Raw genomic sequence first — 138,517 nt, 5'->3', positions numbered from 1 at the left:
AGGATGACCAAGCTTTCATAGACATAAAAGGTATTTTGTAAAGAAGCATGCAGATGGTGGTGGTAGCACGTAGCATGTTTATAATAATTGCTGCTAGCACAGTGATATTTGAGACCCCCTCACACTTGGACTGAAGGTGCCCCATGAAATGTGGAGTTGAGAGGGGAGCTAAGGAGTGTCTGAATGTGTCACCTAGATAAGGAGGAGGGCCAGAAGTTGGTGCCTGGAACTGGGAAAGGAATCCAGGGAATCCCAGAGCTAGGAAAAGCAGCACAAGAGGAATGGGTCAGGCAAAAGGATGATTCTGGAAGAATATTTATGACTGTTTCCTGCTGCTGGCACAGGATGCATTTAATATCTGGAGGTGAACTGGACATTTTCTAAATTTTTGTCTAATAGGAAGTGTGTTGGCTTTCATAGAGGAAGCTTGGGTTACTTCTTCATCATTAGTAGGCACTTGGATTATTTTTCAAATCTGCCTGGTCATTTTTATATTCTTTTGTTCTTGACTCATTTTTCATTCTTTCTTTCTTGAATTAGTGGAAAGAGCGCTGGGCCATGCCAGAAGATGTGGGTGTGAGTCTTCTTTTGAGTCTTTCTTTAATATGTTTATTTAAACATATTAAACATAATTGTTCTATAGTCTATGTGTATCCCAATATCTGAAGTCTTTGTGGGCCTGGTTCTATAATTTGCTATTTCTGCTGCCACTGACTCATGGTGGTCTGTTTCCTTGCACACATCATTTTGATTGTGAGCCCCTAGTTTTTGGAATCTTATGATAATTCTATAAGGCTTGGCTTGAGAGTGCATTTCTGCAGGGAAGATTCTTGATTGCTTCTGTCAGGCATCAGGACATACTGATAACAGAACAGAGTCCACTTTATTTTTTTCTTTTTCAAGGTCCACTTAAATTCAATTGATCATCTTGAGGGTTTTAAGACCGTGTGTAAATTAGTGTCATTTCAGACCCCCTAGTTATGCAATGGTCAGCCAGTAGCACTGAAACCTCAGGGCACTATTTTCTCCCCCAACTACCCTAAATCAAGGTGGACAACTTGCTGCTTAGTTATACTGTGCAGGTTTTATGTTTCATTTGTTTTATTTTTCATCAATTATCCTTTTTCTCAGAGAGTATAGCTGTTTCTGAGTCCTGGCTTTATTCAGAGGGCTCTCTAATTTGACTCCCTGCACTGCATGGATATAAGGATTAGTGCAGAGTCACCCCTTCATTCCTAGTAAAGTTCTGTGTGTAACAGGTCTAGGCCACCAGACTGTACAGAATTCTCCGGAGTGTGTGATACTTTCTTCCCATATATTCACTTGGGTCTGACTTTACTTCTGGCCTTCAGTTCCTCTTCCTTTATATGTTAGATCCTCACAACAATCCCCAAAGGTATTTGTTTTAAAGATAAGTACACTAAGGATCAGAGATGTTAAGTAAATTTCCCAAAGTCACAAAGCTAATGAGTTGTTAAGCTGAGATTTGAATTCAAGCCTTCTGATGCCTCAAGCTGTATATTTTCAGCTACATCCATCTCTTTAACTTGGAGGACTTAGTCTTGGGAAGGGTTGTCTCAGGGTTGATGCATTACCAGTGGTGGTGGAGAGGGCTATACATGGCCCTGTGGCTCCAGAGGACAGACCCTTGAGGAGTGGGTGAGAATTACACAGAGATAAATGGAGACAGGAGATCTGGAGCAGCTTCCAGCAAGTGTCTGACAATGAGAGGGAGTGAGTTCCCCGTCGCTGGGGGTGTGAGATGACCATCTCTTCAAAAAACCCCTGCCTGGGGTGGCTGCAGAGAGCAACCTCTGAGTTTCCTTTGGCTGATAGCCTTAGCCACTGTCATTCTCTTGGTCAGCCCTGGACATCCCTGGAGAGGATGACTCAGCCGTCCATTTTAAACAGGGTGGTTCCGAAGAATACATTCCTGGTTATTCAAGTTTCTAGGGAGTCCTTGGGAAAGGCTTGGTTGATGAGGAAATCATTGGGGGGTGATTAACAACTCTTGGATCAGCTCCTTCCTCCTTTGCCAGCCTCACCCAGCAGCCTTTCACAGGGGCCTGTTTTCTTCTAAACACACAGAATGAAAGAATGTGACACATCAGGTTTTAATCTTGGGTCTCAGCCCAGAAAAAAATTTGAAACCTGAAACAAGTGAAACCCATTAATTTACAATTAAATTTCAAAGGGCTGTTCCCCAAAAATGCCCTCTTCCAACCAAATAATTTGAGCTCAGAGCCATAAATTATGTGATGTGTTTTGTCCCCAGCCTGCGAAGTGTGCTGGATTAGTAGCCCAGCCTGGGGCTTCCAGCTACCTCCTCCTTCAGACTGAAAGTCTTCTAAACTATGAATGGTACCAGTAATGATTCCCATTTGTACAGAAGTTGCAATTGACAGAGCACTTCCACGTTACTCACTTTTGAGCCTCCAAAGACTCCATGTGGGATAAGGCATTACATAGATGAGGAACAGAAGTCTTGGGGAGATGGAAAGGTTGAGGGACTTGAGCAAGACACACGGTTTCTAAGGAGCAGATCCAGGACCTGAATCTGGATTTCTTGATTCTCTTTTCAGAGAAGATAATTTAACTACTTTCATCAGTGCAGCCTCCTCAGCATAATTAAATCTTATACAGGAGAAGAGTTTAATTTTTATAACTGGAAACAAAAATGCTTCAGTGGATCCTCTCAGGCTACAACCATTCCCAATCTCCCTCCATTACTCCTCCCCTGTATCCCAGGAGAAAAACCTTTTAGGGCTCCACTGTGGTTATAACAATGTGCATTCCTCTTCTCACAAGTGACGACAGTGTCGCGTCATGGCTGAGTGCACAGGGCCAAGTCCTGCCTCCTCTTCAGCTGTGGCCTTGGACCTGTTAGCTAACCAACCTGAAGCTCAACTTCACACTGCTGACCTTGAGGGGATGTGGTGATGACTAAATGACATAAAGTACTGGAGAGGTTAGCACAGTCTGCAGCATGTAAGTGCCGCATAAATGCAGATTGAAGATACAAAACAAGGACGGTAGGTCAAACCCTAGGACTGCAAAGACTCCATTCATTCCAGCAGCTTTGACTGAACATATGCTTTGTGCCAGATGCTTCTGTGTCATTACTCATTGACTCCTCACAACAACCCTATGAGGCAGATGTTATTATTCCCATTATACACATGGGGAAACTGAGGCTTACTTGCCAGCTACTTTGCTTTCATCTGTGTCAGAGCTGGGATTTGAATTCAACTCTGTGTAACTCTTGTTCCAGTACTCTACTGTGCAGTATGCAGAGATTTGGATAGAGTACATTATAGATTAGGAGTGGTGACAGGAACCCCTAAGTTGGGGTGTCTAGGGACTGGACCTGAGCTGTGGCTCTCCCACACGTGCTCTGCAGCTTTAAGCCAGACACATCAGTTCTCTGGGTCTTGGTGGCTTCATCTGTAATCCAAAGAGGTTGGAAAGATCATCTCAAAGATCCTTTCCAGCTCTGGCCTGCTAAGAAGCTCCTCAGATTTCAGAAAAGACTCAGGGATATGATGCTGGAACAGAGGAAGCATATCAGTGGTCCCTGAAATTTCAAATCAGTTTTGCCTTTTGAACTCATGAGTTTCTGCATGAATTCAGAGTCTGCCAGAGGAAAACTCTCTAATTATCCTACGGGGATTAGCCCAGCTAGTAATTACCCATATTGTTTTTAATTGCATTTTATAAGGTACCTTTCATCCAAGATCTCAAAGGGCTTCTCAAATATTCATTAGCTGAGCCCCACCTCCTCCCTGTGTGTATATGAAAGACAGAGACTGATTTTAATATCAGAAAGAAGATGTGGCAGGGAGAGAAAAAGGGACTGAGATCCTGGGATTAATTTTACCTCTGAGTTTAAAGGAGAGAAGAGCAGAAATATGCCAGAGAAATGCTCACCTTTGGAAGGAGTTCATGGGATATTTAGTCAAGAGCAGATGGGTCAGGAAATGTTCCTCCTTTTTAAAAAATCAACTTCTGCCAGGCATGGTGGCTCACACTCCTCCCAGGAGAGCCCTAATAGGCTTCCTTAAATGAATGGCTGAAGCCAAGGCCAAGATGTTCAGCATGTGGCCAATGGTTGCCACAATACTTCCCTGCCAGTGGGTAGAGAAAAAGTAAATCTGGGCATATATGCTAAGTCCAGGAACCCGACTGACAAATGACATCGAAAGATAATTTTGAGTAGCTCATTATGGGGTCACTCCTCTCCTTCACTCCCAACTCCCCTCCACCAAGGACCTAGGCTACTCTTACTAAGTTCCCATCATTCTTGTTCCAATGAGTGGATAGAGGATGTCACTATGGAGTCCGAGAAGCTTTGCTTGGGTTGGATGAGGAGCCAGCAGTCTTCTCAGCTGGTCTGTGAGTTCCTGAAAGACAGGACTCTGCCTACATACTCACCATTCTTTCCCCAGCACACTAGCTGGGTGCAGAAGGGTGGATGTTCAGAACATATTTGCTGGCTAAAGGAAGGGATCACAAAGTTGCCACCCTATTTCTGGCCTTGCAAGGTGGTCTGAAACAGCCAGAGGAGGATCCTTTCCTTCCTCAGTTTGGAGATGTCTAGATCCAAAGGACAGCCAGGGCCACACAGCTCCAGTGGCTTCAGAAGCCAAAGATGGAAGTCATTGCTAAACTAGGTCCCAATGACCCAGTGATGGAGGGCCTCAGGTGAGGTGGTGTGGAAGGCAAGGCAGGTGCTGTGAGGTAGCAAAGAGGAAGACTGTCCTGGATACTGGGTCCTTTAGCAGGAAGGTTGGGACCAGTGGGGTAGGACTTTCAACTATTTCACTGTTGGGGGCACTAAGGGCCCTAGTTCCCTTATTGGTGCTCTTGGGACAAAATAGCCTAGAGGGATGTGGGTGACAGAGAGAAAGATGCGTCATGGTCTTGCCCCTGAAGAGCCAGTAGTTTTATTTTGGAGATTAGACTCACACAGAGAGCAGTTAGAGCACAATGCAAGAAGGATATTTGTCTCTGACTAAACTGGGAGTTCCCTGTGTGGAAAGAGAGGGTCTTATTCATTGCAGTATTTCTTGTTGGGCCTGACAAAGGCCTCAGCACTTTTTCTGCTCCAAATACACCTAATGGTTAGTTGTCGGGTTGCGTGGCCTGAAAAGTTAAGTGGCATAAGTCAGAAAAGGGAGGAACCTGGAGGCCAAATGCTGGCGAAGGCTTGGAGAAGGAGGAAGAGCCACAGATGGGTGCTGAATAACAGACAAGTGAAAAGCATAAGCCCTGCTTTGTCAAAGAGCTTTCACATCACAAGAAATCTATGCAGTGAGGACAGCCATGGGAGGGAGCTGAGAGGTTCCAAGTGGCAAAGGAACTGCCTTGTAGTCACCCAGCAAGAGGACTTCCAAGGTTTTTGCCTGCCCGGCATCCATTCCTTTCTCTTCTGGGAATGCCACCCTGTCTTCACTCTGAGTCCATGCGTTTCATCATACAAGACATCACCTGTGGACTTTGTGGGTGGGTCCAGGGCAGACCTGATCAGTTGGAGAACTGTACCCTCTTTGCCACAAGATTTGTTCAGGGATGAGAAAATGACTCAAGCTGGGCCAATGAGAACCCTCTCAAGAACTTTTTCTAGAACTCTTGGGGAAAAGACACTCCTTTGGAGGTTGCAAAACTGGAATAACGTAAGGCTGGAGCTGCTGATGTTAAATCTGGCCACTGGATGGGGAAAGACTAGGTAAGGATGATGTTAATGAAAGAAACCAGAGCTGCAAGACAAAGAGAGACCTCTGTAAACTCATGATAATTTTTCAGATATATTAATCAATACATTTCTTTTTTATTTCCCTGTTCGCCACTTTAAGTTTCTGTCACTTGTAACTAAAAAATCTTTGCTCATATGCTTAGCTGATAAATGATGTTGCAGACCAGATCCTGGGTCTCCTAGTTCTTTGTCAAGCTCCCTCCTGATGATTTTACCCATTCATCATCCATCCATCCATCCATCCATCTTTCATCCACTCATCCCTCCATCCTAGTCATCCATCCATTTACTAAATTATCTTTCCACTTATCCATCCTTCCATTTATTCATTCATCATCCATCCCTCCGTCTTATATACATTTAATGTAAATAGAAGTTGCTGAATGCACATTTTTGAATGAATTAATGAATAACTAATTTGTCATGATTTATTTAATGGCAAAGATACATCTACCTGCCTTTTAATCCTATGTGGAAATTGGTTGACAAAGGCCAAACCAAGTTCTAAACTCAGAACTTGGAACTCAGTCAGGAAATCAGTCCCCCAAGGCAATACTGAATTTCATCAATGTCATCAACACACAGCCAGACATAAGCCTTTCTTTGCCAAACATGATTTGGTCATGCTGATGCTGCAGCCCAAACGGGAGGGTCTGGAATGTCACTGACAAACATGTGGGTTTTCCTGTTGGAGGTGATGCCCATACTGTGAGCTGTCTAGTGACATGAGTCAGAATTGACAAGAAGGGCTTACTACCTATTTTGCTCTTTGTACCTCAGTGGCCACATTAGGCACAGAGCTGCCCAAGAACCACAGAGATGAGTGCCAACTCTTTCAGGATGACTCTGTAACACTTCAGTCAGAGCATGTAGAAATAAACCAGTCACCTATTTCAAACTCCTGTGTTTCCAAGGAAAACGCAACTCCCAGAGAAAAAGGGATATGGCCAAGGGCACATAAAGAATTACAAGGAGAGACTAGATCTGAACTCTTGACTTCCAACCTGGTGCTTTTCCTACTATTCCACTCTGTATCCTTGGACCACATTCCCAAACAGGTGGAGTACATCTCAAAGGGCTCATTTCCTCTTTGGAAATGTGGTCCAGGGTAAGCTGTAGGCACTAGACTATATTTCCGTTTTTTTTTTTTTTTTCTGAGATGGAGTCTTGCTCTGTCGCCCAGGCTGGAGTGCAGTGGCACGATCTCAGCTCACTGCAAGCTCCGCCTCCTGGGTTCACGCCATTCTCCTGCCTCAGCCTCCCGAGTAGCTGGGACTACAGGTGCCCACCACCATGCCTGGCTAATTTTTTTTTTTGTATTTTTAGTAGAGACAGGGTTTCACCATGTTAGCCAGGATGGTCTCAATCTCCTGACCTCATGATCCGCCTGTCTCCGCCTCCCAAAGTGCTGGGATTACAGGCGTGAGCCACTACTAGACTATATTTCAAAGATGTTCTTCACATTGCTGTCATCTGCTTGTGAACCACATGCCACAGTAAGGATGTGTGAACATCACGGTCACAGGATTGGTAAGATGGGACCTCAAGAGTCACCCTTCCCAACTTCTTTCTATGTTTGGATGTCCTCTACAGCACCCAGTGGTCTGCTTGTCAGATTTATAGGTGGCAGAGACAAGGGGGAAAAGAACTGTGCTCTTGGTCCCCTTTCTCTCCTGACTCCTCTAGGACATAAATCCATCAGTTGCCTCCTCTCTCCCTCTATTAAAATTTCTGCCTTTTCCTCCTTCAATCTTTCCTCTTGGTTAACAAATATTTTGGGTCTCCTTCTCTTCTTTTTCACTTTATTTTATTTATTTAAATTTTCAATTCAGAGGTACACGTCCAGGTTTGTTACATATGTACATTGCGTGATGCTGAGGTTTGGGCCTCTAATGATCTCATTGCCCAACTAGCAAACATAATACCTGGTAGGTAGTTTTTCAATCCTTATTCCTCTTTCTCCCTTCTCCCTTTTGGTATCCCCAGTGCCTACTGTTTCCATATTTGTGCCTATGTGTACCCAATGTTTAGCTCCCACTTATAAGTGAGAACATGCATTGTTTGGTTTTCTGTTTCTGTGATAATTCACATAGGATAATGACCCCCAGCTGCATCCATGTTGCTGCAAAGGACATGATGTTACTCTCTTTTATGGGCTGTATAGTATTTCAGGTGTGTATGTACCAAATTTTCTTTATCCAATTCAACATTGATGGGCACCCGGGTTGATTCCATGTCTTTGCTGTTGTGAATAGTACTGTGATAAACATACAGGTCTCCTCTTAAAGAAAATAAATTGATAAACAATAATCCTTTTGATTTTGCCATGTGCCCAGTTACCTTCTTATCACTCTCACTTTTTCCAAAAATTTTCAAAAGAGTCATTTATACCTGTTGTCCCTTCCTTATGATCTACCTGTTCCTTAACTTTTGATATCTTCTTTTCTCTCAGGGGTCACTAATGACCTGCCCGTTGTGACATCTTTTTACATTTTTGAGTGTGTGTGTGAGACAGAGTTTCATTGACGCCCATCTTGTGAGATCTGTGTGTGATCTCAGTTCACTGCAACTTCAGCCTCCCGTGTTCAAGCAATTCTCCTAACTCAGATTCCCAAGTAGTTAGGATTACAGGCATGTGCCACCATGCCCAGCTATTTTTTATATTCTCAGTAGAAACAGGCTTTCACCATGTTGTCCAGGCTGGTCTCAAACTCCTGACCTCAAGTGATTTGCCCTCCTCGGCCTCCCAAAATGCTGGGATTACAGGTGTGAGCCACTGCGCCCAGCCCTTTTTGTCTCTTTTTAGCCCTAAATTTTCTTGTTTCCTTTGTATCATTTCAGATGTTGATCACCCAGTACTCAATGTCCCTTGATAGGTGGTTACCCTGATTCTCTTTCTTTGCCTTGGGCTTTGCTTCTGATTAGATCTCTGTGTTCGCTTCCTTGGATCATTTGTTTTAAGTCTCTTCCAGAGACCCTGTCCATCCATTGATAGATTTGTCCATTCCATTCGTAATTGAGCATGAGGTACTGTGCCAGGAACTGGAGATTTAGAGTGAATCACACATCATTCTTGACCTCAGTGAGCTTACCTTCCATTGACAGAGACAGCTAAGTTCGTCCCAACACCATGTGATGCTATATGCTGGACCAGTTACTTCATAGATTCAAAGAAATGCAGAAATGGGAGCTGAAAGGGACATAAAGATCTCTAATCCAGGTCTCACCTTTACAGAAGAGGAAATTGAGGCACAGAGAGAGGGCATCAGTTACCTGTGGGCCTACAAAGAATTGGTGAGGAGGTAAGAAAAGACCTGAAGTCTCTTCAAATAAATTCTTCAGAGAATGGCCAATGATTGCTTTTCTAGTGAAATAAGAAGGTATTGGCATGCAAAAAAGTATCTAGAGTTTGCTCTGAGTTACAAATACATTTCACTGAGTTCTTTCTGTAACCAAAGACCCATCATTGGACCCATGTCTTCCTCCAAATGCTCTGGCAAGAGGTCATGTGGTAGAGATCCCAGAATTGGGCCTTTTTTTTTTTTTTATTAAAAGGAAGAGAAACAATACTTACTCAACACGTAATCTGGGCAAGGAAATTAAGGCCCTAAAGTTAGGTGACTCACATCAATTTTAAAGCAAAACCAGGACTGGAACTCAGATTTCCTGTTCCTTGCATCTTGTTCCTTTCATGAGGTCAAGAGCCACAAGCTGGAATGCTGGGCTACCATCTGCCCAGGGAAGAGGCTGTGAGCCTACTGAGTTTGGCAGCCCCCTTGAAGGCCGTATGTGTGCATTTGGATAAGAACCTACCCCAATCTTTACCCCTAGACAGAGCCAGTATCATGGGCATGCAAACTGTGATATTGCATGGGACCTCGTGCTTAGAAGGACCCTGTGGTTGGCTTAATGTTGCTATCTTAAAATTCTTGAAGATTTGTAAAAAATGAGGTCCTGCAAATTATGTAGCCATTTCTGCTCCCAGATTCTAACTTTTATTATTGCCACTCAAAGCACTTCCCAGGTCTTATATCTGAATAGTTCAATCCTCTCTGCCCATATCACTCTAGGAAGGGCTACTGGAAAGATCACCTGAAAGTGAGCTAATGCCAAGCCAGCCAGGTGCCTGTCTAGATTCCCTGGACTACTTCCTGGAAGGGTTTTTACCTCCCTATGTTACCGGAAAGGGGTCTCAATCCAGACCCCAAGAGAGGGTTCTTGGATCTTGCACAAGAAAAAATTTGAGGTGAATCCATAAAGTGAAAGCAAGTTTATTAAGGAAGTAAAGGAATAGAAAATGGCTACTCCATAGGCAGAGTAGTGGCAGAGGCCACTCAGCTGCTTATACTTATTGTTACCTCTTGATTATATGCTAAACAAGGGGTGGATTATTTATCAGTTTTCCAGGAAAGGGGTGGGCAATTCCCAGAACTGAGGGTTCCCCCCATTTTTAGACCATAGAGTAACTTCCTGAAGTTGCCATGGCATTTGTAAACTGTCATGGTGCTGGTGGCAGTATCTTTTAGCATGCAAATTAGCATATAATGAGCAGTGAGGACAACCAGAGGTCTTTTATTGCCATCTTTGTTTTGGTGCATTTTGGCTGGCTTCTTTACTGCATCCTGTTATATCAGCAAGGTCTTTATGAACTGTATCCTGTGATGACCTGCTGTGTGATCCCATGACCGTGAATGCCTTAACCTCCTGGAAATGCAGCCCAGTAGGTCTCAGCCTTATTTTACCCAGTTCCTATTCAAAATGGAGTCACTCTAGTTCAAACGTTTCTGACACCTAAACGTTATGAAACTCTGGATCAGGGTGTAGAGTGTAGAATTAATCTATCTAGCTTCACAAGACCCAAAAACCAAGCCATCTATCACTTCACTCCTTTTCTTTGGTTCAAGAGCTCTTGGTGATTCCCAGCCTATAGGACAGTCCAGGCTCCAAAGCTGGTGTTCCAATACGGTTTCAATCTACCCTTGCAGCATTTTCTCTCAATGCTCACATATAGTCTTTTCTCTGACCAGTGTCTTCTTTTCTTTTTCCAGGTCCACTTTAGATATTGTGGCCTCTGCACAAGGAAAGAGCTTTCCTTTTCCATTCTGGTGCACCATCCCCATCTTTCTCACCAGCTGATATTCCTCCTGTCCTTCAGGGCACTGCTGTGTTCTCATTTCCTCTGGAAAGGGCCTTCTGTGACCACCCCTTCTATATCCTCTCTCCCAACAAGACTGCACACTTATTGAAGACAGAGCCAGTGTCCCATCTTCGTACCTGCCCCTTCAAGCCACACATCCAGCAATGGTCAGTGAATAGTTTCTAGTGTCTTCTCACTGGAGGGGAAAAGCAAGAACCCCATTTCCTGGTGAGGCCTGATTACATGCTTCCAGACCCAGCTCATCTGCTGTTGGAGGGTGAGTCAGGGAGGGCCTTGTCTGACCTGTTTCCCCAGCTAAGACTCTGGGATCAGGCCTGTCTCCATTGCCCAGGGGACAGTGGGGGATGTTGGTTGGCTGAAACATTCAGAGAAGGGAGGCAGGTTCCCTAACGAGGCCGAAAGTATGTGTGGATGCTAGGGATAGAATTTCCAGGCTCCAGGAAGGATGATTACTGTTCTCTGGCTGACCAGATTTTATCCAGTTTGGACACCACATAATTACATTAAAAGTAGGAGGTAGAAGGGGTATCAGGAAGAGGAGAGAGAGGGAAGTCATGCTAAATGGGAAGTGGCTATAGGAACTTGGAGTTAGTGAGCTGGAGAAAAGAAAGCTTGAGAGAAGGGAGAATCCTTTAATGTCTTAGACAAGGTGATCCATGTCTTTAAGACTGTTGAAGCCTGCCTAGACTAGCAGAGGTGGACAGTTTTGTATGGTCTGTCAGGGCCAAAGTTGGTCCAAGGCAGCAAAGTTACAGGAAACAGAGTTCTGCTCAAGCAGGACTGTCAAACCTGGAAGAGTAACAAGAAGGAAGGAATGAGCTGGCCCTTGCTCATTAGGAATGTCCAAGTGAAGGTTCCAACCACAATGGTTCCTGCAACACAGCCCTCAATTCTGTTTCTCTGCATGATTCTCTCACTCTGTTTCTCAAAGCCATCTTTAAAACTGCGTCTTCCTCCTTAAGCCTCAGATTCTACCACAGTGTAAATGCATCAATCATGTTCCACTGCCACAGCCCCCATTCTGGTTCTGTCATCTCTGGCAACCGTCTCCAACAGTCTAACCAGTGCTCCAGCCTGCCACCTAGAATCCCACCAATCTGCCTCTAGGCTTCCAGAATGAGATTTCTAAAATACAAATCTGGATCAGTTATACACCTGCTCAAAGCCTCCAGTGGATTCTGGATGTCATTAGTAAGTGGATGAATCCTTACAGTGACCTTCAAGGTCCTTCATGGCCTGACCTGGACAGCCTATCCCATTCCATTTTCCCTTGCACCTTACACACCAGCAATACTGGAGACTCTAGATGCCATGCCCACCATGCTCACACTCACCTCTGAGCCTCCATGTGCTGTTTCTCCCTGCCTGGAAGACTATTTCTTACCGCTCTCCCCACCCCACCCACTCCACTCCACCTAGCTCTTTGCTATTTGTCTGTTAGGTCTTAAGTTCAGTGTCCCTTCTTCTGGGAAGCATTCCTGGATTCCTGAAGTCTGGGTTATGTGTCCCTGCAGTATATTCCCTCAGCAACCTATCACTAACTTTTGGTGTGCAGTATTATATGTGCCCATATTATTACCTGTACTCCACCCTTCCTCTCCCACTAGAGGGCAGGGACCATGTCTTTTGGTTCTCTCTCATCTTCATTGCCTAGTTTCTGACACATAGTAACTACTCAAAATATATTTGTTGAATAAAAGATTGTTCTTCTTTGCAGAGAGGCTATATAAGTGACTCCTGCTTTGGGCCCTTTCCACCTCCGGGTTCCTGAGGCTGTAAGACACAGCTTTTCCTACCTTAAATGACATGTTACCATGTGTAACAGGAATTTCCCATGTTCACTTCCTGCTTCAGAGATTCGCTCCAGGCTATGATGCAAGGGGAAGTAGGAGCTTCGTCAAGGATCCAGTATGAACAGTGTTTGGTTGAACAATATGATTACAGAAGAAAGACTCACTGGTGAAATGTTTGGTTTCCATAGCATGAAGCTCATTATACACATGGGAGGGTAATTAATTTCCTGCAAGGGGCTGGACAGACATCCTGTGTCCCTGTATGTTGTCTTACTTCTGTGATTCCTATAGAACCTGGTGTTACCTCATTTGGCAGAAACAACAGAGAGATCATCAAGAGCCAACAAAATATCTGCCCCTCACACTTTGTACATGAACTCAAAATAGATCACAGATCTAAATGTAAAATGTAAAACCATAAAATCTTTAGAGGAGAACATAGGTGAAAATATTTGTGATCTAATGTTAGAAGAAGAGTTCTTAGACATGGCACTAAAAGAACAATTCAAAAAGTAAAAAAAAAAAAAATGAATTCACTGAACTAAAAACATTTGCTCTGTGAGTTAGTTAAGAGAATGAAGTGAAAAGTACCAACTGAGAGAAAATATTTGCAAATTACATATATGACAAAGGACTTGTTTTCAGAAGAAATAATTCTCTAAACTCAACAAACAATCTAATTAGAAGACGAACAGAAGACTTGGACACTTCACTAAAAAAGTGGCTATAGTTTTTCTGTATATAGTGGCTGCCACTGTACACAGATGGCAAAATAAACACATGAAAGGTGCTCAACATCACTAGTTTTTATGGAAAACTAGTGATGATGCTACACACCTATTAAAATCATGAAAATAAAAAATACTAATAAAACAAATGATGGCAAGAATGCAGAAACTGGATCTTGTAAATGTTTTTGGTAGGCATGTAAAATGGTATGATCACTCTGGAAATCTGTCTGGCATTTCTTTAAAAGTTAAACATATATGTACTGTTAGGTTGGTGCAAAAGTAATTGCAGTTTTGCATTAAAAGTAATGGCAAAACGGCAATTATTTTTGCACCAGGCTAATATATGACCCGTCAATCAAAATCCTGAGCATTTATGTTCACACAAAAACCTTTATGCAAATGTTCATAGCTGCCTTATTTGTAATAACCAAAAACTGGAAACGACCCAAGAATCCTCCAATGGGTGAAGGTTAAACAATCTGTGGTACATCCATACCATGGAATGGTAGCTAGCAGTAAAAAGGGAATGAATTGTTGATACAATGAAACAAGTTGATGAATCCTAAGAGTATTGTGCTGAGTGAAAAAAGCCAATCTCAAAAAATTAGATATTAAAAAAGATTTCATTTATAAGATAGTCTCAAAATGACAAAATTATAGAGACGGAAAAGAGATAAGGGGTTGTCAGGGGTGTGGGAAGGGGAAGAGGGCTGTGACTGTAAAGGGGCAGCATCAGAGAGATCCTTTGTGGTGATGAACAGTTCTGTGTCTTGACTGTGGTGGTGGCTCTACCAACCTATACACGTGCAGATATACAAAACACGTAAATGCATGCAGCAGCTGGTGAAACTGTATTGTGCCAATTGATCGGTGATGCATTACAGGTATGTAAGATGTCATCATTGCAGGTAGTAGGGTAATGGGTCCATGGGAGTTCTCTATACTGTTTTTATAATTTCTTGTGAATATAAAATTATTTTATGGCGTGAACCCGGGAGGCGGAGCTTGCAGTGAGCCGAGATCGCGCCACTGCACTCTAGCCTGGGTGACAGAGCGAGACTCCGTCTCAAAAAAAAAAAAAAAAAAAAAAAAAATTATTTTAAAATCTTTAAAAAGTAGTCTGGGATAGAGGCAGTGAAGTAAGCTCTTATATATTTAACTTGTGCTAGGTGTCTTAAGTGTGTTCATTTATTCAGTGCATTTACTGAGTGCCTTCTGTATACAGTGCTATGCCTAGGAATACAAAAGTAAACAAAAGGTTACCACCTTTTTGATATTTACAGTCTATCTCAAAAAGGTTAAGTAGCTTGTCGAAAATCACACACTGGTAAGTGATGAAGTTGAATTCAAACCTGCACAAAGCCAATGCTACCTCTAGAATTTAAGTACCATGTGGCCCTATAGCCCTCCTCCCCCTGTTCTCTTTGAGCCCCTGTTAATTCCATGTCCCCAGAATGTCCTAGAGCAATTAGTAATCCTTTTTCTAAGGCCAAGATTTTGACCCTGTCAGAGTTTTTGTTTCAGTTTTGTTTTTTTTCTCTCAGATTGTCCCAGCCTTTTTGTCACTGAAGCAGAAGGTATCAGGGAAAGGCATTGGAACAAGAAGTGATTTTTGGCCAGGCACCGTGACATTAGCCTGTAGCCCCAGCTACTTGGGAGGCTGAAGCAGGAAGATCTCTTTTGCCTAAGAGTTTGAGTCCAGCCTGGGCAACATGGCAAGATCCCTTCTCTAAAAAACAACAACAAAAGCCTATTTTTGTTTCCATTTGTTTCTTTACATAAGATTTTGGACAGCTTTATTAAAATTTTAAAATTACTTATTATAGTTAAAAGTTGGTTTTCAACAAATATTTCTATTGTTAAGTCAAGAATGAATACTTATTTTAAAGTTTCCATGAAAAGAAAGTTATATTTGTAAAACATAAAGACGTTCTTGGCATCTCACTGCAACCTCTGTGGAATGAGAGTAATTAGAGGTACTCAGAAGTGTTCCTCTTCGTTTTGTATCCTGGCTGTGGTCTGTCTGACTCATGGTCCCTATAGATTGTGCTGTCAACTGGGAGGTGTCTATCTCTCCTCCCTGGAGAGTTAACCTGCTTCAGTCCCATACACTCTTCCCGCGGTAATTAAGTGTGTTGCAATGTCTATGTGAAGACGTCACCTGACCCTCAGGATGGGGTGGAACCAGGGAGCCAAACTCATGATCACTATTAGGATGTGTAACAAAATAATCCAAACAGTGCCAGCCATCAAGGAAAGACAGACAGGGCCTCCCCACAGCACCCTTAAAACATCAGCACACCATTCCTTTAATCCTGAAGTTTCTCTTTCTGTTTTCCCTTCCCCATATGGCAATGGCTTTGTGTTTTCTGATTATAAAAGTAATAGACACACTTATTTTCTTAAAGCATATAAAGATATAGAAAAGAGTAAAAATCAACCAGAATCTCACTATATCCTTCCAGCTATATCACTATATCTTTCACTTTTCCAGACCTATGTCATATCTGTAAGTGCAGAGGCCAGTATTTAGCAGGTTAAGCAAAAAGTTAGTTTAAATAAGAAATGATGATAATAATAAAATATATGTGTACTTTAAATCTTGTATTTTAACCTAAAATATGTCAGTGGTTTAATCTACTCTTTAATATAGACTGTCAGTCTGCTGAAGGGAGTTCACCTTTGTATTTCTTATAAAGATATCATAATATTTTGTTTTCAAGTTCTTGTATTGGCTTCTTTGAATAAGAAAGAGAACTTAAAAGCATTTGTGAAGCACTCTGAGAGGGGAACCTTGAATTTTTATTATCTCACCTTCATCCTTTTTAGCCACCTTACCTACTACCCATAAGACAATAGCTATTGAGTTTAGTTCTTCGAAACATTCAACTTAGTTTTTTTTTATAGCTTTTTTGGTCTTATCTCCTTTTTCACTGTACATAATATTTAACTATGTAATTACAGTAGCAAGTAAATTGGCATGAGGAGAGCTTCATAGACAACTATACAACTGACTCCTGCTAAGCATGTGAGCTCCCTGCTGGGAGCAAAAGTGGGTAGGTGTGAAAGCTCGCAGTCTTCCCTCCAGAGCTTTCCATGGGCCTAAGCGTCAGGCTTTCCAGGTGGAAGGGAGAAGGCTGATCAACTGGTGAGTCAACTAAGTGGTTGGAGGTCGATTAGGAGAGTTCACACTCTATATAAATACATATACACTCAAAATTTATTTACAAAAGATGGGATTGCATGTTACATGTAGCCCGTTTTTGTTTATTATGTTATTGACATAACCATAACTATAACTGACATAATCACTTTAAATGATTGCATATTGTGTGAATATGGCATCTTTACCTAGTCTCCAACTAAGATCTGTTAGACTTTTTGTTTTGTTTTGTGCTTGTTTGCATTTTAATATACTTGTTGGATTATTTCCTCAGGATAAATTCCTAGTAGTGGAGTTGCTGCATTAAAATTTATTCATGTTATGGCCAGGCGCAGTGGCTCATGCCTGTAATCCCAGCACTTTGGGAGGCTGAGGCGGGTAGATCACTTGAGATCAGGAGTTCGAGACCAGCCTGGCCAACATGGTGAAATCCCGTCTCTACTAAACATACAAAAATTATCCAGGCATGGTGGTGTATGCCTGTAACTCCAGCTACTCAGGAGGCTGAGGCAGGAGAATCAGTTGAACCTGGGGGTTGGAGATACAAGTGAGCTGAGATCGTGCCACTGCATTCCAGCCTGGGTGACAGAGCAAGACCCTGTCTCAAACAACAAAAAAGAAGTTAAATATGGTATTAAGATTATTGCACATTGCTACAAATTCCCCAAGAAAATGTGTCCCAATTTGCATACCTCTAGTAATAAAACTCCCAAATTTTCTTATTGACCTCATGGACGTTCCCCTCCTTGCCCAGCTTCCTGGTGAGTAATAAGGACTCTCCAGTGGAAAAAGTTTGCAGGGTATGATGAGGCCCCCTACCCCACAGAGGTGCCAAATGGGCTGAACAGTGCAACTTAAATGGTAAACCCTTTAGAGACAGAAAATACTGGGAGTGGGGTAGGAGTAGAGCGAGACCACCTCTTTCTTTCCTGGAATCTCAGTGCAGCATGGTGTGGCAGAGAGGGCCAAGGATGAGATTTAAAGAGACCTGGTTGTGATGGATGGCTCTGTCATTTATATATAAATGACCTTCAGGCAAGTCATTTAACTTCTTGGAGCCTCAGCTTCTTCATCTATAAAATAAAGTTATCCTCTGTTAGAGCATTTATCCCAGTTGGCCTCACATTACAGCGATACGTGTTCTAGCCTGACCCTCAGCATGGAATTGCTGTCTTAATGTGGGGAAGAAGCTGACCTTGGACTTTGTTCTTACAACCTGGGTCTTGTCTAGTTCCTAACAACAAGTCCTTGCTTGCTATTACAGTTTGGTTTTCTGCCTTGTACTTGATAATCACATTGCCCAAATTGTCCTATCAAATGGGTCTAGAAACACAGCTGGAGACTGGGGTAGAAGGTGAGGGAAATGGAGATAATTATGCCCTAGTATGAAGGTACTATGTTGACAAGATGGTGGTTAAAACTGTGATGGAAAAGCATTGAAGCACACTGTATGAAAGCATGACTGAGACACAGAGGCGTTAATCAAAGGGTAGAGCCTCTCAAAATTGCATCTTCCTCCACACATGATAACTTCTTTGATCATGCAGTCTCAATTCACACTGCATTCTCTGAATGCTGGTTGGTTCCTTGCTGCATCAGTGATGGTCCCCAGTGAGCCCACAACTTCCAATCTTATCTATCTTCTTTGGTCCCTATCCCTTAGAAACTTGTGCATCAGTGGAAGTCATCTTCCTGATCTCTCAAAAATCTGGAATTTGAGGGAGTGGTTCCTGCACACTTTCTGCCTGGCCTTCCCCAACTCCCTTCAGTATCCTTTTTCCAAATATGATAGCACTAGAGCAGGCAAGCAAGTGTGAGACCTATAGAGTGTCCAGTCAAGGGATGGGATGTCAGTCTCCCCATTTTAGTAGTCATCAGATATTTCCATTGATTCTCTTGAGGTGAGGAGGATACTGTCCATTGCCTGCACAATATCTTTCCCATCTCCCTTTCTTCAATTTCCATAGATAGTGGCTAGAGACCCCACGTCATTCACGAAGTAGTTCCTTACCCCATCTCTAGAGGATGACTCTTGATTGATCGAAGCCAATCACAGTACCCTCATGCCCTTTGGCCATTCATTGGTCAAAGTACAGGCAAATGACCCAGTTCTGACCAACGAAGCACAAGAAGTATATATAGGGAACAGGGGAAGAAGGCCAAGTCTCCAAGACTTTCCCCCTCCCATGAAAACCAACACACATGTATGGCATAACAAAAACAAAGAACCTGCATCCCTGATGGCATAGTTGAGCATGCCCAGTGTGAGCCAACACAGCAATACCAGCTCAAAATACTTCAGGTCATACTTTTTGTAACTTGCAACCAAATGCATTCTCAACCAATACATGTGGTCTCCCTCCCTTCACTGCAGAAGGATGATCCAGTCAATAGCCTTGTTCACCTCCCCATGGGGAGATGAGCAAAGAGCCTAAACTCTCTTTTCAAACATTGCACTCTCCAAAAGCCAACCCCATCCTCGATCCCAGGATTCCTCTTATCTTGTGTGTATTTGGGGTGGTGATGGCAGGATATGAGATGATACTGGTTCTGCTTGCCTGGTCCCTCTCAATCAATCCTGCAGGAGTGGGGAATGGTTGGCATCTTAGAAAATGGGACACCTGAAGGTTTTCATTCTCAACAAGGTTTTACTAGCTAATTCCAGATAAACCAGAATGGCTTCATTTTATATTTCACCTCCTACTCAAAAGGTCATACTTTTAACGTGTTCACTATCACTGGCCCTATGGAACATCCACCACTTCAGGGTTCCCCCCATGAAGTTAGAATTTGGCTTTGCCCCAGCACGGTACCAGTCATAATCTTGCTCTTCCACCAGTGGCAGGGAAAGAACAAGTGATGAACACCTGTTCTGTACCCAGCATGGTCCTAGAAACATTATACATACCATTTTTACCTTGCACTTAAGAGCAAGAGCTATGACAACAGACAGACCTGAGTTCGAAGCCCTGATCTTTTTATGTGACCTGGGGAAAGTCATGTGACCTCTCTGAGCCCCTTTTCCTCATCTGTAAAAGGAGGATAATAATACCTGACCAATAGGATTGCTGAGGGGTTAAATAAGTTGTGTGTGCCTAGGACAATTCTGTTATGTATGTTGACTGTTATCATTATGATCATTTCAACACAACCTGCCTGATCTTGAACTCTAGCCTGCAAACACTCCTTCCTTCCTAGACCAACTGCTAGACTTTCACACATGCTGCTGGGCTCCCTGCCTGGTCCCAGCCCCCTCTGTCCTGCCTAGGTGTGCCTCTGGTTTGACAATACCATCTCTTTCAACAAAAGCAATTCCTTTAAAATAACAACTCTTGTTAACTTGGGCACTTACTAGATGTGAGGTACTATGCTGAACATTATACATTTATTATCCCTACTAATCATTCTAGAAAGCAGGTATTAGCATTCTCATTTTCCAGGTTAAAAAAAAATGGCTCAGTGAGATTTAGCAGCCTTCCCAAGGTCACACAGCTGGCATGTGAATGAGCTGGGATTTTAACTAGTCTGTGTGCAACAAAGCCTGTGTTTTTTAGTCATTGCCTACAACCCCGAGAGGCAGAAGGGGCAAGCGTTCTACTCCCTTCTCATTTCACAGAGAAGGAAGCTGAGTCTCAGAACATGTCAAGATCACACAGCTGGTCTGTAGGAGGACCACGCCTGCAACCAGATCCCAGTAAAAGCAGCCAAGCCAGAGTCATTTCAGGTACCAAAAGGTTGAGGGAGTACCTTCTGACTTCAAAGGCAGGAAGGAAAAGAGGAGACACTTTGAAATCTGGGAGGGGAATTTATAGTATTCATTTAGAGTCTTTTTGGCAAGAGTCCATAAAATATCTGTGGAGACAGGGATGGAGTTGTCCCTGTTCCTGCACACGCATTTGAAATGCATATGTAAAGTGTATTGAGGTTTAGAGTTGGGGAAATGCACTTCCTATCAGGGAAGACTTCCTAGAGGGGTGCATTTTCAATAATCCTCAAAGGATCAATACAAAATTGGACAGACAGAGTTGAGGGTGCCTGGATACCTGGCAAGTGTATAGTCCTGACATCAGGCCGACACATACTAGATGGCTATTATGAGCAAGGCAAGACAGTGGTGCACCATTTACATGCTTAGTGATGTGATTTTTAAGCTGTCCTTACTGAATGTTTAGATTGTGTTTGCTTATGTTATTTTATTGGGTGAATAAAGGGAAGAATTATCATCTAGCAGGGGTGTCCAAGGGAGAGAATACAGTCATGGGTTCTTAGTTTCTGTTTCTGGTTGAGTCAGTAAAGCCCCTTACTCAGTCCTCTTTTCTGCTTATCACTAGACACAGAAAATAAAAACTATGGCTTCAGGCTGCTAAAAGCCTAAAACAAAACAAAACAGCAACAACAACAACAATGACAACTAAATAAGAAGGGGTTGGACAAGCTTGATAGAGTTCAGACCTAGGCTCGCTCACCACCCTGAACCTGACCTTCATAATCTCCTTCAAATAGAAGCCCTCTAACTTTCTAAGCAGAGGTCTCCCAGACAGTATCCCCATGAATTCCTGTTGCGAACGTAACTTCTTTATGTAGTCATCTGCTTTAGGATTCATAAAGTGTTTTTCATCCATTATGTCATTTGATCCTTTCACTGTCCCTAAGAGATAGATGTGCACGGACTATTCTTATTTACAAATGAGGAGACTAAGAGTTCAAGATAAGGGTGTCAAATAGGGTTAAATTCACAATTACTTCCTGAAACACTGTATTAAGGATTCTGGGGTCAAGTCCAGGGGTTTAGCAAAAGCTAGTGCTGTGGCCAATTAGCAATGTCTTCCTTGGGCACAGAAAAGGAGGATAATGGCATGCACGGTGGCAAGTTAAGAGACTCAGGTTTTCTGATTCCCTGCCCAAGGTCTTTTTCTTGCTGCATGTTCCTCACAGAAGGCTTGTGGGAGGAGGCACAGGTATGCAGATCAAGGTGAGGAAATGGCACAGAGTAAATGCTCAGTGTGGTGGAGTGAAAAATGGCCCTCCAAAATACATCCATGTTCTAATCCTAGAATCTGAGCATTGCTTTATATGGCAAAAGAAAGGGGATGGGTCTTTGCGGATGTGGTTAAATTAAGATTCTTGAGGTTGGGAGATGATTCTGGATTATCCAAGTGGGCCCTAAACATAATCAAGTGTATACATAAAAGAAAGAGGCAGAGAGGGATTTCACACACAGAGAAGCTGATTTGATTTGAAGAGGGAGCAGAGAGATTTGGAGATGCATCCATAAGCTAAGGAATACTGACAGCCACTAACTAAAATTAGGAAAAGACAAGGAACAGAGTTACCCCAGAGCTTTTGGCAGGTGCAAAACCATGCTGACACCTTGATCTTGGCCCAGTGCTACTGATATCTGACTTCTAGGTGCCAGAACTGTGAGAGAATATATTTCTGTTGTTTTATGTCACCAACTTTGTGGTCATTTGTTATAGCAGCCACAAGAAACTAATACACTCAGTAAATGTTAATTTTCCCTCCTTTCACAATCTTTCTGAGTTCCATAAAACACACACTCATACACAAACATGTTGTATTAAGCCGTTCTTGCATTGCTACAAATAAATATCTAAGACTGGGTAATTTACAAAGAAAAGAGATTTAATTGGCTTATAGTTCTGCAGGCTGTACAGGAAGCTGGCATCTGCTTGGCTTCTAGTGAGACCTCAGGAAGCTTACTGTCATGACATAGGGCTAAGGGGGAGCAGACACATTGCACAGCAAAAACAGGAGCAAGCAAGAGAGTGGGGGTGGGGTGCACACACTTATAAATAACCAGATCTTGTGAAAACTCACTCAACACCGAGAAGACAGCATCAAGCCATGAAGAATCTGCCCCCATGACCCAAACACCTTCCATCAGGCCCCATATCCAGCATTGGGGATTACAATTCAACATGAGATTTGGGTGGGGACAAATATCTAAACTATATCACGCGTTATATAACAAATAATATGTGTTTCCATATATATTCCATTAACAATAAGAAAAACCTCTATGATGAGTTGAAATGTTTTAAGTAGAAACAAATGCTTACTAAGAATGTGCTTAGATGCTTGCTACATGAAGATGTTTACTCTACATGGGTACTAATTAAGAATCAATCTATCTGGTCCATTTCCTACAAGTACAATTATTTGTCTGATGCTTTGTTCAGTCCATTTTCAAGCCCACAGATAGAAGAGCAGCATCATGAACAAATGTGAGCCTTCTATTCTAAGAGAAAGGCTTTGCCTCCACATCCTGGAGGACGTTTTTTGTTTGTTCATTTGCTTGTTTTCATTTTGAAGGTGTCAGGGCTGCAGTTTTCTTCCTCTAGGAAGAAGCTGGTAAATAAGCAGAAGTTTAGTGTGCCATAAAATTAGTACACAGGCAGAACAGTCCAAGGCCAACAAACTGAAAGCAATAAATCATGTAATCTCAGCTCATTGCCTATGGAGCCTGAGTTAGAAAAGAAAATCCATTATGAAAAATGACATTCTTAATAATGAAATCTTATTCATGGATGGATGGATGTTGGGGAAGCTGTGAAATGTGGCTTCGGAGAGGTTTGGAATGATAATATCTGAGGATTCAGGAGATGGCTGTTGTAGATAATCACAATGCAAATATTAGATTGTGAGTCACTGGGCCACCTGAAAAAAAATATTCTACACATACGTTACTCAGTAGAAAACACCTGTTGCAAGAAGTCACAGAAGACATGGAGCTGTCAGAAAAAAAATCATTGTCAGAAGAGCTTCAGTGAAGATTTTTACCAGTCTAGACATGCTTGATAGCTAGTAGTTCTTGGTGCTGTATTTGAACTGGAAGAGATTTTAAAATGTATTTAACCCAACTCTTCCCCACCCCCCACCCCACTTCACAGATGAAGAACCTGAGGCTCGGAGAACCTCAGTTCAGCGGTGTGTAATGAATTAGTGTGTGGTAGAAACTTTACTCTTGGGCCCATGCCTCTTCCCATTCACCATGCTGCCTCCTAGGACACCCCTCAACACACACACACACACACACACACACACCTGCTCACCTTGTCAGAGCCAGTATGAGCCTTATCTCCAGCCTTCCTTGTGTACTTGCTGAATCAAGTTAATCTATAACAGGTGTTTATTGTGTGGAATTGAGAATCTAGCCTCTTGACACTTGGCTGGAGAAGAAAAAAGTGCCATTTAGAATGTGTTTATCTGGTTTATTAGACTCTACCCATTACTCTTGGGAAACAAGGTTCAAGTTGAACTGGGGCACGAGGACATCTGGAAATGAGAGGACTTCAATAGTCCTTTGGTTGAACCAAGTCCTCTCTGGTCTAACGTAACTTCAAATCACTCTTGTCTTTATATACAGAAACCCTAAAGGAACCTCACCTGAGCTGAAGCATCACATACCTTCATTACTACCTCAACCTCAACATGATCAAACTCCTCAATCCTAAGTAAATGCAACATTATATCCAACATGTGGGTGGGTATCCTGTTTTTGAGACTGGGTGACTTATTTCAGTAGCTGCAAAGTCCTGAAAACAATGATGGCTCCCTTTTCAATGTGGTTCTGGCAAGTCTTGGGGTAAGTACAGCTGATGAAGTCCCTCAGGTGGGTACAGAGCAAGTGCTTAGCAAGGATCTCATGTAATCAAATCAACAATTGCAGGGAGGGGCATTATCTCAGTAAGTGGTCACCAGTGTCCTCCCTGCACTAGATGGTGGGCCTGGTGATGATGCTTATAGTGGAGAGCCTCTACCTTGCTGCAGCTCCAGACTCCCCAATAAATGATCAAATGGTAGAGGAAGAATGAGCAGCATTAATGAATATTTATTTGTTGATTCATTCATTCAACCAATCCTCCTGGGAATTCTCCTTTCTCCTGGCTTTGTGTTTTTTTGTGGAGGGAGTTTGAAGTAACACTTCTTTCCACTCTCTACTTCCCCCTCCCTGTTTTTCTCCCTCACCCAAAAAAGAGGAGAAAAGACTTATAAGAGAGTTTGGAAGACAAGCTTTCATACTCAAATCAGCCTGCTGTTTTTACCTCTGAGATCTGCCTACCTTTTGCTCCATTCCACGCACTTGGACACTCAGATACTTGCAGTGGTCCAAGACCGCCGGAAATTGTGATTGGGTAAGTCTCTAATTAAGGGGTGAAGTATTAAAATCCTATTGGCTAGAAGACCTAAGCCCCTTCCCTGATATCTGTTTTCATCACTAATGAAGCTGGTGTTTTTATCCCTTTATGTCTGACTTTTGTGTGTGTGTATCCTAATGGGTTCTGAACTTCGATGGAGAAAATAAGGTATTATTTGTTGACCCCCACAACTCTGAAAACAATGAAGCATATGCTTCATGTAAGAACTATGCAAGAACAAACATCAGATTGAGTAGGACAGGATCCCATATTTCCATCTCTCATTGAGGGACAAAGAAAAATAGGGTGACCATCTTGCTTTGGTTTTAGCATTGAAAGTCTGGTGTCATGGCCAGGTGTAGCAGCTCACGCCTATAATCCTAGCACTTTGGGAAGTTGAGACGGGTGGATTGTCTGAGCCCAGGCATTTAAGACCAGCCTGGCCAACATGGAGAAACCCCATCTCTACTAAAAATACAAAAAATTAGCTAAGCATGGTGGCATGTGCCTGTAATCCCAGCTACTTGGGAGGCTGAGGCACAAGAATTGCTTGAATCCGGGAGGTGGAGATTGCGCCACTGCACTCCAGCCTGGGTGCCAGAGTGAGACTCTGTCTTGAAAAAACAAACAAACAACAGCAACAACAACAACAAAAACCCAAGAAAGTTTGGTCTCCCAGGATACCCCTCAGTTTCAGGAAAACTGCGATTGTTGGCCACCTACAAGGTAAAGAGTTCATTACAGAAAAATGCAATAATGTAATAAAGGAGCATGCAGAATCCTAAAGGGGGAACATAGAAGGAAGTCATGGCTTCTTGGAGAGATCAGGGAAGCTTCCAGAGGAAGTACTATTTACCAGGGCAGGGATGTGGGGGTGTAAGTGGGATAACTGGATTGAGTAGAACTAGTTACTACCCTGGCTAGCTCTTTGGTATACCCAGGAGGTAAAGTTCAAAGAGGGTGGGCACTTTTTTTTTAAGGTCACATGATGAGTTAGCCAACCTGGAAACTAAATCCACACTGCTAATTCCTTAAGCCAAGCCCTATAACTCTCAAGTTTTCTAATTAAAGAAATTCCTTCTAATTTGTCAGTGGATGATGAAGAAATCATACTTTATTCCTGTTATTCCTTCCAGGAGTATCTCTGACCCCCTGGAATTAAAATATCATAGCCTTGAAAAAACAGAAAAAAGAAATTCCCGATAGTCAAAGTATGTGTATAACCTGCTCCAGGGACTGACTGGTGCAGATGTATGAAGCTCACCTCCTTTGCCTCAAGAAATGGCAAACTCTGTGGTGCAGTTTACAGTCCAGAGCTTCCAATGGCATCAGGCTGAGATGATTTGGCCTGAAATCACATCCGTTTTTTTTTTGGTTTTTCCCCCTTCCCTGTACTAGTCATGATTCTACAGAGAAACAGAACCAACAGGAAAGACAACAGATGTATTTTCAGAAATTGGTTCATGCAATTGTCAGGACTGGCAAGTCTGAAAGCCATAGGGTAAGTCAGTGGGCTGGAGTCTGAATATTCAGGTAAGAGTTGATGTTGCATTCTTGTATATGAAGGCTGGAATTTCTATGGTGCCCTCTGAAGAATTCATTTTTTCTCGGGGAAACCTCAGCCTTTGCTGTTAAGGCGGTCAACTGATTGGATAAGGCCCATCCACACCGTATAAAGTAACCTGCTTCACTTTAAGTCGACTGGTTTTAAACATTGACTAAGTCTCAACTAGTGTTTGACCAAGTAGCTGGTCACCGTAATCTGGCCAAAGTGACATAAAATTAACCATCACATTCCCTCACTTCCCAGCAGGTGTTCCTGAGAGCACTTCCTTAATAAGGCGTTTGCATAATAATCCTCATCTGGTGCTCAGCTTCTAGGGAGTCTGCACTGAGACAAATGATGCTTGGTATCCTTGTTTGTACCTTGCTTGCCTATAGGCTTGCTTTTGTATTAGCTCTCATTCCCTCTAGAAGCAAGTCGTTGGAGAATGGATTTTTGTCTGTCTTGCTTACTACTATTCCTCCAGTCCCTAGAATGAGACCTAGCACATTGCACATGGGTTGTCTTTTGCCTGATTGCTCTCAAATTTCATTTCCACTGCTTTGTTCTGCTATGGGTTTTAAGGAGGCTTGGACACTGGAATTACATTCCCTGGATTCTCTTGCCAACCATCTTTCAGATAGAAAGCCAGTGAGGCCTTCTATAAGCCTAATAAGGCACTGGTGGGAAATTGGAAGACAAGAGGAAGAGGGAAGAGGCTTTTGTCCTGCTTCAGACTTCTGTTAGCAACCTTCCAACAGGCACAGAGAGCAACAGGTGTTTTGGGCACTTCTAGCATCCACCAATGGAGCTACTTCCTCAGAACCTAAGCAGCTATCCAATCAACTTGCACAGTGCCCACCATGGTCTTGGCACCAGCCACCTGTGGTCCAAACATCAGCCCAGGCCTTCCTGTCTCCTGGGTTCTAGATCTGGTAACAACACCTCTACTCTTTTGTTCCCACAACCTTAGGAATGGAAGCTTCTTTCGGCAGTTACTAAGCTCTGAGTCCATTTAAAATCGCCCTTTGCTCTCTCAACCCTTCCAACGCTGTGTAAGCACTTTCTTATGTTAAATTCCCTCTGTTTAAAATATCTAGAGAGATATGTGTTCTCATGACTGGACCCTGTGAACCCTGGCTGATATTTAGATCCTCAATAAATACTTGTTGTATAGGCAAAATTTAGCCCCAAGTTTATATTCTTAGAATTCATAGTTCAAAAGAAAGAAACTTGGCTTTTACAGCATCAATAGATCAAATTATATGAAGGTACTCTTACTGGCCCTGTTTTGGGCACATACTCCCCCTACCTCACCCCAACAATCCCCCTGGGCAAAATGATGGTGTACCTTGATTGGTCAGGCCTGGCTCAGGGATTCAGCCCTACGGCTCATAGCAGGCAGGGTAATGCAATTGACAGCCCCACCTAAACCACTTGGGGTAAGGGAGAGGCACTTCCCCAATGGAAGATAGCCAGACAAAAAAGAAATTTTCCTACCACAATGAACTTACAGTCCTGGGGGAAATGATTTAAAAATTGTCCTAATATAACGTGGTTAAGTGCCAGGTGTTCTGGGAGCAGGGGGGAGCATTTATTCTACAAAGTCCTTTCACATACATGAAACAATTTGTTCCTCATAATGCCAACCACTATGAAGTTGGCATCCTCATCCTCACTATATAGAATCTTTGGCCTCCTATGATCTGTCTCTTCTCTTTTTGACTTCAAGTCCCTCTTTGTCAAGCTCCCTTAGCCAGGCCACCCCAGCTTCAGCTTTCTTTTCACTCCCAGATATCTCAACCTCATTCCTTTTTTTTTATGTAGAATTCTTCTGAAGTGATGGCAAATAAGTTGTCCTTGGTCCCATAACAATATTGGCACCTATCACTGTACAAAACACCCACCCTAAGGCAAACACCATACCATATGCTTTACACACATTCTCTCATTTAGTATTCTTAACAGCCTTACAAAATAGTAGTAGAATTGCAGAAAGATTGTGTGACTTAGCCAAGGCTACTTGGCAAGAGCCGGGATATAAAGCTAGCTCTGTCTGGCTCCCACAACAGCAGCATTTTCTCCACTTGATTTCCACTCCAATTAAGGGATAGTTGAAAGAGCTGGGGATGTTTAATCAGGGGCACAACACACTTAGGGGTACCATTATCCATTCAAGTATCTAATGGGCGGTGAATTAGAAGAGAGAATTCACTGGAATTTTTGTGGCGCCATAACCAAGAAAAAAGGACTGACTATAAACATAAAAGTGAGGGATAGTTGGCCGGGCGCGGTGGCTCACGCCTGTAATCCCAGCACTTTGGGAGGCCGAGGCGGGTGGATCACGAGATCAGGAGATTGAGACCATCCTGGCTAACACCGTGAAACTCCGTCTGTACTAAAAATACAAAAAAATTAGCCGGGCGTGGTGGCGGGCGCCTGTAGTCCCAGCTACTTGGGAGACTGAGGCAGGAGAATGGCGTGAACCTGGGAGGTGGAGCTTGCAGTGAGCCAAGATCGCACCACTGCACTCCAGCCTGGGATACAGCGAGACTCTGTCTCAAAAAAAAAAAAAAAAAAAAGTGAGGGATACTTCTGTTCAATATAATCAGTATGATAGAAGGTAGTGAGTATCCCACCACTGTGGGTATTCAAAGAGATAGTGACAACAGCTTTTAACGGGTGTGGGAGAGAGAGAGAACTCTGACTCAGGGAGCATATTGGGTAGAGGATTTCCAAAGATCCTACAACTATGAAATTACTCCTTGCTTTCTGCTAACCCTATTTCCTCAAGTTAGAATCCTTGCAAGTCTGACTCAAGATTCTGGATCAATTCCAGAGGGTAAACTGATTTTTTTTAAGTTAAGCCCTGTCACCGTGGCTCACACCTGTAATCCCAGCACTTTGGGAGGCTGATGTGGGAGGATTGCTTGAGCCCAGGAGTTTGAGACCAGCCTGGGCAACATAGTGAGATCCCATCTCTACAAAAAGTTGAAAAATTAGCCAGACATGGTGCCTGTGATCCCAGTTACTCAGGAGGCTGAGGCTGGAGGATCACTTGAGCCCAGGAGGTCAGGCTGCAGTGAGCTGAGACCACACCACTGTACTCCAGCCTGGGCAACAGAGTGAGACCCTGTCTCAAAGAAAAAAAAAGTTAAGCCAAAAGACACGCTGGTTGGAAACAAAACAAAATATGTTGATAGTATGAACATACCATAGGACATGTTGTACATTTTTATGCATCTTTAAGCATTTTAATCTGTCTCAGGCTTTTCCAGAGTTTTTAGTTTCATGTTTATCATTTTAAAAATACTCCATTTTTATCCAATTAAGATGACTCCGCTTGTTTGAAAATATTTTCATTGGTTTTAATATTCTGCCTCAGACTCTAAGTGAATTACAACAGGAGCCGAGCTTGCGTTCGGCACGTGGGATCAAGCCCTAACAGCACCACCTCATTTGCCGTATGTGGCCTTGCCCTGCGTGCAGCTCTGAGGCTGGGCTCTTACATGAAATGGGAGATAGAGCCCTTCCTCCTTCCTCCGAGGTTGTCCTGGGAGAGCTTGGCTGGTGGGAGTGCTGCATGAAAGAAAGGACCCGGCTGGGGCATGAGGTGAAGGGCTGACAAGAGGGTGGAGTGCCCATGCTCTGAGAGGCATCTTGGAGGCATTTCCTTCTGTCTCCCTGTACCCCGCCCATGGGTCTATCACCCCAGGCTTTGTGCTAAGGGGAAGATGTGGGACTGTTTCTCTCTTCCTGAGACAGCAGTCCAACTGTCCAATAGGACAATCTGCTATAAGTGTCCACAGATGTTTGGAATTGGGATCAAACTAACTCGGCCTTCGAGCTAAGGACTAGTTTCTTTCTCATCTGTGGCATATGAGGAGCTACTGTGTCCCAAGTTCCATTTTGCAGGTGAGGAAACCAAGACCTAGAGAGGTTCCCTGTCTTGCCAGAGGTCAGGCAGCTGGTCATGCTGTGTAAAGACTTGAAAGCTGGGCCTCCCGATGCCCAGCCCGGTGCTCCTTTCACTGCTTGCACGTTCTTTCTCCATGTGCGACTTCCCATCAGGCTGGTAGAGGATGAAGCTGAGCCAAGAAAAGGTGGGTTCTTGCCACAGGCCTTCTGTGGGTCTGTAATGTGGCCCAGCGCTGATCACAGCTGTAGGGCTGGTTGCTGATGCCCTGGATCCAAGTCCCTAGTGACACTGTGTCTTGAACCTCCTTTCTAATCTGCCCCATCCTGGGGACATGCCAGCCTGAAAGCTCTTCCTGTTGGGGTCAAGTGAGGCCCCCACAGCCTCAGGACCCTTGAGTTTCTGATAGTGCCTGTGCCATGAGCACCACCCTTGCTCCCCCAGCTTCCCACAGAGAGGGTGACTGGTGGGCCACCCTGCTCCTGAACCAACTCTGAGTGGGGGCAGGATGTGTGAAATTTGAAAATGAGTCATATGACTAACTGAAATTTTAGGAGCCACTATGCCCCGATTAACCTCAAATTTAGTGCTTCCTTCTCCGTTCCTACCCAACTATGTCGTAAGAATGAGTTTCCTGACAATTTTTATCCCTCGCCCAACAAGTATTCATAAAATACCTACCTGTGTATGTTCTATACTAGACTCTGGGGATGCAATGATGAACAGAAAGAAACCTTAAGTCACAGACAAGCTGGAGGCAGAGGCAGAGGAGTAAACAGGCAGTTACAATACAGCAAGACAAGCACCATGCCAGAATGCTGTGGGGGTGTAGAGGATATCAGTCACCACAGCCCCAGGGATAATGGGACGTTTTGTACAAGGGGTAACATCCGATTCTTCTCCTCCTCCTCTTCCTGCAGAATTCCAATCTATCATTTTATTCAGTGTTCTGCCTCTCCTGCCATCTTGCCTATTGCCCTTGCTTACAACAATCCACATGTCCAGAAATCAGATACATCAGCAACTCAGTAGCCTTGGGAATGATCCCAGTGCCTTCAGCTTGGGAAATCCTGATTTTGCCATGTTTCACCATCTGTGCAAAGCACAATGCAGAATTATTTTATGTAGAAACTGAGATGAAAGGTAACCATTTGGCTTCAGATGGTGCCACCTTCTGTATCTTGAACAACTTGCAACACGGCCGGCCAGCTTGGCCCATTACCAGGGACACCACTCTATCACTATAATTAGAGCAGCAGCCAACAAGAGATTAAACCAGTACTTGTTCTCCCATGAAAGCAGAGCTGAGGGGAATGCAGCTTTTCTCATGAGCACAAATAATTTGGTGTGTAGGGCAGGCTCGTGATGGAAAGAGAACAATTACTCATTTAATGTCACCTGTTGAAACTAGAAATAAATTTTGGCGAGTGGATCCTTGGTCATTGTATTTCCTGTAAAGTCATGAATATTCCAGAGCCAGGCTCTGGATTAAATTGGTCATAAGGATCAATGTTAAGGCCAAGTCTTCCCTAAGATTTCAGTTTTTCTCAGCTGCCTTTATAACAGCCAACATTTGTAGAGCACTTACTGTACTGCACATCATATACATTTTTTTTTGTTTAATCCTTTTATTGAATCCTCTATGAAGTGGGTACTATTACCATTCCCATTTTATAGATAAGAACATGGAAGCTCAAAGTGGTACAGTCTCTTCCTGGGAAGATGCAGAAAGTGAGCCTCTAAAACCCATGACCCACCTTGATTCCCCCAAGTGGGCTTATTTGAAAATGTCTTTGAAAAAGTAGCCATATGAAGTTTTGAAATGCCCTGAACCTGTGGCTAGTTCCTGGGCTCTGAACTTAATTTTTGTCAGTGGCGATATTTACAAGGAAACATCACTGTCCTTGTCATTGAATTTTTGGTCTCAGCTATTCAATATTCTCTAGCCTGATATTCTCAGCCAATTGCTTAAACTTCCTGAGCCATGTCTACAAAGTGGGATGCTAATCCCTGTTCTGACTACTTCACAAGGCTGTTACAAATCTCAATCTCGGTGGAAGCAAAAGTGTTTTGCAAACTGTATAGAGACAGAAATGAGATTCTTTAACGCAAGTCAACATTTTTGAGCACTTAGCTTGTGTTAGGAACTGTGCTAGGTGCTAGAAATGCAAGTAAAAATGAATGACATATGGTTGTTTACTCATTCAACAACTGAATATTGAGCAGCTCCCATGGGCCACGTACCGTGCTATGCACTGGCAATGCATCTGTGTCTGAGACAGGCCCAGGTTCTGTGTTCACTGCTTATGGTATGCAGAGAAGATAAATGTTCTCAACCTGAATGCAGCAAAGTAATAATGTTCCACAGGTGCTGTGATAGCAGCATTTCAAAGTGCTATGGGGCACCTAACGGGGCGTCCTAACCTGGTCTAGGAGTGCAGGAAGACCTTCCTCGGGAAGTGATACTTAAATGTCTGCTATGAGCACGGAGACTATGGGGAGATGGGTATATAAACCAATAAATACACAACTATGATAGCAGGATATAGAAGGTGGAGAAGGGAGTCTTGCCACATCTGTATCAGAGTCAAGGTAGATTGATTACCCAATTCTGAGTGTTGCTGTCACAATTTGGACATAGCCATAAAAAATTTCCATAGATATTTAAATGTATCACTGCAAGGAGATGACTAAGACTCAAAATAGTAACTACTGAAAGTAGTAGGAATACTTCCTGCTTCACCTTCTCCCTCTCTACACCTCCCTTGCATACATACACATGCACACACAGACACACGCACACACACACAGACACACACACACACACACCACCACCACCATATAAATCTGGTTAATCTGGCAAGTAAAATATAAAATGCACACCATGGGCTCCTAACACAGATAGTAACTGTGGTTCTTAAAATATCTCATGACTAGATCTTGGTGATCTGTATATAAAATGAGTTTTTAACTTTCATTGTTGAAGCTTTTTCATGAGTAGAAGACAAGAGATTGAGCAAGACTCCTAAGTAATCCCTGTCCATCTCCCAATCCCCAGCCCGGAGCATCTGTGAGTTGGGTTACAGTTAGAAAGCTGAGGCTGCCCAAGGGCTGGCGAGACAGCCATACAGGGTCAGAAGAGTTGTCCTAGCCCTATATTCACTGCTACTTTGGAAAGTGCATTGTTCAAGTCATTTTCCCTCCCTGAGCCTCAGTTTCTCCATGGGTGAATGAAGTTGGGAAAGTCCTTTTGAGCTGGTTTTATGACTTTCTGAAGAGGACTCTCTACCCCAACTATCTCCCCAGGCTAAAGTGGGTTCCTGTATTATATTCTTGGCACTTTTCCTGTTTAGCACTTGCCATTGTCTCTATTTCTTTTTATCTATTTATTTATCTCTATCAGTATTTGCCTCCCTCGGACTGAATTCCAGAAGGGCAGAGGCTGTGGTGTCCACCACTTTACTCATATGTTTAGCCTGGACCTGGTGTACATTCAGAGCTCAACAAACACTCACTACCTAAAAGACAGCAAGCACTCACCCCCCCAGCCCCTCTGGCTTGATACCACAGAGCATCAGGATTTCCTACCTGGTGTTTGTGAGAAGCCCTCTGCTGACAGATGTGTGGGGTTTTTGGACATTCCAAAGGGTCATTTTGTTGCCACCATCAAAATGATTATAACCGCAAGTCCCTGGTTCAAAAACCATCCCTGTCCTTTCCACAGGTATGGAAGAAGCAAGGCCAGAATCAAAAGTTTAGTCATAACAAAGTCAGCTGATGCTCATATTGTGACAAGGAGGATTAGCAAACCTTAATATGGAATTTTTTAAATCCAATAGGTTAAACTTTGTGAAATTAGCACATCTTAGGGTGATTTATGGAGCTGAGCTGCCTTTAATGTCATCTTATAAACTATTTTTTTTCAACTGGATTCATTTGTTTCTTCATTTATTTCGAAAATGCGTCTTTTTAGACTTTACCATGTGCCAGACCTTGTGCAAAACATAATGGGGACAAATGGAGGTGCACCGGCAGCCAGGTGGAGGCTGAGTGGAGGAAAGAGGTGGTCAAGTGGAGGAAAGAGGATCTACTTAAGAACTACAAGGCTGACTATAAAAAGTAAATATTTGTGACCCCATTTGATTAAGTCTGTCTCTTACTGTTAGACAGTAGAGTAAGCCTCAGGAAGCCACGAAACAGTTTTCTCTGTCTTGCTCAATAACGAATCCCCAATGCTGAACAGTGCCTGGTCCATAGAAGGAACTCAACATATGTTTGTAGAATGAGGGAAATAGCGTCACCTAAAAGAGACTTAAAAGTGCTGGGGGGACTGGAGAGGTAAAGCTTAGTCTCAGCTGGGAAATGACATGATCAGAGCTGAGAGGAACTGTAGAATTAGTGCTTCCAGCCTCTGTTCTCATCCCTATTTACAAACAAACTGTCATTAGAGAGGGAAAGTGATTTGCCCAGGGTCGCACAGTGTAATGAGCTGAATTTTGTCCCCCTTAAATTCATATGTTGAAGTCCTAACCCCCAGTACCTCAGAATGTAACTTTATTTGGAAATAGAGACTTTAAAGAGGTAATAGTGTTAAAATGGGTCATCAGGGTGGGCTGTTATCCAATATAACTGGTATCCTTATAAAAAGAGGAAGTTAAGATGTGGCTACACACAAAGAAGGAGCCCATGTGAAGATACAAGGAGAAGATGGCCATCTACAAGCCAAGGAGAGAGGCCTCAGACAAAACCAACCTTGTCAACACCTTCATCTCAGGCTTTTAGTCTCCAGAACTGTGGAACAAATTTCTTTTGTTTAAGCCACTCAGTCTGTGGTACTTTCTTATGGCGGTGCTAGGAAACTAATACACACAGAAAGTGATGGCAAATCTTGAATCAGAAGTCGGGCCTGCTGAATCTCTATCCTTGGCCCTTGGCATGACAGCACCCATCTGGTATAGTCAGTGCCCTCCCCAACACCCACTCACAAGGATGACGATGGCAATGCTGAGAATAGCTAACATATACATCATGCCTAGTATGTACCAGACCCTCCTCTAAGTACTTTACATACATTAGCTCATTTAATTCTCTTGACAGCACCGTGAAGTAAGTACTGTACTGTTATCTCATTCTTACAGATGAGGAAACCGAAGCACAAGTGACTTCACAACTTGCCCAAGGGCATGCAGATACTAAGTGCTGGAGCTGGGATTCCAGCTCAAGCAGTCAGCTCCAGGAGCCTGCTTCTTCTACCATCATACTATTCTAGCAGGCTATGTCTACCAGCAAAGGTATTTTCTTCTTCTTTTTTTTTTATTATACTTTAAGTTCTAGGGTACATGTGCACAATGTGCAGGTTTGTGACATATGTATACATGTGCCATGTCGGTGTGCTGCACCCATTAACTCATCATTTACATTAGGTATATCTTCTAATGCTATCCCTCCTGCAGCCCCCCACCCCACAACAGGCCCCGGTGTATGATGTCCTCCTTCCTGTGTCCAAGGGTTCTCATTGTTCAATTCCCACCTATGAGTGAGAACATGTGATGTTTGGTTTTTTGTCCTTGTGATAGTTTGCTGAGAATGATGGTTTCCAGCTTCATCCATGTCCCTACAAAGGACATGAACTCATCATTTTTTATGGCTGCATAGTATTCCATGGTGTATATGTGCCACATTTTCTTAATTCAGTCTATCCCAGCAAAGGTATTTTCAAAGTTGAGAGGTATTGGTGGCAGTTAGAGGCTATCACTGCGTTTGGTTTCATATACCCATTAGACATGGATATGCTTAATCTGAAATAGCTCACTGGAAGCATAAAACATGAGCAGAGGGAAACCAGGAGCCTGGCTAAGGAGTGGGGTGTTCGGATTTAGTTGCTCCAAAATCTTCCAATGTGTTAGGATATCAGTGCAGAGGCATTGAAACAGATTTTAAGCCTCCCTCAACTTCAACAACATCTTCTAAATCAGACTTTGAAAATGAAAGAAACAAACTACTTCAGCCAAAATGCTTGCAGTAAGAAACCTGGATTTGAATACTCTCTTTACTACTTACTTGCTGAGTGACTTGGGGTTTATGGAATCAGCCTGAACCTCAGTTTCTCCCTCCCAGGAGATGGGGAAAATAACATCCATCTCGTGGATGAGACATAATGTGTGAAAACACTAGCACAGTGCCAACACGTAGTAAGTGATGAATAAATAAAGCTTTTTTTTTTTTTTTTGAGACGGAATCTCCCTCTGTCACCCAGGCTGGAGTGTAGCATTGCGATCTCGGCTCACTGCAAGCTCCGCCTCCCAGGTTCACGCCATTCTCCTGTCTCAGCCTCCCGAGTAGCTGGGACTACAGTCGCCCACCACCACGCCCGGCTATTTTTTTTTTTTTTTTTTTTTTTTTTTGTATTTTTAGTAGAAACGGGGTTTCACCGTGTTAGCCAGGATGGTCTCGATCTCCTGACCTTGTGATCCACCCGCCTCGGCCTCCCAAAGTGCTGGGATTACAGGTGTGAGCCACCGCGCCCAGCCAGAAAGCTCTTATTAGTTAAGCAAAATGACCAACCCAAACATTCCTTCCTCTGTGAATCCTCACCCAGTGCCTCATCCTAACCTGTCGGAATTAATTGCTTTTTCCTCTGGCTTTCGGTGGAAGTTGCTTGCACTTCTACTTGTCACTCCATTTGTCCGTGTATTAATGACACGCCTGTACATCCATCCATCATTCATTAAAATTGTGCTGAGCATTTTCCATGTCCCAGTGCCGTGTTAGACACGGGAGTTCAGAGATGGATCTGACATGGTTCCTGTCCTTAAAGGGCTTGGGCTTTTGGGGACAAGCCAGGGCTGATGTGCCCAAAGGACACAGACGCTAAAGCAATAGTAATACATCTATGATTTTATTGTATCATAGCGATATTTTTCGTGGAAAACCCAGCACTTTGTTGGATTTCTAGATATTTATTTTATGATTTAGTATTATTTTTATAAAATAAGGAAGTCATAATGTTTTCAGATCATTTTCAAATTAGCTTCTAAAGGTCTTAATCTGGTTCCACCTGGCAACAGACACATCTAAGGAACCATTACAAAGAACTGTGTTAAGTGCTGGGCTAGAAAAACCCCAGTGTTTATTTGGGGCTGAGGTAGGAGAGCCCCACTGCCCCATTGGAATGCCCCAAGGGAAGGAGCCATCCCTAATGCTTGTTTCATAGACCTTCAAGCTGGACGGGGCTTAAATGCCAGCTCCTCCAGTGCCCTCCACAAAGGGTTGTGGAGGTCAGGGGAGAGGTGCACTTCAAGTGGGAGGCTCTCGCCCACTCCCCATCTAGCCTGCGCCGTAAAACTCATTTTTTGTTTCGTTTGAGGAAACAGAACCTCAGCCGGTAGAGGTGACTTGCCCAAGATCACACAAATGAAGTGGAAAACATTTAAACAGCCAACATCTATTGATTCCTTTTTATATGTATCGCGTAACGCACTGGCTCAGGGGCTTTACATGCGTTTTCTCATTTAATCCTCCTGATAATTCCATGAAGTACGTACCCTTATTTTCCTCATTTCACAGATGAGAAAATTGAGGTAAAATAAGAGACTTTCACAAGGTCATCTAGCAATTAAGCAGCCAAGTCCAGATTTGCTCTCAATAGATGGTGGTTGACGTTGGAATAACAGTCTGATTCTGACCCTGGACGCACATCTGGGGCCCGTGGCACCTGGGGCAGGGGCGCTCGGTCCTGGGCTGGGGCTGGGGGAGCGACCGGCACGGGAGGGCCAGGGGTGGAGCCTCTGGCGAGCTCTTCACAGTGGGCTTCCCTGGAGGCGAGAAAGTCCCGCCCCTAGCCGATGGAGGGCTGGGATTGGTTCTCCGGGACCGATTGACGGCTCAGGGCACAAGCGGGGACCGCAGCGGCGGAGGTGAGGGCGCCAGCAGGAAGTGGGAGAAGAGGCGGCCAAGGCGGGCTGGCCGGCTGGCGGCAGTCGCTACTTGCCTAGTAGCCTCAGCCGCTGTGGGCTCCTGGGGAGATGCAGGGGCCGGGGCTGGGCTCGCAGGTGAGTGCGGCCGGGCGGTGGCTGTCCCGGGGGCCGAGAGAGCGGCTGCAGCTGTGGAGGAAAGGATGGTGTGGGTGAGAGGCAGCTCGATGAGGGGGTTTCGGGAGCGGCGGGGCCTGGGTCTGGGAAGCGGGAGCCTGGAAACACCAAGAACGATGCTGGAAATTCTCTCTGAGGTGACTGGGAAGAAAAGGCGAGGACTGACGGGTGAGGGCCCGAGCCGGCGCCTCCAGCCTCCATCCTCCATCCCTGGCCAGGGCGCCCCCTGGGGCCGGTACCCGGAGCCCGGCGGGGACCTCTGTGGGCCTGGGGAGGGGAGGATGGCCCTTCCCGGGAGAAGTGTCAAGTGACACACCTGATTCGGACCCGCCCGTCTTGACGTTGGCCCGGAGTCGGAGCGGTTCTGTTGATTTCTTTTTCAGCCCTGGCGCCTTGGCACCCGCCTTCACCCCACCCAGTCCAGTTTTCGCTCCTGTTTCCGCATCCTTGCTTACTCCTTGAAATAATTAAGGCTGCTTGTTTAGGATGGAGGAAAGGGGCGTGGAGAGGGGAGGTACACCATAGCCATCTGCAAAATCTCAAAGGACAATATTCCGTGGAGGAGGTGTTATATAAAAGCCAGACGGAGTTTCAAAGAAGCGAGGCGGGCCAGTCGGGGAAGTTACAGGAGGTAGATGTTGTCTCCAAGAGAACAAGATTATTGTGCTTTTTGCTTATGGCCCTTTCCTAGTGCCTAGAGTACTGACTAGTATATTGTAGACGTTCACTTAATATTCATTGAATAAATGCAGAATTTCCAGATTCAGCCAGTTTTAGCGAGTGCATAACCCATGCCAGAGGCTTTCATATGCATTATTTTATTCCAGAATTGAAGCATCCTTAAGAAGATATTATCCCAATATACAGATGAGAACACTAAAGCTGTCTTCAGTTGGAGCGAGTTAGGCGGTAGATTCTCAGTTTGGGATGATTGGATTAGTTGATCTCTAAAAACGTTTTTCCAGTCCCGAGAGTATTCCTCATGCTCTCTCTTTCCCTTCTTTCAGCAAGGTCTTGTGTAGGTTTAAGTGAGGGACAAGATGTCTGGGGAAATGTCAAGGTGTTCTTATTGGTTATTCTTGCATTTTGACAGAAAAAAAACAGTTCTCAGGCAGACTGGATTTTACCAAAGGGTGTTGAATCTTCACATGGAAACAGCGCCTCATTCTTTTTCTCAGAGAGGCTCAAAGTTGGTAGGAGTAACTATTATGTCTTAATTACTGCCATTCATTTACAGAAGCCTTCAAGTGCTTAAAGTTCACTCTCTCATGCTGAAGGGAAGATTAGCCTTGTCCCAGTTCCATGGCCTATAGAGAGGGAGAGAATGATTTGGTGGTTGAATTTAGTAGGGAAAGGTAGAGAGATCATTGTCGTTGTTAATAATAATTGCTCTTGTTCACTTTTTCAATAATGTGAAGACCTTACCTACATATACTGCTTTGCGGTTTGCAAAATACTTCCCCATTTTTGATCCTCACTATAATCCTATGAGGTGGGGAGAAATGATTATTCTGATTTTAGATGAAATCTAATCTGATTTTAGATGAAAAGATGAGAACAGAGACTCAGAAAACTGGAATCACTTGCTACAAGTCAAATAGCTGCTAAATGATAGAGCCAAGACTTCAGTCGTTCATTCAGCAAATGTGTTTTGAATGTCTGCCAGGCACCGTTTTAGGTGCTGTGATAAATTAGTGAACAAAACAGACAAAAACATCACTGCTCTCATTGAATTTGGTTCTTTTGATTCCAAGATCCGTGCTGTTGGATTTTTGCCAGGATTTGCCTATACAATCAGGTCTGCAGTTTCCTTTCTGACCTCATCTTTTTTTTCAGACAGAGTCTTGCTCTGTCACTAGGCTGGAGTGCAGTGGCACGATCTTGGCTCACTGCAGTCTCTGCCTCCCGGGTTCAAGCGATTCCCCTGCCTCAGCCTCCCAAGTAGCTGGGACTATAGGCGCGGACCACCACACCCTGCTAATTTTTTGTATAGTAAGATGGGGTTTCACCATGTTGGCCAGGATGGTCTTGATCTCCTGACCTTGTGATCCACCTGCCTCGGCCTCCCAAAGTGGTGGCATTACAGGTGTGAGCCACCACTCCCAGCCTGACCTCATCTTTTACTGTCTTGCTTGCCCGGTCATCCCCAGCCACACCAGCCTCAGAGTCTTTCGTACTTACTCCTGGAATGCTCTTTCCTTGTGTGCCCACTTGGCTTATTCCCCCACCTTTTTAAGGTCTTGACACAAATGTCACCTCTGTGTGGCATTCTGTGACCCCCGTATTTAAAATTGCAAGCCTTTTCCATCATCAGCACTACCAGCAACACTCCCTGGCCTCCTTCCTTGCTTTAGATTTCTCCTCAGCATTTAACACCATTTAACATACTTACTGGTCTTGTTTATTGTTTCTTTCTCCTCCACTGAATGTTAGTGCTATAAGGACAGTGATTTTTGTCTGTTATGTTCACTGATGTGTGCCTGGCATCTGGAAAAATGCCTAGCACTGATGAGTACTCTGTAAATACTTGTCAATGAATGAACTTGGAAACTAAACTCTGGTACTTCTGTTAATGAGAACTTTAATGACATGAGAACTTTTAATGAATGTCACATATTTCTCTCTCACTGACTCGCTCCTTCTCTCTCACTCTCTTTTTATTCGATAATCTGGCAGGATAATGCCTGTCATTGGAGTTTGAGTGTGGTTTTCTAAATCTTGATTTTGGCCTAAATTAATGCCCACTATAACTTTAACAATTCTTATATACAATTTGGAAAAATAATCTCATTCATGAAATCTCTGTGTGAGAAGTATTACACGATCCCTCAGAGCTTAAAGATGCCCTAGTTATTTACTGTGTAAGAAACCACCCCAAAACGTAGTGGTATAAAACAGCCTTTGTCGTGCTCGTGGACTCTGTGTGTCAGGGACTTGGAGAGACTGCAGCAGGATTGGTTTGTTTCTGTTCCACCATGTCTAGAGCCTCAGCTGCAAAGACTCATAAGCTGGAGATGACTTGAGAGCTGGGGCCAGTATCTACAAGTGTCTTCATTTACATCTGGCAGTTAACTTTCAGTAGAGACACGTACACGTGGCCTGGGCATCTGCACAGTATAGTGCCTGAGTTCCATTAGTGACCACCTAATGAAAGAGCCAGGAAGAAGAAGCTGCCAGTTTCTAAGGCCTGAGCCTGCAAACTGGCACAGCATCACTTCTGAAATACATTGTTAGTGAGGTAGTCACAAAGCTCAGAGTCAAGAGGAAGGGACATAGACCTTTACCTCTTGACGGAGAAGTAGCAAATAATTTTGAGGCTATGTTATAAAAATTAGCACACATGTATTCGTATGTCTGTTAGATAATTTTCATAATATCTTGTTCTGCTTTTCACTCTTCTGTGGAGGACAGTGAGCTAGCTACATATCTCTTTCTTGGTATCCCTCTTTTTTCCCTCTTTAAATTTTTTTTCCCTGTGTATCTTAATTAAAACAAAAACAAAAAAACATTTTATTCTAGTATCTTGAGGCAGTTGTAGACTGGAATCCTAGGAAGACTAGAGGAAGTCAAATGGAATGGAATCATAGAATACTTGGAGCTGGAAGGCTTTTCAGTGAATTACCTAGTTGAGAGATTCTTAAACTGGCATATAGGATAAGCTTCAGGGCGTTAGTGAACATCTTGAAATTAGTGAACATCCTGAAAAGTTAGTTTACATGTGCAGTTGTGCATTTCTCTTAAGTAGAGAGGCCTTAATTTTGGTAACATTTTCAAAAAGGTCCATGGCATTTGGAAGGTTTGAGAACCATTTATCTAGTCTAGCCCTTTAACTTTTCCCATGAATTCAAGACTCAAAAATAATAACTTACTTTCCAAAGGTTCATAGCAAGTTAGCAGAGCCCAGGTGTCAGGGCTCCTGATGCAGTGCATTTTCATTGCTACTCAGGTAGTCCAGTCATGATATGATCTTGTTTGATTGCTGCCACTTGGAATCCACCCATTCTTTAGTTCAAGGTCTGAGGAGCAGTCTGTATTTTACTCTGCTCTGAAAGTGGGGAAGGGAGTATATCCCTAACTAGAATATAAATTCCTTGAAAACCAAGGGCCTTGTCTGTTGTTCATTGCCATATTGCTGTGTCTACAATAGTGCCCAGCACATAGTAGGCATTCAGTAAATGTCTAGAATGAATGAATTATGGAAGGAATTTTGTCTTATTCATTTTTTATCCCTGATTACCTACTTCTGTGATTTGTATAGGTGTTCTTTATATTTCCCTCAATGAATAATTAATGAAAACTCTTGGGAGTTGGCTGGCATCATGAGAATTTGCTTAGTCTGTTCTGTTACCTTAACATTGTAGGCAGCCATGTAGCAGTTAAGCTTCTTTATCCATGTAGTGTGTTTGTTCATGCAGTAAAGTCTTGACCAATTCACAAGTCAATAGTGACTATTGTAACAGCTCTGCTTAGGACCATGCAACATGAGACTTAGAAGGAGCTTTATGGGTGTATTGATATATCCCTTTCATTTTACAAATGTAGAAATGAGCCAAAAATAGAGTAGACGATTTGCCACAATCATACAGCCAATGTGGCGGTACGAGGAATCTGGTTATTTGGCCCGTGTCATCAGTGCAATCAGGAGAGATTAGGCTGAGAGACTACTGTGGAAGCAGGGACTCAATGTGTCTTCTTCCCTATCTTTTGAGACTGAAGGTTACCTGTCTTCTTCTCTGTCATGTCCTTGTCCTCGTTTTCCTGACCTTGCTTCATAGAAAACTTCACAGAAAAATAAAAATTTCAGCTCTCTTCTGTTTGAACATGGGGATAGGAGCTGGCGGCCAATTTCATATTGTCATGGGTCATGTTATTGTACGATTTGACATATATTTCTAAATTATATTCATTAACTAATAGCTCAGTGTATGTTCATGGCAAGATTTGAATTAAAGATGGTGGTTATAAATCTGCCTCAATTTAGCCTCTTGAGAATTTTGAATTTTTTCCAAGGGGGTACTGATTTGTCAGATTGGATTAGATCATCTTTGTTTATATTTCATGTGTCTGATGAAGAGTTCCTGATCTGCTATTTTCTTATTTGCTTGTGCTTATTATTATTATTACCTCAATTCATGGCTTCTTTGTAGAAATCAGCTTAAGCTACTTGCTCATTTTGGGAGAGGTCATTTAGTTAAAATTTAACAATATAATTTGAAAATAATCTAATATATATTGTAAAATGCTGAAGGTCCTACTGTCAACTCTCTGTTTGTGGAAGCTTTCTCTGCCCCCAGGTTACCTTGTAAACAGAGTATAAGGAGTGACCTGCTTGGCATACCGATAAATGAGACTGCTGTTGTTAAAAATTAGTAAAGCTTTCCTGCCAGCAGAGGTGTGCTAAAAAGAAAAAATAAATTTGGTAAAGCTTTAAAAACTCAAATTTGTAAATTTTATTTTTCGTTTTTAAGTAAAAAGATAAAAAGTTATTACAATAGAAGCTTTAACATTTTCTCACATCACCTAGTGGGTTACTGCATATATGGCCTTGAGTGTACTTTCCTCACTTTGTAGATGATTGACTTCAAACACAAGCTTTGAATATAGTCATTTTTAGGTTTTACTTTGATCTGGATTTGGGTAAACAATGATGACATGAACAGAAGATATCTCCTGTTTTCTACTCTGTCTCTGACATATCTCCCTTATTAGACTTAAACTCCTGGAGGATAGACACCCATGTCTTCTATGCCCTTAGCATAATTGTACATCGTAAATACACAGTAATTAATTGCCGACTAAACAAATGCTCTTAATTATGGATATTCTTCACATTAAAACAGGTAAGCCTCCTCAACTTTGTACATGAAAAATAAAGCTGTTGTCCTTAATGCCTTAACATAGTATGAGAAGCAACAAATTTGTATCTAGAATGAGTCAATTTTCCGTGATCAAAAATCTGTGTATAAACAAAGGGTCAGGGTCAGGTGTGGTGGCTCATACCTGTAACCCTAGTGCTTTGGGAGGCCAAGACGGAAGGATAACTTGAGGTCAGGAGTTTAAGACCAGTCTGGGCAACATAACGAGACCTGTCTACAGAAGAAGAAAAAAATCAGCAAGATGTGGTAGTGCTTGCCTATAGTCCTACCTACAGGGTGGGTCAGGTGGTAGGATCACTTGAGTCCAGCAGATAGGGCTGTAGTGAGCTTTGATGGTGCCACTGCACTCCAGCCTGGGTGACAGAGTAATACCCCATCTCAAAAACAAAACAAAAAAGGATTACTCTTTCTAACCTACAAAGAGATATGTACAATTCATTAGAAAAACAAGTAGACTATAAAAAGGCAATCCACAAAAGAGAAATATGGAGAGCCAGTATACCTGACAACAACGACAACAACAACCACAAACAAAACACTCAGACTCATTAGCAACTAGGGGAGTACAAATGAAAAATAGGATGCCATTTTTAGCCATCAAATTGTCAAGGTTGTAAAAAGATTGATAATATTCAGTTCTGGGAAGGTTTGTAGGCAGAAAGAATACGTATATACTTTGCTATTGGGACTGTGAATTGGGGAGAGTATTTGGTCAGAATCTACTTATGTTTAAAATGCACGTTTTTTGACTCAACAGTCCTATTTTGGGGAATCAATCCTATAGAATTAGAATGCCCAGGGTGTTGATTGGATTGTGTATAGACGTGAAAGGCTGAAATCAACCTGTGTCTCTAACCAAAGGGGAATGGTTGAATGAATTATGCTAGATCTATATACAATGGAACAATAGTAAAATATTACTGAACTGCAGGACTGTACATGATATATTGTTACATGAGAAAAGCAAGTTGAAGAATAATGTGTATAATGTGATCCTATTCTTTGTTCAATAAGTATAAGAAGAAAATGATTAAAAATGTGTATGTATGTATGTATATAGCACAATATTATATATGTTAAAATATATATACATAATGAGGGAAGATGCACCCAGTTTTTATAGTGGTTATCTCTGGTGGTACAGTATTGAAGAGGAAAGAGTCCAGATTGTTAACCCTATATTCACTTCTGTATTGCTAGATCTTTAAAATTAACATGTATCATTCTATAGTTTTAAAATTCTAGTAAAATTTTTTTATATAAAAATACACTGATTTTTTTTGTCAATCTTAGCTGTACTTTTTGTTATACCTGTTACTTGTTAAGATTCTAGAAATTTTGAGTATAGTTCTTTTCCTCAACCTTTTGCCTTCTTCCAATTGAATATAATTACTGTGATATCAGGAAAAGCATCCTAAAGTAATGTTGTTATTTACATTTTAATCTAACTACCTACATGTTTATTTTTAGCTGTGTGTGTGGGAGCGTATTGGTTATTTACCAGATAAATCAGAATTTACCTATTCAGAAAAGCAGGTGGACTGAAGTAGAAAAAGACCGGAATTCAAAAACCACCAAATCAGTAGCTGATTTACCTTTTTTCTCTCTGATTTGCCCCCAGCCTTGACTTGAGCCCTGGAAATAAGTATCAGTGCAGACAACAAGTGCTCTATGAGAAGCTATCTAGTTAAAGCTCAAGGAGCTGCAAAGGGATTTCCTGGCAGCAGAGGCACCAGAAACACTGAGAGACAACTCTCTGAACAGAGGAATTGTGACCCCAAGATAGTAGTTTTTAGACGTGACACCAAAAGTACAATCCATAAAAGAACAAATTGATAAACTGGACTTTTTTAAAATTTAAAACTTCTGCTCTATGAAACAGACTTTTAAGAGATGGGAAGGTAAGGTACAGACCAGGAGAAAATATCTGCAAATCACATATCTGACAAAAGACGTGTATCTAGAATATATAATATAAAGAACTCTCAAAACAGTAAGAAAACAGCTCAGTTAAAAAATGGACAAAAGACTTGAACATACACTTCACCAGAGAAGATATACAGATGGCAAATAAGCATGTGAAAAGATGCTCAACTTCATTAGCCGTTAAGGATATGCAAATTAAGACCATGATGAGATGCCCCTATACATCTATTAGACTGACAATCCCAAGTGCTGGTGAGAATGCAGAACAATTGTAACTCTTATAGTTGTTAGTGGCAATGCAAGGTGATATAGCCAGTCTGGAAAATAGTTTAGCAGTTTCTCATAAATTTAAATATACCTAACATATGGCCAAGCAGTCTTACTCTTAGAGAAATGAAAGCATGTTTACACAATAGTTTGTCCGTGAATATTTTTAGCAGCTCTATTTATAATTGCCAAAAGCTGGGAAACAACCCACGCAGATTGTTTGGATAGATTATCTGTGATGCACCCATATAGTGGGATACTACACAGCAATAAAAAAGAAGGAATTATTGATAACATACAACAACTTGGATAAATCTCAGCATCACTGTGCTGAGTGGAGGAAGCCCCTCCTAAAAGGTTGTGTACTGTATGATTCCATTATATGACATTCTGGGAAAGACAGAATTAATGACAACAGATCAGTGGTTGCCAAGAGTTGGTTGGGAGGGTATGACTACAAAGGATGATGGTGGTGGTTACATGACTCCATACATACATGGGTTAAAATTCATACAGCTGTATACCAAAGTTAATTTTACTGTAAATTAACTTTTTAAAAACAGTGCCCCTTCAAAATAACCCCTTGAGGGGTTATGGACTCATTTAAGTAAAACTGAAAATTTTAAAACTTTCTTTTAAAAAATTCTATTTTAGGTTTGGGGGTACATGTGCAGGTTTGTTATATATACAAACTTATGTCATGGGGGTTTGTTGTATAGATTATTTCATTACCCCAGTATTAAGCCTAGTACCTAGTAGTTATTTTTTCTGCTCCTCTCCCTCCTCCCACCCTCCACCCTCCACCCTCCAGTATACCCCGGTGTCTGTTGTTCCCTTCTTCTTTTTTTTTTGCAATGGAGTCTTGCTCTGTCACCCAAGCTGGAGTGCAGTGGCGTGATCTCGGCACACTGCAACCTCTGCCTCCCAGGTTCAAGCGATTCTCCTGCCTCAGCCTCCCAAGTAACTGGAACTACAGGCACAAACTACCACCCTGGCTAATTTTTTTTTTTTTTAGTAGAGATGGAGTTTCACCATGTTGACCAGGCTGTTCTTGAACTCCTTACCTCAAGTGATCCACCCGCCTTGGCCTCCCAAAGTGCTGAGATTACAGGCATGAGCCACCATGCCCAGCCTGCTGTTCCCTTCTTTGTGTTCATGAGTTCTCATCATTTAGCTCCCACTTATAAGTGAGAACATGCAGTATTTGGTTTTCTGTTCCTGCATAAGGATAATAGCCTCCAGCTCCATTTGTATTCCTGCAGAAGACATGATCTCATTCTTTTTTATGGCTGCATAGTATTCCATGGTTTATATGTACTACATTTTCTTTATCCAGTTTGTCATTGATGGGCATGTACGTTGATTCCATGTCTTTGCTATTGTGAATAGTGCTACAGTCAACATTCACATACCTGTGTCTTTATGGTAGAATGATTTATAGTCCTCTGGGTATATACCCAGTAATGGGATTGCTGGGTTGAATGGTAGTCCTGCTTTTAGCTCGTTGAGGAATCGCCATACTGCTTTCCACAATGGTTGAACTAATTTACACTCCCATCACCAGTGTATAAGCATTCCTTTGTCTCTGTAACCTTCCCAGCATCTCTTATTTTTTGACTTTTTCATAATAGCATTCTGACTAGTGTGAAATGGTATCTCTTTGTGGTTTTGATTAGCATTTCTCTAATGCAGTGATGTGGAGCTTTTTTTCATATGCTTGTTGGCTGCATTTATGTCTTCTATTGAAAAGTGTCTGTTGATGATATTCTTTACCTACTTTTTAATGGGGTTTGGTTTTCTCTTGTAAATTTAAGTTCCTTATAGATGCTGGATATTAGACCTTTGTTGGATGCATAGTTTGCAAATATTGTCTCCCATTTTGTAGGATGTCTGTTTACTCTGTTGATAGTTTCTTTTACTGCGCAGAAGCTCTTTAGTTTAATTAGATCCCACTTATCAATTTTTGCTTTTGTTGCCATTGCTTTTGGCATCTTTGTTATGAAATCTTTGCCCATTCCTATATCCAGGATGGTATGTCCTAGGTTTTTTTCTAGGGTTTTTATAGTTTTGGATTTTACATTTAAATCTTTGATCCATGTTGAGTTGATTTTTGTATATGGTGTAAGGAAAGGGTCCAGCTTCAATTTTTTCTGCATATGGCTAGCCAGTAATCCCAGCACCATTTATTGAATAAGGAGTCTTTTCCCCATTGCTTGTTTTTATCAGCTTTGTTGAAGATCTGATGGTCATAGGTGTGCAGCCTTGTTTCTGGGCTTCCTATTCTATTCAATTCGTCTATGAGTCTGTTTTTGTACCGGTATCATGCTGTTTTGGTTACTATAGTGCTATAGTATTGTTGGAAGTCAGGTAATGTAATTCCTCCAGCTTTGTTCTTTTTGCTTAGGATTGCCTTGGCTATTCAGGCTCTCTTTTGGTTCCATATGAATTTTAAAATAGTTTTTTCCTAGTTCTGTGCAGAATGTCTTTGGTAATTTGACAAGGATAACATTAAATCTGTAAATTGCTTTGGGCAGTATGGCCATTTTCATGATACTGATTCTTCCTATCCAGGAGCATGGGATGTCTTTTCATTTGTTTGTGTCTTCTCTGATTTCTTTGAGCAGTGTTTTGTAATTCTCATTGTAGAGGTCTTTCACCTCCCTGATAAGCTGTATTCCTGGGTATTTTATTCTTTTTGTGGCAGTTGTGAATGGGGTTACCTTCCTGATTTGGCTCTCGGCTTGATAGTTGTATAGGAATGCTAGCGATTTTTGTACGTTGATTTTGTATCCTGAAACTTTGCTGAAGTTGTTTATCTGCTGAAGGAGCTCTTGGGCCAAGACTGTAGGGTTTTCTAGATATAGAATCATGTTATCTGCAAACAGGGATAGCTTGACTTCCTCTCTTCCTATTTGGATGCCCTTTATTTCTTTCTCTTGCCTGATTGTTCTGGACAGGACTGCCAATACTGTGTTGAATAGAAGTGCTGAGAGCAGGCATCCTTGTCCTGTAAAAACTTTCTTTAAAATTAACAATTTCTAAAAGAAATTTAAAAACTGTCTTTTAAAAAATGAAATTTAAAAAACTTTCATTCTTAAAACTTTTTGGAACCCTTGGAGAATTGACTTTGGCACGTTATTTCAAATGTCTTCAATTTTTTATTCTCAATTGTGTGTTCATCCTTAGAGAATGATTTTCTTTTTAAACTGAAAAGTTCACAGAAATAGGTTTGGTGATAAGGTAGGTGAAAGCTAGGTAACTTTATTGATGGTAAAAAGCAAGATGAGATTATAAAATAATAAATCAGTTTTCATTTATAGCAATTTTCTAGGTATGTTTATACATCCCATAATGTTTCAATCAATGCCAGACCACACGTACAATGTTGTTCAGAGCAATAGTTTATACCATCTAGCCTAAGTGTGTAATATGCTGTACTGCCTAGGTCTGCGTAAATACGCATTGTGATGTTTGCACAAGAATGAAATAGCCTAATGATATGTTTCTCAGAATATATCCTCATTGTTAATGAAAGCATGGCTATATTTGATGTAACCCTCCCACTGAACACACCAAAAAATTCAGGGTATAGTATAAAAGCATTTAAAGTATTTTACCCTTTTGATGCTAGTGTAAACATTTTCTTAAAGATTCCTTAGGATTTTCTATGCATATGATCATGTTTTTGCAAGTAAAAATGGATTTACTTCTTTTCTAATCTGTATGCATTTTTATTCTTTTCCCTTCTTTATTATGCTGTCTGGTACTTTAGTACAGTGTTAATTGGAAGTGGTGATAATGAGCATCTTTGCTTTGTTTCCAGTCTTGGAGTAAAAATGGTCTTGTACCATTCAGTGTGATGGTAGCTGTAGATTTCTTGTAAATGTTCTTTATTAGATTGAGGAGGTTCCCTTCTTTTCCCTTGTGTTGAAAGATTTTACAAATTTTGTCATATGCTTTACAGAAAGAATTTTCATATAAAGAATTTTGTTAAATGCCTTATTCTACTATGATGAATATATATTTTTTACTGTTATATATTTGAATATATATTTTATTCTGTTAATATGAATATTCATCTTATTCATTAATATGGTGGGTTGCACTGATTTATTTTCAAATGTTTAAGCTGGGTTGTGATGTACAGTCTTTTTTATATATTACTAGATTCACCGTAATATTTTGTTTAGGATTTTTGTATCTGTGTTCATGAGGGATACTGGGCCTATAGTTTTCTTTACTTGTAATGTCTTTGTTGGTTTTGGTATGTAGTGATTCTGCCTCATAAAATGAGCTGGGGCCCGGGCTCAGTGGCTCACGCCTGTAATCCCAGCACTCTGGGAGGCCGAGGCGGGCGGAACACGAGGTCAGGAGATTGAGACCACCCTGACTAACACGGAGAAACCCCGTCTCTACTAAAAATACAAAAAGCCGATGTGGTGGCACGTACCTGTAGTCCCAGCTACTCGGGAGGCTGAGGCAGGAGAATGGCGTGAATCCGGGGGGCGGAGCTTGCCTTGAGCCGAGATCGTGCCACTGCACTCTAGCCTGGGTGACAGAGCGAGACTCCGTCTTAAAAAAAAAAAAAAAGAGCTGGGAAGCATTATCTCTTCTGTTTTCTGAAGGAGTTAGTATTATTTCTTCCTTAGATATTTGATAGGATTAACTAGTTAAGTTATATGGGTCTGGAGTTTTTTATGAGAAAGATTTTCATTATGAATCAAATTTATTTAATAGATATTATGTTATTTATTACTTTTAAGATCCATTTTGATAATGTGTGTCTTTTAAGGCGTTTGTATATTTCACTTAAATTGCTAATTTATTGACATAAAGTTGTTCAAAATATTCCCTTTTTATCCTTTCAAAATTTGTAGGCTCTTGTAGTGATGTCTCTTTTTTAAACCTGATATTTGTCATTGATACTTTTTCATTTTTCTTGATCAAACTGATCAAAGGTTTATCACTTTTATTGACTTATTCTTTTTAGAAAACAGATTTTGGCTTCAATGATTTTCTGTATTGTTTCTCTGTTTTATAGTTAACGAATTCCTTCTATTTTTATATTCTTCTTCTTGTATCCACTTCGAGTTTAATTTTCTTTCTCTAGATTATTAACGTGAAAGCTTAGATAACTTACTGTAGGCCCCTTTTTTTCCCTAATATAAGCATTTAAAGCTACAAATTCCCTGTAAACACTGCTTAGGTTGCATAGTAAGCTCTTTAAAACTGTTGTGCTGTTGTTTTCTGGCTTGCCTTATGTCTGATGAGAAGTCTGAGTGTATTCTTATCTTTGCTTCTTTGAACATATGTGTCTGATTTTTCCAGACTGTTTTTTTTTTTTTTTTGAAAGGGAATTTCCTTCTGTCACCCAGGCTGGAGTACAGTGGTGCGATATTGGCTCACTGCAACCTCCGCCTCCTGGGCTCAAGTGATTCTTCTGCCTCAGCCTCCCGAGTAGCTGAGACCACAGGTGCACGCCACCATGCCCAGCTAATTTTTGTTTGTTTGTTTGTTTAGATGGAGTCTTGCTTTGTCGCCCTGGCTGGAGTGCAGTGGCACCATCTCCGCCCACTGCAAGCTCCGCCTCCCTGGTTCACGCCATTCTCCTGCCTCAGCCTCCTGAGTAGCTGGGAGTACAGGCATCCGCCACCACGCCTGGCTAATTTTTTTGTACTTTTAGTAGAGATGGGGTTTCACCATATTGGCCAGGCTGGTCTTGAACTCCTGACCTCGTGAACTGCCTGCCTCGGCCTCCCAAAGCGTCCAGACTGATTTTAAGATCTCTTTATTACTGGTTTTTAGTGATTTGATTATGATATGTCTTGGTGTAGGATTTCGGGGCTTATCCTACTTGGGATCCATTAAACTTCTAGTTACTGTGAGTTTATAATTTTCACCAAATTTGGAAGATTTTTGACTATTATTTCTTCAAATATTAAAAAAACTTCCCTCTCTTCTGGAACTCCAGTTATACATCTTCAGTCATCTTCTCTCTGTGCTGCATTTTGGATACTTTTCATTGTTGTTTCTTCAATTTAAATGGTCTTTTCTTCTATACTGTTTAATCTGCTGTTAATCTCATCTGGTGTAATTTGTATTTTAGAGATTGATTTTTTTTTTCTCTTTTGAGACAGAGTCTCACTCTGGTGCCCAGCTGGAGTGCAGTGGCGTGATCTTGGCTCACTGCAACTGCCTCCCAGGTTCAAGTGATTCTCCTGCCTCAGTCTCCCAAGTAGCTGGGATTACAGGCATGCGCCGCCATGCCCAGCTAATTTTTGTATTCTTAGTAGAGACAGGGTTTCACCATATTGGTCAGGCTGGTCTTGAACTCCTGACCTGAGGTGATCTGCCTGCCTTGGCAAAGTGCTGGGATTACAAGGTGATTGATTTTTATCCGCAGACATTCTAACCAGATCTTTTGTCATATCTTCAATTTCTTTGCTCATTTTGTTAATGTTTTCCTTTAAATACTTATACATACTTATATTAGCTGTTTTAATGTCTTTTTCAGCTAATTTTGTCATCTTTATAGTTTCAAGGTCTGGTTCTTTTCTTCTGGCTATGGATCACGTTTTTCTTGCTTCTTGACATGTTTAGTGAGTTTTGATTTGATAGTAGACTTTGTGAATGCATGTTGATGAGTATCTGGTATTTGTTGCCTCTCTTTAAAGACTATTGGATATTGTTTGGCAGGCAGTAAAGTTAATGTTGCTCAATTTGAGTCCTTTGAAGTCTGATTTTAGGCTTCTCTAGAGTGGTTCTAGGGTAGCCTTTTTCCAGATATAGTTTGGCCCTCTTTCTAAGGTGTGGCCCTCTGATATCTCCACTGAATAACCCAAGGGATCATCAAAGACTCTCCATTTTGGCTGATCAGAGTTTGAACATCTTCCTGCTATGTATAAACTCCAGTAATTGTTCAGTTTACAAATCTCCAGTCATTTTTTTGCCTATCCTTGTCAAGTTTCCCTCTATACATAGCTTGTCCTAATACTCTGCAAAGACTCAATGGGCCTCCTATACAGATTTTTTGGAGCCCCCTTTTTTTCTGGTTGGCTCACTTCTCTCTTGAAATGTGCCCACAACTGCCATCTATCTCAGCCTCTCTGATCTCAAATTTCTGTCTCCTCAATTTAGCAAGGCTCCTGGGCTCTAAAATGAAGAGTTTTCCTCTCAGTGCCCATGATTGCAAAATTGCTGGGATGGTGGTGAGGCTCACCTTGTGTTTTTGTTTTGTTATTTTTTTCCTCATATCTTGGCAATCACAGTCTTACTGTTCTCATTGTCCGAAGTCTGAATACAGTTTACTTCATATATTTTGTTCACTTTTCTAGGTTTCTTTATTATAGCAAGAAAGCAAGAGGTTAAGTGCAATCCTAGTTATTCCATCATGCACAGAAGTAGAAGGCTCTACTTCATTTTTAACTAATATATAGCCAACAAAGAGTAACCAGAATGTATAAGGGCTACCATTCAAGAAGAAAAAGAGAGAAACCCAGTAAAAACACAAAAATGGACAAATTGCTTAAGTATGTACTTTATAAAAGAACTCAGAATGTCCAGTAAACATGAAGAAATATACAACTTGATAATTATAGGGAAATACAAATTATTATCACTGCAGGATATGTTTACACATTCATCAGATTGGCAAAAGTTATGGAGTCTGATACCAAGTGTTGGTAAGGATTAGAGCAACAGAAGCACTCATACCCTGCCCGGGAAAGTTTAACTGGTACAACCATTTTGAAGATGAGTTAAGCATATCTTCAAAGCCAACAGTTCCACTTCCAGATATATGCTCTTGAGAATTGTTTACATATATACACACACACACACACACACATATATATACACACACACACAAACATATATATACCTAGAGACATGTACAAGAATATGCATAGCAATATATTTTTTTTATAATAGCCCCAAACTGGGAACAATCCAAATATCCAGCCATAGTAAAATTGATAAATTAATTGTAGTATGTTACTGTATTGGAATGTTATACAGCAATGAAATTGAACCTGTTGTAGCTTTCATAACAATATGGATGAAGCTTGTAAGTCTAATGTTAAGCAAAACAGATGATAGAGAATACACATGATAGATTCCATTTGTACAAAGATTAAAAAATGTAAAGCTGAACTGTACTTTTTAGGGTTGCATACATTAGAGATAAAACTATAAAGAAAAACAAAAATTGATTGTAACAGAGGTCAGGAAATTGTTCTTTTAGTGTGGGGATGTGGTGGAGCGTAGCATGTGTCCGGGCAGTCTTCTAAGGTGCTGGCCCAGTTCTATATCTTGACTTAGGTAGTGGTTTCATGGAGGTTCATTTTATATTTATTCTTTACTCTTTACAAAAGAAGAAGTCCATATATATACATATATGTTTTATATACTTCACTCTGTATAATAAATCATAATATTTTCAGATATTCAGAGTTTAAAAATATGAGTCTCTTTTATATGGCTCTGAGGACAGTTTCAGAAAGGAAATTCTGAAAACATTTCAAGGCAATGCTATTGGAATAACTAATAATCTCCTGAGGAGACTATTTTGAAGATATAATTTCTGATACATTTATTTAAAAATCAGGTTTTTTAAAGTTGTAGATGGGTAACTAAATTTGCTTATAAGCACTAATTCAGGTCAGGTGTGCTGGCTTACACCTGTAATTCCAACAGTTTGGGAAGCAGAGGCAAGAGGATCACTTGAGGCCAGGAGTTCAAGACCAGTCTGGGCAACATAGTAAGACTCTGTCTCTACAAAAATAAAAACTAAAAAATTAGCTGGGTATACCAAAGGACTATAAAACATTCTGCTATAAAGACACATGCACACATTATGTTTATTGCAGCACCATTCACAATAGCAAAGACTTGGAACCAACCCAAATGCCCATCAATGATAGACTGGATAAAGAAAATGTGGCACATATTCACCATGGAATACTATGCAGCCATAAAAAAGAATGAGTTCATTTCTTTTGTAGGGACATGGATGAAGCTAGAAACCATCATTCTCAGCAAAGTAACACAGGAACACAAAACCAAACACTGCCTGTTCTCACTCATAAGTGGGAGTTGAACAGTGAGAATGTATGGACACAGGGAGGGGAACATTACACACTGGGGCCTGTCAGGGGATGGGGGGCAAGGGGAGGGATAGCATTAGGAGGAATACGTAATGTAGATAACAGGTTGATGGGTGCAGCAAACCATCATGGCACGTGTATACCTATGTAACAAACCTGCACGTTCTTCACATATATCCCAGAACTTAAAGTATAATAAAAAAAATTAAAAAGGAAAAAAAAATTATCTGGGTATGGTGGCATGTGCCTGTAGTCTCAGCTACTTAGGAGGCTGAGGCAGGAGGATTGCTTGAGCCCTGGAATTCGAGGCTGCAGTGAGCTATGATCACACTGCTGCACTCCAGCGTGGGCAACAGAGGAAGACCCCCTCCCAATAAATAAATACATTTTTAAAAAAAGTACTAATTCAGGGAGGTTTCTCTTTAAGGTATCATTTCTTTAGAGAATGCAATATAATATGTTTTATTGAAGTTGATTACTTTAACATGAATCTATTTCTACTTGGAAATCTGAATAGCCTATGAGTTTAGAAGATTGGTTAGTATGTAAATGAGTAGTCAAAGATATCACTGTGATTAGGGTCACACTGTAGAGTCTTTTTAAAATGTATTTAGAATATATGTAAATAATGTGTACAGTTGGTATATTTGTGCTTTTAGGAAAGAGAAACTTTGAGCATCCCACATCTTTAGCTGAAAGAGTCCTTCTCTCAAGTAAAACTAAGTCTTTGGGGATATTAAAGTGATTTAGTGAGCATCATTTGTGCTAAAGATTTTAACTCCCTCTGCCTGCCTGTTTGTCCACCAAATATTTTAGCAAAGTTGTCAACAAGTGTCAAAATTGCTCATCTTAGTTGATCATCTACCCATCTGCCCTAGAGGTGATAATGAACCCAAAAGGCTGTGGTAATGGAAAGGAGAAATAAAATGCATTCATAATCCACAGAATGGATAATTGATCTTATATATTTTTTTTATTATACTTTAGGGTTTTAGGGTACATGTGCACAATGTGCAGGTTTGTTACATATGTATCCATGTGCCATGTTGATTTCCTGCACCCATTAACTCGTCATTTAGCATTAGGTGTATCTCCTAATGCTGTCCCTCCCCCCTCCCCCCACCCCACAACAGTCCCTGGAGCATGATGTTCCCCTTCCTGTGTCCATGAGTTCTCATTGTTCAATTCCCACCTATGAGTGAGAACATGCGGTGTTTGGTTTTTTGTCCTTGTGATAGTTTACTGAGAATGATGGTTTCCAGTTTCATCCATGTCCCTACAAAGGACACGAACTCATCATTTTTTATGGCTGCATAGTATTCCATGGTGTATATGTGCCACATTTTCTTAATCCAGTCTATCGTTGTTGGACATTTGGGTTGGTTCCAACTCTTTGCTATTGTAAATAGTGCCTCAATAAACATATGTGTGCATGTGTCTTTATAGCAGCATGATTTATAGTCCTTTGGGTATATACCCAGTAATGGGATGGCTGGGTCAAATGGTATTTCTAGTTCGAGATCCCTGAGGAATCGCCACACTGACTTCCACAATGGTTGAACTAGTTGACAGTCCCACCAACAGTGTAAAAGTGTTCCTATTTCTCCACATCCTCTCCAGCACCTGTTGTTTCCTGATTTTTTAATGATGGCCATTCTAACTGGTGTGAGATGGTATCTCACTGTGGTTTTGATTTGCATTTCTCTGATGGCCAGTGATGAGCATTTCTTCATGTGTTTTTTGGCTGCATAAATGTCTTCTTTTGAGAAGTGTCTGTTCATGTCCTCTGCCCACTTTTTGATGGGGTTGTTTGTTTTTTTCTTGTAAATTTGTTTGAGTTCATTGTAGATTCTGGATATTAGCCCTTTGTCAGATGAGTAGGTTGCAAAAATTTTCTCCCATTGTGTAGGTTGCCTGTTCACTCTGATGATAGTTTCTTTTGCTGTGCAGAAGCTCTTTAGTTTAATGAGATCCCATTTGTCGATTTTGGCTTTTGTTGCCATTGCTTTTGGTGTTTTAGACATGAAGTCCTTGCCCACGCCTATGTCCTGAATGGTATTGCCTAGGTTTTCTTGTAGGATTTTAATGGTTTTAGGTCTAACATATAAGTCTTTAATCCATCTTGAATTAATTTTTGTATAAGGTGTAAGGAAGGGATCCAGTTGCAGCTTTCTACATATGGCTAGCCAGTTTTCCCAGCACCATTTATTAAATAGGGAATCCTTTCCCCATTTCTTGTTTTTGTCAGGTTTGTCAAAGATCAGATAGTTGTAGCTATGCGGCATCATTTCTGAGGGCTCTGTTCTGTTCCATTGATCTATGTCTCTGTTGTGGTACCAGTACCATGCTGTTTTGGTTACTGTAGCCTTGTAGTATAGTTTAAAGTCAGGTAGCGTGATGCCTCCAGCTTTGTTCTTTTGGCTTAGGATTGACTTGGCGATGCGGGCTCTTTTTTGGTTCCAAATGAACTTTAAAGTAGTTTTTTCCAATTCTGTGAAGAAAGTCATTGGTAGCTTGATGGGGATGGCATTGAATCTATAAATTACCTTGGGCAGTATGGCCATTTTCACGATATTGATTCTTCCAACCCATGAGCATGGAATGTTCTTCCATTTGTTTGTATCCTCTTTTATTTCATTGAGCAGTGGTTTGTAGTTCTCCTTGAAGAGGTCCTTCACATCCCTTGTAAGTTGGATTCCTAGGTATTTTATTCTCTTTGAAGCAATTGTGAATGGGAGTTCACTCATGATTTGGCTCTCTGTTTGTCTGTTATTGGTGTACAAGAATGCTTGTGATTTTTGTACATTAATTTTGTATCCTGAGACTTTGCTGAAGTTGCTAATCAGCTTAAGGAGATTTTGGGCTGAGACAATGGGGTTTTCTAGATATACAATCATGTCATCTGCAAACAGGGACAATTTGACTTCCTCTTTTCCTAATTGAATACCCTTTATTTCCTTCTCCTGCCTGATTGCTCTGGCCAGAACTTCCAGCACTATGTTGAATAGGAGCGGTGAGAGAGGGCATCCCTGTCTTGTGCCAGTTTTCAGAGGGAATGCTTCCAGTTTTTGCCCATTCAGTATGATATTGGCTGTGGGTTTGTTGTAGATAGCTCTTATTATTTTGAGATACGTCCCATCAATACCTAATTTATTGAGAGTTTTTAGCATGAAGGGTTGTTGCATTTTGTCAAAGGCCTTTTCTGCATCTATTGAGATAATCATGTGGTTTTTGTCTTTGGTTCTGTTTATATGCTGGATTACATTTATTGATTTGCGTATGTTGAACCAGCCTTGCATCCCAGGGATGAAGCCCACTTGATCATGGTGGATAAGCTTTTTGATGTGCTGCTGGATTCGGTTTGCCAGTATTTTATTGAGGATTTTTGCATCAATGTTCATGAAGGATATTGGTCTGAAATTCTCTTTTTTGGTTATGTCTCTGCCAGGTTTTGGTATCAGGACGATGCTGGCTTCGTAAAATGTGTTAGGGAGGATTCCCTCTTTTTCTATCGATTGGAATAGTTTCAGAAGGAATGGTACCAGTTCCTTCTTGTACCTCTGGTAGAATTCAGCTGTGAATCCATCAGGTCCTGGACTCTTTTTGGTTGGTAAGCTATTGATTATTGCCACAATTTCAGAACCTGTTATTGGTCTATTCAGAGATTCAACTTCTTCCTGGTTTAGTCTTGGGAGGGTGTATTTGTCGAGGAATTTATCCATTTCTTCTAGATTTTCTAGTTTATTTGCATAGAGGTGTTTGTAGTATTCTCTGATGGTAGATTGTATTTCTGTGGGATCGGTGGTGATATCCCCTTTTTCGTTTTTTATTGCATCTATTTGATTCTTCTGTCTTTTCTTCTTTATTAGTCTTGCTAGCGGTCCATCAATTTTGTTGATCTTTTCAAAAAACCAGCTCCTGAATTCATTAATTTTTTGAAAGGTTTTTTGTGTCTCTATTTCCTTCAGTTCTGCTCTGATTTTAGTTATTTCTAGCCTTCTGCTAGCTTTTGAATGTGTTTGCTCTTGCTTTTCTAGTTCTTTTAATTGTGATGTTAGGGTGTCAATTTTGGATCTTTCCTGCTTTCTCTTGTGGGCATTTAGTGCTATAAATTTCCCTCTACACACTGCTTTGAACGTGTCCCAGAGATTCTGGTATGTTGTGTCTTTGTTCTCGTTGGTTTCAAAGAACATCTTTATTTCTGCCTTCATTTCATTATGTACCCAATAGTCATTCAGGAGCAGGTTGTTCAGTTTCCATGTAGTTGAGCGGTTTTGACTGAGTTTCTTAATCCTGAGTTCTAGTTTGATTGCACTGTGGTCTGAGAGACACTTTGTTATAATCTCTGTTCTTTTACATTTGCTGAGAAGAGCTTTACTTCCAACTATGTGGTCAATTTTGGAATAGGTGTGGTGTGGTGCTGAAAAAAATGTATATTCTGTTGATTTGGGGTGGAGAGTTCTGTAGATGTCTATTAGGTCCACTTTATGTAGAGCTGAGTTCAATTCCTGGATATCCTTGTTAACTTTCTGTCTCGTTGATCTGTCTAATGCTGACAGTGGGGTGTTAAAATCTCCCATTATGATTGTGTGGGAGTTTAAGTCCCTTTGTAGGTCACTGAGGACTTGCTTTATGAATCTGGGTGCTCCTGTGTTGGGTGCATATATATTTAGGATAGTTAGCTCTTCTTGTTGAATTGATCCCTTTACCATTATGTAATGGCCTTCTTTGTCTCTTTTGATCTTTGTTGGTTTAAAGTCTATTTTATCAGAGACTAGGATTGCAACCCCTGCCTTTTTTTGTTTTCCAGTTGCTTGATAGATCTTCCCCCATCCCTTTATTTTGAGTCTATGTGTGTCTCTGCACGTGAGATGGGTTTCCTGAATACAGCACACTGATGGGTCCTGACTCCTTATCCAGTTTGCCAGTCTGTGTCTTTTGATTGGAGCATTTAGCCCATTTACATTTAACGTGAATATTGTTATGTGTGAATCTGATCCTGTCATTATGATGTTAGTTGGTTATTTTGCTCGTTAGTTGCTATAGTTTCTTCCTAGCCTCGATGGTCTTTACAATTTGGCATGTTTTTGCAGGGGCTGGTACCGGTTGTTCCTTTCCATGTTTAGTGCTTCCTTCAGGAGCTCTTTTAGGGCAGGCCTGGTGGTGACAAAATCACTCAGTGTTTGCTTGTCTGTAAAGTATTTTATTTCTCCTTCACTTATGAAGCTTAGTTTGGGGGGATAGGAAATTCTGGGTTGAAAATTCTTTTCTTTAAGAATGTTGAATATCGGCCCCCACTCTCTTCTGGCTTGTAGAGTTTCTGCTGAGAGATCAGCTGTTAGTCTGATGGGCTTCCCTTTGTGGGTAACCCGACCTTTCTCTCTGGCTGCCCTTAACATTTTTTCCTTCATTTCAACTTTGGTGAATCTGACAATTATGTGTCTTGGAGTTGCCCTTCTCGAGGAGTATCTTTGTGGCGTTCTCTGTATTTCCTGAATCTGAATGCTGGCCTGCCTTGCTAGATTGGGGAAGTTCTCCTGCATAATATCTTGCAGAGTGTTTTCCAACTTGGTTCCATTCTCCCCATCATTTTCAGGTACACCAATCAGACGTAGGTTTGGTCTTTTCACATAGTCCCAAATTTCTTCGAGGCTTTGTTCATTTCTTTTTATTCTTTTTTCTCTAAACTTCCCTTCTCTCTTCATTTCATTCATTTCATCTTCTATCAGCGATACCCTTTCTTCCAGTTGATCGCATCTGCTACTGAGGCTTCTGCATTCTTCGCGTAGTTCTCGAAACTTGGCTTTCAGCTCCATCATCTCCTTTAAGCCCTTCTCTCCATTGGTTATTCTAGTTATCCATTCTTCTAATTTTTTTTCAAAGTTTTTAACTTCTTTGCTATTGTTTTGAATTTCCTCTCGTAGCTCAGAGTAGTTTGATCGTCTGAAGCCTTCTTCTCTCAACTCATCAAAGTCATCCTCCATCCAGCTTTGTTCCGTTGCTGGTGAGGAACTGCGTTCCTTTGGAGGAGGAGAGGTGCTCTGTTTTTTAGAGTTTCCAGTTTTTTTGGTCTGTTTTTTCCCCATCTTTGTGGTTTTGTCTACTTTTTGTCTTCGATGATGATGATGTACAGATGGGTTTTTGGTGTGGATGTCCTTTCTGTTTGTTAATTTTCCTTCTACCAGACAAGACCCTCAGCTGCAGGTCTGTTGGAGTTTACTAGAGGTCCACTCCAGACCCTGTTTGGCTGGGTGTCAGCACCGGTGGCTCAAGCAGAAATGCAGAAATCACCCGTCTTCTGTGTCGCTGGGGCTGGGAGCTGGAGACCGGAGCTGTTCCTATTCGGCCATCTTGGCTCCCTGATCTTAGATTTTTGTGGGCTTTTTTTTTTTTAATATTAGCCAATCCTGTATTGGTTTTCTGCTAAGGTCTAAGCTCAGTGTCTGAGATTAGAAACACTCAAATTAGTTTGAATGACAAATCTGAGATAATTGTTTAAAGAAAAATTTTTTAGCTTGCCATTTGCTGCTGCTTCTAATAGGTGATCTGAATGTAACATTTGTTGATTCAGCTAATGGGAGTATCTTGGCAGTCATTCTTTTTACCCTCCCAAATTCTGCAGTCACTTCTGTATTAGTTGCCCATTACTGCATAACAAATTACCACGCATTAATGGGTTAAAACAACACCTACTTATTAGTGCTATGCTTTAACCAACTGAGCTAGCAGGCCACCACGTAACACCTATTTATTATCTCATAGTTTCTGTTTGTCAGGAGTCTAGGCATGGCTTAGCTGGATCCTCTGCTAAGGGTCTCTCACAGTTGACATCAAGGCTGAGCTTGGGGTCCTCTTTCAAGTTCATTTGGTTATTAGCAGAACTCAGTTTCTTGCTGTTGTATGATCAAAGTCTCATTTTCTTACTGGTTGTCAGCAAGGACTGTTTTCACTCCTGAAGACTGCCCACAGTTCCTTGTTATGTGGCTCTCTCACAGGCCCTCGCATATCATGGCAGCTTATTTTTTCAAGGCCAGCAGAAAAATCTCTTGCTTCAGTTGGCTAAGACAGAGTCTGATATAACTTGATCATGGGAGTAATTGTCTCATCACTTTTGCCGTATTCCATTGCCTAGAAACAAGTCACAAGTTCTGCCTGTGCTCAAGAGGAAGGAATTATATGAGAACTTGATTAATTGGGGGGTTCGGGGATATTCTTAGGGTATGTCCACCACAACTCCAAAAAGTAGAGGCCTGGCAAACTTCTTACCAAGTCAGTAGCAATGGTCCTCTGCCCACTACAAGTAACATCTGTGCCTTTTTAGATGACCTTTGTTTTATGAACAAAATATGTAATTTGGATTTTTGGTAATAGTAAGCATCTTTTCTACTGAACAGAATTAAGATAAAGAAAATCTTCCTTAGGATACACTTTTTTTCTTTTTTTTTTTTTTGAGACGGAGTCTAGCCCTGTCGCCCAGGCTGGAGTGCAGTGGCGCAATCTCGGCTCACTGCAAGCTCCGCCTCCCGGGTTCACTCCATTCTCCTGCCTCAGCCTCTCCGAGTAGCTGGGACTACAGGTGCCCGCCACCACGCCCGGCTAATTTTTTGTATTTTTAGTAGAGACGGGGTTTCACCGTGGTCTCGATCTCCTGACCTCGTGATCCGCCCGCCTTGGCCTCCCAAAGTGCTGGGATTACAAGTGTGAGCCACCGCGCCCGGCCTTCTTTTTTTTTTTTTTGAGACAGAGTCTCACTCTGTCACCCAGGCTGGAATGCAATGGTGTGATCTCAGCTTACTACAACCTCCGCCTGCTGGGTTCAAGTCATTCTCAGAATACACTTCTAAGACTCCAAAAAATGTAATTTATTAATATAGGTATTGTTGATAGTAGCAAATGCTTCATTATGTAATTGAGTGTGACATTAATTCTCTCATGCTTTGTCAAATGACTCTTACTCTTCAGTGCAGGAATCACAGCCATGGCCCCCACCCTCCAGGATTTGGTCGATACGGCATCTGTGCACATGAAAACAAAGAACTTGCCAATGCAAGAGAAGCTCCTCCTCTTATAGAGGACTCTAGTAACTGTGACATTGTCAAAGCTACTCAGTAAGTCTTCCAAATGCTTTGGTTTTTCCTTACGTTCTCTAGAATTAATAGTAATGTATGTGTAGTTCATGGAGCTTCGTATGTTTACCTCTCTTAACTTCGTAATGGTAGTTAACACCAGCACCAAGTATATTTGTCATACCAACACCACAGTACTTAGTACAGTGTACCTGAGCTGTTTATGTACCAGGACGTCCCATTACATTGTAGGCAGCTTCTTAGCAAAAGGGTGTCTTCATCTTTGTAGCTCCAGTGCTTTTGCACAGTTCCTTCTTGTATAAGGTACCCAATAAATGTTCCTTGAATGAATGGATGATTTTAAATGACACTAAGCCAAACTCTTTATTTGAAACACAAATCTAAGTCTTTTAAAATATACTACAACCTGAACAGGTAGATGGAATGAAAAATACCAACTTACACATTTATAGATATTTTTAAAAATCATTTATTTCTTGAGTACTTTCCATGTGCTTGTTGTGCTGGATTAACTAGAAGAAAGATGGTAAGGTAAAGTGGAAATATGTTCTCTGACCACTTGAAACACATAGTGTGTTGTTTTGCTTGCACTGGACATGGAAGTACATTCTGAAAGTTTCCCCTTAAGATCTCCATATGTGGGTATTTGCATTAAGTCAATTATTTCCAACATTTTCACCTTCATGGATCTTGTTGATTATTAACATCTATCACACCTCTTGACATTGAGCAAATTTTGAAGTATTTTGTTCATCAGACTACATCAAGTAGTAATCCATTTTTGTAGTAATCAAACATAAATCTGCCCAGCAGATTGCCCACCAAATATAAATCATGCCAATCTAATCAGCCTGAGGGGAACTAATGTTACCATACTAACTTGATATACTTTCTATCAGAAGCAAAGATGTTTGGAGATTAATTAGCCTATTTGGGCTTGATATAGACTAATGTATTGTCTATGTTAATTAAAAAATATATTGACAATTATTTGAGAATTCTAATTACCAATTTATATTAACTCTAGAGGCCTTGGGAACCACTCTTTTAGGTGAATATTATTTGATATTGTTTATGTTTTATTTGTACAAAGATGAGCGTATTCTTAAGGTAAATATTTGCTTTAATTAGGATGGAAACATTAAATCTTTTCCTGTTGCCTATAAAATTCTTACGATAAATGTCAGAAATTAGGCTCTTTTTAGAGGCAATCTCAGTAAAAACTCGCATTTTATGTCTTTCCTAAAATTTTCTTCAGATCCTGGACCTTCTCAAGTGGTTGTGGGGAGACCTGTAGGTAGTATCCGGGAAGGGCATAGAGAGCTATGGAGTGTGTGTGTTTGTTTTCTAAACCAGCAAAACCTTAATGTATATTCTTATTATGTTTCTAAAATAAAGGGAGTATTTATTTTCCAGTAAAATGTTAAAGTTGACATTTAAAAGATGGAGAGTGTAAATGTATGTGTGTCATTTTCAAAAATTTACTCTTTTAAAAATGCCAAAAGGACACACACACACACACACACACACACACACGCATGTATTTTGGTAAGGCAGAAATTATTCTAATTTACAGTGTGAGAAACAGACAATTCTGCCATTTGGTTTGATTTTTGATCCTTGCGGGCTTATTGAAACTTTCAGGTACTTTTAAACAGAAATAAGTTTTAAAGAAAGTGCTAAAGGGTCGGTTGGGACTTCATAGAAATATTGCTAACAGGCCGGGTATGGTGGCTCACACCTGTAAACCCAGCACTTTGGGAGGCCGAGGTGGGCAGATTACCTGAGGTCAGGAGTTCGAGACCAGCCTGGCTAACGTGGTGAAACCTACTAAAAATACAAAAATTAGCTTGGTGTTGTGGCACACACCTGTAATCCCAGCTACCTGTGAGGCTGAGACAGGAGAATCGCTTCAACCTGGGAGACGGAGGTTGAAGTGAACTGAGATTGCGCCACTGCACTCCGGCCTGGGTGACAAAGCGAGACTCCATCTTAAAAAAAAAAAAAAGAAATATTGCTAATGAATGACTTACCTCTTTATTCTCTATGAAATACCTCTTTTTAATGCTATAATAATTTCTCTATGAAATACCTCTTTTTAATGCTATACTATTTAACTGATTAACTAACAGTTAAATCTCTCTCAAGCCCATCATTCCTTTTCTATTCCTATTGCTTCTCTCTTACTTTAGGCTCTCATTGTCTCTCACCTGTATTTATTGCAATAATCTCTAAACTGGTATTTCACTCTCTGTCCTCACCCTGCTCTAAGCAGCTTCCATACTGCCTCCAATGCGATCTTTCTTAAAACTCAAAGTCTGAGTGCTTTCCTCTTTAAAACCCTTTATTGGTTTCCCATTGAATTGTAGATAAAGTCTAAACTTCATAGCATAGCACAGAAGGCCCATGTGATCTTTGTCTATTGCTTCTGACCTCATGTCTCACTATTCCCTCTCATGCTTTATGCTTTAGCAATGTTAAATTGCTTTTATTTCTCTGAACATCCATGTAGTTTCACATTTCTGATTTTTGTACATGCTGCTTCCTCTGCCTGAAATGCCTTTTGTCAGCCTATAAAATATAGCTTAGTTTCATCTCCCTCAGGAAGGGCTAATCATTTGTTCCTCTCCTATACCTATATTCTTTCCACATTTTGTTGTTGAATTTATCCCATTCCAAGTTGGCTTTTAGTCTTTATCCCTTATTGTGAGATTATTGCATGGGCTTGGTTTGATTCAGGGATAAGATTATTGTCAAGAATTGGCACCAGGTGTTTCTGGCACATAGTGGAGATCAGATGAAACTTACTGAAGGAAGGCAATGTAAGTTTAAAGTTTACTTAAGAAAATCAAGTTCAACTCCAAAGAGATTAATCTGATCAGTATGTAAACCAGGTTTCCTTTTGCTGTTTGGCTTTATACTGTGTCCTCTCTGTGCATGTCTTTGTTAATTATTATATTTCTGTATTGACTGAAAGGCAGTTTGGATAGTGAAAAGATACAGTAAAATGAAGAAATTTTGATATTTGAAATGATTTTAATTGTATCAATTATGCTTTTTTTTTTCTTATTTGAGATACGGAATTTTTGAACGATGTAAAGAGTTGGTAGAAGCAGGATATGATGTCAGGCAACCAGATAAAGAAAATGTGTCGCTTCTTCATTGGGCTGCTATTAACAACAGACTGGATCTTGTAAAGTAAGATGGGATATGTGTGTTAATTGTGTATTTATAATTTTAGACCTCTCCTTCATTTATCTTTTTCTTTGAGTATTGAACCATGTGTAATCCTCGTGTAAAAGAACACCTGAAACTTTTTCTGCCACACACGTTGGTTATTATAAAGTTGAAAAGGACCTTAGAGACCATGCCTGGTTGATCCAAAAAGGAAAATTAGAGATAAAGCCAAGGGGGCCAATCATAAAGTTTAGGAAGTAAAAGTGAACATTTTTTAAAAAAGGAAAAGTATAATAAACTTTTTCAGAATAGAATGGGAAGTCTCATCTAGTTTAGAAGAAGCATTGAAATATTTTACATTTTAATACTGTGAAGCATAGATAGGTAGGAAATTTAACCTTTTAAAAAAACCAAATGTGGAATGTACTTTTAAGTGGGCATGTATTGGATTGTATAAAATATTTCCCCTTCATAAAGCACTACTGCCTACCCATTGTTTCTTTTAAACAGCTTAACATGTAAAATGTACATGTGTATGTGAATGTGTGTATATTTTGTGTTATAGGATTAGATATTTAAAGTCCTCAAAGTTTAAGAAATTTATTAAGGTTTAAAATGTTCTAACACACATGAATACTCACAGGCAAACTCCTCTTCTGTGGAAATAAACTGGCATGGTATTTAGATAATATGATGTATGAAGCTCAACTTTGAAGTAATAAGACTAATTCCTATAAACCATAGAAGAAAATCAGTCTCATTACCTTATATGTCCATCTTATACAGTGCCTCTCATCTCTGTCCCCTAAATACAGGGCAAAACACTCAAAATGTCTAACTTTTCCAAAAGGATTTTAAATTAATTCTTTACTACTTACTTTTAAAATTCATTCCCACTTAGTAATTCTACTTTTAAACTGTTGAAGGCGACATAATTTTACCTTTCTCCTTCCGGTCAAGTAAGAATATCTGTCTGATCCTAAACCTTTTGAATATAAACAATGTCAAGAGTGCTGTGGTAGTTAGACTATGCAGAGAGTAGTTATGATGTATTTGATATGTAAGTTATAATGGAATGCTAATTACAGCAGGACTAATTACTTACATCCTAAGAATGTTTCATCAGGGATTTGTCTGATTCTGCCATGTGAACCTTTCATGTTTCTACAGATGTGGGTGTTTTAGGGAGTATTACTATCATAATTTGTTCTCCAACATATTTATTACTATGAAAAAATTGGTATTTTCTTTCTCAATATGAAGCTTAAGTTTCAAATCTTATTTTCATTTGTGTCTGCTTTTAACAGGTTTTATATTTCAAAAGGTGCTGTTGTAGATCAGTTGGGTGGAGATTTAAATTCAACTCCTCTTCACTGGGCCATCCGGTAAGGTTTCTTTGAACGCTGAAATTAAATAGCCACATGTAGCTAGTGGTCACCATCTCGAAAATCAGTTATAGACGTTTTGAAAGGCTGTCTTTTCTTTTTTTTCCCCCCTTTATTTAAAAATAAATTTCAGCTTTAAAGAGTTTGCAGAAAGGGTGTTTTCGATATTTAATTTAGGGCTTCATTATGATTATCCAACTCAAATATGTGTTTTATAGTTTCTTTTTTGTAATTAGAATTAATAATTTTCATACTTGGTAACATAAATAAAAGTAGTATTTCTGTGAACTGCAAACTCAATCAGTTCAGGCTTATGACATGTCTATTTAGAAATTTACGATTTTATTTCAGAGGTGAGTTTCCTCTTAAATGTAAAGTATATCTCTATATCTTAGGGCCAAATGAGTCAACTCTTTTAAAAGTTGTTGCAGGATTAACAAGAAATTTTGAGTAGGTCAACTTAGAACATTTATATTGTGTGGTCACTCTCCTCTTTTCTCTGTTGTATATTGGCCATCTGAAACTGAAGTTAATAAGTCTTGAATACTTACCAGTTTCTTTTATTAATTTAAACTCCACTCTTGGTGGTTGGTGGGGTTGACAGGAATCTGAAACTGAAGTGAATAATTGTTCGTGTAAGTCAAGGAGTTGAATCTTTTCTCCATAGCCAAGAGTTTTGAAGCTCTAGGGTTAATTCATGCCCTTTAAGCTACTGAGGTTCAGTACTTTACATGAAAAATGAACCATAGTCAAGCATAAGAAAAGCATATGAATATATAGCTCTTAATATTATCACAGTAAACCCATAGTTTATGAATATTGTATTTCCGTATATCTGGCTTACGATTTTTTGATTTTAAAATGACAGTGACGTCTAAGTGGTCTTAGAATCTTCACTGTTACCATGTCATAAAAAATTATTCTTCACATATGGTAATGTAAGGTTTAAGGTAGATTGGGAAGTTATCAAGTTTATCACTTACACTCAAGAATGATTATCCAGGCTGAGCGTGGTGGCTCATGCCTGTAATCCCAGCACTTTGGGAGGCCGAGGCAGGCGGATCATGAGGTCAGGAGATCGAGACCATCCTGGCTAACACAGTGAAATCCCATCTCTACTAAAAATACAAAAAATTAGGTGGGCATGGTGGTACGCGCCTGTAGTCCCCGCTGAGGCAGGAGAACCGCTTGAACCTGGGAGGCAGATGTTGTAGTGAGCCGAGATTGCGCCACTGCACTCCAGCCTGGGTCACAGAGCGAGACTCCATCTCAAAAAAAAAAAAAAAAACCCGAGAATGATTATCCATATAGTTCTAAGTTTGCAGCATCTAAGTTAAAAATGTTTGGACAATCACCGTTGTTTCAAAAATCTTACTGTTAAGAAATATTTTTTGTATGTAACCAAAATCCCTCATGTCTTAGGAATATCAGTCTCTCCCTGACTTTTTGCTTTTTCTGCATGCTACAGAATGGCTTTTTGTCTTCTATTTGCAGACAAGGACATTTACCTATGGTCATATTATTACTCCAGCATGGTGCAGACCCCACTCTCATTGATGGAGAGGGATTCAGCAGCATCCACCTGGCAGTATTGTTTCAACACATGCCTATTATAGCATATCTCATCTCAAAGGGACAGGTATGTTCTGAAATGTGTCTTATACTCCAGCTTTTATCATCTGAAGAGGTTGGGGAAATTATTAGTAGTAGTCTCTTCTTCTTTTTAAAGTGGAGGTTAATGGATATCCAGATATTCAGATATTAGCCTCAGTACGTTTAGCTATTGAATACTGCTTTTCAGCTTCATTGGAGGGAAAAGGATAGGTCATTTAGCTCAGTAACGTATAATAGATGTTTCTGAAACTTGTAAGCTGGTAATAGTTTTTCTTATGAACCCAGTAATTTGCAGTTTCTCAAAAACATGACTTCAAAGCCTGTATTTTTCTTCTAGTTGAATACAAAAATGGTAGTCAAATCACTAAATTAACCCATCATTTGCTTTCATTATTTGAGCCCAAATGGGAGGCCAATTTGAATGTATGTTTCTTATTGTTCTCTAAAGTAATTCCATGAAAATTGACTTGCCTTGAGAGGCACATGTTAAATTATAGGTTATTGTAAGTTTCACTGTCAATTATACTTGCCTGGAATATGTTTTCTGGTAGCAAAGTAGTTTATGTATTAGTAGACTTGCCTGTAAAAGGCATGAAAACGTGTTGGCACAAATGCTGTTGGAATGATTGTGCTCCCTTTAAATAAGCACTTTCTCTCAGACTTAGCTGATTGAAGTAGAATTATAACCTCCTAGGTTTCATTGTTGGAAAAATATAAATATGTGAAGAAGAGTCCTGTCTGCTTCTCTTTGGGTGCCTTTCCAAGTCCTGTTCCCCCAAGGTCCATAAGAATCTTCAGAAGCTGCAACTGTTTTTCTTTGGCTTAGCTGAAACCATTGCTGTATACCTTAAACCTAGACCTGTCTTATTAAAAGGATTATATCCTCATGGAAATATGATTTCCTTTTTTTTTCTGTGTTCCAGAAAATAGAAAGGAAATTTTCATATTTTAGTATTTAAAACTTAATATGATAAGTCCAGAAAGACAAGTTGCCTCAGAAGATAGGGAGTTCACTATTTACTGGAAGTGTTTGAGTAGATACTGAAGGACTTTGTATAAGAAATGATAATGCGAATTAATGTGTCAACTAAGGTCTCAACTAGGTGACTTTTAAGGTCTCTACCATCTCTTGTATTTGATGGTAGCTATCAATATTTTACTCTTTCCCTTAGCTGTGTTCACATCATATAACACTTTACATTATATATTCAGATTTTCTTTTTAAAAATATTTTGTGGAAATCCATGGATTTTTACCCTATGGAAGTGAGCAGAACACTCTTTTTATCTAATGATATTTGAGCCTTTTATGTAGAAATAATGGTAGTATTGAATGTATTAAAGAGATATTTCTATTAAGAGAACAAATAGACTTTTGAGTGTATTTACAGTTATGCTAATTGTCTTCTTTTTGAATAGAGTGTGAATATGACAGATGTAAATGGGCAGACACCTCTCATGTTATCAGCTCACAAAGTAATTGGGTGAGTATAATTTAATCTCCTCAATCTGATTCTTGGTCCCAACTATTTCTTTTCTGTGTATGTAATATTAAGTATCTGTCTATGTGAGATGATAGTACATTGAAGAAAATAAGATTTTCCACACTGAGACTGTGATAATCGACTTTTAAGGTAGTTATAGTTAGAAAAGCAGCCTTGAAATACATTTTCTCTTTTCTGATAGCTTTGGCAAAAAATTTGAAAGCTACTAATAAGAAAAAAATTTCCTTACCTAACAAGTAGATATACCTTGAAATATACTTGTTAACATGACTTGTATTTCTTCCTTTGGCTTTAAAAAAATGGCTATAATTTTAAATGTTCTCATAATTTGAAATCTAAGTGATAAATCTGCTTTCTGGAAAATATTAAATTTTGAGATTCTCTGACATCATTCTTAACTACTTTGCAAATATCATTAACTGAAAAGAGTCTGTATGTTCAGATCAGGCACTTACATATTTTAACTTTTTCTGTGTGTTTATTTCTATAAACACATGATTAATGACCACTGTGTAGTTCAAATTCTGGTATTTATCTAAGCAGATACTTGCGACAGTTCTCACTTTAGCAGTTTGTTTCTATGTTGTATTGAATCTCTGATTTTGCTTGTACTTAGGACTTCTCTTCCAGGAACTGTGTTAGTTCTAATGCTATTTCCTTTTTGTTCATGGAATGGTAGGACTGGAGGTAAAATTTTATTAAAAAGCATTTTCTCTTTGCTGGTAAATCTGAAGTCAGGTATAATCTCTATAAAGATATTGATGGAATAAATAAAGTAGAATATTGTTTTATTAAAAGAATCTCTTCAGTGGTCATGAAGGAAGGAAAGGTATTGGTAAAGTAAAAATATTTTACTGAATTCTGTCTTCTAGTCCATAACTTTCTGAGATATACAACTATTTTAGGACATAATTTATACCTACTTTATTTAACAGTTGATTTGATGGAGAGTATGAAGTTAGCTCCTCAACTAAGACATACATTTAGTCTTTAATTGAATAAATAACATAGCATTTAATATTGGCTAAAAAATCTATATTCAAAGAAAAGTGTTAGCCAATAGAACAACAATATTAAAGGAAAAGTTTGAAAAACAAAAGCAGTTATTCCACTGCATTGTTAAAATTATATAGCAGGTCGTCATTTTTTTTTTAATCTCCTATTAGTACCTAGAATAGAACTCAGTACAAAGAAGTTTCTCAGTTCTGAATACTTAACTGAATGGTTAATTGATGGCATTATCTTAAAAGATTCATAATTTGCATTTATTCCTTAAGTCATCATCTCTGTTAATGCCTCTTGGTATTTTATTATTTTGAGACAGGCCAGAACCAACTGGATTTCTTTTAAAGTTTAATCCTTCTCTCAATGTGGTTGATAAAATACACCAAAACACTCCACTTCACTGGGCAGTTGCAGCAGGAAATGTTAATGCAGTTGATAAGCTTTTGGAAGCTGGTTCTAGCCTGGATATCCAGAATGTTAAGGTATGGCCAGGTATTTATCTCCCTTAGTTTATTATATCTTGAGTTAGAAGATTGATAAATTAACGTAAAGATAAGCTATATATTTGTTTTCAGTTACCCCAAGATAGATATAAATTATAATAGCTGGCTATCCTTGGAATAGTGTGTTGAGTCTATGATTCTGGTGTGTTTAAAAAAAGTTTAGCACTCATAATATATTAAAAATGCTTTTAAACTTTTTACCCCACTCTTTTTTAAGGGAGAAACACCTCTTGATATGGCTCTACAGAACAAAAATCAGCTCATTATTCATATGCTAAAAACAGAAGCCAAAATGAGAGCCAACCAAAAGTTCAGACTTTGGAGGTGGCTGCAGAAATGCGAGGTATTTTCATATGGGGTCTTTTCTATGGGATAGATGACTATTAGTACCTAGAATAGAACTCAGTACAAAGAAGTTTCTCAGTTCTGAATACTTAACTGAATGGTTAATTGATGGCATTATCTTAAAAGATTCATAATTTGCATTTATTCCTTAAGTCATCATCTCTGTTAATGCCTCTTGGTATTTTATTATTTTGAGACAGGTTTTGTTTATTAAGGCATCAGAGGAAACCAGAGAGTTGGCTTTTTGCTACATTATATCTTCTGACTATATCTTTCCCCCGCATCCTATATTACCCAAAGTTGGAAATTTGGCACTTTCATTGACTATTTATTGTTGGCCCTCAACTAGATGCTCTAAAACTGCTTGTTACCTTATGAATATTATTGTGTACTTCCACATTTATTTAATGAATGTATTGAAATGCAAAAGGTTTTGATTTTTAGAGACACAATGGGAAAAACACCTTGTTGCAAGGAGTTTTATAGAAGCTTGTAGGAATAGTTTATTCCTTACTAAAATTTTATTTCTTGAAAAGAAAATAATAACATTTACAATGTTTCTTTAGAATCATGAGGACTTTAAAAATGATAGTGTTGAAAACTTTAGGCATATGATGTCACTTCATAAAAGAAAACACTGGAATTTTGAGAGATTAAATCCAAATTTTATTCATTTTTTTAGCTTAGCAATTCTTGAGTGGTGTTGCTCTAAACTTTAAAATGAACTGAATAATGGAAAACGTTAGAAACTTCAGCTTATTCTCATGAATGGCTAAGAAAATCTAAGTCATAGAAGTGAATACTATTTAAATTGTTAAAATGGAATATTGGATTGATTCCACTGTTTCTAGTGTTTTCAAATATGATACCATCATCTTATTAATAATAATTAGTAATTGTACTTTCAGAGTGATTCTAAATTAACAGACACCATATTCTTATGTAGAGGATCATTATGAATGCTACACTGCTTTTGCATTAGGCATGTGGAGTGGGGAGAGAAAGAAATAGTGGTTACTCCTCATTCTCCTTTGCCAACTCCTCCACTTCTCCCCTATCTCTTGTTGGTAGGGTGCCCCAGGATTTTGTTATTGAACTTCTTTGCTGTCTATTCATTCCCTAAATGCCATCTATATGTTGATAACTCCCATATTTGTCTCTCTAGTCTAGACCTTTCCATACTCATATATCCAGTTACCTACTTGACTCATCCGCTTTGATGTCTGATAGGCATCTCCTGATACCCTCCCCACCCTTCCCCTGGCTAAGCCAAGCCTTCTCCATCTCAGTAGCTGGTAACCCCAGCATTCCTCTGTCTTCGCCTTTTTTTTTGTCATACCACATATGCAGTCCATTAGAAAGATGGGTTAACTAGTTCAGCCTTCAGTTTATATCCAGAATCTGACCCCTTCTTACCACTCTACCACTGCCGTGTTGGTTCAGCAGATGAATCTCCTAAAATGTAGGTCAGGTCATGTCACTTATCACCTCACATTCCTATGATGTCTCCTCATTTCTCCCAGAGTTAAAGCAAAGTCTTTATGATGGCCTATAAGGCCCTTTGTCATCCAGGTTTTTATATCTATAAAATTCACTTAGTATATTTATTTGTCTATCTTCCCCAGCTAGAATTTAAGTGAGAAAAAGATCTTAAATTCATTGATGTGTCCCAAGTGCCTAGAATAGTACCTTGCATATAATATGCCCTCAAGTATTTGTTGAATGAATAGGGCAGCTTGTCTGTAAGAGTGTTATATCTAGGATTTAGAATTTTGAGATCCATATTTAATTCTTATCTCTGTTCTGAGATTATGTTGCTAGGAGATTCTAAATTTACATTAAAAAAAATCTAAACTAGCCCATTTTGTGTCATCATGCCAATTGGAATTGGAAACATTTTAAAGATTTAATGTCATTTGAAATTATCCACTCCTAGATACGGCTTAGAGAGGTGAAAATGGAAGAAGAAAGAAGGAAGCCCTGCTTGCTTTCAAGGTTTCATATCTTGTCATTAAAGACTGCATTGCACAAACATGGGGCCCACCTTCAATTCAGTCAGACTGTTGTTTCATAGAAGTTTCATTCTTTTAACTTTGCCAAAATAAACCTGAATTAGTAGCATCATGAGGACATATTTCAATCTTTGATCTCCATGTGACATTTGACACTGAGAACATCCCCCTTCTCGAAACTCTCTTCCCTGGATTCCCTGAAACCTTTCTTTCTGCCGGTTCTCATCCTGCCTTTCTGGTCAGTTGTTCTTGGTTATTTTTGGTGACTTTGCTTTTTTCCCCTCAAGTGTTTGTTTTGGCTAAGATTCTGCCCCCTTTCTACCTGCACACAGTCTTTGGGATGTTATTCACTCATGGCTTTACCACCTATGTACTGATAAATTTTAAGTCTTCCAGAATGCTAGACCTGCTTTTGACTGCCTGCTGGATGTCTCCTAGATGTCCATAGGCATTTAAAATTCTACATTCTCCAAACATAGCTCATCTTTTCTGCAGACCTATTGCATCTGACCTTCTGCATTAGGGATGGCATGGTGCAGTGCTCAGGTTGGAGCTCTTATAGTTCCCTCATTGAGTCTTTTGTATTAATTTCTACGTAGTCCCTTGAGCTTGCTTTATGTTTTCCAATACAGAATACTGTTTGCAAGAAGTTATTTTGAAAAATCTTAGCTTTCATTAACAGTTTTCTAAAAGACCACCATTTCTTGCAGAGAAGAAAAGCAAAACAAAATATGTTTAAGCAACATTTTATAAAATGTAGGGCTTTTAAAAGATTGTTTCCCACTTTGGGAGGTCGAGGCAGGTGGATCGCCTGAGGTCAGAAGTTCAAGACCAGCCTGGTCAACATGGTGAAACCCCGTCTCTACTAAATATACAAAAATTAGCCAGGCATGGTGGTGGGTGCCTGTAATCCCAGCTACTTGGGAGGCTGAGCCAGGATAATCACTTGAACCCGGGAGACAGAGGTTGCAGTGAGCCGAGATTGCACCATTGTGCTCCAGCCTGGGCAACAAGAATGAAACTTCATCTCAAAAAAAAAAAAAAAAAAAGATTGTTTCCAAGATGTACAATCTCTCAAACCTCAAATTTATCAATCAGCAATTTTAGAGGAAAACTTTGTGTTAGTTTTGTTGTTGTATTAATTGTTATTATACCCTTTGGAAGTAGTTCTTATATTGCACTATTATTAGATACTTAAGAGGTGAAATCCATAAAGTTCTAAAATTCTGAATCTCTTCATAGCTCTTCCTGCTGCTGATGCTTTCTGTGATTACCATGTGGGCTGTTGGATACATATTGGACTTCAATTCAGATTCTTGGCTTTTAAAAGGATGTCTTCTAGTAGCATTGTTTTTTCTGACATCTTTGTTTCCAAGGTGTGTATGTTAATTTTTGCAAGGCTGGTTATTGTGTTTCTGATTTTATTTCCTACTTCTGTTGTTGATTAGCTGGAGTCACAGATTTTTATCATGCTGTAAATATTACTTACCATATAACAGCATCCTGAGGGTGGATGGAAGGAAAGGGCTCTGGTAGCATATTATTTGGCTGAAAGCAAATTGCTCATCCCAGTAACTTGGTTGACTTGACAATAGGTGGAAAATAAATACCCTGGGTCATGTTTTAATTGTTATTTTTGGTGAATGATGGAGAGATTTTTGTAATCATTTCATAATTATTCAAGATTTTGTAATCATCTTGAAGCATTTTTGCTCATTTTTCAGAAATTGTTTCCTTTTTCTAAATTTATTTTAAGCTAGTTATTTTTGCTGTCAGTCATTTTTAGTTGAGTTAAATTGTGAGAGGTTATAAAATAGTAAATACGGCATGGTTTTATTTTTAGGACAGTATTTATACATGATTATATATAGTTAATGGTTAAGAGTCAGACTGCTTGAATTCAAGTCAAGCTTTACCACATGACAGTCTGACGTTGAACAAGTTGCTATAAAATGAGGGTTAACTGTTGTGATAATGCCTGCCTCATGGTTAACACATGTAAACACATAGAACTATAGCTGACACATAGTACTCAATAATCATATCACCCCCCACCTCTTCTTCTCTCTTTCCTTTCTCAATAAAATGGCATCCAGTTCCTCAAATGAATATGGGTGTCACGCTTGGATTACTGTCATCCTCTCCTCACCTCCCATGTCCAACCCATTACCAAGTGTTCCCTACCTGCCTCTCTCCATCTCCACAACTCGCATCCTAGACCAAGTCTCCTCACTGGTCTCCTGACTTCTTATCTCCCTAGAGTTTACCCCCACTTAGCAATCAAGGGAGTCTTTTAAAAAGCAGATACGTTCTTTCTTTTCTCCCTGCTTAAAGCCCTCTAGTAACTTTATCTTGTACTCAGAACAAAATCCAGACTCCTTACCTATGGGATATTATGTGATTCATTCCCTCCCCAGCGACTTCCTCTCTTCCCCTTCTCCTCACTGCACTGTACCTTCTTTCTCACACATCAGGCTCATTCCTACCTGGGGCCTTGGCCCTTGCTTGGGTCTCTGTCTGAAGTGTTGTGACACCTTATCTTTTCATAGTTGGATATGTCATTCGGGCCTCAGTTCAGCTGTCACCTGCTTAGTGAGGCCGTCCCTGACTGATGCTGCTTCATCCCTGTTTTATTTTCTTGTAGCACTTAATCACTTTCCTGCAATGTAAAGCCCATAAAAGCAGGAAACTTGTCTCTGCTCTTAAACATTTTCATTCACTGAATGAAAGAAAAATGTAATGATGATGATCCATAGAAAAGAATCTGAAAGGAAATACAGGGTTGCTCTTTGCAGATTATGATTATTCCTCTGTCTTTCTGTCGCTTGCCAGCATTCTCTGGCATAAGCATGTGCTACTTTTGTCATAAGAGCATATGAAGTATTAGAGGAATCTTACTACTGTATCACCCAAGAGCAGGACAATTGGCTGGGAATGAATTAGAATTTAAATGTAATGTGAAAACTCAAATTTCTGAAAAATAGCAAAATGCCTAAAATTGTCTGCTATTCAGACAACTTGTAACTTAGAGATATTTATTCACTTTCCACTAATTGGATTAACTTGGGCTTTAAATAAATTTTAAGCCAAATCAGTAGGGATCAGATTCATCACTCCTTTTTCAGAGAGGAAGCAAGGGCTGGTAATATCTACTCCCCTAGGATAGGAACATTTGAGATTGTGTTTGGTTATGTGTTTAATGTAGTTGAAGCCTACATTATAAAAATGGACACAATTCAAATGTGAGTCAAATGCATATGACAGCTTTATTCATACATCCTTTATTTCTCGTATTCCTCTATAGGGTCCCAATTTCATGGAGGAAAGCAACTGTAAACTATTATTATTACAGGGCAGTTGCTTATTGATCCGGGCTGTTAACCTGACACCTGTCAGGAGTGGACATGTAGTGGTAGCAGGCTCTTGTAAATTAGTAGTTCATTGCATTACCTAATTGGTCAAATGCATTTTTTGCTGCAAGATCTCCGACAGACCATACCCTGGAGGTTGCGAGGGTTTCCTCTGGCCTATTTTGGCAGCATGTTGAGCATCTAAAGTTTGGACTCTTTAGTTCTTCTCAAATATGAACTTATCATTATTATGGTTATGATCCTGGTAGCTAATTTTTCTTAACCCTTCATACCTACTGTTAACCATTGTTTTTTCCTGGAATAAATTTTAAAATATATTCAGGTAAACTATATTCATGCATAAGATGACTGTGGTGAGTATTTGGTGTAAAAGACATTTTCTTTTGAAACTGCAATATTTTGGATAAATTATATGTGAACCTCAAGTTGCCTGTGACCCAAGTGAGATTGTTAGTGTTCTGAATACTGGTATCATTTTTAGCCTTTGTGCGTCTTCTTATATGAAGTGTCTACTTCTCAGGCTGATTATAGGATGAATGTGCTTAAGGTCGTGTGCATCTGTATGCTTAACAAATATCATTTTAGTCTCTGGAAGAAAGCTTGCTAAATGTAAAGGTGAATCTCTAAGTATATAAATTTTTGCATTATAGTGTATTTAAAAATACATGCCAAAAAAGAAATAAAAATATATATCTCAGTAGAAATACAAGATTCATTGAAAACATATATTAAATTGTTGTGAATTAAATATTGTATGAGTTGGTTAGAAGAACTAGAACATACACTTCTTGAGAGTCGTGCTTTAGTTTTCTCGTGTGTGAAATGGGGGGATCATGTTGCATAACTCTATTACCACATGAAAAGTGACACATAGTAAGCACTCAGTATGTGAAAGCTATTACTGTTGCTGCTGGTATTATTATTACTACCATTATTATTTAGGGAAATTTAGAACTAAAATTCATACAAGTCATACTAATAACTTATATTTATCTTTTTTCTTTTAGGTTCTTGGTTGGGTATAAGAACCTTGTATACTTACCAACAGCCTTTCTGCTAAGTTCCGTTTTTTGGATATTTATGACTTGGTTCATCTTATTTTTTCCTGATATCCTTTAAGCATCAATTTTGATGCATATTTCATTTTGCCTTTAAAAAAGAGTAATGTTATTGTTAGGAATTTAGGTATTGGAAAAGGCCCAGGGAATGCAACTTATATTTGCATTCATTTAATGGTTCTGGATGAAGATGTTTAATGTTGAAAATGTACTTGATTCTAAAAGTAGTCTCAGAGTACATTATGGAAACAGTAAGTATCTAGTATTTATTACTCATAGGAGGGGAACAGTAGAATGTATTATTGTTTTACTTGTACCATAATTTGTTGGATTGTCTTGAGATTCCTTCAAGGTCAGATGGTTCTCATAATTTGGTCAGCAGTTACAGTTAATTAATACATTTTCTGAGTACTAAGACGGACTGCATGAAAGGGATATTGGGGAAAATATGGCTTCCTCAGTAATGGTAAGTGTTAGTGGTATTATCTAAGGCAATGATTCTCAATCCACAGTGAAAATAAATTTACTTTGCCACTCAACATATATGTAAAACAAAGACTGTACTCCTAATGTATGCTTTACCCTATGGTGTTATTTCATCCCATTTCCTTTTTTTTTTTTTTTTTTTTTTTTTTGAGATGGAGTCTCGCTCTGTCGCCCAGGCTGGAGTGCAGTGGCGCAATCTCGGCTCACTGTAAGCTCCGCCTCCCGGGTTCACGCTATTCTCCTGCCTCAGCCTCTCCGAGTAGCTGGGACTACAGGCGCCCGCCACCGCACCCGGCTAATTTTTTGTATTTTTTAGTAGAGACGGGGTTTCACGGTGGTCTCGATCTCCTGACCTCGTGATCCACCCGCCTTGGCCTCCCAAAGTGCTGGGATTACAAGCGTGAGCCACCGCGCCCGGCCCCATTTCCTTTTTAAAAAATTTTAATCACGGCCCATTTAATTCTTTCATGACCCGCTAATGAATAGCAGCCTGAGATTAAAACAAAAACAAACAAAAAAAATACTCATCCAAGGAATAGGTTCATTACTTAAGGATCAGGGCCCAGGACCAAGTCCAGCTTAGGGGTGTGTTGTTCTCTTAGTGTTGGCCAAGTCCTGTTACCTAGAAATGGGGAGAGGGGTTACTTGGGCTCTAACTGTTTATGACTTCAGGTAGGTGGAAGGCATTTTCAATCTTCTTACCTCTTGCTGGACTCCCTTCTCCCCTTCCAAGGACCCTGGGAAGCCCTGATGGTCTTGCTTTGCTTATGGAGTAGGAGAAGGAATGTTGTAGATAGAAATATACCTTTTAGTGTATTCATTTAAACTTCCACATTACTTCTCTTTCTGGTAATAGCATTTCCGATAAGAAAGAACAGAATGTTTATGGGAGACATGCATAAACTGAATTCAAGAATATTTTTTCCATAGGAATAAATGTGAAATGAGATGGCCATATGAGTTCTCAAAGTACATATGTTTACATCCATTATAGCATGTTTTTCCTTTATGCTGCTTTTTATTTCAGAGCATTATCTCTAATTTAATTTTTCAGATTTCTTTAAATGAATGGCACAGCATACATGGGGGCCATTTGGCTTTTTTCAGAAGATTTTATTATCTCTTCTTTGTCTCATAATTACTGATTTGGTGGCAGTTTTTTAAACACTAGCCTTATTACCACCACTTAATGAAAGCTTGGATGATATTATTATTGTGATAGAAAAATACATGATTTTATAAGTAGTCATGAGTGCATCAAATAAGAGCACAGGATACAACAAAATCACTTGCAGAGGACCTAACGCTCATAAATTCTAGGGTAATTGACATGATACTGAGGAAGGAAAGATAGCTGATATTTTTGTTTACCAATCCATATGGCAGTGGAATAAAACAGTTTTAAAAATGTGTTTTTTTGATAAATTTTTAAAATTTGAGAAACATGCCAGATTTTGCACAAATATTGAATTATTTCAAATTTGTAGAATCAAAGTCATAAATGGTTACAGCCCAAGTAACCCCTCTAGGTGACAGGACTTGGCCAACACTAAGAGAACAACACACCCCTAAGCTGGACTTGGTCCTGGGCCCTGATCCTTAAGTAATAATCCTATTCCTTGGATGAGTTTTTTTTGTTTGTTTTTGTTTTAATCTCAGACTGCTATTCATTAGTGGGTCGTGAAAGAATTAAACGGGCTGTGATTAAAATTAACAAAAGAGAACTGATTTCCATAGCTAAACAGAATCTTAAGATGTTGGAATCAACAAGATGGATGATTTTATTTGCTTGTACAACCTAAAGCCGTTTGTTCTAGGCAACCATATGAACCTGCTACTTGTGAGGGCATATAAATCAGTAGGTGGCATACTTCACCATCAGAACAATGTTCTTCAAACTAAATTTTAAATCTTGGAACTGCCTTGTGGATGAACTGAGATGCCGCCCTGGGTTTAGGCTAGCTTTGTCTCAGGCTGCTGTCTGGATTGAATAAGGGCATCTGCTTCCACAGATACTGGCCTATTAGGGGAAGACGTTCTGGGGCACTATGGAAGAAGACAAAACGATTTTGAGTTTTAGCTCTTTTCAGACTAGTTATGCACCATTGGGGCAAGGTACATAATTTCACCAAGCCTTAATTTTTCTGTAAATTGGAGATAACAGAAACAAGCTCATTGTGTGGCTGCAAGTATTACTATAAAGTGCTCACCACAGTCCCCATAGCAAAATTGGCATTCTATAAATATACCTAATATTTTATTATTAATTATTCTTATGAATAAAATTGATGTGGAAGGCTGCATGTTTAAACTAATTTCAAGGGCAATTCTAGATTGGCTTCTCAGATGATCAGTTTCTTTTGGTACCTTTTATAAGTTCAGCAAGTAATGTCTGTGGCTTGTACGAGGGGGGATTGAGTACAATAAAATAGAACCTTATTGATGAGTTTGAAGGTAAAATTCAAACTCAGGAGACAAATGGTGAATCACTGAATATTACATTTGTGATATTGGCTGTAACTAACTGAGTTAAGTTTAAGAGGGATAAATGCATGTAAAGTCCCATACTGAGTTTCAGAAAATCAGCTGTACAAGTGCATGTTATGGTGAGCTATGACATAGCTTCTGGTCAAGTGCAAAAGAACAAGGAGCTTTGACTAAATGCTCAGTGTGGCTAGTGATGCAGCTGTCAAGAAAGCAAGTATATTCTCACATAGTATTACAAGGATTTGAGTGTCCAAGCAAAAGACAGCAGCAGCTTCTCTGTCCTCTACACTGGTGTTTGTTCTGTTTTGAATTATATCCTTTTAAAAGAGAGAATGACAAATGGGAGCATGAACAGAGGAACATGACCAGGAAAATGTTATATAAGGACAGTGTTGCTATTTATCTTGGAGGTATGATCACTGTCTTCCAATTTCAAGTGTCTGGAAGTCTATCATTTGGAAGCCAATGCACTATGAAGAATGGGCACTCAATAAAAACGCATTGAACAAATGAGGGGATACGCTTATGTAGGTTAGGTCTAAAAGACAGCTACAGTACAGATCTAAAGGATCTAATGAATGAAAATCAGTTGGTTGAAGTTATAGAAAGGCAAATTTTAGCTCCATATTGAGAGACTTAACTGCGAAAGTGTTACCAGCTTACTGGGAAGGCTATGTGTCTATAAACTGTAGTCCAAGTCTGAGTGCCATAGATAAAGCATTCTTAAATTCAGGGAAGGGAGAGAATGATTCTCTCCAGGGAATCAGAAAAGATTCCAAGGAAGGAGGGAAATATATAAGTTAGGTTTTAATCGCAGTTAGGACTTGGACACCCTAAAAGTGTGGTTTTAGAAGAAAATGAGAGGAAGTAGGGGACATTTTAGGTCAGTGAACCACACAGGCAAGAGCACCGAAGCAAGGAACATCTTCAGCTTCTATGTGAGGTGTTAGGGTGCAATTCACTTTACTTGGAGAGTGGGGATCCAATTATTCCCCTGCCATTTGTTTTGTAAGTTAATCAAACTAGGAGCGGAAGATTCAGTCAGCTCAGCATGCAGGATCATTGCATTATGAAACTGAACGTATTTTTGAGAACTGAACGTATGTATTTTGAGTCGTGTGTCGATCAAGATTTCACAAAAAAATTATGATGTGATTCTTTAACAAAGGATCTTGCCCTATGTACCTTTAATAGTGTCTTTCTGCAAACATATATCTAATATATAGGGAAATACTTTTATTTGGAATTTCTGAATCAACAGGGTTGTTTCTTTGAATGATTTTGTTAAAATGATCAAAGAATATTTTTCTAGATGCTCACAGGAGAGCCACAATTACACCATTAGAGATAAATTTATTTGGTCTTGAGTGTTTGTCACTTTTCAGGATGTTCCTCATAAGTTGCAACTATTCCTATCAAGTATTTATTATGAGCTTCAACTAATAAGGAAACAGTATTTATTAGCCAAGTAGGAACAAATTCCAGTAGGACTAGAACGTAGGATGGGAACAGATTTAGGGGCAGGGACATGTGTGCATAAGGAAGGTGAGGTTCTTAGGCACCAATGATGAAATTTGCTTACATTATAATTACATTATTTTTAAAGGAAGTTTGGTGTATTCCTTAACTTGGCTTTAACATTTAGCAGGAGCCCCTTTCTATTTCAGTTTCATTTTCAGCATAGTAGCCTTTCTATACTTTTTCTATAAGACTTGGGCAACTGATCCAGGCTTCACTAAGGCTTCTGAAGAAGAAAAGAAAGTGGTGAGATTTCTTTGTTACTGATATTTTTAATAGGAGGGTTTGTAAACTTTAGAAAGTTTACATGCACATATGCAGATGTGTTGCTTTTTGTTATGGCTGCGTGACATGTGGGGTGATATAGCAAAAATTAGATTTCCACTCTTACAGTTTTTTCATTTATGTATATGAAAGTTTTAACACATATTTTTATTTTCTGTTGAAGTAATACCCCACGAAGACTTCTTCAGATGTGATTCCTTTTAGGAATATGATCTCCTACTTCCTTGTAATAACATTTTCATAATGGTCATTTAGCTTACATTTCCCCACTTAATAAATGGAGAGTAACTAGTCAGTGACCAGGGAGAGTCCTTCTGCTTATTGGCTGAGCAGATACCCCTCCTCTTCCTCAAATGTGAAGTTGTCAGATGACATGGCATGTTTTCCGTTGCTCATGAATGTTTAGAAGTTGGAGAATGTTGTCTTTGTTACCTAAAGCCAGTGTTCCTGAAAGACCCAGCCTTTGGTGCTTGTAACTTTCAGTTTTGGTGTATACTGGTGGGTTTTTCTTTTTTAATGTGTGTGTATATGTGCATATTTATTTTTCTCTAGCAGATCATAACTGGGAGATGATTGCCATTCACAGAGATGAGGTGATAGGCAGGAATGGTGGGGTGGTATAATTTTTATGCATCCTAATTTATTAGCCGTTGGTTGAAAATGCAACCTTGAAGAGTCACGTCATTTCAAGCACAGAATGATTTGGTGGCAAGTATTCCAAATTGCTTTTCTAACTACTTGAGTTTGGAGCGAGAACTGTGAGAATGGTGTATAACTGTGCATAATACATTTTCCAATAAAATGTGATAATAGGTCAAACTTCATGTCTTTCAGAATATCATCACCCTTGCAGAAACTGGCTCTCTGGACTTCAGAACATTTTGTACATCATGTCTTGTGAGTTTTTTCTATATAATTTTTTTCCATAGTGAAAGCAAATTCTTGGTAATGTTGCTATTGTAAGCATTTGTCAGATCTTCATGGTATATTTACACACCTTTGTTTTTACCCATTTCTAATTTTACATTCCTGTCTGAACAGCTTTCTGTCTTGAACATATGGCAGAATGATGTTTATAGTCTCTTGAAGTTGTCTCTGGTTACATCCGTCTGTGAATTATCCATCGTGTGTTTTATTTGCTTTTCTCTGTCATGAAGCATATATTAGAACTAATGTCAAATCAGAGGCTCATAATGACCTTAGAAACCACTTAGTGAAACCTCTCATTTTGCAATTGAGGAATCAAGGGAGGAATTAAGTTCTCCCAAATTATTGGTGGTGCTAAAAATGGAACTTGGGTTTCCTTCCCTTAGTTCTGTGCTTATTTTGCTCTGTGGTACTGCCTCATTTCCACTTAGCCAGTGTGAACAGGCTCTGGAATTCAGATCCCACTTAGTGATGTCCTAATTAAAGTAGACATATGGAAGTAAATACTAATAAGGCATTCCACAGCCTCTGTGTGAATTGATAGTCTATTTAGGATTTGTGCCAATGCCTTTGTGACCTAAAGTTAAAATTTTGCTTGCGATTTGTTGCCGCTTTGAGACAATGGTTTTTGCTTAGGCCTCTCTTAATTGCCCACTTAGATAAGGAAGCCATTAAGGTCACTCCATTGCCATGTATGCAACTCCTGTGTGGCTCGATATGATCAACATTGCCTGTGGACTGGACGGTGCATAGGTGAGAGATTTAATTTTTCAATTACTACTATGAAGTTAAGCATATGTTTAGTTATGACTCACAGAAAAAGTGGAAGGGCATCCTAGGGCTCCATTTTCAGTATTCCAGTATTCCAATAGCAATGAGCCCATACATCGTTATTATGCTACAGGTAACATAATATTTGCACATGCATCATTCTGTTTGGTAGCCACAGGCCTGTGAAGTGGACAGAAAAATTATTATCTCCATGTTACTTGTAAAAACGCTAGATCAGAGAAGTTAAAACACTTAACTTACAGTGACACAACTAGTAATACATAAACCTAGGTCTCCTGATTCCAACGGGTGTTGTTCCTTCTGCCGGGTTTTGCTGCTCCGGGAGAAGGTCGGACCATGATGTAATAGCTGAGGAGTATTTGTGTCATTAGCATTGAAATGCTCCCATCTCCAGCACTGAGAAGGCAGCGTGTGCAAGAGAAGACTTAGTTGCCTGGCCCTTCCCGCTTTCTTCCCTTCTGTAGAAGTTTCTCAGATTGTGGGTTGCCACTCTTTGCATGTCCAGTAGCAACATGTAAATTTGTTGCTGCTCCTCAGATTCGTTTTCTGTGTTCCCCCTGATTAAGTCAATCCTTGATATTTAGAGGTGGTGCTTTTACAAACATGTTACATGGAAGGAGGAAAGATACAGGGTATGATTTGTCCAAAATCCTGCCTGGTTCCCTTCCTTCTATCACAGGATAAGACAGCCTAGAAAAGTGTTTGCTTAGTTAACTTTATTCTATTCCAGAAGTTGTACTTTTACAAACATGTTGCATGGAAGGAAGAAAGAGACAGGGTATGATTTGTCCAAATTCCTGCCTGCTTCTCTTCCTTGCATCACAGGATAGGCCAGCCTAGAGCAGTGTTTGCTTAGTTAACTTTATTCTAGTCCAAAAAAGTATCTTCTTTTAAGTAAGCAATGAATAAATAATTAGTTCAGTTAACGTGGACAATTGACTGTGACATATCAGAAATGTGTCGTTTGATTTAATGGTACTTAAAAGCAAAGCAACAACTTTATTTCTGTTTTACTTTGGTGAAGACTTTTGACAGGAAAGTGGTTAAGGAGGTCTTATGTTGAAAATCAGAAGAAACGAAAATATTAAGTATGTTTTTTTTCTTTTTTCTTTAGGTTTTGGCAACCATCACTATTACATATTCTTCTTGTTTTTCCTTTCCATGGTATGTGGCTGGATTATATATGGATCTTTCATCTGTAAGTGTAAATTTTTCTTACAACAAGCACATACACCTACACCCATTTCTACTTTTCCTTGTAAACGCTTGTATATCACATTCTGGCTGGGTGACTATAAACCATACTCCTAATAAAAACAGAGCAAATGCCTCTGAGACTCCCTCAGCACTGGGAAGCTGCAAGAAATACAAGATGAGGTTAGTTCTCAGTACTTTAGGAAAAAAATGTGATAAATTTGAAAAGTGGTCAAAAATAGAAATTCATTTAAGGCAAGTGCAGATTTGCTCCCCAGTGAAGAGGGAAATTCAGCTGCTGAAGTACAAAGCTGGAGGTGATAAGTGAATAAAACAGGAAAAAAAAAAAAGGTTGGTGGTAGAGAGGTTGGGGGATAGTTGTCCAATCATTAAGGAACAAACCTCTGAAAGCACATGCCGTTTGGTAAGTATCAAGTTGAAACTGAGAACTGATGGGAATACTAACAGTTAAAAGATTAGAAATAGTAACTTGGAAGAAAACATTAGATCACTTATTCTGCAGCCCTGAGGAAGGAAAAAATCTTTCAGTAGCAGTTTAAAAGAGTATATCGGGATCTCACATAGGGAATGACAGCCAGCTGTTCTGAGGTGGTTGACTAAGAAGGACGGTTTATACTGAAGGAAGAAAGATTTTGGCTATCTCTTAAGAATTGCGTGATTATGTTTTTCAGACCTTGGGAATAGGTTACCTAACTGGAAAAACCTATAGTGCTTGTAGTTTATTTATTTGGACTTTATTTATTATTTATTTATTTTAAGGCTTTGGGAGAATTGGGCTCTAAACACAGAGGCTTCACTTCCATCCACCCTCCTGTTACGTTCTTGGTCAAATCTTAGACTTTACCAGTAGGGTACTAGTTCGTTGCTTGAGCTGAAGTCTGGAGTAATTCTGAAAAACATTAAGAACGTTATTTTCCCCTTAGCATCCTAAGCCCAATACACATACACTTTTTTCCTCTCTTTCTCTCTTCTGTGCCTGTCTCTTTAGTTTAAAATTTTTGTTAGTTTTCGAAAGGCAATTCTTTGTACACTTGCCCCCCAGGCTCCCAGTTTCCCTCCCTAGAAATATCAAGTATTACAAATTTTGTTTTGTTTGGGGTTTCATTTTTAGAGATTATTAACTAGTATCTATGTGTAATGAGTTATTTTTTGCCCTGCCATAGGCATGGAGGGCTTCAGTTACCTTGTCAGACCCTTTCCTACCTGACGCCTTGGGTGTCTTTGATCACTAGGCAATGCTTTTGTAGCTAACGGTTAACTGTCACCATTTTAAATAGGTCTAATAGTCAGAAGGTTGTAATCTCTGAGCTCAGTTCTTGTCAAAGGCCACCAGTAACCCTGAGCATTCTATTTTTATTTTAATTAATTTTAATTTTATTTGTTTGTTTTTTGCTTATTTATTAATGTATTTTTTGAGACAGGGTCTCACTCTGTCACCCAGACTGGAATGCAGCGGCACAATCATGGCTCACTGCAGCCGTAACTTTTTGTGTTCAAGTGATCCTCCTGCCTTGGCCTCCCAAATAGCTGAGACTACAGGTGCCTGTCACCATGCCCAGTTAATTTTTAAATTTTTTGTAGAGATGGCATCTTCACCATGTTGCCCAGGCTGGTTTCATGCTCCAGGCCTCAGGTGATTCTCCTGCCTCAGCTTCCCAAAGTGCTGGGATTACAAACATGAAGTACTGCACCTGGCCAGCATTCAATTTTTAAAACTTCTTAGGTTATGTCTTATGGTGTGAAAAGTAAAAGAGTTTTTGACAGCGCTTGGTTCTATTGAGAAAGCTGCCTTTCAAGGCCTGACAGTAAAGCATATTCCTGGAAAACCTTTGTAAGTTGGCACATGGACCAACTTGTCTCTTGGACTGGATCCTATGGGAGAGGAGCCAGAGTTTACACCACTCCTGCCTCTCCTCTCTTCTCTCTCCTCACTAAAAATAGTCACCTTTGTTTGGCATCTGTGACCAGCATAAGACTGTATTGATAAGGACAGAAGCGATTTTCCATCACATTCAGTCTTTCCAAGTTAGTTTTTTTTATTACACATGTTGATTCTTCCCTCTTCTTTGTCTTTTTTCTCTGGCTGTGAACCAATTTTCATATTACATTTTGTTTCATAAGAACAGTCCCACCTTATATTCACTTAAAACTGTATAAACTAGCTGAGTGTATTTTGTTACCTTTATTCCATTTATATTCCAGCAATATTTCTTTACACTGAATGAGGGCATTGTGTCATTTATTGTTATTTCACAGACAAAACATAAACTTGTGCTCCATTTCTCTAATGAGGCCTCACTGTCATCCCACCTCCCTTGTTTACCATTAATGCTGTATTACTGGAGCCCTGCTCTATACTCTCCTTCTCATGTGATCCAATAGCTGCTACTTCTGTACAGCCTCCATCCATTTCACCTTTTGTAAGGTCTGTTTACAAGGTGGACAGTAAGTGACTCCAAAAGTGTCAGCATCCTACAAGTTACAGAAAGAAAGATTACCATCAGGAAGAACTCTGTAACTGTCAGAGCCATCTAAAGATGAAAACAATTGACCTGGAATGATGTGAGTTCCCTACCAATAGCCACTGGCCAGCTAATAAGAATGTATTAGCACAAATTAAAGTGTTACATTGCATAAGATAATGTACGTGACAACTTGCTGTCGTATCTTTGATATTAAATCTGAAAACCAGTATTCTGAAAACTTCAGTGTGAGATCATGCTGTATTATCAAAAGAATTCCCAGAAGGGAGCAGTAGAAATCCATAAGCTGAAAGAAAATAGACATTCTTTCCCACTCAACAGCTGTTTTCTCCACCTACTGTTGGAAATTATATTCTTTTTTGTGATATCAGGTGCATGGGATGCATCTTTCTTTGCTGCCCTAATGAGACGCTCTAGAGAGAGTGTAATTTGCCTTAGCTTGTGCCTTGCTTGCTACTCTGTGGTGATTGCTCTTAGAATGCTTCTGGCATATATTCCTGAAAGACGGTTGGGAATCAGAGACTTAAAGAGAAAAAAAAAGTAGATTTTTAGGATTTAAATGGACAGTTGACAGGAAAGTCATGGACTCATTTTCTTCCTGTCTCTGGAGTTCTTCAGAGCAGCATTGGGGAAATGTCCAAAACTATCAAATTGTCAGAGGCATTTATGAAACCTCAAGGTGCAAATCGACAGAATTATCTTTTAAAAATAATTCACCCTTTATGCATGGCCAGGGTGCCTGTAAAAGTCAATGGATTTACATAACCTTGAAGATCTGTTCCCTTGTTTCTCCTGCTTCCTGTGTGTATTTCTCCTTATTGCTGCTCCTAGCTACATGGATTAGGAGGTTAATATGAGAGGCCATAGTAAAGTTCTTTAATTGGCACACCTGGGGAGAAACTGAGCTGTGACCATCTGAATCTTGCTCTATATTCTTTTCCCAGGAGTATCTGTCTTGTGAGTCCCTTCATCTGGCCTTTCTTCCTCTGCAGATTTAGTTATGGTATCAGTGCAGATGTATACCCATGCCCAGCTCCCTGCATGCTATTAGATTGTATTCTGATGACATCTAGGTGCTTATGGGATATCTTGTGCCCACAGCAATGGCCTGTTCATCTGAACCGTTAGTAAGAGTTTATATTCAGTCCTGTAATAGACCCATAGTTGCTATAAACATGAATAAGGTAGGGAATGTTCTAAACAAATAATTAACTTCAGGCTAGTATATCTTATACTGAATGCTGATTTTAGTAAAGATTTTATGAACCCTTTTTGCTTTATTCCTTCACTGTCAGCTACTTATACAGTGTTATCATAGCCTCAATTAACATTGAGCCACCATTTTGTCATCTTTAGTTTTTGAGCTGTCATGTGGAAAATGAAATCCTAAAATTGAATCATGATCTGTGCCATACTTTCTCTTCTCCTTATATAGAACTGCAGCGATTTTATCTTCTTGGAGACTGATAACTAGTTTATTGCCTTTTTTTTTTTTTTTTTTTTGGTGAATTCACAGATTGGTCCAGTCATTGTGCCACAACATTCAAAGAAGATGGATTGTGGACTTACCTCAATCAGATTGTGGCCTGTTCCCCTTGGGTTTTATATATCTTGATGCTAGCAACTTTCCATTTCTCATGGTCAACATTTTTATTATTCAATCAACTCTTTCAGGTATTTATTTCTCTTCTTATAATGGCTTTGAGTAAAATTTCTAAAACTTGTAGTGAGATAGACTTGAATTTAAAATCAGAACATGTACATTCTGTTTTTACCTCTGTCACTGACTCTGTGGGTCTAGCGATGTCATTTAACCACACTTGAATTTCAGGCATTTTGTCTGTAAAATGAGGATAATAACACCTGTCTACTACATTAAACCACAAGATGGTTTAAAGGTTAGCATAATAAATTATTAGAGTTTAACCTAGGAGTTACCTAATCTGACCTCTTTATTTTATAGATAGAAGTACAGAAAGGTAAATTGAATTGCTCAAGGTCACCCAGTGTGTGGCAAAATCAGAACTGGAAACTTAGGTCTTCTGACAGTCCCATTCAAGGGCTTTTTCCATTGTACAGTTAAATTATATGTTGTGTGTAAGCATAGTATAAACTGTAAACCATCATGCAAACGTCAGATGATTGTTTTCCCTCAGTTTTTCCAACCCTGTTTGTTACCCTTATTACTATGCAGTGTTTAAATGGATGAGAGTGGTAAGAAATGAAAAATACATCACTAACGAATGGTCATAGTAATTACATTTTCAGAGAAGGCCATGGCCATTAGAAAGTTCAAGCTCCAGGGCAGTAGTCACCTTCAGCTTTCTCCAAAGCTTTAGTCCCTTCCCTGCTGGCTTCCATCCCCTATGAGCCTAACCTAATTCTCATTACTGCTGTGTCCTGCCCACGTGGAATGGACAGCAGGTGGTCATCAGTCTGAATAAATTACTGTAAGACCTCAGATAATTAGAGCATTACTCAACCAAAGCAAAGTATATTCCACTTTTGTGGTAATCAATCTCAAAATAATAATAATGATAATAATAACAAGAAGAGAAGGAGGAAGGGAGGGAAAAAGAAAGAAATTAAAGAGAAAAAAGAAAAAATGTTTAGGGATGAAATCGAGTTAATAATATTGACTAAACTGAGGTTTCTGAACATTCCTCTCAATCTCCTATCACTCTGACTTCAATAGACTCCAGCAGCAAGAATAGATACTAGCATCTGTGATTATTAATATTATCATTTATAATACCTAGTATTTATAATGCTTTGAGACATCATTTCTAATTATCTTTCTTTTTTTCTGGAATCTTAGAATAAGTACAAGTATATAAGATGATAATATCCTTAATTTTTTAGAAAAAGATCAATAAGGCAAAAAATGGACTCAAAGTTTCAGATAACTTCCAAAAGGAAGAATTCAGAACAAAGCTGTTTTCTTAATGAACCAAACAATCCAGTTCTTTGCAAACGTTCATTTCCTGAGTGCTCTGGGTAGTCGTGGCTTTGACTGTAGCAAGTCAAGCTGAGTGTCCAGGTGTTGGTTAGGAGCATGGGCTTTATTCTCACACTGACCAAGGAGTCAGTCCCAGCTCTCCCACTCTAAGCTGTGTGGCCTTGAATCAGTTACTTCATCTCTCTAATCCTCTGCATTAGGTATTTGATTTTATTTACTTATTTATTTATTTATTTTTTGAGCCAGAGTTTCGCTCTTTCGCCCATGCTGAAGTGCAGTGGCGGGATCTCGGCTCGCTGCAACCTCCGCCTTCCCGTTTCAAGTGATTCTCTTGCCTCAGCCTCCCAAGTAGCTGGGATTACAGGTGCCCACCACTACGCCTGGCTAATTTTTGTATTTTTAGTAGAGACGGGGTTTCACCATGTTGGCCAGGCTGCTCTCGAACTCCTGACCTCGTGATCCACCTGCCTCGGCCTGCCAAAGTGCTGGGATTACAGGCGTGAGCCACCGTGCCCTGCCACGTTAGGTATTTTAAATAGATTATCTCAAATCCTTAAAATAATATGATGAGGGTGGTATGATGAGCTGTTTTACAGGTAAGGAACTTCAGGTTTAAGTGAGATAACTCTGTGAGTAGTTACGGTTTTTAATGGTTTAAGAATTTGTAAGTTACCTTAATTCTCAGTCTTCCCCATGTTTTTGGAATTAAATGTTTTTTACTTCTGATTAACTTTTTCTTTGGCCCTTTTCAAGGAGATACTAAAGAGAACACACAAATCGAGATAATTGCACTGATACTGATCTTATATTGTTTTATTTATCTAAAAGTTGCACACCGAATGTGCTGAAAATTAAACATTACCATATGCCATAGCTTGAATTAATATAGCAGTTATTTCACAACTCTAAGTCAATGTATAGTACTTTCTTGAAGGTTAATAAAAATTAGACAATTAAAAAAATACAAAATGCCCAGCTACTAGATTTATATGGGAGAGTATAGTTTAAGGCTGCTGAATCTCTGCATCACCATGATCCTTGGTTAGAAAGCTGGGGGATATTGTCTTAAGGGGACTACTAAATGTTTGCCAGTGTCCTGTGATGTACTGCGAAGAGTGAGGGAGCTACGACGTGGTATTTTTCACGTACCTTCCACCCTTTTTCAGATTGCCTTTCTGGGCCTGACCTCCCATGAGAGAATCAGCCTGCAGAAGCAGAGCAAGCATATGAAACAGACGTTGTCCCTCAGGAAGACACCATATAAGTAAGTAAGACCTGTTTGGATGCTGAGTACTGTGGAAGATCCCTAGTTACTGGTTTCCTAAGCTGGTGCCCCTACCCATGGCCGTGCTGCTGTTCTATAATTTGCCATCTAGTATAGTTGACCCCCCTTTTCTTAGAGAAGCTTTAGCAATGGGGTGAGTGGTAAAGTCGTGAGCCCCAAGGTGGTAAGAATTCAAGAGTTAGTTTACTGGACACAGCACAAATAGTAAGTGACTGAAGTTTTGCCAAGGTGGGGAATCTCTCCAGTCAAGCCACATGATCACAAGGTTGTTTGTTGCTGACATGGAGTCGATGTGAGATAATTAAGTGTATGGCTGAGAGAGCCAACCACAAGGTGCTCTGTAGAGAGCGTTCACTTGTGTGCTTTGCCAGGATTTTCAGCCTGCCTTTCTATCACCAGTAATTCTTCTAGGCCTATGTTGAATGTGCCCACTTGTACCAGGGAGAAGCCAATTTTTCAGGTTTGGATTTGTTCCCCCTGGAGCATTTGGTTGTATAAAACACGTTTTCAGTTGAAAATGAGAGTATGTGTAGAAAGACCTTCATCTTATGATATGAAAGATCGGGCTTTGAAGCTTATCTCCCTGCCACTTATGGCAGGGTCTTGGAAACTGAGAGTGCTGCAGAGGTGACCCAGAGCCCTCTGGGAATTTGAACGCTCGCTGCATATCTCATGAGCAGTCTATTTTAAAGCATGCTCTTGGTACAAGATGAAACTGTTAGGCTGTTAGACAAGGGGATCAGAGACTGGGATATGACTACCATGTGTATATAGGAGAGGAGAGAAATTGACTTAATTGGGAAGAGATGGCTAAAGCAATGGGGAGTGGAGAGGAGTGTAAACTTGTGATCATTGTTTCACATTGACAGTGATAATAAAGTCCCTTTCTTTGTAGCTTAACCAGAGAAATAAATATTTACTCCACTAAACTATGGCAGCCTGTAATAGAGTTGGAATTTGAAGCTGAGCCTTGAGAGATGTGAGGCAGGGCACAATGGAGTTGGGAGGGAGGAAGGGCATTCCAAGCCCTAGAGAAGAGTCTGAATAGAGGGACACATGAGAGCACTAGAGCACGTTTGCTGAGTGATGGCAGCATCAACTAGAGGAACTCAAGAGAAAACCTGAGTCCCGCCCAAACCAAAGATTTTACTTGTTTTCCTCCCCTAAGTTACTTTTACTCAGTACAGTAGTCACCCTTTCTCCATGAGGGATATGTTCCAAGAACCCCAATGGATGCCTGAAACTGCAGATAGTACTGAACTCTGTATATACCATGTTATTTCAGTCTGGTAACCCAACAGGCAGGTAGTGTAGACAGAGTGGAAACACCAGACAAAGGGATGAGTTATGTCTCAGGCAGACAGAGCCGGATGGCATGAGATTTTATCATGCTCCTCAGAACGGCATGCAATTTAAAGTTTATTAATTGTTTATTTCTGGAATTTTTCATTTTAATATTGTTGGGCTGCTGTTGACCACGGGTGACTGAAACTGAAACCAAGGGGAAGGAGACACTACTCTAACTAGCTTTTCAGCCAGGCCCTATACATTTCTAGCATGTGTCCCCACTGCCACCCCGTCAACTCCACATAGCCTTCTTCCCAGGAAGTTGCCCTCTGAATAGTGTTGGTCCTTTACTGGCAGCAATGCCATCATCCCCATGCAGAACACAATCTTCTAAACAGCAACGCAGTCATCCTCATGGACAGGTGTGTTTTGATGTGTGTAAGGGATTGGGTTAGGCACTTAAAAGATAGAGCATATGCGTAAAAATGAACATTTCTCGTAACTGGAATAGATAGTAGTACTTCCGAAATTTAATGGAGAAAAAATGATGCCTAAGACAGTGTAGTCAGGAAAGCTCCAGTGGAAATGTGGACGTTGGCCTGGGCCTTGAGAACTGGTAGGACTTGAAAGGATAAGGGGGTTCCTGAGCTAAGTGCAGAGCACAGTGTGCGTTCCAGGCTCACACAGCTATGATCATGGGAAAAATAGAGCCAGAGTAGCTGGAGCAGGAGATTCATAAAGATGCACAGAGGAGCTAGAACTTGAGGGATACATTGTATAGAGCCTTAAATACAAAGAGGAGGATTGTTTATTGGAGCCTCTAAGGAGAGGAGTATCTTTAAAGGGTTTTGATTGGGAGGTGAGGGGCTATGACTGTTTCAGGGTTTTTGGAGGACAACAGTCTGCAATATGCAAGATGAATTAAAAGGAATTGAGACAGAGAATTCATTTAGAGAGTTACTTATAAGGTTTAGGGAGGCTGGGCGTAGTGGCTCATGCCTGTAATCCCAGCACTTTGGGAGGCCGAGGTGGGCGGATCATGAGGTCAGGAGATTGAGACCATCCTGGCTAACAAGGTGAAACCCCTGTCTCTACTAAAAAAAATACGAAAAATTAGCCGGGCGTGGTGGTGGGCGCCTGTAGTCCCAGCTACTCAGGAGGCTGAGGCATGAGAATGCCATGAACCTGGGAGGTGGAGCTTGCAGTGAGCCGAGATGATGCCACTGCACTCTAGCCTGGGCAGCAGAGCAAGACTCCGTCTCAAAAAAAAAAAAAAAAAAAAAGGTTTAGGGAAAATCCCATCTTGTTGATTACAGTTGTTCTGGCCTATGTGGCCTTTGAGGTAATCAAGGTCTGAATTAGGGAAGTAGGAATAGAAAGAAAGAAACTTATTGATGTCAGTGGCCAGTCCACTAAGTGGGGAATCCAAAATGAAGTGACGACGAAAAACCCAATTAAGTGGCTGAGCGAGCAGAAGCCAGGAAATCTCAAAATACAGATTCAGGTCCAGAAATAGACTTCAGTTTTAAGGTCCCAGAAGCCCAGGAACTATCTGATCTACCCCTGGATTTCTGCAAGATGTTCAAAGGACATTGTATATTATAGATTCTCCATAAATATTTGTCCAGCTACACAGGAAATATAGTAAGACATGTTCTCTTTTTTTTTTCTTGGCAGTCTTGGATTCATGCAGAACCTGGCAGATTTCTTTCAGTGTGGCTGCTTTGGCTTGGTGAAGCCCTGTATGGTAGATTGGACATCACAGTACACCATGGTCTTTCACCCAGCCAGGGAGAAGGTTCTTCGCTCAGTATGAAGAAACGCAACCCAAAACTCTCAATCTGATTTGTTTTTGTTAATGTTGATGCCCTGTAGTTTGAAAGTGAAGTAAAGATTTAGAGTTCACCTAAGTCCAAAGGAAAACACATGGTTTTTAAAGCCATTAGGTAAAAAAAGTTCTCAATAAAGGCATTACAATTTTTTAGGTTTAGAAAGATGGACTTTTCTGATAAATTCTTGGCAGACATCTAAAAAAAAAACCGTATTTTTCACAAGAAAATGCAAGTTACTTTTTTTGGAAATAATACTCACTGATTATAGATAAAATGGAGTATTTTCAGATACTATATTGGCTGTTTCAAAATGGTACTATTCTTTAAACTTGTAATTTTTGCTAAGTTATTTCTCTTTGTTGTATCTATAAATATGTAAAAAATATTTAAATAGATGTACCTGTTTTGCTTTCACACTTAATAAAAAATTTTTTTTTGTAGTTGAGACTTGGTTTCTGACACTTAACACTTCTAGAGTCTTAAATTAAGATGTACATAGGACACAAATTAGTTCACAATTCCAGGAATGAGTTGAGATTATGATTAATACCAGTAAGCAAGATTTAATTTGGTTTTTCATCTTACTTAGAAAATAGAACTTAGAAAGTCTTAAATATTAATTACAACTTTACTGAGTACCCTCAAAATATTAGACTGGTATGACTATAATTACTAATTTCCCTTGTTCTACAGGAAATGCTAATTCAACTTTAGTATAGTATTTATACACTCCTGGGCATGGCACCTTCCTGCCGAGCAACCTCCCTCGGGTTCCTATTGCTCTTGGGGTAAAAGCAAAAATTCTCATTGTGACCTACAAAGCCTTGAAGCATATAATCCTGTTTTGTTTAGCAGTGTCAGTGGATCATGTTGTACTCTAATCATGTTGGCCTTTCATTTCAAGGATCCATTCTTTCTTCTACCCGAGATAAGAGATGCAGATAAGGAAACTAAAGCCAAAGAAGTTTTTATCTTCTCCAGGGTCACAGAGATACCAAATGGGGCTGCCACTTTACAGTCACAGTCACCTAGAATATCGCGTGACACATAATATTTGTTCAAAAAATATTAGAATTTGTTGAACCAATTTCAGGGTTTTAAGCAAGAGATGATGCTATCAGAATTGTGTTTGAAGACTGTGCTTCTCAATTGGGGTACAGAAGAGCTTTTTCAAGGTATATTCTCTTTCTCCCTTCTTCTCTCACCAACTCCTACTAAGTTAGTATCGTGGCCCAAATGGTCCAGAGACATTAGATCAGAGTCACAGGGCCAGGGTGGGGGTCTAGGGCTCACAGTTTAAAATTTAGTTTCTCCATCTCAGACCTTTCAAATCAGTCTCTGGGGAGCGAGTGCTGGAATCCTAATGATTCTTACATATGCACACTACTGTTTGAGAATCATTTACTTAAGGAACCTTACCTTCTCCATTCTATACATTGTGAAAAGTTTAAGCTTGAGAATCACTGCTTAATAGGTATGCAGTTGTAGTGGTAAAGAGACCAGATTCTAGGGACCCTGGGTTTGAATCTATGACCTACTAATTACTGCATAAGTTACTTTTAATCCCTTTGGGCAAATGACATAAATCTCTAGAACCTCAGTTTCCTCATTTGGATTATGTAGATAATAATAGTAAACAATTTGAAATGTCATTATGAGAATTAAATGCGTTAATGTTTAAAAGTGCTTAGAATTGTACTTGGCATATAGTAAATGTTCAATAAATGCTGGCTATTAATTGAGAAGTCTAACAGAAAACTGATTACCAGAAAGATAAGCTAGAGGTAGAGAAATGCACCAAATCCAGCCTTCCGTGCTCTGTGTTGTATGTTCTAGGGCTAGAATTCTGCAAGCCACAGTCTCCCTGCCAGATGACTTCCTGTTAAAGTCTGCCAGTAGACTGCAAGGAGGAGCAGAAAAGGGACTTATCCCATTCTTCTTGCCAGCTCTTCCTCTCAGTGTTGCTCCAACGATGGCCCTTTGCCCTGCAATGACATTTTGGAACCAATGTCTAACTTTTCTTCTTCCCAAAACCTACTTCATTGTGCCCCATTAGAAGTACTAGCAATAACCAGGCAGGCTCTCTCCTTTGACATCTGACTTCTGCCCCGGGATACTTCTTCTCTGGGCATCTGAATTATGATAACCCATCCCTTCTCTTAGTTTCCCTATTCCCAGGAGTGATAGCTGCCTCTAGCAATTACTATCTCTGTGTTAAATCAGTGTGTTCCCTTTTTACTTTTTCAAAACTAATAGCATGTGTTTAGCTAATTCTCTCTACTATATTCTCTTTATTAAAATGACTAGTGTGGTTTCTATTTTTCTGGTGAAACTTGACAGATACAGAATATTAGAAATAAGCTGTTAATGATGGTCTAGGCAGGAAGTAATGAAGGCCTGAAGCAAGATGATGACAGTGGCACAGAGGAGACCCAGCAGGCCCAGATCACAGAGTGGATGTGGGGAGAAAAAGAGGAGTCAAAGATGGCTTTGAAATGTTGAACCCAATGAATGAGAGGATGAAGATGCTACCTGAGAAATAAGGAACACAGTGTGGGGAGACTAGGTGATGAGTTTGGTGGCTGGGATCTACTGAGTTTGAGGTACTTGCAGGCTATCCAGTGGGAAAGTCTAGAAGGCAACTGGAAAGAGGCCAGGACGTGGATGGGAATCATCTGCATAGATGGATAAGATTGTCACAGGGGAGAGGTAGAAAATAGATGAAAATGGAGAGTCACCTTCCTCAAATGGAAAGATGAATGCTAAAAAGATACCAAAGATGACACCTAATGTTAACAGGCAGACTAAAAAGTGTGAGAGGAAGGAGAAGGGCAGGAGCAAAAGCTTACGGAATATGGATTTAGGGAGCTGGAGAAGGAAGAAGTAACTAAAAGGAGATCGAGTAGGAGGACGAGAAAGTAGTGTCAGCCAGAGACGGTGCCACTCCTGTAATCCTAGCACTTTGGGAGGCCAAGGTGGGCAGATCACCTGAGGTCGGGAGTTTGAGACCAGCCTGACCAACATGGAGCAACCCCATCTCTACTAAAAATACAAAATGAGCCGGGCGTGGTGGCGCATGCCTATAATCCCAGCTACTTGGGAGGCTGAGGCAGGAGAATTGCTTGAACCTGGGAGGTGGAGGTTGCGGTGAGCCGAGATTGTATCACTGCACTCCAGCCTGGGTAACGAGGGAAACGCCACCTCAAAATAATAATAATAATAATAATAATAATGATAGTATCATAGACTCAAGAGAGGATTCATCTCAGAGAGGAAGGAATCAATTGGCAGGAACTAAGGAGCAGCTTGAGCAGAAGTTGAGAATAGCAGACGAAAGACAAAAGAGTTTGTGATTAAGAGGTTATTAGTAGGGCCGGGCATGGTGGGGATTGGTGAATCACTTTAGGCCAGGAGTTCGAGACCAGCCTGGCCAACATGGTGGAAACCCCATCTCTACTAAAAATAGAAAAATTAGCCAGGCGTGGTGGTACACGCCTGTAATCCCAGCTACTTGGGAAGCTGAGGCAAGAGAATCGCTTGAACCCAGGAGGCAGAGGTTGCAGTGAGCTGAGATAGTGCCATTGCACTCTAGCCTGTGCAACAGAGCGAGACTCCATCTCAAAAAAAAAAAAAAAAAGAGGTTGTTAGTGGCCTCAGTTATTAGTGGTGATTGAGGATGGAGAGTAGAGGCAAGGAAGACTAAGGAGTCTAAAAGACTAAGGACTAAGTGGAATCTAGTCTTACAGCTTGGCTCTGAAAGGAGAGAGGAGACGGCAGTAGCTTGTGGCATAATAGCAAGGTTTAGTCTTTGTTTTATTTTAAATCCAAGACAAACCCAATCATGTTTTTCAGGGCCAGGGAAATGTGACTGTTATGCTATTTTGCCATAACTTTATTCCTTTCTTCAAATATCTATATAGCCACATTGGAGACAACAAATTTGAATCTCTTTCGCAAGTATCAAGCAAAATCTTGATCACCCTGTGACTTAGGATGGACGCTGGTGCCATGAGTGGAATCACTTGGATTTCTCACAGTCTATATTTCAGGTGTGTAGTAGTCACGGGAGCTCATGCAATAATAAATATCCTCCCAATCTCAGTGGCTTCACACAATGTTTCTTTCTCATGTCATGGTCTGTTTAGCTGTTAGCAGGTGTTCTTCCATGCAGTGACTCAAGCTGCTTCCCATCTAGTGGCTCCACCATTCCTAGGGCCTCAGTATCCACTGGACTTCTGCATCCAGACATACAGAAAGAATGGAGACTCTCCTGAAAGGTCATGGAGGCCAGGACTTCACTGGCCAAACTCAGTCAGGTGTCTCAGTGAACAGTAGGGGAGCCTGGGAAATGTAGCGGAACAGCATGCCCAAGAAGCGGAGGGGAAATACAACTATTGCTGAACCACAATAAGCTTCTTCCTTTGTTTTGTTTTTTTTCTAAACTCATTCACTCCAGTATGTAATAAACTTTTAGATTCTAGCAGCATTTGCATTTAGCCTGGCCTGTACTCTCCCCTATTTCATTCACTCAACAAATGTTTATTAGGTGTCTACTATGTGTCAAGCACTGTGAATGGCTTGACATGTCACATTCTAACAAGCAGGCAAATAGCAATTCAGAATTTCAATACGATGACATAAGTGCTATGCTGATTACATACCGGCTATGGGAGTACAGAGGTAGATTAATTCTGCCCAGGTAGTTCAGAAACAATTTGCAGAGGAGATGGCATTTGACCTGTGACTTGCTTACTAGGAGTTCACCAGGCTAAGAAGTTGGATTAGTGGGTAGAGATGGGGGGAGGTTCCCATCTTCCAGGAATTCCAGGCAGAAGGAACAGCATTAGCAAAGACATGCTGGGGTGAGGGTTCTGGGCATATTTGGAAAGCTCCGAGTCTTTGAGTGTAGCTGGAACTTGTCTGGAAGAGATTGTCTAAAGCTAAGTTGAAGGGGTAAGGCCGAGGCCAATTTGTGAAAGTCTTTATGTGATACACTGTTATGGGCTGAACTGTGTCTCTGCAAAATTTATTTGTTGAAGTCCTAACCCCCAGTACCTCAGAATATGATGGCTGCATTTGTAGATAGGGCCTTGAAAAAGGTAGTTAAGTTACAGTGAGGTCATTCAGGTGGTCCCTAATCCAATATGACTGGTGTCCTTCTAAGAAGTGGAGATTAGAACACAGACACCCACGGAGCAAAAAACGTGTGAAGACAAAGGGAGAAGACAGCCATCTCCAAGCCAATGAGAGAGGTGTCAGAAGAAACTAACACCGCTGACACCTTGATCGCAGACTTCAGCCTCCAGAAATGTGAGACGACACGTTTCTATTAAGTCACTCAGTCTGTGGTACTTTCTTATGGCAACCCTAACAGACTATTACACATCCTAAAAAGAAGGATGGAGGGGATGTATTCTAGAGACATTTGGAGTCGGAATCCGGGAGACTTGAGAAGTGAGGCAAGGTGGGGTGAGGAAGAGAGCAAAGCTAAGGATGGCTGAAGTTTATAGCTTCAGATTTCCTGGGTAGATGGACGGTGGGGTGAGTCACTGTGAAACGCAGCAGAGGAGGAGGAGGTTTCATTGTCCTGTGGTCATTTCTCAAATATGTGTTACCCCTCAGCAAACCTGGAAATCCCATGCATAGTGCCAAGATCGTATACTGCTTTTAAAGCTCATGTAGGGCCTTGTCCAAGACACTACGTAAACAGCACTGAATAAATGCTCATTTCAAAGAAAGCCTTTCCCAGGGGACTTGGAGCGTGCAAAAACCCACGGCTTAGCCAAGTATTTTATAGTTCTTATCACTAGATTTTCACTTGTTTCATGTATTCCAAATAATTCAGAATTGCACAGTGCTGGGGGAAGTGCTGTGGTTGTTAAAAGCAGAAGCCCAAGAAGTGCCTGAGCTGCTGAAACTTGCAGAAGAGGCAGAGAAAGACATTTCTAATTGGCTGCATTTCATTTGCAAGGCTGGCAAATTTGACGTAGAAGTCTTAAGAAAATTGCTAAACCCTAGGGAATTGTCCTAGAATAAAAGAAATCATCCTCATGTCATTTATAATACAGAGGCAAATGCCACGCTTTGTTGTCATTTCTGAGTTTTCACGAGATGTGTAACATTACAAAGCCCCACGATAGGACAAAAGGATCAACTCTTCAGCAATTTTATTAGTTTTGATTTTCCTTTTAGATTTTGCTATCATGTTCTCTATTTTCTCCCAGACCCCCTGTTTTCTTCTCCATTAGCAGTAACTAGAAAGACACTTGGCTGACAGATTCTGAAAGACTGCTTTCCTTTGCCCATTATTTCTTCCTTCTCGCTGCTTTCTCAGTTGACATCCAAATTTATTATATTCTCTGCAGCTCGTTTTTTGAACTAGCTTTATGTTTTTTGAAAATTTCTGTCTCAAAGAAAAGATCCAGAGCCATACAAGATAGCACTAAAACATGTATTTATTGCCTCTCCCACTCCAAGCATTATAAATAATAAAGCATTTGTTATAGATTAAACTTTACATAATTTTCTTCCAAAGGCCCTTCTAACATTCAGTAAAGACCATGATCACTTCTGAGGAGAAACATATAATGTACAACTACAAAGGAGAGGCTATTTGGGGAAAGGTATCCATCTGTGCAGGATTACTTGGCAAGTGTTTTAGGCTCGCAAAAATTCTGAGAAATGGCGCACCTCTTCATTCTTTCTTTTCCACTTGTTGTGTAAGGCCTCCAAACCCAATACCCGTGGGGCCAAAATTTTTGGCATAGCAAACTGTGAATGAGAAGAGGATGAAGGGAGAGACAATGCATTGGTTAGTGCCATTTTTTTTCAGGGCTTTCTGTCTGGGCACAGTCCTTTTAATTATTAGAGACATCCTTTTGATAGATTTATGCATAAGTTCGCCAGGCACGGTGGCTCATGCCTGTAATCCCAGCACTTTGGGAGGCTGAGGCAGGCAGATCACCTGAGGTCAGGAATTTGAGACCAGTCTGGCCAACATAGAGAAACCCTGTCTCTACTAAAAATACAAAAAAATTAGCTGGGCATGGCGTCGTGTACTTCTGATCCCGGCTACTGGGGAGGCTGAGGCAGGAGAATTGCTTGAGCCCAGGAGGCTGAAGTTGCAGTGAGCCAAGATCACACCACTGCAGTCCAGCTTGGATGACAGAGCAAGACTCCGTCTCAAGAATAAAAATAATAATAAAAAAATGTATGCGTGAGCTAACTTTTTAAAATAAATTGAACAATACTTATCTTAGATCTGTTAATAAAAATTGTTTACACTTCTTGCCACTTTACTAAATGTGTTTGCAGATATTTTCTCATTTGAGGATTGCCTGCCCAGCCTCGTCCCCTGTTGCCTCCTGCCTCTGCCTCCCTTCCTACATTCCAGGCACACAGAACCACTTGCAGTACCTGGAATGAACCATGATGTCCCAGCTTAAGTGTCTTTGTAATCAATGATTCCTCTTCCTGGAGTGCCCCCTCCCAAACCCACATTCACCCATCAAGCCTCAGAGGAAGCATGTCTTGTGAGAAGCTTTCCCCATTACCCCAAGCTGGTTCCTCTCCTTTTAGGTGACTGCATTGTGAATGTTTCTCTACTATAGATATTTTTTTTCACTTTGAAATGCAATTATTCATTTACATGTTAATCTCCCTACTGACTTCAGCAATATTTTAGGGTATTATGAGCTATGAAGGCTGAGGACCCCGTACGTCTTCTACTGCCAGGAGACAGCAACCATCTGTCAGATAGTGGGCTAGTTCCCATCCTGTATCATCACAGGAAAATCTTTGGCAGCTGATATGGTTTGGCTGTATCCCCACCCAAATCTCATCTTGATCAGCTTCCATAATCCCCACATGTTGTGGGACAGACCCAGTGGGAGATAATTGAATCATTGGGGCGTGCTGTTTTCGAGATAGTAAGCCTCACGAGATCTGACGGTTTTATAAAGGGCAGTTCTCCTGCACTTGCTCTCTTGCTTGCTGCTATGTAAGGTGTGTCTTTGCTCCTCCTTTGACTTCTGCCATGATTGTGAGGCCTCCCCAGCCATGTGGAACTGTGAGTCCATTAAACCTCTTTTTCTTTATAAATTACCCAGTCTTGAGTATGTCTTTATTAGCAGCATGAGAACAGACTAATACAGCAACCTACAGTTATGACTTATAAAGTCTTCCCTCTTAACTCCCTTTCCATTGCTCCTCTCACTTCATTCCAACATGCTCCTTTGGAGATTCTTGAGACACCATCATTAAGTGATGAAACTCCACTGAGCAACAGAATAGGCCTAGGCTCAGGGGTGGAGGACACATTGCCTTGGCCCTAGGGCATCCCTACCTTTGATAGTGTCAAGAAGGAGCTAAGCCTCTACTATTTCTCCACAAGACCAAGGGATTATGGACGCAGCGAGGGGCAGAGCCGCAAGGACCAGGAGGACAACCAGATCTGTCCCTTTGATCACTAAGTAATGTGCAACATCAACAACAGAACTGTTAGTGGGGGGTAGGCAGGAGGGAGATAGATATGTCGTGATAAACTCCAGTGAGGCCAAACTGAGTTCACCCTCCTTCAGTCACCCCCTCTGCCACTCAGGTGAACAGATGGCGTTTCGATTTTTGGAAGGGGGTGTGGTGTTAGTTGTCCTGGCCTGAGGCCTCTTCCAAGACCAGAGGCAGGGCACTGTTTCCTCCTCTTCCTCTCTCCCCCAGGTGCCTAACTTCCCGAACCACTGAGCGTCTGAAAGCATCTGGTCTCTGCCAGATGCTCCGATGCAGAGGACCAGAGCTGGGTCAGGTGGGAGATTCCTTCCCCTTAAGTAGTTTTGCTCCTGAGAATCCAACGCTGCCCAGGCTGAGCAGCCATACCTCCTGGAAGACACGGGAAGACCTCCAGGCGTGAACATAATTTCCTCTCCCAAGGGCCCTTTTAGGGAAAACATATTTCAAGAAAGTCTCCAGAATCACTCACCTTTGCAATAAAGTTCCCCATCTTTGTCAGTGACATTTGTGGACTCCAGACTCTTCCCACAGATGGCACAGCGGAAACAGGTCTTGTGCCAAGGCTGAGGGGCACAGAAAAGTTGCATAGTTAGTGAGGTAGGCAACACATTCTGTTTCCATTTCAAGTCCCTGACCAGCAGCATCCAGAGGAGTGACACGTCTTAACCATTTGCTTACCTAATGGGCCCCTATAATTTCTCCAGGGGTTTGGAGAAAATGAGATGCTACGGCCTTAGCCAGCACTTCTCAGAAGCCTGAAAATGGATTTGTCATGGTGATTTGCATGTGTTTTCCTTCAGAATAGACTAAACGGGAAAGGGCTTCCCCGGGCCAAAAAGATCCAAGGAACGAACTGGTCAGAGAAAGACTTGGGCTGGGGGCACTGGGTGATGTTTATGTTGAATATAAAGTTAGAGAAGGAAAAAAAAATAAAGAAATCAGGCAATTGTTCAGGAAATTCAACCTTGTTTTAACTCTCTGCTTTAATTCCTCTGTGTAATTCTGATGGCAGAGTTGCATAATTTAGATGTTCTAGATCTCCATTCTCCTGCACATCTGTGTGTCTACCGGGTACAGGCCAGGGCTGCTCCTATGTCTTCAAATGGCCAGTTTTAGGGTGGAGCCTGCCCTTGTGTTTGAAGTTAGATGCTCTCCACAGCCCTTCCTCCCACCATGTGGTATAAACATAATTTTTCTCTTTCCTCAGGTCTGACTGCTTTGGTGAGTACCCAGGCTTTGGGCCTGAAACTGGAACTTGCAGAGCACATATGTACGAGTGTCTCGGACATCTGATGACTTTCCTGAGAGCCAGGAAGTTCGTAAGTGAGGATGCTTCTCACTACTGTGAGGCGTCTGCTATATGCATTGGTCATGGTGGCAGCAACAGGTTGAGTTAGGCAGTGGTGGGTCTGGGGCTGACATCTTTTGGGGGGATTGTTGACACTGGAGGGTAGAGGGGCTTTTGCTTTGTATCCCAGAACTTTCAGCTGGGTGCTTTCCATCTAGTAGAATAATGCTTGCTGCATCAAACTGCACCAGTTCCAGCTTTCAAAGGGCAATGCTAGATGACAGACAGCTCCAGCCTGGGAAAGTGGCTGAGGATGTGTGGTTTCTAAAGTGGTTCTGCGAGCTAGAGAGAATGACAGCTGCTTGCAGCTCCCAATTTTTCTCTCATTCCTCCCAAATGGCCTGGTGGAGATGAGCAAATTCTGTCTGGCTCATACAGAAGGTCTTACCTTGCCACCTCCCATAACCTTCTCAGCAGCATAGACTGACTTGCCACATCGAGGGCACTTCTCGGACTCTCCAAACTTCGCAGTGAACTTGGAAGGGTTGCTGGTGGTAGCTGAGCGTGCCGGCTTTGGGGACCTGTTGGAAATAGACAAATGAATGAAACGTAGATTTCCCCTTGGCAAACAGTAGAAGAGCTGTGTGGCCTTGAGAAAGCGACCTCACTTCTGTGTGCCTCAGACTCCTCATCTGGAAAATGGGGATACTTTTGGTGTCTTTCTCATAGTGTTGTTGAGAGGGTTAAATGAAGTGACATTTGTAAAGCACTTAGAACAGTTCCCGCCTGGCGTGTAGTAAGGGCTAATAAATGTTAGCTAAAATGGGTTTAGAGCTTTCCTTTTTGTTGTAAAGCACTTAGCAAATGTTCTAGTTATGTTAGTTTGTGTTATTGTTGTTGTTGTGTTGTTATTACTACTGTGCTTATTTATGATATTCTGGACCATTTGCAAGGCCACTTGTTTCCTTTGTAAAGAGAGCTATGAAAATTACAGAGCAAGGTGGGATTTTGACAGTGGGTGCTAATCAGTTCCTGATGAACCACAGTCCATGAGCTGATGCATTCCTTATCACAAGCCAGGCTGTCGTCCTGCCTCCAAGGATCACCTGTCCCAGGAGAACAATGTCCAAAATAGAGACATAATAATAGCCTCTCATGTGTTTGTATCTTTTGGTGTTTGCTTGTATATTATATCACTTGAGCTCTACCACAACCCTATAAAGGAGGCAGGGCTGGTTGGAGGAGAGTGAGGATCAGAGGGTGACTGCTCAAGGCCAGGCAGCTCATGACTGATGGAACTAGGAGGAAATCCTAGGTCTTCAGACCTTGTTACTCTTTGTGCAGCATCAGTAGGAAGCCCTAATGTTGAAAAGTGAGCTTCAGTCAATGCGAGGCAGAGAATGCAGTGGTATATTTTCTTCCTTAACAAGAGTCTTCGTTTGAGATTGAGTAATAAGAAAAACTAACAAAAAGAAGTCTTCTCTCTAAGATGACTAATCACCTCTGCACTTTTCCAGGCTCTCCTGTGGCTTACTCTCTTTTGAAGGGATCAGCTGATTCCTCAGATGGCCTAAGTGCTCTCTGGGGGAGGCCCTCCATGGGACACTTCCTTGGTTGGCCTGGGCCTTTCTGGCCAGTCCCAGTGCAGACCTGAGCCTGGAAGCCAGCTGGCCAGACAGTAGTGTCAGGCCAGTGGCCATCAGACTTTCCTCAATTCTGGGCTGGAGGTCAGTGTGGTTATCAAGAAAGTGGACCCAGGGGACCAGACTGGTGGATGGAGGTGGCCAGAGTGATGTCCCAGCTTCCCTAGGATAATGTGGCGGGAACTCTAGCACTGTATTGGCAACAGGCAGTCAGGGAACCCCCAGAACAATCATGTCTGCCCATCCTTGCAGACATACTCCCCCTGCCATGTGGACATTTGTCATCTTACAATCCAAGGGAAGAAATCTTTTCATGACAGGCACACAAAGAATGGCCATTGCTGCCCTGCCATATTTATGTGATTTACACAGAAACTCTCAAAGGGGAAGAAAGGAGACTCCATGCAGTTTTGCAAAGGTCAAACAATGAAACATCTGTACATCCTGGGTTTTCTCTTGACATGCAAACCAAGAGCCATGGTGTAAAAGTAATTGCCCTTTAGAATGACAGATAATTTAAAGAGAGTCTTTGGAGAGATGACACATTGTTCGAACTTGGTCAGACTGAGTATTCCTATTGTTGGCAAGTCAACAATAGAGTCCATTCTCCCACTTCCAGAAAACGTTGCTATGGGAACGAAAGGAACTGTCCTGATAATTGGAGATGTTAACAGGCAAGGGGGAGCAGGGCAGTAACTCACTGTTGGAACTGCAGGCCGAGATGCTCGCCCGTGTCCGTGCTGAGACAGCCAGCGCCTTGTCCATACCCGATCCCTTTGGGGCCATATCTGCGCCCATAGCACACCTTACAGTAGATCTCCGACTCATGCGCCGCGACTGTCGTGCTGTCAAGAGCCTTCCTGCAGGCCACTGCCAGGAAAAGGAAGGGTCATGGGATTGGAGTTGAAATCCTTCTCCCCTTCCTTGCACCCCCAGTGCCATGCTCGGGGCCAGAGACCCAGCACGAGGGGCCCCTGAGCCAAGAATACAATGTTGATTCCTGACCGGAGCATCTGTCCTGAGTTGTGCACTCCAAGACAGTCCCGATCTCACAGATGACAAAATTGGTTCAATGGTTCCCAGCTGGAAAAGGGTGGAAGCTAGCATTAGAACGGGATATATAGTCTCAGACCTGCTAAGGACTGCATCCCTGAGTCTTCCCAAATGACATCAGGGAAGTGTGTGTGTGTGTGTGTGTGTGTGCGCGTGTGCGCGCGCATTGGTGGGGGCGGGTTAGGGCAGGAAAGAAACTTATTTTTTTCTTAATCATAAAAGAATCAGGATTGAGCACTTTCTGTACTTACTATAGCCTTTGAAGGACACTGATATTCAAGCAGACAATTGCCATTAAGGCTAATTTTGGTCAAATTCTGGAAGCAGAGGAGGTGGGGAAGGGGGTAGACCTGCCTTGTTAAGTCCTTAGGCTTCTATTGGCTCAAGCCCCCGGTTACTGTATGTTACCTAATGTAAAGTATCCTCAAATATAAGGCAATCAAGCCCTTATTTTTCCAAAGAGAGGATTTATAGAAAGATTTATTTTGCAAATTTAAAAAGAACCTTCTAAAGATATAAATAAAAATGTCAAATATCTACTTACAATTTTAATTTAGTAATATAAATCAACAATATATTGATTTGGAAAGGTTACTTTTTTCTAATCTCACATAAATTCAGGGAATAATTGTCTCCAATTCCGTCTTTGCATCTTCAGCATCGGCATCTCCCTCACCACCAGAATCATTTCTGGGGGCAGCTGGCCCAGCTTTTCTGAGCAGCTCACCTTCACTTCTATCTGTACATTTTAAGAGGCAGCCTTGTTTTATACATGAGTAGGAGGTTGTCACCTAGAAATTGCATCTCAACAAGAAGGACCTTTTAGCATAGCATTAGGGCAGATCTTTAAAAAGATATAGAATTTCCACCATGTAATGACTTACTACATTGCTTTGCAACAATGATTCTTAAAGGTTGTTTATAGTGATGCTCAGTGCTTATAATAGGGAGATAATATCCCCAGGAATAATAATATGTGTGCATTAAATGTATTTACCTTTAAAAAAACCATTTCTATCAAATGATCCCTATAAGCAATCCAGCATTCAATGAGGTTATTTCAGGCTAATATACCTTCTTCAAATGATATTTTCTTTTTTAAAAAATAAAGTAATTGAATATGGGAGCGGAGGAAGAAGATAAGGTTGTAGATGAGGTAGGATTAGCCAGGGGCTGATGAGTGTGGGGCAAGGGAGTTTATTCAGGGACTTTATTCGACTATTCTGTCAACATTGTATGTGTTAAAAAATATCTGTACCAAAAAAAAGTTTAAATCAGTAAATAAAATAATTGGAAGAATGTCTTATAGCAGGAGAGACTTTATAAGGCTTTAAACACAAGGCATATCCTTTTTATGAAGATTAATTTGGGGCGAGAATGCCTTATATTGAGACATAGAAGGTGTATACTTGTCTCTACCCTTCTTGTTACTGTCAGTTACCAACCTCCACAACAACTGCTTGCATATTTGCTGATGGTCTAGACTCTGAGTTCTTTGAGGGCAAGCCTGTTTTGTCTTAATATTCTCATAATTTAGCACAAGGTCTGGGCCAGAATTAGTCCTCTGTAAACATTTATTGAGTACATGAATGAATGAATGAATGAATGTGTCAGTGTAAATCAGTGAGTTGTTCACAATTATACAATAGTAAGTTGCAAAGCCACGGCTTACCTCAGCTCTTTTGACTCCTAGTCCAGTGCTCATTCCCATCACTCCAAGACTGCCTATACCCTATCGTGCCCTGGCCAATTCTGTAGCCACTCCCTGGCTTCTGATGAGCTTTTGTGAACAGACAAAGGAGAACTGTGCTGTCCAATGCTGTGGCCACAGCCACATGCTGTGCTGTAAGCACAAAATGCACATCAGGTTTCAAACACTTAGTACAAATGCAAAAATCATGTAAAATATCCCACTGATCATTTGTATATTGAAGTATACATTGAAATCACGATGTTTTGGATATATTGAGTTAAATAAAATGTTTTAAGATTAATTTCATCTGTTTATTTGTACCATTTTTAAACTATGGTTACTAGAACATTTAAATTTACATATGTTGTTTGCATTATATTTATTTTTTTGGACAGCAAATTTACTTTCTAGATTTCATGATTAGTTTAGAGATTTAATTGTGAAGATTTATCTAGAAGTCAGGGGAACACTGGCCTGGGCACAATGTAAGGTAGACCCTGCGTCTCTGAACGCCATTTCCAGCAGCTACAGAGTTGCCTGCGGACAGGTGATTATCTTGTGGTAATAATATAGAAAAGCGTGCTCCTCTCTGGGGCTCTTCTATCCATCATTCCTGAAATGTATGCCGCTCAAATCCTCATCCCATCAATGAGTTCTCAGGAAATATCAAAGGGTTAAAAGGGATGTACCAAAAAATGCTCCAATCTTTTCTACTATGACTCCTTTGAACAGGGCATCTTCCTGCTACCTGGGAAAGACAAGACACCCCCTACTACGGAAAGCTTCCCTACAATTTCCTGTTCCCACTCAGTTACCAAAGTTGATCAAAGGAGAATACAGGCCTAGAAGGCTGGATTTCCAGATCAAGACCCCCCAGTTTTCTCCTTGTAACAACCTGTGCAGTAGGTATAATCATTTTTGTTTTATAAATGGAGAAATTGAGGCTCACCATGGTGAAATGACCTGCCCATAATCTCAGTGAGTACATGGCAGAGCCCAGACTCGAACCCGAGTCCCTTTTACTCTAATTCTAGTATTCTTTCTAATATTCCTAATCCTGTTTTTCAAAGAATGCTAGCTCTCTTTGGACAAAAGCCCCAACAGATGGAGTTCAGCCCTTGGAATTCTTTTCAATTGCATGGCTGCCTTGCAGCTACCGGGCTGAAGCATGGGGGTGCTGGCGTGGCTGTGGGGACTAGTCGGGGAGGGGGCTCGCCAAATATCCAGCAGAGCTAGCCCTTAAGCCAGACCTCCTGGAGGGAAGCAGAGAAGGTAAGTGGCCATTTCAAAACCAAGGCCAATTTTCTCCCAAACAGGACTAGCTGCCAGGAAACAGTGTAGAATGCAGTCATGTCAAAGAGCACTGGACGTGGAGTCTAAAGGTAGAGGTGCATGTATAAGACTCTACTGCAGAGGCACATGACCTGGGCTTAGATGTGAGAAATGACTTGTCCAAAGTCACATGAGTCAGGCAGGGCCAGACTCACAGAGGACCACAAGGTCTCAAGGTTCTCCCTATTTTTGACATTTGTGAGTCAGTGTCTGGCGGGTAATGGTCAGGATTTCTTTCATGTAGTTACTGGTGCTCAGGCCCTGAAATGCTTCCCTCTCTGACTCTTACATACAGAGTTGGCATGTGTTGCCCCCCTGCCTGACATAGGTTCTCTCTCAGGCAAGACCAGTCACAGCTGGCTTCAGTCACAGCTGACCAGAAGGGGCAACATAGATAGCCAAATCCATCCTGGCTCCAGATAAGTGCTGGCTTCCTCTCTCTGCCAAGTCACATGTTGTCAATGTCGCCATGGGGTCAAAGTTTTCCCTACAGAGAGCAGTGACAGGCTAGTTTGTTCTGACTTTGAGCTACAGGAAAATGAATGGCCTCTGAGCTGGGCAAGTAGTTGAAGCAAGGGTATTCAGGAGAGCACCATCTTTTCTTGATGGAGCCCAGGAGTTAAATCTCTACCAGTTCCCATGTAATGCTGATGCTGCTGGTCCCAGGACCACACTATGAGAACCACTGGCATGCAGTGTTTGCGATTAAATGTGAATTTTGTGATGCTGTCCGGATGCTGAGGGGCCCCCAGGGTGTCCACCCAACTCACTGCAGTGGAAACACGTCTTGTGGAAACTCCTCCCATTGCACTGGATTTCTTCTGCATGGTAGACGGTCTTTTCACAGGCTCCACATTTTGCGCCTCCACCCCAGTTTGGCATCTTGAAGACTATCTGGTCAAGGTCAAGTCTAAGGGGACAAAAGCAAATACCCTACATTGAAGTGGCCCCAGGAGTGAACCAGTCTCTAATAGTGCAGTGGTCTGAAGACCAGGATCCAGCCCAATTTTTTTTTTAGTGTTTCATTTATTCATTCATTTAGCAAACAGCTACTGTGTGCTAGTCATTAAATAAGTTCAGACACTTAGATGGCTTTGGGTAATCACTTTGCCACTTGGGAACTCAGTTTCTTCTCCTGTTAAATTTCAATAACATCTATTCCTATGTATTTCAGAGGGCTTTTGGAAGGAATGAATAGGCCAATTTCATGTCCATAAAAGTATATACAAATATCGGTTTTTTTCATCTCAAGTTTAAAAAATTATCCCATCAGAAGTGGGAATCATCTATGAAGATGGTATTTTCTTCTTGTCTAGCTAAGAGCTTCTCAAATCACCTTAGACCTTGCTAAATGCAGATTCTGGTTTGGTAGATCTGGGGAGAGGCAGGAAATTCTGCATTTCTAACAGACTCCAGGCAATATTGATGCTGCTGGCAGTGGACTACATTTTGGGTAGCAAATTCTTAGCTTATCTTGCTGATAGAAAAGTATATTAATAATATATAAAATCTCCTATTCAGAGTTATTCCTCATATCCATACATTCCTTTTTAAGAATATAGTCACCCAGGCTATAAGATATATTGGCAGTACGCTAGGTCAGTAGTTGGAAACTTGCTTTCTGCTTTCAGGGCTACCCTCTACCTGCTGTGCATATCAGGCTGAACTACATAGCTTAACTTTATCCCTGTTTTCCCACCTATACAGTCATTCTTTTCCCTGCTGCTTCAGTGTCCTTTAGAAAATCAAATGACATGATGTGCAGGAAGGTCCCACAGAGTTCACAGTGCTCAGTGGGAGCCAGACCATGGTGCTGACGTGTCCTCCTGCACCCTTGGAGACATTCAGCTACAAGGAGCTGCTAATAGCCACAGCCCCAGGACTGTCATTGTCTCCTCACCACAGAATTACATTTAAGAGATATTAACCAAAGAAAATTATTTAAAAAAGTAATTGTCCTCTGTATTTTTAGTAGAGAGGGGGTTTCACCATGTTGTCCAGGCTGGTCTCAGACTCCTGACCTCAAGTGATCTGCCCGCCTCGGCCTTCCAAAGTGCTGGAATTACAGACATGAGCCACCGTGCCCGGCCTAAACAAAAATTAGCCAGGTATGGTGGTGTGCACCTGTAATCCCAGCTGCTCAAGAGGCTGAGGCAAAAGAATCACTTGAACCCAGGAGGCGGAGGTTGCAGGGAGCTGAGATTGTACCACTGCACTCCAGCCTGGGCAACAGAGCGAGACTCCATCTCAAAAAATAAATAAATAAAATAATAATAATAATTGTCCTCATCTGCATATGTTTTTAGTATGAATCCAAGTTTTCAGTTTCCTCAAAGCAGAACTAAAATAAGCCATTGATGTTAAATGAAATTTCTGAAATTCAGCTGCCCAGGGGAACTGAATTTTTACTGGGATCCTCTGGTTTCTAAGAAGTCTAGTGTGTCATGACACGGAGCACTATCCAGCCATTCTGAGTGGCTGCTTCTGACCTCCACTTTCCCTTCTGGGAAGCCAGTCACCTTCTTATAATAGTTGGCGATTAACACTAAGCCTTCCCGGGTCAACTGGTCCGGATTGTATCTCACAGTCTCATAACAAAGGCAGTTTTTTGCTAAGAAACAGAAAGTAAATAGCAAACAGACCACTGAACCTGATACTAGGTCTAGAAGGAATGTTTCTGTCTAAGTATTCCCCTAAATAGCTTTTCCTGCTTAGAAAAACTGTGAGGTTAGCCAGGAACATCCTATCCTTCCTCTCACAGAAGTAGGATCTTCTGCTAATTCAGTAAAATTTTAGAAAAGAACTTCAAAAAAGGAAACACTGGGCTGGGCATGGTAGCTCACACTTATAATCCCAGGACTTTGGGAGGCCAAGGCAGGAGGATCACTAGCCCAGGAGTTTGAGACCAGCCTGGGCAACATAGTGAGGCCCCTATCTCTACCCACCCCCCAAAAAAAATTACCCTGGTGTGGTGGCGTGCTCCTGTAGTCAGTCCTAGCTACTCAGGAGGTTGAGGCAGGAGAATCGCTTGAGCTCAGGAGTTCCAGGCTTCAGTGAGCTATGATCACACCACTCCACTTCAGCCTAAATGACAGAGTGAGGCCCTGCCTCTAAAATAAATAAATAAGAATTTCTTAAAAAATAGAAGCATGTGGTTTTTCTATTTCTATAGTTCAGGTTGTTTAGGAAACTAGAAAGAGTAATGGATTTTGAGTTGAAAGGCTTAGAATTAAAACTCACATTCATTCGTTCATTCATTCATTCTCTCTGCATTTACTACCTGCCTGTCATGTGTCAAGTACTGCACTAGGTACTCAGTGACAAAAGGGGGAAAACTTATAAAAATGAGTACTTTGTGACCCCTGGCATTGAGAAGCCCATGTTGTAGTGAGAAAAATAGACAAGACTCAGAATGCTCTGTACCAGAGAAGAGTCTTGTGAAATATGCTACGGAAACTCAAATGACGGAGTGGCTCCCCACATTTAGACTGAGGATGAAGGCAGTGAACTGTTGCAGGGTCACAGAAGAGATCACATTCAAATGGGGTTTTGACGGGTGAATAGGAGTTCACCAGATACATAAAAGAGGGAAGGAATAATGCTAATGAAATCATGCAGAGAAAAGAGTAAGCAGAAAGGCATAGAGGCCTAAATAGCCTCTAAAATAGCCCAAATTTGCTTATTTTGGACTCCGTTTAAACTATAGACAGTCAGGGCTGGAATAGATTTTTAAGATTGCTGGACCCTCTCATTTATAACCAAGGTATATTTTAAAAGTAAGCATTTAGGGATATTTTTCTTAGCCAACTTCTTTTTATACAATCCATTCTTCTCTCATTAAAGATGATACGTTTTCTAGAAAGGAATAGACTCACATAATTTTGCTCATGTTCATTTTGATCCTGAGTTTCAGCATGGTATAAAATAGAGGAGAAATATAATAAATTTCCTCCAGGAACATGGTAGTGACACTTGTAAAATTAATGATATAGAAATTTTCAATGAAAACAACCCTAGGTCAAATTTCTCATTTCAGATTTGCAGTGGAGATTTCATTGGCATGTCTTGCAAGTTAATAGGAGACAGAGATACCTCTTGGGAGATAAAAATACATATATATCTCTATATGTGTGTGTGTGTGTGTGTATGGATTCATTGCCTAGGCATACTTTTCAAAATGAGAATAAGATTACAGATAATACCTCCTTCACAAACTATGTATCCCAGCACTGGTTGTTTCTAAGTGATCATAAATATCTGACATACATATATCATCAGGACTTGAAATTTAAAATAGAAATCTGCAAGTATTATATTAATGATGCTCAGTTCCATTTCTGAAGATGGGAATGTAACCATGGAGGCTAAACAGAAGATGTCTCACAGGCCAAAAGGTAGAGGATATTTTAAAGCATCCTGAATCCAGGCCAGGCATAGTGGCTCACGCCTGTAATCCCAGGACTTTGGGAGGCCGAGGCGAGTGGATAACAAGGTCAAGAGATCGAGAACATTCTGGCCAGCATGGTGAAACCCCATCTCTACTAAAAATACAAAAATCAGCTGAGCGTGGTGGCATGCACCTGTAGTCCCAGCTACTCAGGAGACTGAGGCAGAAGAATCACTTGAACCCAGGAGGTGGAAGTTGCAGTGAGCTGAGATCACGCCACTGCACTCCAGCCTGGTGACAGAGTGAGACTCCATCTAAAAAAAAAAAAAAAAAAAAAAAAAAAGACATTCGGAATCCAGAGACATGGATTCTAATCTCGACCTTGAACTCGGGTAAAAAATGTTGATAATAGTATCTCCTGGACAGGACCATTGTGAAGGTCATGGAAATATGATGGAATTTAAAGCAGTATTGAGAAGTTATTTTTTCCCACTTTAGGTTACTCAAATGGCACCAATGTGCTAATTAAGGAGCTATGATTTGAAATCCCAGTTAAGTCCTGGCTTATGAACATAACCTTTTCAGCTTCCCACATTGCTCTGGAATTCTTGTGTCCCAACACTCCCCTAGACAGTCCCAGAATGTGAGTTTACCCTGGCAAGGTACCAAGGATGGGCCATTTGTTTATCAGCGTTGCCTGGTACTGGCAAGGGTCATTGAAGGTGGGATGCCAATTATAGGCTTGGCCGTCACTCAGCCCTGTTTGTCACCTGGGTCACAGTCTCCATCATACCACCTGGCACGACTCTCTGGGCCAGTCCCTGAGATGACTATGTTGTCACAGACAAATCGTGGGTCAAGATTGAAATGGGGGATTGTCTAGAATTTACAAGGATGAGATAGAATGGACAGCCCTGTGACATCAACTTGGAAGAGGTTGGACTCCAGATTTGGATACTCAGATCCCAGTGAGAGACTACCTTGTGCCCACTTTTAAACTAAGATTTAACTAATACCATAGAAGAGATTATACTAGGAATGTGCTTCAGTGGGGCAGTGGGAAGAGCACTGGATCAGGTGCCAGAGGCTGGAGTTCTAGTTCCATTTCGCCTCTTCGAAGCTGTGTGATCTGGGAAAACCATTCAATCTCTCTGAACTTCAGTGTCTTCACTAGAATGAGGGCAATAATCGTTTTTATTTCACTATTGCTGAGAGGACCCTATTAGCTCAAGTACTGTCAAATCATTCTGTAAATTGTAGAGTAATGTAAAATGTAAGAACCAATTAGGTTCTGCCACAATTTTAAGTTGTCATTCATCAATCTGAATTTTCAAAAGAATAACTGAACTGTGTATCTTGGGCACATTCTTCCTAATCCAACTATTTCTCCTTTCCTCCCTCCCTCCCTCCCTCCCTTCTTCCTTCCTTCCTTCTTTCCTTCCTTCCTTCCTTCCTTCCTTCCTTCCTTCCTTCCTTCCTTCTTTCCATCCTTTTTCCTTTCCTTCCTCCCTTCCCCTCTCCCTCTCTTTCTCTCCCTCTTTTCCTCTTTCTTTCTTTCTTTCTTTTCACTACCAACTATAAAGCTGAACAATGATGAGTTAGGGCAAAAGTGGTGGGTACATAAAATGAGCACCCAGGAGGGAACTTTAGGCCATGACTTTGGGCAGAGACCTCAAGCCACAGTGCCACAATGCCACCGTTTTCAGGTCAGTGCTAGCTCAGTTGCTCATCCTACTAGATGCCTGATTTCCTGCAGTGAGTTAAATTTTCTACGCTGGCTGAAGCAAAGATTTTGGATCATAGGAACACATATATATGGAATCTAAGCGATACTAATAGTCATTTCTAACTTTATTATTGAGGTTAACATGACTGGAGCACTGCCCTTGGGTATCGTTTAATCTTCACAACAACCTGTCAAGGTAGGTACTATTATAACATTTACTTTACAGATGAGGAAATGGAGGCTTTGGGAAATTACATTAGTCCAAGTTCATGGGACTGATATGTGTCACATGAATAGATTGGAACTTATGTTTCTCTGACTCCAAAGCTTTACATATATTATTTTATGTCAGTTGCTTTACATATATTATTTTTTAATACTTACAACAGCTGCCCAGAGCAAATTTTATTTCCATTTTTGTGGATAAGAGAACTGAAGAGAGAGCTTAAGTAGCTTTTCCAAGGTCACACAGCTAGTAATTGGAAGAGCTGCCATTCAACCCCCAGTTAAGCTGGTTCTGTATCTCATGCTCCTGTTTATAACACTGGAGAGGACAAGGGTCAGCACCTCCACCACCCAGATTTCCCAGTTGATGGGAACTGAGATGTGACCAATCCGTTGTCTCTCCATGGGACACAGAGGGTACTCAGGGGTGGGACTAACAGGGAAACTGAATTCATTCACTGAAATCGATGACTTTCTGTGTTATGGCTGTTCAACATGGAAAGGGCTTCCTTGGAACTGGAGAGTTCTTCCGCATTATTGATTTTCAGCTGAGGTGGGGACAGACATCCGAGTAGCTGCTATACAGTGAAGTCCCTTCAAGGGTCCTTCAAGCCCTGAGACAGATTTAAGGATCTGAAAAGTGATTGAAACCTCACTTTGCAGAAAAGCTGCCCAATGGGGTGCCCTCTCAAACCCTCTCCTTTATTCGCTCTTAATTTGGGTAAGAAAGATAACATAGCCATAGTGAAAACCATGGGCTTTGGAAGAACCAAGCTTAAGTTCAGAAACACTAACGGTTGAACGTTGGGCAAGTTACTCAAATTCTCCGACCCAGTGTCCTCAATGCATGTCCTCATGTAAAGACAATATGAGAAGGCTTGTCTGTGAAGGTTGTTTTCAGGTTAAAGAAGATAGTGATAGCTAAGACACCATAAAGAATTACTTAATACATAGCAGGAATTGAATAATTGTAGTTACTTGCATCATGGCTATTATTGTTATTACATTATCTCCAGTTTTCAAGTCTGTTCTTTTAGAACAAACAACTCACTCCCTGCTTGTTCTCCACGGCCCTTCTGGTTCAGACTGTGAATCAGCTTTGTTTTTCAGCCTTCAGAGTGTGCCATGCCCCAGGACAGGTGTGCCCAGGTCAGGGTGAGAGTCGGCCCCCTTGCGTTGTTGGATTGGGTTGGAGGCAGCATGCCCAGCCAGGGGCCCTGTAGGCTGGGGGAGCTCATGCCCTTCAGTTCTCAGTGTAGGACATTCAAAGTCAGTGGCTGCTTCCTCCTGAGCTTCTGAACCCAGATATATGACGTCCTCCAGCCAGAGGCCCTTTCACAAAGCCCAGGAAGAACAGGTTGCTCATTGCCAGCATGGAAATAAACCCGAGTGTTGGCTCTCACCCCCTTTTAAACTCAGACATGGTAGACATACATTAAATGAAAGCTGTAGAACATGGGCATCTTACACCTTTTCCGAAATTATATCTGAAGCGTGGCCAACTTTTACTCCCCAAAACTCACTCTTTGTTCTATTTTGACCTCCACAATTTACTTTTAAAGATCACATCATATCCCAGTTTACCTCCTGGCTCTGCCGCTTTCTCAGCCATGGGATGCTGGGCAATTCCTAAGCTTTCTTGAACTTTAGTTTCTTCCTCTGAAAAATGAGGTTTGCAGAACTTCTTGTGACCTTTAAATAAGCTAGTACTTGTTCCACGCCTGCCTGGGTCCATAAACAACCATCAAATCATGATCAACCCTTTCCCACAGTAAAGCTCAGAAAAGGCTCCATCCTCCATGCCCTTTAAGACCATTACTGTCTCCCTTCCTGCCATTCTTCACTGGGATGAATAACTGCAGTTTTTCACATTTGCAGGCATCACATTTCTCTTTGTGCATGAAGCCCAACCCTCTATACAGTATTTATTCACAGATATCTGAACAGCACACTTGTAAGTAGAAATCTGCCTGCCTCAGGACTTGTATTTCCTGTGTATTATATTCCTAGCCCTGGGTCTTTCCTCTTGTAAAACAAATTAATTATCTTCTAACTCCTGGTCAGCTTCTTACCCACTCTGACCTCTGGACTTTTATCAGCACGCTTGTACTTAGCAGGAAACCCTCCCAAAACCCATTGGGTTTGGCTGTGTGCCTTTTCCCAACGGCCTCACATATTTGTACGGTTATATTAAACTTTAAAAAATTACTTTCCTATACTTTATCTCATTCAATTCTCACAAGTTCCTTTGACAGAGGTAGCCTACCCTTAATTTTATTGTTCAGAAAATGGAAACTCAGAGAAGTTAAGTGATATTCAGAGCTATAATTTGAACTGGCTCTATAACCGATTATCTTTATTTTCTTCTTGAATATCCCAGGATTTCTGAATTTCTATTCTATCAAGATTCTGTCTCCACTTCCTCCAAGGGAATTTTGCCTATTTGCTGGCTGAATGCTGCTGTGGCTCCCTCTCCCTTCACTCCTCTCTTCCTCCCTTCCTCTCTCCCTCCTTCTCTCTTTCCTTCCCTCCTTCTCTCCTTCGAAGGAGGAGGCCCCTTGCCCTGTGTCTCCTGTCTCTGATGGATGACACGTGTATCTAGGCTGCAGAGCACCTGTCTGCCTAAACCCCAGGGAGGACACCAAGCCCTGGGGCTCAGCTACACCTCCTGCCCAATAGCCTGGGCTCATCGCCACTGACCACAAACGACCGAGTTGTTCAGAAAGGGACCAAAGCCAAGTCATAAGACTCCCTCACATTTTCTGGGTCATAAAGCAGTTCTACATGCATTGTGATGAATTGTATGTACCCAGCATTGAGATTCAATTCCAGATGTAAACTGAGGACACAGGCCATCCCCAATTTCCCACTCTTCGTGCTGTTCACTTACACCCTTCCCTGCATAGAGCTGCCTCTACCTCCCTCCAGCCCTGACATAGGAGATGGTCCATACATGCTCATTAAATTACATTGAATTGTATTGCAGAGACAAGGTTCCTCAGACTAGTAACTCAACTCCTCCTTCTTGGAGGAGTCACCACCTTGGCTCAGGAACAGGGCAGAAATTAGAGGCAGCAGCTTGGATCTTTCAGCAGCATTTCCACTCAGACCATTGCTTAAAACCACTTCTTATTCTCAGTCACACCTATGTCTGTCATTCACTGGGATATTTTAAAAAGTCCTTGACTAAAACCTAGAGGAAACAGTGGGAATCCTGACCACTGGATGAATTATCCTCCCATTTAATAGAGCTTTTACTATATTTCAACATAGCAATGTCTTTTTGGGGTCCAGTTTTGATTAATTTCAAATGATTAAAAGCAAACTTGTTGCTGAATATCTTTGGGATACAAAAGTCTATTTAAAATCAACAAGCCCAAAATCTCAGTCATTCACCACAACCTTTTGAATAACACAATTCCGGGTAAATTGAGCATGGGAAAGCTGTCTTATATATTGCTTCTAGTACAATCGCTTATCGCTTTGTATCTGTGCAGTACTTTACAGTTTGGAAAAAATGTCGCCAATTTATATTGATCCTTGCAGAACAGGAGACCAAGCCCCTGAGGGCAGGAATCTTCTCAAAGTCTGTCATCCATGAATTATGTGGTGGTTGTAGGACTAGAAGGTTAGCAGACTTTCCATTATTTCCTCCCACTTTCTAGTTGTTCCAACTAAGACGACAGGAAATGTAATTCCACTACGTAAGTAGTTTTATAATGAGAATAATCCCTTACCCATTTATCTGCCTATGAGGTCCCTTAAGCCCCCCAAACATTAACCATCCTTGCAGGAATTTTTTAATACCTGCTAGATCCACACCAGAGTCAAGTACAACTTGAGCCTCCTTGCACAGAACCAGAGAGGGTGCTGGCACTTGAGACGTAAAATGCGCCCTTACTCTATGGGATAGTCCAGACCAGCCACAGAACCAACCCACTTCCAGCTCAAATGTCTGCCTCGCTTCACTCACCTGCCTGTGTGGTCTCCGTTTAGCTCAACTGAGTCTGAGGGGCTCTTGTCCTCTTTAAATATATGAAGGCTGTCACCAGCCTTGGCCTGCTGGGGGAAGGGCAGGAGGGAGGCCGAGGGAGAGGGTGAATGAGACGTGAGTAACACAACTGCTATCAGAGGCTGAAAATAGCCTGTGACCAAAGCCCTGAGTTTTGTCTCCCCCAACCCCCCAGCCAGCTGTGAGCCTCTTGGAGAACCATATCACTTGGGTTCTATTTTCACTGCCAATTGCTTATGGCACCAAGGGATCAATTTATGAAGTGTGTGATTTCTGGTCAAGTGGTTGGAACAGGAACAAGAGCTAAGGGTTTAACATCGAAAATCATTTCTCCAGGCCCCCACCCCACTGACCTTCCTGGAAATCAATGCAGGGTACCTGCAAATGAGTCATGTGCCATATCTGGGAGCCTCTGGAACTTAGAGCCACAGGTCACCACACTCGTGAAGAGAACTCAGAGCTAAAAATAAGGGTGATGGGTGTCTGAAACGATACTTAGATAATCTCTTCAAAGAAGCTTGGGGGAAAAAAGGTTGGCACATCACTTGGGACCTGTCACTCCATCTATCCTAGGAAACAAAGTTTTCTCTAAAAAGTTTTGAGTTACTTTGTTATTATCCTTTTCTATTTAAGAATTCGATACAGCAGTGTATATTTATCATCATCACATTATATTTATAACATCTTGATATGTCTCTGTAGACCCATATTTTCTTTGGAGGTCTAATTTCTCTTTGTCTGGAATTCACACAGTTTAAATTTGATCAAGCACCAGGGACTGATATAAATTATAGCACTGAAAAGCTGACAAGAGGTTCAGAGATGTGAAGACCAATTCTTCATGTTATAGATGAGGAAATTGAGGCACCAAGCACCTTCCACTCATGTTGACTTGGATGTTGAGGTAAGGTACATGTAGAACTCAACCGGGAGGTTTATGATCCAGCCTTCACATCAGATATTAGCCCTTTGGTTACCTGCCCACAAAGCAATTGTTGAATGATAGAATATTTCACTGTCAAGAAGGTTGTGGCAATTTCACAAAGATGGCCGTAGCATAGCCTCCTGTGAGATAGCCTTGGTCTGTGTTTTCACTGAATGGCATCTTCATCATAGAGACGAGGCAATCATGAGGATTTTAGAAAGTTAAAGTTAGAAAGGACTTTAGAAATCGTCTAGGATGGTGGCTTTTATTTGTTTGTTTAGAGAAAGGGTCCCGTTCTGCCACCTAAGCTGGAGTGCAGTGGCATGATCACAGCTCACTGCAGCCTCGATATCTTGGGCTCAAGCAATCCTCCCATCTCAGCCTCCTGAGTAGCTGGGACTATAGGCACACACCAGCACGCCTGGCTAATTTTTTTGTAGGGATGTGGTTTCACCATTTTGCCCAGGCTGGTCTCGAACTTTGGGCTCAAGTGATCTGCCCACCTCGGCCTCTCAATGTGCTGAGATTACAGGCTTGAGCCACTGTATCTAGCCAACCAATAGTAGCTTAAAATTTTGTGTGTGTGTGTGTTTGCATCAGAATACTTTTTTCTGTAGATAATCTTAAGAGGAACATCAGTATTTAAAGCAGATAAAAGAGGAGCTTCCAGTGATGATGAGCATTTTTTCATGTGTCTTTTGGCTGCATAAATGTCTTCTTTTGAGAAGTGTCTGTTCATATCCTTCACCCACTTTTTGATGGGGTTGTTTGTTTTTTTTCTTGTAAACTTGTTTGAGTTCTTTTCAGATTCTGGATATTAGCCCTTTGTCAGATGAGTAGATTGCAAAAATTTTCTCCCATTCTGTAGGTTGCCTGTTCACTTTGATGGTAGTTTCTTTTGCTGTGCAGAAGCTCTTTAGTTTAATTAGATCTTATTTGTCAATTTTGGCTTTTGTTGCCATTGCTTTTGGTGTTTTAGACATGAAGTCCTTGCCCATGCCTATGTCCTGAATGGTATTGTCTAGGTTTTCTTTTAGGGTTTTTATGGTTTTAGGTCTGAGAAATGCAAATCAAAAGCACAATGAGATACCATCTCACACCAGTTAGAATGGCGATCATTAAAAAGGCAGGAAAAAACAGGTGCTGGAGAGGATGTGGAGAAATAGGAACACTTTTACACTGTTGGTGGGACTGTAAACTAGTTCAACCATTGTGGAAGTCAGTGTGGCGATTCCTCAGGGATCTAGAACTAGAAATACCATTTGACCCAGCCATCCCATTACTGGGTATATACCCAAAGGATTATAAATCATGCTGCTATAAAGGCACATGCACACGTGTGTTTATTGAGGCACTATTCACCATAGCAAAGACTTGGAACCAACCCAAATGTCCAACAATGACAGACTGGATTAAGAAAATGTGGCACATATATGCCATGGAATGCTATGCAGCCATAAAAAATGATGAGTTCATGTCCTTTTTAGGGACATGGATGAAGCTGGAAACCATCATTCTCAGCAAACTATCGCAAGGACAAAAAACCAAACACTGCATGTTCTCAGTCATAGGTGGGAATTGAACAATGAGAACACATGGACACAGGAAGGGGAACATCACACACTGGGGACTGTTGTGGGATGGGGGGAGGGGGAGGGATAGCATTAGGAGATATACCTAATGTTAAATGACGAGTTAATGGGTGCAGCACACCAACATGGCACATGTATACATATGTAGCTAACCTGCACGTTGTGCACATGTGCCCTAAAACTTAAAACATAATTTAAAAAAATAAATAAATAAATGAAAAAAGAGGAGCTTCCACTCATAAGTTGGAGTTGAACAATGAGAACACATGGACACAGAGAGGGGAACAACTCACCCCAGGGCCTGCTGTGGGGGTGGGGGATGGGTGAAGGGAGGGAACTTAGAGGATGGATCAATAGGTGCAGAAACCACCATGGCACACGTATGCCTATGTAACAAACCTGCACACTCTGCACATATATCCTGTTTTTTTTTTTTAGAAGAACAAAGGAAAAATAAAGTTATAATTAAGTATTAAAAAATAAAAGGAGCTTCCTTGCTTGAAGTGAATGCTGCACTTTGACCATCACGTCTTGCCCTCTTTGCACGTTCTGAACTTGCCTTCACACACCTCCCCACAACATGATGTGTAGTTTCAGTTTTGGATTGTAATTAGTTTTGTTCATTATGGGTTAGTACTTACTTAAACCTAATGATAAATTTTAGTGCTTTCTTCACTCAATTACTGTTTTTTTTTGTTGTTGTTGTTTGTTTTTTGAGATGGAGTTTTGCTCTTGTCACCCAGGCTGGAGTGCGGTGGCGCGGTCTCAGCTCACTGCAACCTCTGCCTCCTGGGTTCAAGTGATTCTCCTGCCTGAGCCTCCCAAGTAGCTGGAGTTACAGGTGCCCACCACCATGCCTGGCTAATTTTTGTATTTTTAGTAGAAACGGGGTTTCACCATGTTGGCCAGGCTGATGTCAAACTCCTGACCTCAGGTGATCCAACCACCTCAGCCTCCCAATTACTGTTCTTTATTTACTTTTTGTATCTTACGTTTTTAATTCTGTGTGTGTGCGTGTGTGTGTGTGTGTGTGTGGTAAATCATTCTCGATGAATTCATTGAGACAGTCTGCTGTAAACTTAATTATCACATAATGTAACAAACGCCATAGACAGGCTGGTTTAAACAACGGAAACTTATTTTTGCACAATTCCAGCATCTGGAAGTTCAAGACCAACGTGCTGGCAGGGTTGATTTCTTCTGAATGTAGATGGCTGTTTTCTCTCTGTATCTGCACACCGTTTTCCTTATGTATCTGTGTCCTAATTTCCTCTTCTTACAAGAACACCAGTCATATTGGATTAGGACCCACCCATATGATTTCATTTTAACTTAATTACCTCTTTAAGAACCCTATCTCTAAATACAGTCCCATTCTGAGCTACTGGGAGTTAAGACTTCAACATAATGAATTTTGGAGGGACACTATTCCGCCCCTCATAGTCTTCATTTTGCTTTCACTTGAATGCTAGTTTGGTTAAATTTAGGAATCTCTATCCAAAATAATTTTCAGTCAGACCTTTGAAAAATGTCTTCAATTGTTTTTAGTAACATACCTGACAGTTCTGGTGCCAGTCATATTCATGTCCCTTTATTGACTTGTCTTGTTTCCTCTAGAAACTTTCAGGATCTTCTCTTGAATTTTATGACAATTTCCTGTGTTAGGGCCTTTTAAATTTTATTTTGCTTGAAATTTAGTGGATGAGTTCAACTTGAAAACTCACTTTTTTTGCTTTAGGAAATTTCCTTTTATTATTTCTCTCATTAATCCCTCCCTCTATTTAATCTGTTTCCTCTTGCTGAAACTCTCATTAGAAGTTAGAATTTCTTTGTCATTTTATGTTTATTAAAGGAGAATTCCTCAGCTCAATCTTACATGGAACTAATTTGCATTTCCTCCATGTACATTCTGCTCAGCTCATCTACTGATTTTAAAATAATTACATTTATAATTTTTAAGATACCGGATTTTTTCATATAGCCCATCCTTGCTTTATAAATGACATATCATCTTGCATCTCTCTGAGGATATTCATTATACTAACTTGGGGCAAGTCTTCTTTGTTTGCTCTATCAATTCTGTTTTCTTGGATATTTGTTCTTTTGTGTGTTGAGTTTGGTGTTTCACCTTCATAGTGCTGGTTTTTCAACTATATTTGGGATTTTGGGTTATATGTTTACCATGTCATTTGAGAATTTCTGTTTTCATTTTGGTGGATACCACCTCTGATTAAAGGAGCTTTCTGGCAGGGACTGTGGGACAGGGATGGAGCCTGCTACCAGGTGTGTGCAGTGGCCGTGTGTGTCCTGGGTGTGGGCTCTCCCACTCCCTCTGGAGGTCACTGGTTCTATGGGGAGTTCCCTGGGATTTCTGGCCCCTTAGTCTGGAGCCACACTGGAAAGTGAGGGAAGCTCCTAGCCCTGGACCCATCTTCTTATCCGTCACCCTTGTGATAGCCCAGGGTGCCTCCCACTCTGCACGTCCTCTGATTCCAAGTTTGGGATGTCCCAGGATAGCTCGTGCCTTGCCACACGCTGCTACACTGCCTGTGGCCAGGCCTTCTTGCTCTGTTAATCCACAGCTTTCTGCTTTCTCTCTGGAATTCTTCAAAGTTTCTCACTTGTTAATGGACACTTATTTTTATGGTGTTGTTTTCAGTGTTCTCTCTAATTTATTTTCTTTTATATCACTTTCTGGAGTTCTAGGGTCTGTCGGCATTCTCCAGGACTGTGCTGTCCAACACAGTAGCCATAACCGCATGTGGCTATATAAGTTGAAATTATTTAAGATATGTAGAATGTAAAAGTCAGTTTCTCAGTCACAGAAGCCACATTCCAAGTGCTTAACAGCCACATGTGACTAGTGCTTCCACAGTGAACAGCATGGCTATAGAATGCTTCCATCACTGCAGAAAGGTCTCTTGCACAGCACTGCTCTAGGTCTTCTGCAGCTGAAAAGTGAAGAAATTCCTAAATCCGTTTTGAGATGCTATGAGGAATAGACGACAGTAAGCCCGTGTTGTGCACGTGCTGTTTCTGCCTCATTGTTCCCAGAATTATCATAAACGAGTGAACCATTGAGAAACAGAGGGCATGAAGGAGACCAGGCAGAAGCGTGAACCAGGACAGTGAGGGCGACCTGAAAACACATGCCTTAAAACACTACCTTTATACTCCAAATCAGAAAAAGAGAGCTCCATTAGAAACAGTGATTTGTTTAATCCTCACAAGAACTTTGTCAAGAAGGCGTTATTATTCTTCCCATGGTATGAATGAGGAATGAAATAAATGCAGTCCATGAAAATGAACTAAATCTCTTACACCACATAGTTAAGTCAACGGGAAGTTCACGGCGATGTTAGGACTAGAATCCACTGCTTCCTCATTCGTATTCCCTAGGATAACTAAAAATTAGTAAGTCACGGGAACACACACATCACAAAGGTGATGAGGAAATTCAAATCCAGATCTAACCCAAAACCCTTCCACAACATGGTTCCAAAATGTGTTTGCTCATGGTCCCCTCATAAAACATTTTTGAGCAATACACACATGCACAAACACACACACAGGTTTATGAATGTATAAAACATTCATAATGATGCACTAAAAAGATAATAAATAGAATACAAGTCTCAATCTTTTGTCTCATACTCTAGCATTATTTCACATGTTTCCTAGGGGGCTCCCCACCTCTTACTTTGAGAACCACTGATCTAAACCATGCCACATAAAAGAGGGAACATTTTGTAAGAGGGACCTGCAGGCTTGGGAATCTCAGCTTCCATCTGCTCATCTAAACCACTCTGAAAAGAAACATAATTGGACCATAATGTATTCAATGTCAGCCACATTCTTTGAGTAACTAGGGCTTTTCACTATTTCTATGCACCAGTGGTCTGATATTTGTCACTGGCTCTTATTTCAAAAAGAGAATTAACTCTAACCTACCATTCAGAGGTTCCTCCTGACCACGCATTCCATCTGTGAAAGGCATGGAAATGGGCAAAGCAACACATAAGTGCATCAAGATGGTTCTTTTTTTCCAAGAAATAATAACAAATGTCATCTTTACTGAAATGAAGTGAGACTTGATGAAACAAATGGCTCATTTATTTATATCATCCAGATTTTTAAAAACTGCCCTCCTTGTTTTCATGGCCATTCACTGCTTGCTGTGATAACAGTGTTTTCAGCTTAAAAGCACTATGATGTGTTTGATTCTCTCTTGGGTGCAATTTATCTCCTCTCTGTCCCTTTATCTCTGTTTCTGCCTCTCTCCCAATCAAAGGGAAGATATAGGTGTTATTATCCCCTTTTTATAGATGAAGAACTTTGTTTGAGAAGTTAGGTTACACAGCTAGTATATGGTAAACTCAAACCTTGAACCCAGATTCTCTGTTCCAGAGCCAATGCTCTGATGGAAATTTTAACTAGTAGAGTTGCTTTAGTCAGAATTTGATCTAGTTGGCATTATGTAGTTGGGAGAGAGGACACGGTGGGGCTGAGCACCTGCACAGCCAAAGTACCAACTTAACTTTATCTTGCACTGAGAGATTAGCAGGGTTTTACAAAAACAGTTTGACAGATTCAGAAGAGGCTGTGCCTACATTTGCTATTCAGCTGGTACAAAGCCTTTAGGAGAAGCCTGGAGCAGCACAAGTCCCCGAAGTGGGTATCACAGGGCCAGCAAATCCACAGATGTAAATCAAATTGCACAGGTTTGGAGTGGATCAGTGGGATTGTCTTAGGAGGTGTTTGCATGGGCTGTGTAGTCTTTATGACTCTTCACCTGTGTCAACAACAGGCACTTCAATGTCTTTTGAATTTAGCCCTTCCTTTGTTCCTCCTCTTCTTATTGCCCCAGTTCAGATGTATTGCCTAGACTTTTTCAGAAGCCCCCCACCCAGTTTTCCCACTTCCCTTCCATCTGTTACACCACCACCAGAGTCATCTTTCCAACCTGATCTGATGATGGCACCCTTCAGCTCGCAGACCTCTGTTAGTGCCCCGTTACTATAAGATCATGTTAAAAATTTTGACATCGTTTTCAAATTTCTTCATCTTGCTCCAAATTAACTTTCCCACTTCTTCTCCCACCATCCCACTTTCCTTTATCCTATCTACCAACCTCTTCAGTCTAATCACTGTTCTCCAAAAATAGCCAGTGCTTTCATGCCTCTATGCTTTGCTCATGCTCCCTCCTCTGCCTGGAATGTCCTCCGCCTCCTTCACCTCCTCCCTCTGGTGGAATCTTCCTCATCCTTCAATGAACAGCCCAGATGGCCTCTTCAGGGGAAGCCTCCATCCCTAACCTTTCTAGGTAGGATGTGATACTCTGCACTGGGACCTTAAAACACACTCTCATTACGGGGAACTTTGGTTGTACGCGTGTCTTTTTGGATCATTAGATGGTGAACTCCTCTGTGAAAAAAAGAGCATCTTATTTGTCTTTGGGTCCTCAATGTTAGCACCTAGTAGGCATTTGGAAGTTGAAGTTGAATTTATTCATGTAGCTGAATAATTTTGAGAGGTCTTGAAAGGGCTAAATTCCTACCGTACCTGAGATAAGCTGCAAGAGATAAAGCACAAATTCAGCAAAAAACATTCACTTACTTAAGTCTATAGCCACTCCATCTAAATATAAAGATTGGATGCATTTTTATAATAGCTGGGAGCCTTTTTTTTTGGCTTTCCCAATAAGTTTGTGCTGTGTCTATAGTGTAATAACACTGGATGAGAATGAATAGTTATGGGTTTCTAGTCTTAACTTTTCTATTAATTAGCTGTGTGCCCTCTGACAAGTCAGTTCTCCTTTCTAGTTCCTTACTTATAGAATATTCGTGTGAGGCAAATGATTCCTAAGGTGCTCTCTTTTTTTTCTTGAGATGGAGTCTCGCTCTGTCGCCCAGGCTGTAGTGCAATGGTGTGATCTCGGCTCACTGCAAGCTCTGCCTCCCGGGTTCGTGCCATTCTCCTGCCTCAGCCTCTTGAGTAGCTGGGACCACAGGCACACTCTGCCATGTCCGGCTAATTTTTAGTAGAGACGGGGTTTTACCGTGTTAGCCAGGATGTTCTCGATCTCCTGACCTCGTGATCTGCCCACCTCGGCCTCCCAAAGTGCTGGGATTACAGGTGTGAGCCACCACGCCTGGCCGGTGTTTTCTAATTCTATAATTTGATAATTCTTGTTTTCCAGTTAGGAAAACTAAGTCTTTACTTCCCTTTGAGCATGGTGGACCTTAACCAACAAAGAGTAAACTTTCTACATTGTCATAAAAACATCTTTGTCCTACTATGACCCTATTACCAAAAAATGTGGGTATTAGAAATGGTACAAGGTATTTTATGAAGTGAGAACTCCTGATATGGGGAAAAACAAAAACAGAAAAAGGCAGACACAGCTAACAAACAAAAAAACTCCTTATTGCTAAAACATCAGAGTTCTGCTCCTTTAAAGTTAGAAGGCCTCACATCAGGAGAAAAAGACCTCAGAAAGATTAGTTGATCTTTTGTATTCACAAAGATGAAGGAGAGAATAAAGTGGTCAAGCCCCCCCGAAAGATGGTTTGGAGTAAAAGGAAAAGATGCTTGCATGTCGAGTTTAAAACTCGGGTCCTCAGGGAATGCATTCTACAAAGTGACACAGGTCCAAAGAGAATCAGAATCTTCAAGGTGGTGTGTGCAGCAGTGTCACTGCCCCTTAATGGATGCTGTGACAATTACCCTTTATATAAGCAGAAATCTGAGAGACCCCCAATATTCTGAAGTGCTGTATTCCAATTTCTTAAAGATAGTCTTGGTCGGGCATGATGTCTCACACCTGTAATCCCAGCACTTTGGGAGGCCGAGGCGGGTGGATCACCTGAGGTGAGGAGTTTGAGACCAGCCCGACCAACATGGAGAAACCCGGTCTCTACTAAAAATACAGAATTAGCCGGGTATGGTGGCACATGCATGTAATCCCAGCTACTCAGGAGGCTGACGCAGGAGAATCGCTTGAATCCAGGTGGCGGAGGCTGCAGTGAGCAGAGATCATGCCATTGCACTCCAGCCTGGGTGACAAGAGTGAAAGTCCATCTCAAAAAAACAAAACAAAACAAAAACAAAAAGATAGTCTTTATATTTTAGAGCAATTTTAGGTTCACAGCAAAATTGAGTGGACGATACAGAGTTTCCATATATCCCCTGCCCCCACACAAGCATTGCCCCGCCCACTATCCACACCCTGCGCCGGAGTGGTACATTTGTTGCAATCAATGAGCCTGCAATGTTACATCATTATCTCCCAAAGTCTATAGTTGACATTAGAGTTCACTCCTATGGCTGTTCATTCTGTGGGCTTGGACAAATGTATAATGACACATATCCACCATTATATCATCATACAGAATAATTTCACTGCCTTAAAAATCCTTTATGCTCCATCTATTCATCTCTTCTTCTCCACTAGCCTCTGTCAGCTACTGATCTTTTTACAGTCTCCATAGTTTTGCCTTTTCCAAGTAGCATATAGTTGAAACCACATAGGATTGTAGCCTTTTCAGATTGGCTTCTTTCACTTACCAATGTGCACTTAAGTTTCTTCCATGTCTTTTCATGGCTTGAGAGTGCATTTCTTTTTAGCATTGAATAATATTCCCCTGCCTGGATGTGCCACAGTTTGTCTCTTCAACTACTGATGACCATCTTGGTTACTTCCAAGTTTTGACAATTATGAATAAAGCTGCCATAAACATTTGTGTGCAGATTTTCATGAGGACATAGTTCTTGTGCAGACATTACTCATTTGGGTAAATACCAAATAGTTTGATTGCTGGATTATAAGATAAAAGTACATTTAGTTTTGTAAGAAACTGCCAAACTGTCTTCCAACATGCCTGTACAATTTTGCATTTCCATCAGCAATAAATGAAAGCCCTTGTTGCTCCGCATCCTCACCAGCGTTTGGTGTTGTCAGTGTTTTGAATTTTGGCCATTCTAATACATGTGTAGTGGTATCTCATTGTTGTTCTAATTTGCAATTTCCTAATCACGTATGATATTGAGCATCTTTTCATTTACTTCTTTGCTCCCTGTATGTGTTTGGTGAGGTGTCTGTTCAGGTCTTTTGACCATTTTTTAAAGTGGGTTGTTCATTTTCTTATTCTTCAGTTTTAAGAGTACTTTTTATATTTTGGATAACAGTCCTTTATCAGATGTGCCTTTTGCATATTTTCATATTTTCTCCAGTCTGTAGCTTGTCTTCCCATTCTCTTGACAGCATCTCTTACAGGTTTTTTTGCATAATACTGCAAAAATGTTCTTCCTTTTTAAAATATACCTTTTCAAGCTAAATTCCACTTTTAAATTGCTTTAGCAGAAATATTAACTATCCAGAAATATGTTCCCAGTCCACAGAAATAGGATTTGTTTTATTTGTATTTCCTGAACTTATGAATTAGTAGAAATAGAAGTTAGAAAAATCAGCTGTGTTCAAATTTGAGTTATAACTTTGAATGTGCATTTCAAATATTCATTGAGGGAATGTCTTGGGGTGGCAGACTTCAACCCTGTTTCCTAAATTTTGCTATATCTGATGCCATAGGTTAAGGGACTTCAACTAATATCCCATAAATGCATAGGATATGACATTTATTTCTCACTGAGTGTACCTACTGTTACGGCAACATTCGCCAGCTGGAATGTAGACTAAGTAGATGGTGAGGTCCTTAGTCGGAGGAACTAAGTGTGTGTGTGTGAGTGAGGAACACTTTCCTGAGAAGATTAGCTGGAACCTAAGAAAGGTTTCCTGTCTCCTAGAAGATGGGAGGATTTTGCCTCATGAGTATTTGTGAGAAAGTGGTTAAGGCAATAAGGAACTCTGGTCACAGGATGACATGGTTCTGGGAAGGGGCCAAGTATAGAGTATGACAACTGTGGATCTTTTTATATATGTGGTCCCTTTTATAGAGGCTGAGATATGGTGCTGGAGGCTGTGTTATAGTTATTGTTGACTTGTTTGGTGATGTTTCTCCATGAGTTTCTTCTAGTGAGTTGTCTCCAAATGCTAGAATTTGAAAGCACAATAAGAAGTTCCAGAAGCTATAGGGCCAGTACAGGTAGACCACAAAACTTGATAACCATCAGACCCTGTAATATTTTCGGTCTGTAAAGAAAGATTGTATTATGCATACTCTCCTAGACCTGTGAAAGCAGAAATCATGAAATAACCTTCATTAAAAAATTTTCCTAGCATAGGCTAGGAAAATTGAGTATCATGTTCTATTATGGCAATTGGCAGAAATATCGAAAATGAAGATCATGTTCCAGGGATTGATAATCTTAAATACACGCCATGTGAGAAATAGTCCAAAGGACCAGGCACATTTATTCAAAGATGAATTGGTGATGGTAGGAATATGAAAACTTATAGAAAACTTTGAAATATCTAATGAACTGTCATATATATTAGGAGGGAAGAAATTTGTTCCAAGAAAGGGAAAAACTAGGACCAATAGACATTGCAGATAGATAGACTGATATTGTTTCAATGTAAAGGCAAATTAGTGTCTGAGAAGGTAGTGCATCCTTTTTCAATTTACAGCAATTGGAAAATGAAATAATGTTTACAGCCCATGGTGAAAAAGAGTAGCACAACGGTTCCCACCTGCCTAAGAGCTGAGATGATTAATATCTTGCCAACCTGTAACCGATTCCCAGCACAGTGATTGGGAAGCTCTGCATTGATGGGATTGCTGGTCTCTGAAAATAGTAAATTCCCCACCTTAGGAATCCTTCAAGTAGAGCCTGGAAACAACCTGGATGGGGGTGTTGTAATGGCAATTTTAAAATGCTTTTAAATGTATGTACTTTTTATTACAGTTTCGTAAGTTCTGACAAATGCACAGATTCACATAATCACCACTGTGATTAACACACGGAATAGTTCTACCATCACCCCAAAATTATTTTGAGCTACTCTTTTGTAGTCACACCTATTCCCATTCCTAAGCTCTTGCAACCACTGATCTGCCCTCTATCCCTATAGTTTTGCCTTTTCCAGAAGGCCATATAAGTGAAATCACACAGTATCTAGCCTTTTGAATAAGGTTCCTTTCACTTAGCTTAGTGCATTTGAGATTCATCCACACTGTTGACTCATCCGTGGTTTGTTCCTTTTTATTGCTGAGTAATAGCAGATTGTATGGTTGTGCCATCACGCCCATTCATTCACCAGCTGAAGAATACTCGGGGGACTTCTGGCTTCTAGCCCAACATTTTAGGAGATTAGAAGTCATCACTTTAGGCCAGGTGTGGTGGCTCATGCCTGCAATCCCAGCACTTTGGGAGGCCAAGGTGGGCAGATCACAATGTCAGGAGATCAAGACCATCCTGGCTAACACTGTGAAACCCCGTCTGTACTAAAAAATAAAATAAAATGAAAAAAGCTGGGCGTGGTGGCAAGCACCTGTAGTCCCAGCTAGTTGGGAGGCTGAGGCAGGAGAATGGTGTGAACCCAGGAGGTGGAGCTTGCAGTGAGCTGAGTTCCTGCCACTGCACTCCAGCCAAGGCGACAGAGCGAAACTGTCAAAAAAAAAAAAAAAAAAAAAAGTCATCACTTTATCCTAACAAGTAAAAAGCCGAACTGAAAACTAACAGCTCTTCTTAGCTCCATGAAACAATTGAAATCACAGGACAAACCGCTCTCCACAATTTGGGCAGACAGTGGATCAAAGAACCCACAATTTACTGGAGCAGAAATCTCAGTGGGAACTAGTGTTGAGTTAATTTAACCATTACATTATAGCTGGCTTTAAACAAAAAATTACAAGAACATGCTAATAAGCAAAAAGCAGAGTGTGAAGAGACAGAGCAAGCATCAGTAGCAGACTCAGAAATGACAGGGATGTTTGAATTATTAGAACAGGAATTTTAAACAATTATGATTAATATATTAAGGAGTCTAGTGGAAAAAGTACACACTATGCAAGAACAGATAGGTCCTGTAAGCAGAGAGATGAAAATACTAAGAAAGAATATAAAATAAATGTTAGAAATCAAGTCTGTAGTCAAAATGAAGGACTTTGATGGGCTTATTAGCCAAATGGACGCAGCTGATGAAAGGCTAAGTGCGCTTGAGTCTATGTCAATAGAAACTTCCCAAACTGAAAAGCAAAGGAAAAAAAGACTTACGATAAGTGGAACATAATATCCAAGAACTATAGGACAATTATAGAAGATTTTAAAAACATACAATGAGAATACCAGATGAAGAGAGAAAAAGAAACAGAAGAAATACTTGAAGCAATCAAGGCTGAAAAGTTCCCAAAATTAATGTCAGACACCAAACTGCAAATACAGGAAGCTCAGAGAACACCACGCAGGATAAAGGGCTGTTATTTGGTTTGTTTCCAGTTTGGGGGCAATTATGAATAAATATGCTACAAATATTAATACACAGCATTGTTTTTTGTAAACATAACTCTTCATTTTTGAAGGTAATATCTGAGTGGAATTTCTGGGTCATGTGGTAAGTCTGTGTGCAAGTTTATAAGAAACTCCCAAATCATGTTTCCAAGTGCCTGTGGCTTCCCACCAACCACGTCCAGTTGCTCTGCATCTTCACCAGCATTTGCTGTGATCAATCTCATTTTGCTGTTTCTTAAGTTTTAGCCATTTTAACAGATGTGTAGTGGTATTTCAGTGTGATGTTAATTTGCATTTCTCTAATAAATAATGATGTTGAGCTTTTTTTTTTTTTTTTTTTTTTTTTAGACAGGGTCTCTCTCTCTCTGTCGCCAGGCTGGAGTGCAGTGGTGCTATCCCAGCTCACTGCAACCTCTGACTCCCTGGTTCAAGCGATTCTCCCGCCTCAGCCTCCCAAGTAGCTGGGATTACAGGCATACGCCACCATGTCCAGCTAATTTTTGTATTTTTAGTAGAGATGGGGTTTCACTGTGTTAGCCAGGACGGTCTCGATCTCCTGACATTGTGATCAGCCTGCTTCAGCCTCCCAAAGTGCTGGGATTACAGGCGTGAGCCACAGCACCCGGCTGATGTTGAGCATTTTTTAATGTGCTTTTTTGCTAACCATACATCTTCTCCAGTGAAGTGACTGTTCAAATCTTTTTATCCATCTAAAAAATTGGATTGTTTTCTTATTGTAGAGTTTTGAGAGTTTGTTGTATGTTCTGGAAACAAGTCAAAGGTGCTGTTAAAATCATCTGGAGAATGTTGACTTTTGTTTATTTTGGTAGGCAACCAGGCTGGTTAAGTTCATACCACAAGTTGTGTCTTGCCTTCTGAGGGTGGTAGTTCCAATGTCAAAGCCAAGAGGAAAAGAAGGAAAGAAAAACCCAGTAAGCTCCCTGGCATACAAGCTATTCTTCTCTCAGGTAATAGTGTTTGTATTCTGCCCAGAGATTTTAGTTATAATCAGTGGAGGAGATAGGCTGTAATGGGCTTACTTTGTCTTGTTTAGCACTAGTTCTGTAATGGCAATTTAAATACTGGATAGTGATTTTCCCAGATCATTAGTCGTCAAACCTAGCAACAAGTCAGAATTACCAGAGACACTTTGTTTGTTTATTTACATATTTATTTTTGAGACAGGATCTTACTCTGTCACCCAGGCTGGAGTGCCGTGGTATAATCATGGTTCGCTGTATCCTCTACCTTCTAGGTTTAAGTGATCCTCCCACCTCAGCCTTCTGAGTAGTTGGGATTACAGGCATGCACCACCATGACCAGGTAATTTTTAAAATATTTTTTGTAGAAATGGGGTCTCACCATGTTGCTCAGGCTGGTCTCAAATTCCTGGGCTCAAGTGATCTTCCTGCCTCGGACACACAAAATGCTGGTATTACAGGTGTAAGCTACCATGACTGGCTTCCTGGGAAGCTTGAAATAATATAGATTTAAGGGTTCCACCCTAGACCCATCTCCATTAGAAGTCCAAGAATCTGTCAAAGATGCTTTCTGGTGTTTCTAATACAGCCAACCTGGGACTGATTTGGGGGCCCAAAGTTAGGGTTAAGCTTGGAAGTTCGTGAACCCCTG

The 138,517-nt window shown here is 40.7% G+C and overlaps 2 protein-coding genes across 3 annotated transcripts; one reads left to right on the top strand and one right to left on the bottom strand.

Moving 5' to 3' along the window:
• Positions 1-38,121: 38,121 nt before the first annotated feature.
• ZDHHC13 (zinc finger DHHC-type palmitoyltransferase 13) lies at positions 38,122-97,540 on the top strand. 2 transcript variants are annotated; one of them, XM_055282165.2, is made up of 17 exons: positions 38,122-38,266; positions 63,441-63,586; positions 66,641-66,763; positions 68,050-68,127; positions 69,622-69,766; positions 71,160-71,224; positions 72,570-72,732; positions 72,971-73,096; positions 76,353-76,486; positions 79,489-79,589; positions 84,152-84,276; positions 85,150-85,212; positions 85,902-85,995; positions 87,149-87,232; positions 91,249-91,406; positions 93,858-93,955; positions 96,941-97,540. In XM_055282165.2, exons 1-17 carry the CDS (start codon positions 38,240-38,242, stop codon positions 97,077-97,079), a joined length of 1,869 nt encoding a protein of 622 aa, XP_055138140.1. In that variant the 5' UTR covers positions 38,122-38,239; the 3' UTR covers positions 97,080-97,540. The 2 variants fall into 2 exon arrangements, with proteins under 2 accessions (XP_055138140.1, XP_055138141.1); XM_055282166.2 differs by having other exon boundaries at positions 38,137-38,266; positions 63,446-63,586; positions 79,489-79,591; positions 84,154-84,276.
• A 5,608-nt stretch (positions 97,541-103,148) lies between these two features.
• Positions 103,149-123,359, bottom strand: CSRP3 (cysteine and glycine rich protein 3). The gene is made up of 7 exons (XM_055281296.2): positions 123,338-123,359; positions 122,921-123,009; positions 113,380-113,519; positions 109,233-109,401; positions 107,337-107,469; positions 106,070-106,163; positions 103,149-103,866 (listed from the first exon to the last, which is right to left on the bottom strand). Exons 1-7 carry the CDS (start codon positions 123,350-123,352, stop codon positions 103,790-103,792), a joined length of 717 nt encoding a protein of 238 aa, XP_055137271.2. The 5' UTR covers positions 123,353-123,359; the 3' UTR covers positions 103,149-103,789.
• Between the last annotated feature and the right edge of the window lie 15,158 nt (positions 123,360-138,517).

The sequence above is a fragment of the Symphalangus syndactylus genome, chromosome 6 (genome assembly GCF_028878055.3).
Source record: "Symphalangus syndactylus isolate Jambi chromosome 6, NHGRI_mSymSyn1-v2.1_pri, whole genome shotgun sequence".
Classification (NCBI taxonomy): domain Eukaryota; kingdom Metazoa; phylum Chordata; class Mammalia; order Primates; family Hylobatidae; genus Symphalangus; species Symphalangus syndactylus.
Note: the sequence above shows the minus strand (reverse complement) of the source record. Positions and strands in the feature narration are given on the sequence as shown.

Excerpts from the sequence above, each read along its gene's own strand:
- ZDHHC13 (XM_055282165.2), top strand. The coding sequence starts at position 38,240 with ATGCAGGGGCCGGGGCTGGGCTCGCAG. Across the intron at positions 66,764-68,049 it reads AACAGACTGGATCTTGTAAA|GTTTTATATTTCAAAAGGTG; the intron begins GTAAGATGGGAT and ends TGCTTTTAACAG. Across the intron at positions 79,590-84,151 it reads GTTCATCTTATTTTTTCCTG|ATTTAGCAGGAGCCCCTTTC; the intron begins ATATCCTTTAAG and ends CTTGGCTTTAAC.
- CSRP3 (XM_055281296.2), bottom strand. Across the intron at positions 109,402-113,379 it reads CAAGACGTGTTTCCACTGCA|TGGCCTGCAGGAAGGCTCTT; the intron begins GTGAGTTGGGTG and ends TTTTCCTGGCAG. Across the intron at positions 107,470-109,232 it reads CTCGGCCTGCAGTTCCAACA|GTCCCCAAAGCCGGCACGCT; the intron begins GTGAGTTACTGC and ends TATTTCCAACAG.